At 47.2% G+C, this 105,888-nt stretch overlaps 2 protein-coding genes, 1 long non-coding RNA gene and 1 pseudogene across 5 annotated transcripts; 1 reads left to right on the top strand and 3 right to left on the bottom strand.

Moving 5' to 3' along the window:
• Nucleotides 1-14,087: 14,087 nt before the first annotated feature.
• On the bottom strand, nucleotides 14,088-53,814 carry Crcp (CGRP receptor component). 2 transcript variants are annotated; one of them, XM_047533832.1, is made up of 6 exons: nucleotides 53,595-53,814; nucleotides 44,586-44,622; nucleotides 42,672-42,770; nucleotides 36,665-36,759; nucleotides 20,466-20,523; nucleotides 14,088-15,218 (listed from the first exon to the last, which is right to left on the bottom strand). In XM_047533832.1, exons 1-6 carry the CDS (start codon nucleotides 53,600-53,602, stop codon nucleotides 15,069-15,071), a joined length of 447 nt encoding a protein of 148 aa, XP_047389788.1. In that variant the 5' UTR covers nucleotides 53,603-53,814; the 3' UTR covers nucleotides 14,088-15,068. The 2 variants fall into 2 exon arrangements, with proteins under 2 accessions (XP_047389788.1, XP_047389789.1); XM_047533833.1 differs by lacking the exon at nucleotides 53,595-53,814 and adding an exon at nucleotides 53,167-53,396.
• On the bottom strand, nucleotides 20,535-24,134 carry LOC124970465 (glyceraldehyde-3-phosphate dehydrogenase-like; annotated as a pseudogene).
• A 2,261-nt stretch (nucleotides 53,815-56,075) lies between the features above and the next one.
• LOC124970468 (uncharacterized) lies at nucleotides 56,076-70,960 on the bottom strand. 2 transcript variants are annotated; one of them, XR_007106125.1, is made up of 3 exons: nucleotides 70,896-70,960; nucleotides 70,680-70,800; nucleotides 56,076-57,744 (listed from the first exon to the last, which is right to left on the bottom strand). It is a non-coding gene; the product is annotated as an uncharacterized LOC124970468 (long non-coding RNA). The 2 variants fall into 2 exon arrangements; XR_007106124.1 differs by lacking the exon at nucleotides 56,076-57,744 and adding an exon at nucleotides 70,115-70,416.
• Nucleotides 70,961-71,086: 126 nt separating this feature from the next.
• Asl (argininosuccinate lyase) lies at nucleotides 71,087-79,524 on the top strand. Its single transcript, XM_047534200.1, has 17 exons — nucleotides 71,087-71,166; nucleotides 71,357-71,411; nucleotides 74,090-74,284; nucleotides 74,641-74,724; nucleotides 74,960-75,016; nucleotides 75,125-75,222; nucleotides 76,294-76,371; nucleotides 76,468-76,545; nucleotides 76,894-76,946; nucleotides 77,258-77,320; nucleotides 77,502-77,616; nucleotides 77,772-77,856; nucleotides 77,964-78,023; nucleotides 78,235-78,318; nucleotides 78,903-78,983; nucleotides 79,110-79,216; nucleotides 79,314-79,524. Exons 2-17 carry the CDS (start codon nucleotides 71,400-71,402, stop codon nucleotides 79,456-79,458), a joined length of 1,395 nt encoding a protein of 464 aa, XP_047390156.1. The 5' UTR covers nucleotides 71,087-71,166; nucleotides 71,357-71,399; the 3' UTR covers nucleotides 79,459-79,524.
• The last annotated feature ends 26,364 nt before the right edge of the window (nucleotides 79,525-105,888 follow it).

Below are 105,888 nucleotides of genomic sequence, written 5' to 3'. Positions count from 1 at the left end.
TAGGAGCTGGACAGCCATGGGGAGGGGCCTGTGTGGACGAATGGCTTGTGTCATCGCACGCTACGATATGCAGATGAGCATGTGAATATACATGCACCTACTTCCTAACTCTGTCCATGGAAAGAGCCAAGCAGCAAAGGCCCTCCAGTAGCAATGAAGACCCGTAATCTTCATTGTCTCCTTAGTGCCACCCACCAGAAGAGAAATCAGGGCTTCTCAGACAAGAGGCTGAGTTGAGGGTTGGTAAAAGACAGGGTGGGAAAATCCTGTTACACCAAAGAGCGAGGAAGTGATTTAAAAAAAAAAAAAAATTTTTTTTTTAAAAATCTTTATTATTTTTATGTGGTGCCAAGGATCGAACCCACTGCCTCACACATGCCAGGCAAGCACTCTACCACTGAGCCACGACCCCAGCCCCGAGGAAGTGATTTTTAAAGAGGATGGATTAGGGTTAGGGTTAGGGTTAGGACAGAGGAGATAGCTTCAAGGGCTCCCATGGGCAAATCTGTGACAATCTGAGTGTGAAAACAATCAGGTAATGAGTTCCTACTGTGAGTCCATAACCAAGGGCAAAGAAGGTCTCCTGCTCACAGTGGAAGTGGGGAGGAGTGCGGATGCCAGCAAGCCAGTACCTTGCAGTCATGGTGGTGAAGGTCGGGTTGGGCCAGGACGGACTGCGGGGGCTGAATCCAGAGGGCCATTCAGATAAAGGGCGCACAGCACCATGGCCTCCTCCCTGCTGGTTAGTAGAAAGGGAGGAATAAATGGGAATAATCACATAGTGTAGCATGGGGCCGAGGGTGCACTATGTTCCATAGTGTTTATCAGATACACTCAATTCGTGTCAAGATGATTTGGGAAAATGTGTATTCATTTTTATAGTGGACTTCGTTTATTTTTGCAACTTTCTTTTTTAATTTGAAATTATTCCCAAACAGTTTTAAGAAGGAAGAAAAAAGAGGCATTACATAGAAAGGCCTGCATAATGCTCTTGGGGAAAGCCGGCTAGGGGCTGATGAGCCACACAGCACAAGGGGGGCTGAGTGCGGTGGCCTCGGCTGAGCGGACCCAGGCGGAAGGGTATGCGCCGAGGGTCCATGGAGGAGCCCGGCTGCAGCTGGGGAGGCGGGTGCCCATGGCGAAGCCTGATCTTGGGGCGTCCACAGCGAGTGCACACTCCCCGCCTCTGTGCCCAGCCCTGGGCTGATGGAGAGCGGGCCTCCAGCAGGAGCTCTCCCACCCGGCCTGCGACCCTGCTGGGGGCGGCTGCTGGCTGCGGTCCGACTGCAGCCCCTCGGACCTCGCCTGCATATGGCTCTCTGGCGGCCTCCCCCAGACCCTGGCACTCGGCCCGGCCATGGCTCCCCTCCAGTTGTTCTGCTCAGGGTGCCCTGCCCTGGCCCTGCCTCCGTGGTCTGCTTATGACTCAGGACTCTGGCTCCTGACCCAGGACCCCACCCTGCCTATGATCTGGGCCTCCCAGCTAAGGCCCTTCAGTGGGGAGAAAGGGGCCGTTTAACCCAGAACCTGCCAGGTTGTCCCGAGAAAGGACAGCGTGAGCCCGCTGGTCTGTGACCCCTGCTACTGACCCGGCTGTGCCTGAGGCCGTGGAGTGACCCATGGAGCTTCAAACCGGGCACCAGTCTGAGTGCCAAGTGCTCTCTTGGGAACTGACTCCTGACTGCAGAAGTGCCCAGCATGTCACCACCCCAGCCTGCCTGCCCGACCCCTTCCCTGCCGTGGGCAGAGGTGTGTGGGAACCACGAGGAAGGGGCATGAGAAACAGGCCGATCAGGGCTGGGCTGGCCTGGCCCAGTGGTGCAGCCCCTGCCCGACATGTCCCCGGCCTGGGTTCTATCCCCAGCACCATGAAAAAAACGAGGTTTGACCAGAAGAACTGGTCCATGGCGTCCCAAGCCTGCAGCTGGCACTGCCCAGCAGACAGTCCTGCGTGTGTGCAGTGAGGGCTGGGGAGAGTGCCCCACCCCTCTGCCTACGTTTCCCCGACTGTCACACGGGGATAATGCCACCAAGCACCCAACTGCAGTACCCAGAACGACTGTCACACGGGGATAATGCCACCAAGCACCCAACTGCAGTACCCAGAAATACTGGTGCTCAAAAATGGAAACCACCAATGCAAGCAAAACCATCATGGGATGCTAACGCTAGTGAATGGAAATTCCAGGAGGAAGAGATTATTTATATTATCTTAAATATCTCCCTATAAATTACCAGCTAACTTAAAAAAAAAAGTACCCTTTCAAGAGAGTGAAGAAAAACAATGCACAGATGAAGTAAATATTTTCAATTCATATATGTGATAAGGGATCGATACCCAAAAGAGACACGGCTCAAACAACAGCAAAGAAGCAGCTCGCTGTCTGCCTGCTCACCCCTTGGAATCACACACCACTGTCTGGCCCCTGCAAGGGCCAGGAGGTACAGCCCCCTGAGCATGGCGTTTGGGCGGGGCTCTGGAGGGACAAGGCTGAATGAGGCCAGAGGGTGAGGCCCGTGCTGAGCACTGTGCGTCACAAGAGGAGAGCGAGAGACCCAAGGGACATGTCACGCCCTGTGCGTGGCACCGTCAGTGAGACGGCCACAGCCAGAGGCCCCTAAACCTTGGACCAGGACCACGAGCCAAAATCACACTCCTGTGTTCACAGCTTACAGTCTGTGTTGTTAAGAGCAACAGAAACCGAAAGGACGAACTGAAACAGACGCTCCCAAAAGACAGACAAGAGGCCAATCTGCACCTGAAGAGAGAAGGGACACCAACTGACAACCTTAGAGAACCTCAACTCAGAGCCACCGTGAGACCACTTCACACTGCTTAGGACACCGACCGTTAAAACAAGAAAGGAAGAAAACCCCGAGAAAATAAAGAATCCCAAGAGTTGGCGAGGACACAGAGAGATTGGAACCACACTGTGCACTGCTCCTGGGAACGTAAAATAGTACAGCTGCCATGGATCACCTTGGCAGCTCCCAAAACATTAGATGCAGAACTGCCGCGTGGGCCAGCAATTCCACTCCTAGGCAGAGACTCCAGAGGAGTAAGAGCAGGGACTCAAACACACTTGAAAACTAGCGTTCAGCGCAGTCTTATTTACAGCAGCCAAAACGTGGAACATGCAGATGAAAGGGCACACAGATGTGGTGAGATGCACAACGGAATATTACCTGGTCATGAAAAGGGTGGAACTGGACAATGGCACACATGGACAAACCTTGAAAATATTATATGTAGTGAAATAAGTCAGACAGATGGACGTGCAAGGTACCCAGAGCACAGAAAAGAGGGTAACAGGGCTGAGACGGGAGAACAGGAGCCACAGTTCTGGAAATCACAGCAGCGATGGTCACACAGCATTAGGAATGCACTTGAAACTGGAAAATGGTAAATTTTGTACTGCGCTTATTTTACTGCAATAAAAGACTAGGGTGAGGGCAAAGGCTTTGTGCTGAGACAGAGCCATCTGGAGCATCACCGTGAACCCTCCACACAGCTGGTAAAGGGTCCTTTCTAGCACAGGACCCACACTGGGGAGAAACCATGGGTGTGAACTACAGCAGGGACAGTGTGGACAGAAGGGAGTCTAGGTGGGGTGGCCAGGGCTTGCAGGTGCAGGGTGTAGCTCCTCAGTGCTGCTGATTCGGCTTGAGAGCACCCATGTGCCACACAAAAATGACACACACAGCTGTATTAAAATAAACTCTTAAAAAACAGGCAGGCGGGGGCTGCAGTTGTGGCTTAGGAGTGGAGCGCCTGCCTAGGTGAGGCACTCGGTTCAACTTTCAGCACCACATTAAAATAAATAAATAAAATGAAGGTATAAAAAACACAATAACATTCTTAAAATGCTGTCTTAAAAACGAATAAGCAGGCTGGGCGCAGTGGCTCCGAGCAGCTTGGGAGGCTGAGGCAGGAGGATTGAGTTCAAAGCCAGCCTGAGCATGTTAGCAAGGCCATAAGCAACTTTATTGAGGCCCTGTCTCAAAATAAGAAATAAAAAGGGCTGGGAATGTGGTTCAGTGGTAAAGCATCCCTGGGTTCAATACCTGAAGCCAAGATTAAAAACAAACAAACCAGGAAAAGCAGGCTCATAAAATATGTCAAACTACTTTATTATTATTTGATACTAGGAATTGAACCCAAGGGTGCTTAGCCACTGAGCCATATCCCAGTCATTTTTATTTTTTGAGACAGGGTCTCACTGAGTTACTTAGGATCTCAATAAATTGCTGAGGCTGGCCTTGAATTTGTGATCCTCCTGCCTCAGCCTCCCAAGCCAATGAGTTACAGGCATGTGCCACCGCACCTGCACAAACCACTGTATTGGGACATGGTTGGTCTCTATATAAAGCTTGCCTGCTCTGAATAAACAACTTGATGGACTCTGGAGGTGGACACTGGTCCCAAAAGCACTGTGGTCTGTGCCATGACCTGCCCATCTCCCTGGGAATGGCCTCCTGCATTCTAGACTTATCACTGCACCTTCTTCTGATGAGAACACTTGTGGTGAGACTGACCCCTGCACATCTTTACACACACAATGCAGGGTTACCAACTGTGAGCCCTGCGCAGGGACTCTGGGGACTTACTCATCTTGCATACCTGAAACCCTGTGCCCCCAGCTCCATTCCCTGGCACCCACTATCCCACTCTCTGCTTCTGGAAGTCTATTTTAGATTCCTCCTATTAATTGAAAACCAGCTAAAAATCATTAAGAAAATAATGTAAGACATGAAAGAACCACAGTAAATGAAGTAAGAAAAACTCAGAAATGAGTAAAGAATTAGAAATAAAAGAAAACTAAATCAGAAGAAATGAGCATATAAACACAATAATGTCATAAGGAAACAGAATAAAAACATTTAAATTATGAAGAAATCACAGAAGACAGCAAAATGATTTGAATGAAAATGACACCACGAAAGACAGATAAAGAGGATACAATGGCACACGCCTGTAATCCCAGGGACTCCGGAGGCTGAAGCAAGAGGATCGCAAGTTCAAGGCCAGCCTCAGCAACACATCGAGACTCTGTCTCAAAATAAAAAACTTTAAAAAAGGGCTGGGTTGTAGTTCACTGGGAAAGCACCCCTGGGTTCAATCCTGAGTACCAAAAAACAAGCAATCAAATAAACAAAACCTGGAAAGTTTCATTTTTCCTTTTGATAGAGACAATTCACATGTATGCACTGAATTACATCTGCCTGGCCACAGAAAAGGGTGATTTCCTCTGCAGTCTCCTTAGCAGACTGCCTATAATGTGTAGTATAGTCTGGTTTAATGCCTATTCAATAGTAAAACTGCTTTTTCCCTGTATTTCATAGACAGCAATTTCTGGATTGACAGTTTTTAATTATATTTCCCCCAAATATGTACCTAAAGAGCAATTGAGGGAAAATATTCCATTACAAAAATATCCCATTTTATAAATGGAATAGTCTTGATAGAATGGGAGTTGCGATCACCAGAGACCTAGTGGATCTAGGCACCAAGAATCAACAGCTGCCAATATCACAGATAGATACTGTATGCTTCTTGATGAAGGAACACAATCTGCAGTCTTCCCAAAGGGATCACACCTGAACTGAACTAGCCTCTGGATTCAGTCACTAAGTTGCAAGATAAACTCAAGACTGATTGGGACTAGGCAAAAGGAGGGCTTCTGAAGCAGCTGGGTAGGCTCTGCTTCCTTACCTGGGAGGTCGTTAACAAGGATGCTCTCCTTGTAACTCATTGAACTATGAATTTTAACTCATAATTACAAGCTGAATGTATAATTCCCTCCTTACGACTCACATATCTTGTATGGAATTTTTTGGTATCTGTGTTTTATTGCACAATAAAAAAATTAAGATCATTTCAAGCTAAGTGCTCTTCCCAATGTTTTCCCAGAAAATCCTTGTGGCCCCAGAGCTGACGTGATTTGCCATGAACTGGACAGCAGTGGGATCAGGGGCAGCTTCTGGAGAATACAAGACGGCCAGGCAAACATCACCAACATGTGCAGGTCACACATGGCTTGGCATTGGGTCGGCAGCAGAGGGGCCAGTCCACAGCAGAGCGGCCCTGCCGCCCAGAGTGCTCAGGAAATGCTTCCCTAGGCAGTACCTGCAGATGGCACGGTGTGCACAAATGCACCGGGCTGGGAAATACTGGAAAATCCTCGGGGAATGCTCTTTCTCCACCAACTAGCATCTACTTAGCCCTTCCATCCAAACACTCCCCAGGAACCTTCTCGACTTCCCGAACCGGCCCAGGATCTGTGATGCGCTGCCTTGATTGTCATCGGCGACACTATCCATTCCTGGGTTGCAACCCAGAAGCGAATGGTGAAGACCATTGTTCAACATCTTGGCCGCCCTTCCTGAAGGCAGCGATCCTGGTGGTCAGCAATCTCCCCAGCCAGCCCAAAGCCCTGCATGATCAACACAGTAAGAATTCATTCAGGCAATGAATGAGCGAGCCCAGCCTGGCAAGACACAGAGGTAAACCAAATTCAGACTGTTTGTCCTACAAACAGGCTCCCAACACAGGTCATTTCCACGATTGCAAAATATGTGGGAGCTTTTCCCCATTGGCCAGCAAGCCACCAGGTCTGCAGCAGACACAAGCTGGGCATTCTTTACCACACTTCTGACACAGGCTACCCGGACGCAGCATTAGATCCCAGGGGCTGAGACCACCCTCCACTTCAGACACCAGTGGTAAGTCTGGTCCTCTAGAACTTCTGACCAACTGGCTACAAAGTGGCCCCTTTCTGAGTTCAAGTAATTTTCTGGACTGACTCACAGAACTCAGTTTATCAGGCTGAGGATGTGGTCAAGGACATGAGTAACAGCTGGATGAAGAGGTAGACAGGGAAGTCCGGAAGGGCCCCAAGTGCAGCAGCTTCCCTCCCAGTGAGGTCGGGTGCTGTACCGTCCACTATGTGGACACATCTTGGTTCAACTTCCTGCAGGCCTCCATGTGCTCGGCTACCCAGATGTTCAGTGAAGCCCTTCCTTTTGGGTTTTATGAGCCTTCACTGCATGGGCATGACTGAAGTATGTGACCCTGCAGAAACGTGATCACACAAAACGGTGTGATCTGCTGACTGACTGAGTGGGGAAATGCAGCAGGGCCTGTCCACACCTTCCTGGCCACCACAAAGTGCTGCTTCCTCCAGAGTAAGGGACAGGACCCCTTCTGAAATGGGGTCTTACTATCTACTATCAGACAAGGCAGGCCCAAGAGTTTAAGGTTAGCCCCAAGGTGGAAAGGCTGGGGAAATTATTCTACCTTCTACAGCATTCCTTGGGGCAAAGGAGCAGGTGAAGGATGGGAGGCCAGAGATGCTGTTGTCTGACCCTGAAGCACCCAACATCATATAAATAATAATGACACATCTTGATTATTTCGAAGCTGTTCTGAAAGCTACTTCAGAAACCAAGGACAAAAGGGCAGATTTATGAGCTAGGGACCTCCGATGAAAACCAAACATACATACCCCAGGAAGCCATGGGCAGCTGCGAGAGACTGCCATGCTGGGAACCCTGGTGAAAACCAGAGGCCAGTGACTACCAATGTCGGGCAAAATGCTGGGAATTCTATTCTTGGGTTTGTTTGCTTAACATCAGAAATTTATTGTCCTCCAGTCTAGAGGTTGGAAGTCCAGAATCAATCATGCTCACCAATCCACAGGCCTCCTCCCTCCGCCCCCACCTGGCTGTCTTCTGCATGTGTCTCTTTACTTTGTCTCCTATGTGTCTGTGTCCAAATGTTCCCATGAGGGACACCAGTCTTACTGGATTAGGGACGACTGCAGCTATGACTTCATTTTAACTCAATCACCACTGTCAACAACGCCATCTCCAAATAAGGCCCCGTCTTGAGGTTCTGGGGGTAAGGACTCCAACGTATCCCTTTGTGGGGGGGCGCAGGTGAGCCCATACAACATGTTAACTCCTGCTGAGCACCTCACAGTCAGGTGCAAATGCATGTGGTGTCTTTTTTTCTGCAACAGTTGCTGAAGACTCCCTCCTGCATTGAAGGGTGCTGGCATCCTTGATGAGAATCATCTGCCCACACGTGAGGGCTTTGATTCTGGCTTCTCCTACTCTGCTCATCCATACATCTGCGTTTATGCCAGCATCCCTCTGTTTTGGTTATTTTCGCTTTATAGTAGTACATTTTGAAATCAGGAAGCACGACTCCTCCAACTTTTAAAAAATAAGGTTGTTTTAGCTATTCAGGGTCCTTTAAGTTTCCATCAGAGTTTTTAAATACATTTCTATTTGCACAAAAAAGTCATTGGGATTTGGATAAGGACTGCATTGATGATATCCATCACTTCGAGTAACACTGACATCACGTCTTCCAATGCATGAATGTGGAAAAGTGGCTGGGGATGTGGCTCAGTGCCAGAGCACTTGCCTAGTGGAGTGCAAGGTGCTGAGGTCCGATCCCCAGTACCGCGCCCCCCACCCCCCCACAGAACGTGTTTCCATTGATTTGTACTGACTTTAATTTCTTTCACCAAGATCTGACAGTTTTTTGTTTTTGATTTTAAATCATAAAAGTCTTTCCTTTTCTTGTTTATTTTGAAGTTCAATTATTTTTTAAGACAGGGTCTTATCCTGCTGCCCAGGCTGATTCAAACTCCCAGAATCAAGCAACCTCCTCAGACCCCAAATCCCGTGAGCTGGAACTTCAGTGCCACGCCCAGAAATAAAGCATTTTATTTTCAATGTGGTTATAACTGGATGAGTTTTACTAATCTTGAGATTGTTTACAGTTGGGGTAAGCAAAGCAAATTAATGTGTGTGTTGATTTTGTATCCTGACACCAACTTGCCCTGAGCTGAGGTACTGTAGGTTCCTCTTGCTCTGCTGATGTGGTGTGTGACACTTTCTGTTCCTTTTCCTGAGCTAAAGTGCTGTGGGTTCCCTTGTTCTGCTGATGTGGTGTGTGACACTTCCTACTCCTTTTCCTGAGCTGAATACCTGTGGGTTCCCTTGTTCTGATGTGGTGTGTGACACTTTCTTCTTACTTGCAGAGGCATCCTTGCATACAGGAAAAATCTAAGTCACAGTGCCTCACTGTTCTTACATACTAGTGTAATCTCATGAGAATCTTGTATCAAAATTCGCAAGGGACATCGGTCTATGTAGCTCTCTTCTTGTGGTGGTATTGTATGTTTGGTATCCAGGTTCGTCTCAGAGTGTGTTAGGAAGCACTTCCCTTCTTCAGCATTTTGGAGGATGTAAGGTGGTACTCTTCAAATGCTTGCTAGAATTCACCAGTGGAGCCCAGGAGGTCATTTCTTTAATACGGGGCTTTGATTACAGATTAAGTCTTTAATAGCTGTGATCTACTGAGGTTTTCTTAGCTTTTTCCTTTACCTGCTCGTGTTGGAGACTGAGTGTGGCCTCACGCATGCTCAGCAGACGCTCTACCAAAGCCAAACTCCCATCCCCACAGTTTCCATTCTTAGACTCACCCTGGCAGGCTGTTTGCAGGCATTTGTGCATTCCGCTTTGGGTGTCCAACTTGCTGAGGTGTAGATGTCCATCATACTTTCTTATAATCCTTAGTAGCAACGTCTTCATCCTAATTTTGTAATCTGAATTCACTTAGGCAGAGCTAAATGGTTCATTTGTTAATCTTTTCAAAGAACTAAATTTTGATTTTGTTGATTTTTTTCTATTTTTATCTAAGTTTGTGTTTTTCTTTTTCGTATTGGGGATTGAACCCCGGGGCACTCAACCACTGAGTCATATCCACAGTTCTTTTCATATTTTATTTAGAGAGAGGATCTCACTGAGTTGCTTAGGAACTTGCTAAGTTCCTGAGGCCTGCTTTGAACTTGTGATTCTCCTGCCTCAGCCTCCCCAGCCACTGGGATTACAGTTGTGCACCACTTCACCCAGCTTATCTTTTTCTTTTTAAAATATTTTTAGTTGTAGGCAGACACAATAACCTTTATTTTATTAATTTCATGTGGTGTTGAGGATCGAATCCAGTGCCTTGCACATGCTAAGCAAATGCTCTATCACTAAGCTACATCCCCAGCCCTTTAAGTTTTTTAAAATAATAAAATCTATTTTTTTCTGCTAGCTTTGGGTTTAGTTTGTTCTCCTTTTCCCATTTCCTTAAGGTATACATTTAGGTTGCTAATTTAAAAAATTTTTTTTTTGTTGTAGATGGACACAATTCATTTTTGTCCAGCATTGTTTTTACCACATCCCATAAATTCTGGAATTTTTCATTGTCTCATTTTCTAATCTCCCTTGTGATTTCTTCTTGTATCATTGGTTCATAAATGTGTTTAGTGTCTACATAATTGTGAATTTTCCTGTTTTTTTGCTACTGATTTCTAGTTTGATTCCACTGCAATCAGAATAATCTGTATGATTATCATACTTTCGAATTTATTCTTATCTGGGTGCAGTGGCACACCTGTGGTACCAGTTACTCAGTAGAAGGCTGCAGGAGAATCAGTTGGAGGCCAGCCTCAGCAACTTGAGGCCCCGTCTCAAAGAATAAAAAGGGCTGGGGTGGCTCAGGGGTAAGCGTCCTGAGTTCCATATCTCCAGGGCTGTGATAAACAGAATGCACCATCTTGTCTTACTCTGACAGGGCTTGTCCTGGAGAATGCGCCACATGCACCCAGGAAGCTGTGCATGTATTGAGTGGACGGCCTTCATGTCTATTAGGCCCCATCAGTAATGCCGTTCAAACCCTGCATTTCTCAATTCCACCTCACGGTTCTATTCTGTATTGAAAGGAGTACAGAGGTCTCCTACAATTAGGCAATTATTGTTCTCTTTAATCATCAATTTTAGACACGTGTTTGAATGGGTTTTTACACAAGCAAATGCATAATTATTGTTATATATTCTTACTATGTTGAACCTTTTGAAACATCTTTTTAAAACTATTTACACACACTTTCTTTCTTATAAGCTTCTTATTTAAAATGCGGTCTAATTTGTCTGATGTTACTATATTCACCCCTGCTCTGTTGGTAACTATTTCCAAGAAATATATTTTTGTACCCTTTCACTTTCTTTTGTGTTAGATCTGAAGCGAGCTCTTGTTGATAACATATCATTTGGTCGTTTTTAAAATTCATCCTGTCAACTTCTGCCTTTTTGGGAATTTAATCCATTTACATTTAAAGTAATTACTGATAGGGAATGACTTGTTTTTTGCCCATTTTGCTATTTTTGTATGTATTGTTTTTGTTCCTCATCTCCATTACTTCTTTTTTGTTCAGGTGAGTTTGTTATTATGACATGTTTTAACTCACTTCTCATTTCCTTTTGTATATATTATAGCTATCTTCTTTGTGGTTACCATGGGGGAGTATATATAATATCCTGAAGTTACAACATTCTCTTACATTTTTTGTTGTGGCAAAACACATAAAACTTACCATCTTAGCCATTAAGTGTATAAGTCTAGGGACGTTAAACATACACCAACTGTTGAGAAATATCACTATCATCCCTTTCCGAAAGTTTTCGTCTGGTAAATATGAAACTCTACACCCACTGAACAACATCTCCCCATTCCTCCCTGCCCCAAGTTCTTGGCACCCACCATTTTAGTTCTTGTTTCTACGGTTTTGACTACACGAAGTACCTCATGAAGGTGGAATCACATGGTGTTTTTCTTACTGTGGCTGGCTTATTTTACTCAGTATGATATTCTCATGCCACATCACAGAATGTAAGGACTTCCCTCTTTTTAAAATTTAAATATTATTCCACTGCATGTATATGCCACATTCGGCTTATTTGTGCATCCATCAATAGACAGTTGGATTGTTTCCGAGTTTTAACTTCATGAATAATGCTGGTGCCAACAAGGTTGTAACAGATATCTCAAGACTCTGCTTTTGGGGTTGGGGTGTGACTCAGTGGTACAGCACTTGCCTAGCATTCATGAGGGCCCTGGGTTCAATCCCCAGCACCACATAAGAATAAAATAAAGGTATTGTGTCCACCTACAACTAAAACAAAATATTTAAAAAAAAAATACTCTGCTTTCAATTCTTCTGTGTATACACCCAGAAATGGAATAGGATCTGGTGCTTCTCTTTTTAATTTTCTGAATTACTGTTTCTCAGAGCAGCTATGCCATTTCGCATTGCCACCAACACTGCACAAGGGTTTCAATTTCTCCATATCCTCTCCAATACTTATCATGTTCTTGCTATTGTTGTTTAAGACAAGTCATTCTAATTGGTGTGAGGCGGTTCTTCCTTATTTGAAGGAGATTTACACGTACAAAACTTTCTTAGATGACAGATTATTTTCTTTCAGCATCTTAAATATATCATTCCATTGCCTTCTGGAATCCATACCTTTTCTGAGAAGACGATATTTTTGCGGTGCTGGGGATTGAACTCAGGGCCTAGTGCTCGCAAGGCAAGCACTCTACTAACTGAGCCATATCCCCAGCCCGAGAAGACGATTTTGAATAATCTTTTTCTGTCCTTTTTTTTTGTTGGTACTGTGACTGAAACTGGAGGCACTTACCCCTCAGCTACATCTATAGCCTTTTTTGTTTTTTAGAGACAAGGCCTCATTAAGTTGCTGAGGCTGGCAGCATTACAAATACAAGTCTACTCTGGCCAGCAAACTAAGAAAGACGACAACCCATGTCAAGAACAACAAGGAAATGGGACCTACCCATGTAACATCCAACAAGAGCCACTGGCCAGACTCTGGCCAGGTCAGGTGCTGCAGTCTTCCCAGTTCCTCCCGGAAGGCAAGAGCAGCTGGGCTGGCTCAGCCTCCAGTCAGGACGGCTCAATCGTCAACTCCAAGAGCAACACGCAGATGGACGCTTTTTATTTTTAAAGAATTAAACAGTCACATGGTCAGAAATTAAAACGGTACAGAAAGATACAAGATGAAAAGGAAGCTCCCAGACTCCTCAAGCTCTCATCCCCAGAAGTGATCCTGGTTGTTTCTTATATAAAATGACTTCATTTCTGAGATATTTAATGTGGTGGGAATGAATACATTAGGATGTATGTTTCTGATAAAGGTTAAGTCTTCGAGACTTACTGCTGAGGCTAAATTCAGGTCCCAAAGATAGAGACAAAATTTTCTTAAAATTCAATGAAGAATTTAAACAGATTCAAGCTGGTGGTGCAGCTCAGTGCGAGTGCTTTCCTACTATGACTGAAGCACTGGGTTCGATCCCCAGCACCATATTTAAAAAAAAAAAAACAAAAAAAAAAAACAAAAAAAACTACTCAAATAGAGTCAATTTTTTTTTGAAAAATCATACTTTACCCTTTAAATCAGATTTCACTTTTTCAATCTGTGACAATATAAACTCTTCAATATTTATAAAATGGCCCAAATTGGCAAACACCTGGAAATGATTTACTATTAACTAGTCCAAACCCTAGATCCAGCAAGAAAAACAATGACACATGCACATGGATGCCCTGACAGATAACCAACAACTCCAGATTAAAAGATGAGCACAAGGGCTGGGGGTTATGACTCAGTGGTAAAGTGCTTGCCTGGCATGTGTGAGGCCCTGGGTTCGATCCTCAGTACCGCATATAAAATAAAGTAAAAGATCCATTGGCAACTAAAACACATTAAAAAAAAAAAAAAAAAAAAAAAAAAAAAGCTGAGCACAAGCTCTCCTGGTACCACCAATGCCTCCTACAAGCAACTTCAGTGGATCCGCAGACTGTAAGGGTAAGATAGACATACTGCAACTGCTTACAGGGTAGAAAGAACAGGTCTGAAATGGACTGGGAAACACAAGGGCAGAAGTAATCAAGTAGTAGCAGCCTTTTATAACAAAACGAGTACCAATCCAGATGTTTATGGGTATCTCCTTCCTCAAACAGGAAAAGCAGGAAATTACACTTTTAGCAAAACTCCTAGGATCTAACCCAATCATATACTTTGAACTACTAAACTTGCCAAACAATATTTAAAAGGTTTTTACAGGGCTGGGGAGATAGCTCAGTTGGTAGAGTGCCTGCCTTGCAAGCACAAGGCCCTGGGTTCAATCCCGAGCACTGCCAAAAAAAAAAAAAAAAAAAAAAAAAAAAAAGGTTTTTACAGTAATAATCTTAATATTTTACACTAAAAAACTGATGCAGCCTTGCAATGGAAAGCAAATTCAAGTTCTTATTGACCATCTTCTAGTTTATTTTTTCAACCTCTAGTTTTTACATGTTCTGTTCATAAAAGAGCAACATAACTGTGCCCAATTTAAAGATGTAAATGAACTGCCTGTTATGCAAACAGCTTACCTGGTCTCAGCAGGTACTGTCTGGCTGGGGCTGCTGGCTCCAGTCAGAAAGACAGCCAGCACTGTATTTCTGTTGCCACTGCCCTCCTGTCTGGAGTGTCTATTCTGCCCTGGAATGAGCTGGCTTCTAACATTCAAGACTCATTTGTAGGCCAGTAAACAAAGTGTATGCCAGCAGAAGAACTGGCCTTTTAGAAAACCTCAGAAGGGCTGACCAGGCACAGTCTTATCTCCTTTTCTTATCTCTGCTCTCAGGGAAGTTCCTTTAAGGTGAGCCAAGTTCAGTGGTTCATTTTAATCTAAACTACATGCAGCTCTGGGAGTCTTCAGTCAGCTAACCTGGTTCTCACAATTCGGCTCACAACCCAACAGCACTCTGAGCTCAGGACTCGGGAAGTTCCTAGGGAAGCAGATGAAATTCACTAAGACAGAGCTCATCAAAGGCAAGAGTATTTTGCCATCTGTGTATACAGACCTCCCACAGCTGTGGCAAAGGCCACAGAGGAAATATGTCTACCACAGAGAGGTCTAGTCATTGTTCTCCCCTCTCCAGCTCTCTGCCCCAACAACCTCAGCTGCCTCTACCATGTTTTTTTTCTGCTCAAGGCATAGATATTTCTTTTAGCTTATTTTTGTGATTTTTTTTCCCCCAACTAACCATGAAATTGGGCCTATTGGGATAGAGGGTAAAATCAAATAAGCAATCCTCTGAATGTCCAGGAAATGGCCACTGGGCCTCTCCACTTCACAGAATGCCTGGGCCAGTCATACTCCTCTATGCTGGATCCTCTTCGTCCACCGCCATGTCGCTGCTGGCATTTTTCTTCTGCTCATCCTCTGGCCCTGCAGGCAGAATGCTCATGACAGTATGGAGAAGGGCTTCAATCTGCTCCTCCGTGAGCCGCTCTTCACTCTCTTCCACCATCTGCACAAGGAAAGAAAGTCTGCAGGGGTCACATGTTAGCCTCAGAATCCTGCTAATCTTGTGCCCTGTCCCACCAGCCTCCTGGCAGAGTTCAGCATCTGAATCCTGAGCCACCCTGGTCCCAGGAGTCTCTTCATCTAGGCTCCAGGGCAGGGCCAAGCCAGGTCCAATCCCAGGATATACCAGTGCAAATGCTCAAACTGCATCTTGCAGGATCACATTTAAAAATACCACCACCACCTAACCATTCTACACTCATCCACTTCCACATACAGATGTGAATGTTTTGTATGCAAAGAAAATCCACCTCGGGAGTGAATCAGCACTTTATAAACACATGTGCAACTTCAATGGTGTCACTCATTTGGTGACTGCACTATTTGCCAAATGGTTTATCTTTTTCTCCTAGATTTCTTGGGGGGCCTCCCATGTGTCTGGGGATACACCTTGTGCCTCAGAACCATTACCATCTTTTAACCCTCACAGCCCCTAGCCAGGTCCACCCAAGTCCAGTGCCCACTGGCTAACACTTTCCATGTGACGGTCTGGATCTTGAACAGAATCTGTTCACTTGGTGGCATGAACCATCTACCAGGACACCTTTCTCGACTCTACCTTCTCGGCTGGAGTCCTGTTCTACGGCATTTCCCACAGCAATCTCTGAAACCTGGCAACAGGTACCAAAAGGAATTCCAAAAGGAAATCCTGGCAGATTTCCCAAGACAAGAGGTTAGTCCTCAAAGAACCTCAGTCTAACTGCCCTATTTCAGGATGACAGCACAAAAATTACGGAACTCACCAGACAAGTCCAAGAGCACACCACTGTCTCTAACAAAGCAGCCAAACAGCGTCTCCACAACTAGAAAACTGTCCCTGGTATTACAGGGGGAATATCTTGAGCAACCAAATGGGGTTACTTTCCTTCACGCAGTGAAATACAATGATCATTTCCTAAAGATTCAATGGCTCACTAAAATGCAACTTCTTTGCTGATCAAGAACAATCCTCAAAAGTACACCCCCGCCCCGCCCCACCCACTGTATTGGGCATTGAACCTAGAGTGCTTTACCAGAGATACATCCCCAGCCCTTTTTACTTTTTTTTTAAATAACTTTGTTTATTTTTTATGTGGTGCTGAGGATCGAACCCAGTGCTTCAAGCATGCTAGGCAAGTGCTCTACACACTGAGCTATAGCCCCAGCCCCCTTTCTACTTTTTCAAATTTTAAGATAGGGCTTAAGTTGTTGAGGTTGGCTTCAAACTTATGATCCTCGTGTCTCAGCCTCCCAAGTAGCTCAAAAATCAGACATGCAAAATTAGGTCCTGTGACAGCAGTAATCAAACACAGACTCCTCCAAAGAATAAAGGAAAGAGGGATATACCAAATTTGATTATTTATTTTACAACAAAAGAATGTCTCCCAGTGTAGAGTCATTGGTCTGGACAGTCGACACATAGCCTCCCAGCAGTTTACGGTAACTCCCTGTTAAGAGGCCCTCCTGGAATCACAGCCACCAGGGTTTCTCCAAAACCCTGCACACAGGACATATGAGTGAGCAGAGGCTCAACATTCTAAGAAAACCTTTGTCTGGGTCTCAACAAGTAGGAGTGAGGTCTTTTCGTGCTAAATGGTAGCTTAGTCTGGAGTGCCATGGCCTCCAGGAGGTTAACCATTTTCCTCCCTCGAAGATACGACACATAGTACAACACACTGGTTTGAGAGTCTGGTTGTATGTCCTCTTTAGAAAACCAAAGAGGCCACCTTCTTTCATCCAGTCTCTGGCTTGGCACATATGACACTGATCAGGGGTCAGTTAGCTTGTTTATCAGCAAAAGGGTGAACCTGGTAACAGCAGAAGCTTCTGCCAGCACCCAAACCTCAGGGATCATCACAGGAAACCTTTCTTCAGTCTAAGATTCCCAGTCACAGGAAGAAAACCTAAGCTGCGCTGAGCTAAATAAAACATGCACAGGAAGTTTTAGAAAGAAAATGGCTGAATTGCTCCTGGATCACTGGAGTAAATGACAACTACACCAGGCCTCGCCTTTTCCTCCCACCATGGAGAAACAGCCCAGTAGGGAAGCCCAAAATCACAGAGCCATGTTCTCAGACACCAGAGTTTCCAAGCTCTCTGAATAGAAAGGCCAATGAAAGTTCTATATCCAAAGTACTAGCAGATAGGTTGTGATAAATTTCTATCACATACAAAGATTATATTAATCCCGTGTCTGTCCAACTGGGCCGGGAACTCCAAACATGGCTGCTTCTCATTTTAAGCTGCCAAGCTTGACACACTCCTTTCCTTGAAACGAGCAAAACCCTAACTCTAATTAGAGTGAAACTCTAATCTGAAACCTGAAAAGCCCTTTATCCACACCTTTCTGAGTGCCGGCATGTCGCCTCCAGGGGATATGGCTGCGCTAACAGCAGGCACAGCGCAGGTGCTCCAGGAGGATCGCGTGGAACATGGCAGGAATGTGGAGACTTGGCCCATCCCGGTGTCTCGTCATGCACACACTAATACTCCAAAACCCAAAACACTCTGGTCCTGAGCGTCTCAGATAAGGGATCCCGATCTCTGACAGCAGCAGTCACCTCTCAGTGCGTGAACAACAGCTGACTAACCTCTCCCGTCTTCAACTTCCTCCAAAGTAAAACCAAAGCAGTGAGAACGTGTGGCAGTGTCTCTAAGGCACAGAATGCTAAACCACTAACCTGCACAGACGGTCTGGTCTTCAGGACATGGCCTTTGCAGTCCTGGAGCTTGATGACCCAACTGCAGGCTAAGTGAAGCAGGACGGATGCTGGAAGCCACCAGCAAGACCCACTTCCCACAGACCCAGCAGCAGGCAGTCGCCACAGCGTCACAGCCACGGCTGAGGCACAACCAAACCACTGAGTCAGCCTCCAAGACGCCTGCTGCCAATCCAATACCAGCAAGCACTGGGAGCTAGGACACCTTCTGGACCAAGGGAGAAAGCGTGGTGCTAAGTTCAGCACAGAAATTCTCCAGTCCTTGCACTTCTGCTGTGAATGCCTCCCTTCTCATCCCTCTGTGGTGAGAAGAGATGTGGCTAGTGGCCCTGGCAAAATGATCACTACCTTCTACAGCCAGATCTGAGGGTGGAAGGAATCTGCCTATGCAGTGGTCCAGCTGCTGGGAAAGAGAGTTTTGATCAAGGTCTGCCTGCTCTGAGGGAGAAGAGACTTTATAGAGACTTTTTTCTCACCAGCTGTGTCGGCTGACTTCAGATGTCAACTTGACTATATTGAGGAACACCCAGAGAACTGGCAAGGCACTGCTCTGGTGATACCTGTGAGGGTGCTCCTGGGAGACTGGTGTGTGAGCTGGTGGGTGAAGGGGAAATCCACCCTGGAGGTGGGTAAGCACTGTCCAGCTGGCTGGAGATGCCATGGGCTCCCTCCTGAAGCTGGAGAGTCATCCCATGTCCTTGGACATCAGAACTCTGGGTCCTGTGGTCTCTGGACCTCAGGACTCACACCAGCAGCCCCTGGATTCTCAGGTCTTCAGTCTCTGAGTCACCCCATCAGCTTCCCTGGTTCTGAGGCCTTCCTATGTGACTGAGCCATGCTGCTGGAACCCCAGGTCTCCAGCTTGCAGAAGGTCTGCTGTGAAACTTCTAGGCCTCCATAATCGCTCAACCCACTCTCCTAATCCCCTCATCTCTCTCCAGAACCCTGAATAATACACAGGACGAAAACACATGGCTTGGAGAACCAAGTGGAGGTTCTGAATGAGACCAAACTGACCACTCTCCAAACCTCTGGGCTAAGCAGAGAGAACACCATCCCTTCCTACACTAAGGTGAGGGCATTAAGAGCAGCTATGACCAGCTCTGATGACAGAGCTTCCTACAGACTCTGGGATGAAGTCATGATATCTCCTCCTCTCCATCTGTCCTTAGCCCAAGTGCCACATGTTGCTGATTAAAGCTAGAGGAGACAGGACACAGGATCTTTGACCCTGAGGGGCAGGGATTAGTTTCTTACCCCCGCCCCCCTCTCTCCTGTAATTGAATCTCCCAACAGTCTAAAATATCAGAATAATGAGGATACTTTAAAAAAGGACCTCTATTTAGCCTACAGGCCAAGTCATCCAGAAAGGCATGCTAATGGAAGGAATTTTTCTAATTTAATTTTGGACACATGTTGAAGGACAGAAACAACTCTGGGAAGACAATGAGGGTTTCAGTCAAGAATTCAATACTTTGCAGCCTTTGAAGAAAATTTTAATAAGAGACCCCAAAGAACACAGATTTTTTTTAGCACTTTCTTCCACACTTTTCTACAGAGGATTTCACAAAAGCTGAGTACTCCTAAAAGTGACTTTGGAAATGGCTTTATTCTTATTTTATTAATTCTCTAGACTGAAGTTTTTACTGATGAGAACTGGTTCAGTATCTGTAGCTTACTGAGGCACTCTACCAGGTCAGCAGAAGGAAGCTACTCAGCGTGCCAGCAGACCAGCCACTCCTTGCCGATCACTGGACCTCACACTCAGTCTCTTCCTACCAACTCAGGTCTCCCACTCTGGCTCATGCTGTGCCCCAAATTGGAATTTACAAGTGCTGATTCCACCAAATACCTCTGTGCAGAGAAACGAGATCACATTTGTAGCTTAAAAGATATCTATGATAGTGGCACAGAAGAACTGCAGGGGACCACACAGGAGGCAGGGAGAACAGTGATGGAGAACTGCAAGAGAAGAGCTCTGAAATGACAACAGAAATCAATGCCCTGCAGCAGGGGGAGGAGAAAGAACAGGGCGACAGGAGCTGCTGAGGTGGGGACTCCCTGAACATGAGGTGAGCGGAGAGATGATGTCCAGGTTCTGGCTGAGGAGATGAGGCCAGGAGAGAGGATGAATGTGTGGGAAATTGCACAGATGTCCACTCACCAGGAAAGGAAGGTGGGTGAGGGGTGGGAGTGGGGTAGATGACCTCCGCCAGACACAGAGTTTCATGTTTCATGCAACATCTGGCTGGTTAGCAGTGGCCAGAATGGCCTAGGACATGAGAGTAAAGAGCTGCCAAGCTCCATGGGAGAAATTAAACCTCCTCCAACCTTGCACTTTCCCCGAGTTTATTCTACCTAGGATCAAACTTCTCTCATAAAATGGGGACTGGGCAGCTTCTTCAAAACAACTGCAATTCCTAGCTTTTCCTGCTCAGCCCTTTCAGATCCCAGACCCAGAAAACACCCTGGAGCCCAGGCTCCTCACTCACCAGCTGGATCTCAACAGCAGTCACAGGCCTGTGATTCAGCAGCTGCAGCTTTTCAGCTCTGTCAGGAGAAAGCATAGAGCATTTAGACTCTCATGCCCTGAGGACCTTGGGCTTGGTCAGATAAGAACTGAGATCCACTACAAGGAGAACCTCCAACCTCCGCTGGCTCAACTGGGAAATGAGAAGGGAACAGGAGAGTGCAGGCTGACTCTCGTCCAGTGCACAGGTGTGTTCCAGGACCCTGAAGGACAGAGAGGCGGGATGGCAAGAAATGGAGTAACAGCAGAGTACGGTTTTAAAAATCACATTTGACTTGGTAAGCTTCACCTAGAAAATGTGAAGAAAATAGTGCTCTCCTAATCCAATTTAAAGAAAATAAACAAGATAATACTGGCTAGTTGGTCATTGCTTAGAAATGGTTTGAAAATTCCTTATTGAGATTGAGACAAAATGTTACTCAGATTTGACCTGTTATCTTAGTAAAAAACAAGCCAAAAAAACAAAACACAAAGACTATAAAGGGACAGAATTTAATACATGGAATTATAAAGAGGTTATGATTCATCTGGGGGAAAAAAGACAAACACATGAAAATCTCCAAAAAGGGTGAACAAGAGCACTCCTCATCTGACCCAAGTGTGTATACAGCTTGCTGCTGATGGGGTTGGAAAGGTGATGGGCTTCAAAGGAAAGGGGACTTTAACTGCCACCCCTGTGCAGGGGCAATTCTAAAGTCCCCCCTCCACCCCAAATCTAACTCTGGAGCTTCAGACCCATCTTACAATTCAGTTCAAGGGTTTACCGAATTTAAACACACTGTGGAATAAAAAGACAAGTCACCATTCCTAAAGCAAATGTGTTTGGAGAAGCAGTGCAAGTTACTCACTGTCCTGCACCCAGTTTCATCATCTGTGAAACAGGTTTAATAACTGAACTTGGCACCCAGGAGAGGGTCATGAGGGCTGAAGATCTACCGAGTGTGCCAGCAGCAACTGCTTATTGCTTGTTTCCACGTGGCTAGCACATTTAACCTTCAACTGAAGCCGAGACAGGAAATAGCCTGTCGGTGGCCACACAGCTAACAGCGGAGCAGCTGGGCTCTGCACCAAAGCTCAAGCTCTGGATCCCTGGCTCTGGCAGAAATGTGATGACACTGGAAAGCGTTCATCACAAGGCTGTCCCCTAACAGTGCCTCCATAAATAGTGGCCATTCTGAAGGCAGCTGCAGTCCAGCTCTCCTCCTCCTAACCCCACTGACTCTAGACTCAAAAGGGGGACTTCATAGAACAGATGACCCCTGCGCTGGACCCTGAAGGATTTTTCTAGGCAAAAGAGATGGAAGAACAAAGGTGAATATCCAGAAAAGCAGAAGTTCGTGGAGCTTTAGGAAATGGCTGCTGGAAAAATATGAGACTGAAGTTGGACACTACTTTGTAGACCTGGGTGGCAACTACGGAAAGATGGGACAAACGCAGGAAGCACTGGAGGACACCCAGGTGAGGAGGCGAGGTCGTGAACCCAGGTCGGTGGTGGCAGAAATGGCAGGAAGAACCTGGACTTGAAATGCTCCTGGCCACCCTCAGGTAGACTCATTGAGACCTGTGACCTGCCCAGTTAGAGTGGGGATGAGGTGGGCTGAAGGAATCAGTAGAGTCAAGTTTAGCCAGAGTACTTGGAGAAAAAAAATATTTAAAACTGAATCGGAGTCTGCAGAACTTTTATAACAATAATGAATAGGTGTCTGTCAAAGAGTTTGACACCCTCACAGCTACCTCAAATCTGGTTTGCGCTGGTCTCTATTTCATAGGGCTCTACTTTCCCTAAGATCACACGTCCCATTCAACCAGACTGCATATGCTGAAAGAAGGTGTCCAGTCACCTCCTGACTCCACGTGTTACTCGGCTCAGGTACTCCCTATGCTGAGGAAACACTTCCTCACCTGCATCTGGCTGACTCCTTCATATTAAACACTCATTTTTTTTGGGGGGGGAGGGGGTACAGTGAGTTTTATTGATGGTATGTGACAGTGGGCTCCCTAAGCCCTCCCCTTCTTCAGAGGGTCTGGGATGGAAAGTGGGAGAAGGGGAGATTCTCGGTGTGTTGAGGGACTGAGTTGGGGCAGGGATTCCCCAGCTGAGGGCCTCTCTCTACCTCTGTGTTCTTGTTGGGGCAGATGGTCCAGGGGCTCTTACTCCTTGGCGGTCAGGTGGACCATAAGGTCCACCACCCTGTTGCTGTAGCCAAATTCATCGTCATACCAAGAAATGAGCTTGATGAAGTGGTCATTGAGGGCAATGCTGGCCCCAGCATTGTGGAAGAGTGGGTATCACTGTTGAAGTCGCAGGAGACAACCTGATCTTCGGTGTAGCCCAGGATGCCCTTGAGGGGCCTCTGATGTCTGCTTCACCACCTTCTTGATGTCATCGTATTTGGCAGCTTTCTCCAGACGACAGGTCAGATCCACAACTGACACGTTGGGGGTGGGCACACGGAAAGCCATGCCAGTGAGCTTCCCATTCAGTTCAGAGATGACCTTGCCCACAGCCTTGGCAGCTCCAGTGGACACAGGGATGATAATCTGGACAGCTCCACGGCCATCACCCCAGTTTCCCAGAGGGGCCATCCACAGTCTTCTGAGGAGCAGTGATGGCATGGACTGTGGTCATGACTTTGGTCATAATGCCAAAGTTGTCATGGATGACCTTGGCCAGGGGAGCTAAGCAGTTGGTGGTACAGGAGGCACTGCTAACGATCTTGAGAGAGTTGTCATACTTTTCATGGTTCATGCCCATCACAAACATAGGGGCATCAGCAGAAGGGGCAGAGATGATGACCCTTTTGGCACCACCCTTCAAATAAGCCCCAGCTTTCTCCATGGTGGTGAAGACACCAGGGAACTCCTCAACATATTCAGCACCAGCATCACCCCACTTGATGTTGGCGGGATCTCACTCCTGGAAGATGGAGATGGACTTTCCATTGATGACAAGCTTTCCATTCTCAGCCTTGACTGTGCCATGGAATTTACCATGGGTAGAATCATACTGGAACATGTAAACCATGTTGAGGTCAATGAAGGGGTAATTGATGGCAACAAATATCCACTTTGCCAGAGTTGAAAGCTGCCCTGGTGACCAGGCACCCAATACAGCCAAATCCATTCATTCCCACCTTCACCATTGTGTCTCAGGGATGTGGCTGGCACTGCACAAGTTGAGAAGAAGCAGCTGTCTGTTAAACGGGGAGAGCAGAGAGCCTTAAAGACTCATTAATTGCCTCTTCCAAACAAAATAAGTTCAAATTCTGACACTGCAGTATCTCTTCACCACGTTCCCACTAAGACTCATCTTTGCATTCCCAATAACCAAGACCAAGAGGGCATTTGATAAATAAAACCTGAAGGATAAATTTTAAAAAGCTATGATTTCCAGAATGCATGGAAGAGACCAGTTTAGAACATTGTGGAAACATAGGGCAGGGTTCCATGCTCTGAAAGGAGATGGGGTGATCAGACTCTATATTAGGAAACCCATCTACTCCAAGCTTTTCTGGTCCTAGAGGTACATGTCTCAAATATGCTATCAAATCCTAGAGCAGTCTATGCACAGGAGTCCTTTTAGGGGTTCTAATGTTATTTATGGACTAACTAAGGTGGGCTGTAAAGGAAAGTCCTCTCTCTGACCCTGGCAGACATCACTACAGATCTCAGAGTGGCAATCTCAGAATGAGAGCTGGACTATAAACAGGCAATAGTCCCTTGTGAACTAAATGCCTCAACTAAAAAGTAAAAAGGTTAAAGAAACAAATTTTCTGGGAAATGAAGTAATGTACTATAGAAAAAAATTACATGGCACGGTGTCAAAGGGACTTTGAGTTAAGTTCCAGCCCTATCATTTTGCTGAATAAGACTATAAAGTCTTATTCTTAACGAAATGTGGTTCCTACGCTACCGTCAAGGACTCTAATAGTGGAGATACTTAAGAAAATTAATGGAGCCCCAGTCTACACTAATAGAACCAGATCAGCTATGGGTTATCATCTTGGATCTGCTCTCCCTGAGCCAATGGTAAAAAAAACAAACTGGGGATATTCAGATGTAAAGATTAAAGGGTACTTCAGCAACTCCTATTATACATGCAATTTCTTAAATTGCACTGAGTAGCACAAGATGGTGTATGTGTTGGTGGTATTTGGCAAGCAGTCCCTGCCTGGGTCACCAGGCACTGAGGCTAGCTACTAGGATCCAGGACCTAACCATGGGGAAAGAAGCCTGCAGCTCCCTCTACTGGCTATTATGCAACACTGACTGTGGCTTCTGCCCTAATAGTTAGAGGGCCAATTTTATTATTATTATTATTATTATTATTATTATTATTATTATTCCTTGCAGTGCTAGGGATCTAACCCAGGGCCTTGGACATGTTAGGCAAGTGCACTATCACTGAGACACATCCCCAGTCCCATATGACCAATTTAATAAAAGGCAGAGGTAAAAAGGTCACAAAAGACTTTATAAATCCTCAGTTTGGGGTTAACAAATGGAAAAGGGGAGCTAAAATTAATCCTCCAAATATTACAGTCTACTTTAAAATTTATGCAGATTACAGTCAATCAAAGATCATTTTTCAAGGTAATTTTTATTTGTAGGTTTCTTTTTTGGGAACTGCGGATTGAACTTGGGGCACTCAAACACAGAACTACACCTCCAGCCCTTTTTTGTATTTTATTTAGACAGGGTCTTACTGAATTGCTTAGCAACTTGCTGTTTCTGAGGCTGGCTTTGAACTCGCGATCCTCCTGGCTATCTATAGGTTTCTTCAACTTTAGCCAGGTCCATATTTAGTGAAAAAATGGAGGATTAGGAAGTTGGACACCAGTCCAGACAAATAGCTGAGAAGAAAGAACCCTTAAAAATCAACCACTAGTATTTCTATTGTAAAAGGAGTGTTGTGTTGCATGCCTGCAACCCCAGCTACTCAGGAGACTGAGACAGGAGGATCTTGAGTTCAAAGTCAGCCTGGGAAATTTAGCAAGACCCTACAGGAAGGAAAAGGAAGGGAGGGGAAAGGGAAGAGAGGAAAAATGACTGGAGATGTGGCTCAATGGTGGGGTGTTTACCTAGCATATATAAGCAAGCCCTCGGTTGAATCCCCCCTACTGACCAAAAAAACTGTAGACAAGATTATATAAGCCCACTAAGGCTTGTCTCTCCATTGATTACAGTAAAAATCTCTAGACAGAATATAAAAGCAATAGTCTGAGGACTCTGAAAAGCAAGCCAAAGCAGGTAGACTGAGGAGGGAAACAAGAGTTGAAGAACACAGTTGGGGGGAGTAGGAAGTGTATTTCTTACCCCCACTCCTCTTAGGTCCTTGGGCCTATGGTGGGTCCTAAGCAGAGCTCCACAGTAGTTAAGAAAATTCCAAGAGAAATCCATTATTCTAGCTAAGAGACTGGAAAACAGGGACCCCTAAGGTGTAGAAATCCAGGAGAAGCTGGTAACTGAAGGGCAGTTTCCCAACAGAGAAGCAGCAACAGGCACAGTCAGGTAGAGCCTTCAGGTGCAGAGTGCCAAAGTTCTCGGCTCCCTCGCCCTGTTGCACCCCAAGGGCAGCAGCCCCAGTGACAGCCACTGCCATGCAAGCAAGTCAGACCACCATGCCAGTCTCACACGTCCAGACAGACCCAAAGCAGCCGAGACACGGCAATCCTTGCCCTTGGAAGGCAAACTGGCTTGAGGTCTGAACCTAGGTGGGCTGAACGCTCGCTACAACGGGAGAGCTGCTTTGACCAGAGGCTTCAGCAGGAGTCAGGACTCAACGACTTGAATATAATATTCAATTGTGCCCAGGACAAATTTAAAACTACTCCAACCAGGAAGAGGTGACTCATTCTCAAGGGAAGACAACCAACAGATGCCCATGATGACCCAGATGTGGGACTCACCAAAGATTAGCTATTACAACAGCACAGGGTAAAAGTAAACATCCCTGGAGTGCATGGAATATGTCATTCTAGCAAAGAGAATTTATAAAAAAACATACATGGAAGTTTTAGAAAAGTATCTGATGTGAAAGATTCACTGGTGGGCTTAATAGTGATGACAAAAGAATCTATGAACTTACAGAAGAAACAACAGAAGTTATTTCATTTGAACAAAGGGGGGAAAAACAGTGCCTTGGATACCTGTAGAAGAGTATTAAAGGTCTAAAAGTTGTGGTTTTAGAGTTCAAGAAAGGAGAAAGAATGGGATAGAGAAAAAAATGTTTCAAGAAATAATAATTGCGGGTTGGGGTTATAGCTCACTGGTACAGTGCTTGCCTCACACGTGTGGGGCACTGGGTTCAATCCTCAGGCACCACATAAATAAATAAAATAAATAAAGGTATTGGGTCCACCTACAACTGAAAAAAATTTTTTTAAAAAACAATAATTGAAAACTTCAAAGCCAAACACACTGAAATAGTATCTTCAAAGTTCTAAAGGAAAAAAGGACCACTCAACCCAGTGAAACTATCAATGAATTAAATAATGAACCATATTAACACCCAATCTCAGAAATTTTATCTCCCTAATCTGGTAAAGGGCATCCATGAAAACCTTAACCACTAACTACATTTAATGGTCAAAAACTGAACATGTTCACCTAAGACCAGACACAAGGCAAAGATATCTGCTCTATTTCCACAAATCATACTGGAGGTCCTAGTAATACATGCAGCAAGAAGAGAGAGAAATAAAACTAACAAACACTGTAATAGTCCACATGTAAAACCCCAAGGCATATACTAAAAAAGCTCCTAGAACTGATAAGCTGAATGGTATAAAATCAATAAAGGGCTAGGGATGTAGCTCAGCTGGTAGAGTGCCTGCCTTGCATGCACAAGGTCCTGGGTTCAATCCCCAGCCCCGAAAAAAAGGAAAAAAATTTAAAAATTTAAAAAAATAAAGAAAGAGATCAATATAGATGTGTCACTTGTATTTTTCTACATAAGCAATAAACAACTAAAAATCAGAACAATTCACAATAATATCAAAATATATAAAATGCTTAGGTATAAATCATCTCTTAAAAAACTGCAGAAACTGTATGCTACATTGTTTTTATGGACTGGAAGACTCCATATCACCTCTTGGTGCTGGGGCTGTAACTCAGTGGCAGAGCACTAGCCTAGCACTTGTGAGGCACTGGGTTTGATCCTTTGCACCACATAAAAATAAACAAAATAAAGGCATACTGTCCATCTAAGCTACAAAAAAATTTTTTAAAAGGTGGGGGGTGGGGCTGGGGATATAGCTCAGTTTGTAGAGTGCTTGTCTGTCAAGCACAAGGTCCTGGATTCAACCCCCAGTACTGCCAAAAAAACAAACAAACAACAACAACAAAAAAAAAACAGATGTCAACTCTCCCCGCAAATGCAGTCATAGATGTAATACAATCCTGAGCAGCATCCCAGCAGGATGTGTTCTGGATTATCAATAAGCCAATTAAAAAATGTCTATAAAATGGCAAAGGAACGAGAAAAGCAAAAACGATTCTGAAAAAGAAACACAAAGTTGAAGACTGCACACAATCCTGCTTCTACACCTATCATAAAGACACAGTATCAGAACAGTGTAGTACTGCAAAAGGGCAAAAGCCCAGATCAGTGCAAAGAGAAAACAGAAGGAAGACACAGATGGGACTTTGTACAAACTACAAAGGTGACTTCCAGAGAAAGTCTTTCAATAAATGCTACTTCGCAGTTTAACATCTACAGCCACATGAAACACATCTCAACTATTTGCTGCTAAGAAAATGCAAATTGAGACCACAATGAGATTACTACTTCAAAGTAATTTAATGGCTAAATAAAAAATACTAAAAATACCAAGAATTGGCAAGGATATGGAATAAAAGGAATTCTCTGACACTGCTAAGACAAATGCTAAACAGTAGTTACTCTGCGGAACTTTGGTGGTTTCTTACAGAGTTAAACTTATTCTTACTTATTCAGATATTCCTCTCCTAGTTACCTACACAGAAGAAATAAAAACTTATTTTTAGACAAAAATCTGTTAGTCAGTTTTCCATTCTGTGACAAAACACCTGAGATAAACAACTTATGAAGGAAAAAAAAGTCATTCTGGCTCATGATTTCAGACGTTTCCACAGCTGCTTGGCTGGCTGCTGTGGCTTGTGGCAAGGCAGAACATCATGGCTGGGAGTGTATGGTGGAGCTGGGCTGCTCAACTCATGGAGACTGGAAAGAAAAGAGGAAGGGGCTGGGGGTTCCGAAGTACCCTTCAAGAGCAGGCCCCCCATGACCTAACTTCCTTCCATAGGCTCCACCTCCCCAATATTCCACTACCTGGTCACAGGCTGGAGGCCAAGCCTTTAGCAAATGAACTTTTGGGGGACATTTAAGATCCAAACTCTAAGGACCTATGTGAGATGTTTGTAGCTGCTTTATTCAGAAGTGCCAGAAGCTGGAAGCATTTTAAAAGTCTTTCAAGTGGGGAATGAAGAAACAAGCAGTAGTGTACCCTACAAAGAATGGCTCTTACTCAGCAGTAAGCAGGAACAAACTCCTGCAACACATGCCACAGCAGTCCCTCTCTGACGCACTGTGCAAAGGGCCAGATTCAAATGAGTGCGTGCTACAGAGTTCCATGGCTTTCTGGAAAGGGCAAAACTGCAGGAAAACAAAGCAGCCCAGTCCCCTGCTAGAGGCATGGGAAAAGGATTGATTATGGAGTGCAGAACGAGAGACTTTCTGGGGGTAATAGAAGTGTTCTGCAAACAAACGAACTGTTTATTATGAAAGACATGAAGGGTCATTTTAGGAAAACATGAGTTTTCTGTTGACTCTAACCCTGGGGGGAAGCGGGGGAGTATGGATACCCCTGGACTCTGGAAGGGAGTAGTTCTGCTCTTCTCCAGAAGAAAACACCTTCTCAGTGCCCAAGCAAGGGCATCCAAAGGCCCACAAGAGAGTTCTAAGGGTACTCTATCTTGATGTAGGCACTTACTAGCTTTCCCAGAAAAAACACCTGAAAATTTACACAAAGACTTCACTACTGGGCTTACAGCTTACTATCAGCCCATTTGGGGCACATTTTACTTATCTGAATCTCAACTCATTCACCTGTAAAATACTGAGTTGGTTGTCAGGATTAAGTGAAGCAGTATAAATAAAACAGTCAGACCTTAGCACTCCTAACACTTACACCCTACATTCTTTCCATTAGAATTTAGAACATTAGAACAATATTCTCTCCATTAGAACTTAGTCTATGCATACAAACCTCCAACTTCAGAGTCATTGGATATCTTTATTTACTTCTTAAGACTGTTTTCAACTATAAGAAAAGGCCAAGTACTCTTAACTACTGCAAACCTTTACTATCACAAACACAAACCACGAGGGTTATACTTAAAGAAGGCAACAAACCCAGAACCCTGGTAAGGATTCAGTGACTGATTTTTTTCATTGTAAACAATGACCCACTTCAAACCTGTTTTAATGGGTAGCAAAGGTTGCAATGGTCAAAGAGCATGAAGAGCTGGGCACAATGGCATGCCTATAATCCCAGTAGCTCAGGAGGCTAAGATCAGAGGCTTTCAAGTTCAAAGTCAGCCCCATCAACATAATAAAGACTGGGGATGTACCTGAGTGATAAAGTGCCCCCAGATTCAATCCCCAGTCCCAGGGGGAAAAAAAAGACTAAGTTAATGTCTTGAATCTACCTTCACGTGGACTCCTACCTGCTGGCCTATGCCATGAAATACGTTTGGGAAAAAAAACAGTTTGAAGAGGTGACAGATTCATTATGTGGGTAAGCTGGATTCACGTCTTCATCATAACAGTGTGACCCATTCAGCAACCAAAAGCAAAGATACCTAGAAAGAACAAAGTTAACTAGAAACCTGTTAATGAACTCCAATAGCTATCTCCATTTGCAAGAATCTAGAACATCCATTATACTGCTATGAGACTAAAAACGAAATGAAAATGTTACATGCAAGGAGCACTAAAAGAGCTCAATAAATGGAAGTTATTGTCATTGTGAGGCAGAGATGTCTTTTCCCTAGTTCAATCGGATACTTCTGCTAATGAGGGTTATCTCTGGTAGTTCTTTTCTTCACCACAAAGAACAAGAATGGCTTGGGAAGGCTGGGCGCAGCTCAGAGGCAGAGTGCTTGTGCAGCAAGCACAGTCTCTGGGTTTGACAGTGGGAACCACAAAAAAGCAAAACACAAAACAAAAAAAACCTTTGGGTAGGAAGTAAGTGATCTTACCTCAAAAATATATACATTAGGTTCTAGAGACACAGAAGCATGAATCACAAAGAAAGTGAAAATCAGAACAGACCTATAACTAGTAAGGAAATTGAGTTATCAAAACCACTTCACAGCTGGGGATATAGCTCAGTTGGTAGAGTGCTTGCCTTGCAAGCATGAGGCCCTGGGTTCAATCCCTAGCACAGAAAGAAAAAAAAAAAAAAAAAAAAAAAAAACACCGCTTCACTGAAGAAAAGTCCAGGGCCAAATGACCTCACTGGTGAATTCCAAATATTTAAAAATGAACACCAATCCTTCCCAAATTCTTGGGAAAAAATGAAGAGGAGAACTACCTTTTAACTCATTCTGTGAGGTCTAGGACTCTCCAGTACCAAAGCCAGATGAAAACAGCACAAAAGTGAAAGTCCATATCTCTTATGAATACTAATGCAAAGATCTCAGCAAAATACACCAGCATGTTAAAGAACTATATATCACATGACCAGATGGGATTTGCTCTTGGAATGCAAGGCTGTTCCATGCACAAAAATCAATATGAGGACCTGTGGTTGTGGTTCAGTAGTAGAGCACTTGCCTACTATGTGTGAGGCACTGAGTTCAATTCTCAGCAGCATATATAAATAAATAAAGGTCCATCGACAACCAGAAACAATAACAAAAAAATCAGTGCGAGATACATAGTAACAGAATGAAGGAAACAATATTTAATTATCTCAATTCATGCAGGAAAAGCACATGACTCAAGCCAATCTTTCATGATGAAAATACTCAAGACGCAAAGAGGAAAAGGAAAGTACCTCACCATAATAAGGGCCAGCATGAAAACCCCACAGTTAACGCCATACTACATAGTAAAAGGCTAAAAGCTTTTCCTCTAGGCAAGGAACAGATTGAGAAATACACCTGCTGCTTGTCACATCTATTCAACATGGGATATGAAGTCCTAGTCAGAACAATTAAGAGATAAGGCATTTGCATTGAAAGGAAGAAATAAAATGATTTCATTTCACAGATACGACCTTACATGTAGAAAACTCTAAAGATTCCACGTGAGATCTATTAAAACGAATGAATTCAGCAAGGTGACCGAATACAAAACAAGCATGCGAGCATCAGTTGTGCTTGTGGACCCTGACCGTGAACAATCTGAAAAGGACCACCTGGAACCCCACCTAGGTTTGTGTGGGCACCCCCTTGCGGGAGCTCCCTGCTCTAACTGCTGCTTCAGTGGGACAAAATGTTCTTCCATTTAGAACTGCATAAGAACTAAAATACTTAGGAATGAACTTAACCAAAGAGAGCCATACTCTAAAAACCTCAAAATGTTGCTGAAAGGAAATGAGAGACACAAACAAATGGAAACATTTCATGTTCACAGATTGGAAGACTGACATATTCAATGCAAACCTAATGCTTCTTACAGAAAAATTCATACGGAATCTGAAGGAGCCCTGGATAGCTAACATAATCTGGAAAAAAAAAACACAATGAAGTCAAAGTCAAACCTCCTTGCTAAAAAGCTGCAGTCATCAAATTAGCATGGTACTCACTCTCATAAAGACAGATATACAGACCCATGGAACAGAGTACAGGAACACTTACATACTTGTGGTCAGTAGATTTCTGACAAGGGTACCAAGTCCATTCAAAGGAGAAAGGACAGTCTTCAACCACGGTTCTGGAAAAACTGGATAGCCACAAGCAGAAGAAAGATGGTGAATCATCTGTTTCCACTGTGACCAAAATACCTGACAAGAGCAACTGAGAGGAGGAAAGGCAGAACATCATGGTGGAAAGGAGTGGCAGAGGATGGCAGCTCAGGACGTGGCACCAGGAAGCAGAGAGAGAGCGCCACTCCCCAGAACAAAATACAAACCCCAAAGGCACATAATACAAACAAACATACATAATACAAACAAACAAACATACATAAATACAAACCCAGCGACCGACCTACCTCCTCTAGCCACCACCCAGTTAATCCCTATGAGGGGATTAATGCACTGATTAGGTCAAGGCTCTCATAACCCAGTCACTTCACCTCTGAGCACTCTTGCATTGTCTCACACAAGAGCTTTTTGGGTAACACCTCATTTCTAAACCATTACACCTTACACTATAAACAAAAATTAACAGATCAAAGACATAACCATAGAGCTGAAAATACACGACTTTTAAAAGAAAACAGAAGAAAAGCTTCACGACGTTGAATTTGGCAATGAATTCTTGGATATAATACTAAAGGAAAGGAAAAAGAAAAAACAGATAAATTGAACTTACTTAAAACTAAAAACTTCATACATCAAAAGACATCATCAACAAAGCAAACAGGCAACCCACAGAATGGGAAAAAATATTTGTAGATCATATAGCTAATAAGGGACTAGAAAAACCCCTAAAACCCAAACAAACATCAAAAAAAAAAAAAAAAAAAAAAACCCATTTTGAAAAGGAACAACGGACTACTTAAAGACATTTCCACAAAGATAAAGCAATGTCAACAAACACATGAAATGATCCATTTATCATTTGGAAAATACAAAATAAAAACACCATGAGATGCTACTTCATGCCTATTAGATGGTACACACAACTGCATGCACACACACAATAACAAACACACACAATAACACAATAACAGGTATTGGCAAAGACGTGGAGAGACTGGGACTCTTGCGTGCTGCTGGTGGGGAGGTAAAATGGCACAGCTATTAGGAAAACAGCACAGTGGCTCAAGAATTTTAAAAAATGAGTTGCGTGGCCACGCCTGTAATCCCAGCAGCTCAGGAGGCTGAGGCAGGATGATCATGAGTTCAAAGCCAGCCTCAGCAATATCGAGGTGCTAAGCAACTCAGTGAGACACAGTCTCTAAATAAAATACAAAATAGAAATGAGGATGTGGCTCAGTGCTTGAGTGCCTCTGAGTTCAATTCCTAGTGCAAAAAAATAAAAAAAAAAAAAGCTCCATCCAGTGGCACATGCCTGTAATCCCAGTCACTAGGGAGGCTGAGGAAGGAGGATCACAGCAAGACACTCAGCAACTTAATAAGACCCTATCTCAAAAACAAACAAATAGGACAGTGTCGCTGGCTCTTTGCAGTACCAAATCTGCCGATATTTGTCACCGCCTGCAGCAACAATTTGCGCGGGTCTTTATGGGTGGTGGACTGGAAACGAACTACTTTTACTATCTTTAGTGGGCTGCTTTCTCACTTATTCGCTTGTTCCCTGGGCTATAGAGGAAGAAAGGCTTTTCTTAGGGGGAGAGAGAGAGAGAGAGACTGCGTAAGAAAGAATCTTTGAGGGGAGAGAGACTTAGAGAAAAAAAGGCTTCTACGCTTATCAGAGATCTATTTCTTAGGCTTCTGCAGCTTCTTAAAGGTGCATCCTGTGAACTAAAGGTGCGCTGCTTCTCTTTCTGCTCGCTGCTTTTTCTCTGCTTGCTGCTGCTCCTTACTGTCGCAACCCCACCTACTGCCCGCTTATATTACCTCCAGGAGGCGGAGGGCAGGGCCACGCCAGTTGAGATCAGGCGAGGAGCCAGCTGCCCTATCACGGCAAGGGTTAAAACGAGAAGGCCCAAGCAGGTGCCCTCGGGAACACCTGTGCACGGGAACACCTGTGCACGCACTGTGCGTGTGGACTTAACCCAATACGGCCAGTGATAAATCACCTGAGTGTGCTTATGTCAATTAACCTCCTCACTGCCAATGTGGTCAGGCGCCGTTCTGGCGACGTCCGCATGGCACAGCCCCCAACAACTGAGGGCACAGCTCAATCCCCAGTACCAATAAATAAATATGGGGTTAGCATATGATCCATCGATTATACTTCTGGGTATATATCCCAAATAACTAAAAGCAGGACTTTTGTTTTTAAGTGAACCCAGGGGTGCTTAACCACTGAGCCCATGCCCCAGCCCCTTTTTTATATTTTATATAAAAGCCAGGGTCTTGCTAAGTTGCTTAGGGCCTCACTAACTTGCAATCCTCCTGCCTCAGCCTCTGGAGCCACTGGGATCACAGGCATGCACCACTGCACCGGGCTTGAAAGCAGGATCTTAAGGAGCCAACTGTATACCCACATTCCTAAGAGCATTATTCATAACGGACAAAAGCTGAAAGAAATATAAGCATACATCACTGGATGTCGAAGAAACAAAATATGGTTTATATATAACATGGAACATCACTCAGCCTCGAAGAGGAAAGAAACGTTCACATCAGCTGCAACACAACGCCCCCTAAGGCATAAAGCTGAATAGGCCAGGCACGAGGACGAGCACTGTGCAAGTGCACCCTGCGAGGAACTCACGAATCTCAGTTCAGAGACAGAGCAGAATGACAGCTGCCAGGGGCTAGGAGGGAAGGGGTGCTGTTTGACAGGCGGAGTTTCAGTTGTGAAGCATGGAAACTTCTGTGGATGGACGGCAGTGAAGACTACAGTGTGAACACACTGAATGCCACTGAACACCCACTTAAAAACCGCTAAAATGCTAAAATAGTGAAAAAAACAAGGAAGATTAAACAATACTCATATTTTTTTAAAAAAGACAAATACTATATGATTCTACTTGTATGAAGGAGTCAAATTCACAGAAATATAAAGCAGAATGAAGGTTGCCAGGGCCAAGGGAGGAGCAAAGGGGAGCTGTTTAAGGCACACAGAATTTCAGTTTTAGAAGATAAAAAAAGTTCTGGATATTTGCTGTACAATGCTTATCAATATCATACTTAAAAATAAAGTGTAATGTGCATTTTACCATAATCAAAAATAAAATCACAAACACACATGGTAAGGAGCATACTTAGTTTACTGGTTGTGTACCAAATGGACACCTGAAACACCACCACATTGTCCCTCCAGAAGAGCACCATCCATCACCCTGAATGATACAACAAAAGCTCCCGGTATTAAAATCGATGGTATGGCTGGACCCCACCCTAAGCTTAAATGAGCTGCTGTCTTCACGGTTTTCAGGGACTGGCTGTAACAATGATTGCTTCTGTGCTAACTATTTACAGAAAACAGTGCTTTGCTGCCTTGCTTATTATTGTCCTAGCATGATCCCTGCCCCATGTAACCTTATCCAGTTACATGCCCATCACCATATGGAGCCCTAGACTGCCACTGGCCTCTGATAGAGGGCAAGGACTTCAAGGTCACTTTCCCCCAACTTTACTTTCTCAGCAGGAAGCAATCAGGGCCCAAATACTCCAAAAGAATCCAGAGGGCTGGGGAGATAGCTCAGTTGGTAGAGTGCTTGCTTTGCAAGCACAAGGCCCTGGGTTCAATCCCCAGCATTGCAAAAAAAAAAAAAAAAAAAAAAGAATCCAGAGACCCAAGTCCATATGGGCAGCAAGGCAGCCATGAATGGGTGAGCAGAAAGAAGACAGTGAAGGACGAATGAAGACCACAGGGAGCCTTCCCTGACAGACAAGCCCTTGAAGATGTGGGCTTGGCAGGTTAAACCTTCCCAGTCTTAACTGACAAAAACTACTGCTGGGGTGGAGGAGGAGACTTAGGTAGTTTTTCCTCATGCAAACTCTTGATTTACAATGATGTTAATTTTTATAAGTTTAAAGACCGAAAGTAACCAGCATGGCAAGAGCAGAAAACATTATCAAGCCGCTTTTGCCTCGCACCAACACAAGTGTCAATGACTTTAATCCAATCCCGCCTGAGCGCTGGGGGGTGAAGGGGTTAGGCCACATGAACTGGGTCCCAAAGAAGGACTTTGAGACAAACATGAAGTTCCGTCCCTGCTCCAGAAGGAACCGAAGGCCCTCAGCTGTCCTATCACATGACTCCGTGGCCAGCTGAATACAAACATGCAGCCGCTAAGGGCAGCCCTGGGAAGCCCTCACGTTCATCTTAGGCCGCTCTCCTCCACTTACGGTGGTCTTCACTTACTTGGTCAGCTTGTGGCTTTTCATTGCTGTAAGAAATTCTCTGACGATTTCAGGACTCTGGTGTCTGCACGGTGTTTTTGATATGTATTTTAATGTCTACAAGAAAAGCAGGGGAGCACAAAAAAAGAAATCTGAGTAAGGAAAGAGGAAGCAGTGGCTGAAACATAGTATTCTGACATTTTGTTTTAAGAATCTTCTATGAACTTAATGCTTTCAGGAGAACCAACTTCATATGATAGGAAGCCCTGGGGTGGGGTGGGTATATTTGCTAGAACAGGAGGAGAAATTTTCAAAATTTTAGAAAAAAAAAACTCATCCAATTTTTGAAAAGAAAAAAAACCAAAAACTCAATTTGACAATTATGTTATATTTCAGACCAAAAAAAAAAAAAAAAGTTTTAAAAAGAGGGAGCCAAAAGAATAAAAAAGCTACAAGACTATATGGATTGTACAGGAAAAAAAACTCAAATTCAGTTTCTCCTACACGTCCAATGCACTTCGGACACCAGGTATGGATGGTTTTCCCACTACCAAGTAAGCAAAGCTACATCAGCAGACTCCCTGGGTGTCCCCTCATTCAACATTCTGATGCAGCCTACTGGAGTGAGCCTCAAACCCCACAGGTCTCGGCCCTACAGGCAGTCTCCCCAAGTCCCAGACAGCTTTGTTGTTGTTTTCCAGGTAACAGGTATGAATTTGTTAGGAGCGGGAGAGTGGATGCTCTCAGAGGAGAGGAACAGAATGTCTTCCTGCCCTCCAGTGTTGTGAGTTTCCAGAGAGCCCCGCCTAGGTCCACTACTTTGCTGTTGACTGATAGCAAGGAACTGCATGGACCGCCTCCAAGAGAGATTGGTATGGTGCTCAGAGGTGGAGATTTTAAGGAAAACAAGTTCCCCTGCTTTTGCCTCAATTTCCTGCCTACTTTGGCTTATTACCCTTTGAAAAGCCCTCAGCAAGCTTTCTTTGTGAGGGTCTTGATGTTTCAGTTGCCAAGATGATTGGGGGTTGAGACAAGGGAGGGTTCAGACCACCCGACAGGATGTGACATGATCTTGAAACAACAGTTTTTCTTATGGGGAGGTGAGCATGGCTGCACATATGGAGCCCCATCTTCCAGGCACCTGTCTGTACGGTAAGGCTCCCTGTGGTTTTCAGTTGCACTTCCTTCTCTTTTCCCCGCTCACCCATTCATAAGCCCAAGGTTGTTTTACCTGTGCTTCTGACGTTCTGACTAGAAATCCAGGTTGCCACAACCCCTCTGTGGGTCCCGTTAATTTGCTAGGTTGGCTCACAGAACCCAAGAAACACTTAATGTCTAGTTTATTAAAAAAGATAAAAGATACACATGAAAAACCGCACAGAGGAAGGTACAAGAGAACTGGCATGGAGCTCTCCACAGCACTCCCCTCCAGGAACCTGCATTCAGCTTCTGGAATCTCCAGATCCCATCCTTCTGGGGTTTTACGGATACTTCATTACAGAGGCATGACTGATGAGCACACTAGCCATTGGTCATCAACTACCCTTCAGCTCTTCTCCAATCCCCAGAGCAGGTGTGGGCTGAAAGTCCCAGACCCCTAATCCTGTCTTGGGCTTCCTGGTGACCAGCCCCATTCTTAAGCTACCTAGAGGACACAGCCATCAGTCAATTCATTAGCATATGAAAATAATCTTCAGAGGGTCCAAGGATTTTAGGAGTTGTATGCCAGGAAATGGAGATGAAGACCAAATATATATTTCTCACTATCACAGGATATATGTGATTGAATAAATAAATAAGGGATAACTCTTCCTTACAGGAAAAAAAAGAGAAGGAAAAAAATCACCATTAGGCAATTGTACCACAGTGATAATCATTGCAGGAAAGACTTCCAATGAATGCTAAGTTAACTGTCAAAAACTCAAGGATCAGGTGGACATCTGCACAACCTCAAAGCAATTCCCCCAAATGTGTACTAATGCTGTGGCTGCTAACACATCCCTAATTCTTTTATGCCTGTCTTCAAGAGAGGATGTTTAATCCCCTTTTCCTTGAAGATGGGAGACAGACCCTCCTTCCTAAGAGAATATGGAAATGGAGAAAGAATTATTTTATAGTGGAGAAACCAGGCTGACACCATCTTTACCAAGAGACCAATGTTAACATTGTCAGAAAAAAAACATACTGTACCACGCACCCCAGTATCACACAATGAGCAGGGCACATCACCTCTGCAGTGTCTTCCCTCAAGAGCCATTAACTTAATTCAGTCATGAAATAACACCAGTCCAATCAAGGAACATTCTACAAAATACCTGACCAGTGCTCTTCAGAAGTACCAAGATTATGGAAAATAAAAAAGAATTCTCTTAGATTGGAGAATGTTAGTAAGACATATTAACTAAATACTGTTAACTCTGGAGACTGAAGGATCTCTGAAAAGGCAGGCTTATAGAGCTGTTCCAGACGCCAGGCAAAAAAAGGGACTGTTCTGGGACACATTTCTACAACAACCAGCAGCAAAGCAGACAGAAGCGGAAAACATGTCCACTAGATCTGAAGCTAAGACTATTTTTTAATGACAAAAATTTAGGGAAGGAATGCATAAGATGTTTACAGTGAACCTACACTGGCTTCAGAGTTAGAAAGGCAGAGTATCAAATCAGAAAAGCTCTGAACAGGAGGGCAGCCATAACGAGAGCCACTGCTGCTGGACTGGTTGGGGCTAGGAGTCCAAGACAGGGAACAGGGCCCTGCACGGCCAGGATGGGATTTGAGTACAGGTTCCACATTCCTTTAGGAGCATGAACTAGATCTCCAAAGCTGTTAACTGGTGAATTTCCCTGTCTCTGCTCTCCTCCACCCTCCATCCTTGTAATTAAATTGTGGTTATCTCAGGATTTTTCTTTTACCAATACAAAATGGTATCCTGAATTAGAACCTGGAACAGAAGAAAGACAATAGTGGAAAAACTGGGGAGTTGAAAATAAAAGTCTTAGTTTAATAGTATGTGCCAATGTTAACTGTTACTGCTATGATAACAGTACCCTGGTTATACAAGATGTTAATGTTGGAGAAAACTAGGGGAAAGGTCTATGGGAACTCCAGTATTGTCTCTGCAACTCTTCTGCAAAATTATTTCAGTTATGAAATAATATTTTTAAAATAAAAAAAAGTTTTGGCTTTTTTTTTTTTAAAGAGGGAACTCCACTTTGACACAATTTAGAGGAATTTCAAACCTGAAAATAAACAGAAGCTGTAAGTGTCCAAGAATCTCTCTAAAGTATAAAAATCACATTGGTCTTAGACTCCTCCCTAACAACAGACACTCATAGACAACACAAAACCTATGTTAAACCAAAACTCTTGGGACCCTGGAAGCTCTGAAAAAAAAGAGCTTACTGAGCTATTATAGATGCTCTCCCAAAAAAGACCAGGTCCTGGGACAAGTTCCTACTACTACCTCAGCAGGAGAACTAGTTAGCAGTTAGAAATATTCAGCAGATTAGAGCCAAGGGCAGTTACTATTATTTTGTTTTAGGGCTGGGGATCAACCCAGGGTCTCCTTTGTGCTAAGCATGTGCTCCATCACTGATCTATGTATACCTGCCACCCTAAGAATATTTCTTATGACAAAAATGAGAAAGCAGCTGGGCACAGTGGTGCACACCTGTAATCCCAGCGGTTCAGGAGGCTGAGGCAGGAGGATAGAGAGTTCAAAGCAGGACTCAGCAAAAGCAAGGCACGAAGCAACTCAGTGAGACCCTGTCTTTAAATAAAATACAAAATAGTGCTGGGGATGTGGCTCAGTGGTCGAGTACCCCTGGGTTCAATCCCCAACACCAAAAAAAAAAAAAAAAAAAAATGGCTGTCTGCATTGACATCACACTGGCTGTAAATGAGAGGTGGGGAAGTGCTGGGAATGGCTGCTGCTTCTGGATGGAGGGCACTGCAAACAGTATGTGGGGCCCAGGGGTGGGGAGGGTGTCGGGGTTAAGGTTTCAACCTGCTTTCAAGTGTGCTGGCCCTACCCTGCCAACCACTGGCCAACCCCTCTCTCTGCGCATTCCATCCTCCAACTCTCGTAACTGAATTAAGGACGTCTTCAAATTTTTCTCTTATCACCAACAAAACCCCAAAATTTTGTATTCAGAGAAGTTGTCATTCACATGAAAAACACTAGAAATAAGCCAGGCATGGCAGTGCATGCCTGTAATCCCAGTGGCTCCAGAGACTGAGGCAGGAGAAGTGCAAGTTCGAAGTTAGGTTCAGCAAGTTAGCAAGACCCTGCCTCTAAATAAAATATAAAGAAGGGTTGGGCATGTGGCTCAGTGGTTAAGCTCCCCTGGGTTCAATCCCTAGTGCAAAGCAAAACAAAACAAAACAAAACAAAACAAAAAACACTAGCAATGCATATTATCAAGTATAACAAGCCTGAAAACATTCACTACCATAACTTTCCTGTTAGGAAGAAGAGAATGGCAGCAAGTTTATACTGATATAAGTACACAGAGCAGGAGATTGGATAGTTTGAAATGTCACAAAACTAACAGCTATCACCTTCTAGGAAAGAAAGGACTATGTGTGAAAGAGCGTGAACAAACAAGGGAATGACAGAGTTTAAACAAGTGACTAAGCAGGCAGGACCAGCCAGGAGGAGTGAGGAGGAGGGTGCTCAGCACTCTCTCTTCCTGGAAAATGAGGATAACTCGAATGAAACTTAGTGATGTCTCTGCAGGGATGAATTAGGTAAGACCAAGGACAAAACACAGGTTGGGAGAGAACACAGCAAACCTTCAGCTAGGCAGTATGATGATGAACTGTTTCTGCTCTATGCTCTGGCACTAAGTTTTCTACAATAAAACACATCACTTCTGTGTGTAATAAAGAAGTTGGCTTTGCCCAAAGAAAAGTTTGGGTCTTTGATCCGGAGTTCCGGAAAGGAATCTTGAGGCCTTGGAATGCTACACCTAATGGGAGTACCGGTGCCTGGACCTGTTGTTCACAGTGCATAGTCGTGTGTGTGTGTGTTTTACTGAGGAGTGAATCCAGGGGAGCTCTACCACTGAGACAGGGTCTCCCTAAGTTGCTGAGACTGACCTCAACCTGTGATCCTCTTGCCTCAAGCTCCCAAGTTGCTGGAATTACAGGCATGTACCATCAGACCAGGCCTGCACAGTGGATACTCTTAACTATGTGACTTAGGACAGAGGTTGGTCTAGTCTCTACAGCTTTAAGGTAGAAGCTGGCTGCTTGCAGCAACTGTGGACTTCAAGGTTCACCTGAGATTCCCTGGTTGGCAATATTCTGGGCACATTGCCACATACTGATTTCTGGAGTGACATGTCCTAATCCCAAGGGACAGGAATATGGAAATTCTGTGTCTCTGGACTCTGCTCCCATTTTCTTTTCTCGGCTAAATTTTTTTTTCTTCCAGTATTGCAAACTGAACGAGAGGTGTTTTACCACTGAGCTACATCCCCAGGCTTTTAAATTTTTTTTATTTTGAGATAGGATCTCCATAAGATGTCCTGGCTGGCCTCAAACTTGCAATCCTTCTGCCTCAGCCTCCCAAGCAGCTGAAATTTCAGGCATATGCCACATTCCCCACTAAATAACAGATTTTTTAAATGCAGTGCTGGGAACCAAACTCAGGGCCTCACACATGCTAAGTACATGCTCTGCAAGAGCTGCATCCCCAGCCCTTTGGTCAATTTTCATCTATACCCTTTCCCTGAAATACAGAGTAACTATGAATGATAGCTTTCAGGGAGTTTTCTAGTCCCAGGAAACCATCGAATCTGAGGGTGGTTCAGGGGGAGAGCCCCAAAGGTGCACCTGTGTTTAGAAGTGAATGCAGTCTTCCACACTCCTCCTCCTCACGTGCTTGACTACCCTCTCACTTCTGTAAACACAAGAGAACCTGAGCTACCGGCTAACCACTCAAATCCTGGAAGAGGGCAGTTATCAGCAGGGCACACCGACCTCCCCTGACAGTGGCTTAGGCAGCCTCCAGAAGCCAGGCTCACCTCGTAGGTGATGGTGTTCAGGTTCTGCTGCCCAGAGCTGTGCTTATTCTTCCCACTTTCTTTGCGCTGCTCTTTCAGATCAGTTAGTAACTGGAACACCTACGAAGAGATACAAAAAAGATTCCTGTGAGTAACTCTGAGAAATATTCCTATTATAAGTTCTTGAAGGGAAATTAGAAAGTCTAATACCTCCTTTCTTCCCATAAACCAGCCTCTCACTCTTGGTTTAGAGCAAATGAATTTCAAAAGCAGGTGACATTTTTAAGTGTTCTTTTTTCTAAACTGAATAAATCCATTAGTTTACTTAAAATATTTCAAATGTTTCCTATCAATATTCACTATATCACTAATCTCTGAATAGTCAAAGCCATATTCACTATTCCAAAGTAAATTTTCCTAAAATAAATATTTTTTAAAAGGGAGCCTGCCTAATATGTACATCTAGTATAATTTCTTCCTGTAAGAAAAAAAATTATGATTGGGGAGGTAGCTCAGTGGAAGGGCACTTGTCTAACATGTGCAAGGTCTTGAGTTCAATCCCTGATACCAAAACAAGAGAAAGGGAAAAAAGAAAAATTCTGAGGCAAGTGATAACAGTTATTTTTAAAAAATAAAGGAAGGGGGGCTGGGGATATAGTTCAGTTGGTAGAGTGCTTGCCTTGCAAGCACAAGGCCCTGGGTTCAATCCCCAGCACTGAAAAAAAATAAAAAATAAATAAATAAATAAAGGAGGGGTTGAGCGTTCAGTGACAGGGAACTTGCCTAGCATGCATGAGGCCCTGGGTTCAGTCCCATCATCCCTTAACAAATAAATAAAAATAAAGGAAAACATTCTATATATGTTTAGAAGTAAACTTTTCCCACAAGGAAAAAAATGTATGCCTCAGTAATGGAGTGGGGGCGAGTTGTCTCTCCTTCCTGTTTGAGATTCCACCAGAGAGGTGAAGGTACTACAGGCTCACAGATCATTACTAGGTATACAATGCTAACCTCCCTACCAGTTGGTCCTTTCAGAAAGAGTGGCATGAGAACCAATGAATGAATGCAGTGTTCCCCAACAGACAAAAACCCAAACACCAAGCCAAGTCCAAGCTGGACAAAGAGGGTCCTAAGAGTCAATGGCTTGGCCTAATTGTACTGCATTCCTGCCATAAGCAGCAACTATTCAAGATGAACCTTTAAGAGCAGTAAGACCAGTTGCATTTACTCTGCATACACAACAATCACAGGTCAGAGACCCACACTTCCTCCACACCCTCATGAATCTGACCTCTGATAGACATGCAGAAAAATCAACAGTGGGCATGTGGTTCTTTCTATGCCTGGCACTAACCCATCAGATGGTTTTGCTAGTGCCAACTTAGTTCCAGGCAAAACAGGAAATACTGTTATATTTCCCTTTCCTCCCTTTCACCAACAGTCCTACCTTCAAGCCCCCAAATTATAAACCTGTTAATTCCTACTAAATTATTCATAATGGTGAGCCGACTGAACTCTCACTTTCAAAATGAAGTCATTAATACCTTTGTGACTATTGAGGATCAAAATAACATAAGTATGTTAAAAGTAAACGATGATAATTAAGGCATAAATATTTTACTAGGAAACTTGTGTACACACTCAGAAATGGCTCTAGAACAGAACCTTATGTTCTTTGAGGGCATCCCAAAAGATGACCTACAATCTCTGGGACTTAGGGAAGGGCACCTATTTTAAACCAAAGTCTTCCCTGCCTCCCTGAAGTACCAAGCTTAGAGTATTCCAAGGTCCACCAGATGGTGCCATCTGTCCTGTCTTAAAGTGGAAAATCCAAATGAATTCAGTGGTTTCTAACCAAAACTAATTCAATAATCCTTACATGGAAGGGCAGGCAATCAGGAAGGAAAGACAATGATCCACTACAAGACTATTTACCTCATAGTTACTGAGCAGTGCAGAGCTTGCATCCTTCCTGCAAAAGAAAAGAAGCCAGCATCAGTCTGGGCTCACAGCCTTTCTGAGTATTAAGTCTGTAAAATAATTCCATTGCCAGGAGTCAGTCATCTAGTTCAGGAACCTAAAACTAAGAAATGCGCTAAGTCCTACATGGCTTAGCAGGTTGTGGACAAGTTCATAGCAGATTTTCCTTTTTATAGCCATAGCACATCATATGGTCAGGCAGGAGACTAACACACGACGCTTATTCCAAATCCGTTTAGGTTGGAATTCAACACTTGGGAAGTTAAGGCAGTCAGACACCAGGGAGAAGTCAACTACAGGAAGAACAAGGGGGCAAAACCATAGTGGAGGGAGGGTCAGTGAGGGTGCCAGAAATGCCTGGAGAAACCAAGTGCTGCTCGCCCCTGAACCCAGGGCCCCTTCCCAGGACCACCATTTCCCATTCACCAACAGAAAACAGTGTCCTGAAACCCACCAGGAATCCCAGCAATGGCAGGAATCCTGTGAAACACCCACAAAACGTCAATGTATTCATCTTCTGTCAACTCAAAAGATTCTATGACAGGCAGTGGTTAAAAGACTGGTGTAGGGCTGGAGTTGTGGCTCAGTGGGAGAGCACGTGCCTGGCATGTGTGAGGTCCTGAGTTCGATCCTCAGCACTGCATATAAATAAATTAATTAAAAGACCCATTGACAACTAAAAAAAGTTCTTTAAAAAAAAGCCTGGTGGAGAAGCAGAGAGGATTGAACACTACACTCAAGAACCTCCTGACTCGTCTGGTTTCCATTAGAGCAGAGTAAGTGCGAGTTCTCTTTAGACCTCGGAGCAGGCCCAGCAACTGCAGTGAAAAGAATCCCAGGAGGAAACTTGGATAAAAATGGAGAAAATTCTGCTTCAGGGTGAAATTTCCAGAAATACCCAGAAGAGAAAAGAAAACCAGAAATCAGGAAAGCGTTCAGTTCCGTTAATTAAACCATGGAGTAGCCATGAAATCTGGAGTTTCCTGCAAGAATGGGAATTTCTTGAACATGAAGTATACTACGGAGTGAAGAATAATCTTGTAATATCAAGAGCAATTTCCCAGCGTCTTTACCAGAGAGGCATAAAGAAGAGTTGGAAAAAATGTTCCCACATGCTGACAAGTTTGGAGGATCTGTACTGGACTATCCGTGAGGCCAATGAGAAACCAAGAAGTGAACCACTGCCTTGTCCTTACGGAGAGGCTCTACACAGGATCCTGGGACATAGACAGAAGGACATTGACCTCTCAGGTCCTCTCTGTAAATATGCTGCTGCTGACCTCCTGCCTCCTGAGTACCAACCCAAGGACTGCAGTATCTCCATTTTCCTTGAGGAGCCACTGTGGGTCCCTCTATATGTGATCTTCGTGGAGGATCCTCAGGTACCTGGATGGGAGTCCTGGAACATGGACCCTGCATGGACAATTCCATACATGCTTCCTGCCATTTTCCCAGGGGAACTCCACCCTGCAACAGATCAGTACACCTCCATAAACTGGTGATTTTTTTTTCCTTTTTCTATTAAATTGAATGAGAATAAAATGTGAAATTTAAAAAAAAAAAAAAAAAAAAAAAAGCCTGGTGCCGCTGAGAACCAACCAGTGCAAACTACCGTCTTTCATATGTGACTGAACACAGCAATATGACATACCAAATTATAACTGATCTATTCTACAATATCACATCAGAATACTGTTTTTTAGAATCCTAAATCGGCCAGTGTAGTATGCCAATTCAGAACACAATTTTGAAGTCAGACAGATTTAGGTCCACACCCCAACTCTGCCACATATAAAGTGTGTGAGTTTTAGCATGTTAATTTATAAGTGTACCCCACTAAAACAAGAAAAAGGGAAAATTCCGAATCTGGAAGGACAGCCTGGATTCTAAACCGAGCTTCACCATGCATTAGCTAAGTGAATCTGGGAGTTATTTTATCTATGTTTAAATTTTCTCATCTATAAAATAACAAGTATACACAGGATTAAACTGAAACATATAGAGTATCTGAAAACAGTATGTGCTCAATAAATGCTATTACTATCATTACTATGACTTGGGTCACTACCACTACCACCTTTTTCTACCTCATAAAACTGCTATGATGAAACAAGACAAGAAATTTTAGAAGTTTAGTACAGTTCTTGGTACTTACTAAGATCTCCATAAATAAAGACTATTATTTTTAAAAGATATAATCACCCTTATTCTCACTAAAATTCCTGTGACAAAGGAGCTATTAGTATGATCCCTACTTTATAAATGATGCTGAGACTCAGAGATTAAGTAATTAGTTTCAGGTCACACAGTACCAATGTCTAAAGTGGAAGATATATACAGAATAGTGAAAACTGAGACTGGATTAGATGAATGGAAACCAGCAATCAGAATCCTAAAAATTCAGGTTGGGTAGTTTGGACTTGACATAATGGGCAACAGGACTACTATATGTTTTTAAAATAGGAGAGGAGCTTGATGATGAAAATGATAACGATTAAAACTTAAAAGTGAGGCAAACAGCTGGGTGATTTCCCCAATCAACAAATACAGCAAAGCTGGCAGGTTCTTATCACAGGGACTTACCTAAGCCCAAGGGCATCGGCACACAAAGCTTAGCCAAATACTAGCAGTAATTCAACAAATGGCTGCCATTTCACAAATGTGCTGCTTTGCCCAGGTAAATCTCTCTGGACTCAAGTCACAAACAATTTTATTTTTAAAAAGAACCCAACCCGGAAGGACATCACATAAGTAGTGTTATGTGATATGGCTTATTTAAAATTGAAAATGATATATCAAATCATGTCTACTTAATCAGGAAATCTGCCACAAGGCTCCCTCCCATCTTTGCTAGAAATTGAGTTACAATCCCCATATTTTCAAAGGAGTACTGTTCCTGTGATAGCAAGGCACTAAGACATTCCTTCCAGGAAAAGTAGAAAGGGGAAAAAGTACCAATGTTAATTTTCTTAAGGATCAATGGATCCATCCCAGGTGCTGGTGTTACAACCTCATTTCTAAATCACAACCTGTTCTTCTGTCATGGAAAATATTCCATCCCCTGACAGATTCATCCTGGGCCTTTCCAAGTTACTGCCACTACTCAGTGAACGGTTAATGCAAGAATCCAAAGATCATCATCTGCTTTTCTAGAATGTATGAAGAGAAGGGAAGTTCTCATTCACATACATTTAATTTTTTGCAGTACAGAGACTGAACCCAGGGCCTCATGCATACTAAGCAACTGTTCTACCACTGAGCTACACCCTGACCCCTTACATACATTTCAATGAATCTATGTTTAAACAAGAACTGCATCTTCTGGCTGGCAGAAGATGATGCATTCATTAATTTTCTTTCATACAAATAAAAATTTACCCATTTATGTAAGTAAATAACAATATATTCAAGGCCTTCCTTTATTCAATAAAATGTCAGTGAGGGCTGGGTGGTACCTCAAAGGTAGAACATGGCTTAATATCAACGAAGTCCTGGGTTCACTCCCCAGCATCTCCCTACTCCAGCCAAAAAAAAGGGCCAATGAATACAATATCCACCTCTTGTAGAGGTCTAAATGAGCTGTATATTTGAAAACTCTTCTAATGTAAGTTTTTTTTTGTTTATTTATTTTTTTAGTTGTTGATGGACCTTTATTTTATTTATTTATATGTGGTGCTGAGAATCGAACCCAGTGCCTCACACATTCGAGGCAAGTGCTCCACCACTGAGCTATAATCCCAGCCCTTAATGTAAGTTTTTAACCTCAAGGAGTTAATGTAACTATCACTAAGTGACAGGTTCTTGGGAACAGGGTATGAGATTAGACAGACATCAACTTAATCAAGTTATACAATTTAACAGCACCAATAATAAGGATATGATGCACTGAGACAAATCCCTTAAAGCAATTCTGCAAAAATCATGTTTAATTTAAATCTAGTTATGAGAATATAATCAGACAATTCCAAACTGAGGAACATTCTTCAAAACAGCGGCCTAGATTCTTTGAATATCAACCTTATCTGTCACAAGGCTAATGTCGCAGACAAAGTCTAAGAAATTGTTGTAAAGGAGATTAAAGAAACATGCCCACTAAATGCAAGGCACAATTCTTAACTGGATCCTGAAGCAGAGGAAAAAACTTCAGCTAAAATGACATTAGATAACAGAAGAAATGTGAATATGCACTGTTTTAATAATGATAATTTTATCAGTGCTTAAGTTTTCTGCATGTGGTAATGGTGTTGTGGTTACATAAGACAAGGCCCCTTTTCAATGAGGGGTGGGAAGACATGATGGCTACAACTCTCAGGTGGTCCAGTAAACTGTGTGTGGGGGTGTGTGTGTATGAGTTTATAGTATGGTAAGATGGCTCGGACATGTACAAAAGAAATACAGCAAACATTCACATCAAAATGTTAACACAGGACTCTAGGAAAAGGGTGTACAGGTTTTTGTGGCGCTACTTCTGCAATTATTTCCTCAGGTCTGAAATTTTTCACACTAGAAAGTTGCGGAAAATGTACATGTAAAATAAAGAATTCATAAGGTTAAAAAAGGCATTACTATAATTTATAATTGAGAATATAAAACAATTTCATCCAAGTCCTTTAGAGCTACAAGAATCTGACATCTGGCACACTGTCAATTATACACTTATAAAATGCTGATCCCTGCAGAGCAGGAATGTCTCTCCACAGCTAACACTTGATATTACATAATACATTCACATGCACTCAGACTTACAGAAACTGCCCACCTACACAAAACTGATATTCTTCTGTAGGACTTACCATTGATTTATAGGTGCTTAAAGAATATATTCCAAGTGAATTTTAAAGACTCTATACTACTAGCTAGTTTCCTTAAGTAATGAATTAATTATTTGAAATTTAACGTGTAAAATCTGTTTAACAAATCTGCTTACCTTGCTGAGTCAATGTAATGAATGTAAACAACTACTTTGGAAAATCAAACTCTAACAGTACAAAATGATCTACTGACAGACTTTCCTTAAAAGCACACACACAAAAGCCCACACAAACAGTGATTAATTGCCACACAGTTAACTTACGAATGCAATGACGAAAGAATTGCTCAATTTCTATGTTCAACCTGTGCTATTAATTCATGTTCTCAAAAGCTAAACTTTGCTAGGTGTGTGTAATCCCAGCAGCTTGGGAGGCTGAGGCAGAACTGGGAGTTCAAAGTCAGCCTCAGCAACAGTGAGGCGCTAAGCAACTCAATAAGACCATCTCTAAATAAACTACAAAACAGGGCTGAGAATGTAGCTCAGTGGTGCAGTGCCCTCGAGTTCAATCCTCAGTAACCAACCTGAACCCCAAAAAAGCTAAACTTTAGTACAAGAAAACCATGCAAGCTTCAAAGTCAAACAAAAATTTAAGCTGTAGCAGCATCTTTGCAGTCAGCAAACAAGCCTCCTCCTTCCAGTCCTTTAAGGAATTATTACATACATACTATCTAACTTTCCGAGTCTCTGTATTTTTAGCTATAAAGTGAAAGAAATCCTGAGGTAACCTTAAAAACATAACACAAAGGACAACAGCATCCATTTTCTTAACTCTATGTATTAAGTGCAAGAGGGAACAAAGAGTTTTCCAGGTACACAAATGATCCCAAGGCACAAGACAAAGTCAGCTTAACAGTAAATGCCTCATAAAGAGCAGTTCCTGGGCTGTGGCTGTACCTGAGCAGTGGACTGCTTGCCTAGCATGTGTGAGGCACTGGGTTTGATCCAGCACCACATAAAAATAAATAAATAAAACATTGTGTCCATCTACAACTAAGAAAAAAATTAAAAACAAAGAAATCATAGCCTTAAAAAAAAAAAAAAACACAGTTCTTAATCTTGCCATGACTATTTGTCATTTTACCTGAGGACATCATTTCTAACAATGGTCAAAAAGTTGTTTGCTCATGTGGCATAGTGGCACACACCCGTAATCCCAGCAGCTCAGGAGGCTGAGGCAGAAGGATCATGAGTTCAAAGCCAGCTACAGCAACTTAATGAGGCCTTAAGCAACTCAGCAAGGCCCTGTCTCTAAATGTTTTTTTTTTTTTTAAAGAGGCTTGGGGGAGGTTGGGGAGTTAAAAAATTAAATAAAATAAAGGTCCATCCACAACTTTAAAAAAAAGGGAGGGGGCGGCTTGGGATGTTGCTCAGTGGTACCAAAAAAAAAAAATTGTTTGCTCATAAATTCGTTTTTTTTTTTTTTTTTTAGTTGTCAGTGGATCTTTTATTTATTTATATGTGGTGCTGAGTATCAAACCCAGGGCCTTACACATGCCAGGCAAACACTGTACCACTAAGCCACAACTCCAGTCCCCACAAAGTTCTTAAACTTGCTATAACTATTTTATGTCCTTGTACCTGACATCATTTCCTAACAATGGTCAAGCAGTCTGCTTGTTTTGCAGTGCTGGAGATCAAACCCAGGGCCTCGTGCACGCCATGCAGGTGATATACCACTGAGCTACACACCCAGCCCTGCCTGGTCAGGAAACTTTTTAATTGTCATTTAGTAAGAATGCCTACTCTGTGGCAGATGCGGTGCTAAGCACTAGCTAAACAGGTACTAGTCCCTGGCCTCATAGACTAAGGAAGTAAATATCTATCTATTTTTATGATTTACAATTAATTAAGGTAAAAGTGAACCAAGGAGCTATGGGACAAAAAAGACTTATTTTGGACTGAAAGAAGAGGATAGGTAACCTTGAAAAGGGACATTCAACCTGAATAAAGGAGAAGGGCAGGAAGAAAAGATACCAGTCAGAAAGAAGAGCAACACAAAGGTGCTGAGGCAGGAAAGAACTAGGAAGGGCACAGAAACTATCAAGTAGGAAGCAAGTGTGTGGTGGAGGTGGAGAGAGTGGCGAGAGATAAGGCTGGGGTAAGGTGGAAAGGGATGTATCTTCCTCTAAGTGCAATGGAAGGTCACTGAAAGATTTTATGTAGGGAGTGACCTGGTTCAGCTAAAGTTTAAGATCACTTTGGTTGTTATGTGGAGAATAAAATGGAGGGGGTGTCAAGGGTGAAAGCCAAGAAAGTCATTGTTTAAACCAGACCACAGAAGATGGAACTCCAAAGTTGGGTGGAGATGGTGGAAAGAAATTGCATTCAAAATGTATTCTAAAGTGTAGATAACAGATTGGCTGATGGTTAGGGGTAAGAAAAGAGGCCTTTTTTTTTTTTTTTTTTTTTAATCTAAGCAATCAGACAAATGATAAAAGTCAGAAAAACACTTTGGGGAACCATTAGCATATGGATGAGTACAATGACAGAGAGAATGTGGGGAGAGAGAGGGTCCCAGGACTAAGCCCTAAGTTATCTCAACATTTGGACACCAAGTAAGGAAAGAGGAGAAAGGAAAGGATGCTGAGAAATAGTCTGATGCACGAGGAAATCCAGGAGTGGATGCCACAAAGTAGTTTCTAGTTTGCCTATCAACTTCAGAGTGATCAAGAAAGTTGATGCCAGAAAGATCCATCTTTGGATCTAACAAGATGGAGGACTCAGATAATCTTCACAGGAGTCATTTTAGTAGACAGTGAGAGTCAAAGTCCAACAGAAAGGTTGAGAGAATAAGGGAATAAATAACACTTTCAAGAAATTTTGTTGTAGCTAGATGCAGGAGCACACACCTGTAATCCCAGTGATTCAGAAAACTAAGGCAGGAGGGTCAAGTTTGAGGCTGGCCTTAGTAACTTGGCAAGACTCTGTCTCAAAAACTAAAACATAAACAAAAAAAAGGGCTGGGGCCAGGCCTGGTGGCACAGGCCTGTAATCCCAGCGGCTTGGGAGGCTGACGCAGGATTGTGACTTCAAAAGCCAGCCTCAGCCATAGTGAGGTTCTAACCAATCAGTGAGTCCCTATTTCTAAATAAAAAATACAAAATAGGGCTGGGAATGTGGCTCAGTGGTTGCGTGCCCTTGAGTTCAATTCCTGGTACAAAAAAAAAAAAAAAAAAAAAGGCTGGGGATATACTCAGTGATAAAGCACCCCTGGGTTAAATCTCCAATACCCCAAGCAGAAAGCAGATGGGAATAGAAACAGAGCTACAGGTAGACATGAAAGTGGGGGCAAGAGAATTTTAAAATGGGCAAATTAAAGCAAATTTGTGTGCTCGTAGGAAATGTTCCAGAAGGGGGTGGGGGGGAATTAACAATGATAACATCAGAGTAGAGTATTATACAGTCAGACCTCCTGATCGGTAGGTTCTGAATCCTTGGATTAAACCAACTACAGACCAAAAATATTAGGAAAAGGAAAAAGATGTGTCCATACTGGCCCTGCATACTTTTGCCATCATTCCCTCAACAATACGACTATTTCCAGAGCAAGTAAATGTACTGGGTAGAGATGATTTAAAGAGCAGGGGAGGATGTGCACATGCAAATGCTACACCACTGACACGGATGCGAGCATCCCTGGACACAGGGATGACGGACCAGCGTCTTCCAAGTCACAGATCACACCTCTTCAGCGGGTCACGAAACCGGGGGTCGATATCTTACCAGGAGGAGCGTAAATGACACCGCAGCGTGCTGCATGCGACAAAGGTACTGACTCAGGAACCTCTGGTTTTTAGTTACATGTGCACACGGTGCAAAAAAGGTGGGGCTGGGGTCGTGGCTTGCCGGGCACGCGAGGCCCTGGGTTCGAGCAGCACCACATAAGCAGAGGGCACGACAACTAAAGAGAAACGAAACTAAAGGCAGAAGAGAAACGAAGCGGGGCTGCAGACGTAGCGCGGGCGAGGCCCAAGCCGAGGGCGCCGGGAGCCTGAGCGGCCCGCGCCGCGCCCGCAGCCCCGCACGCCGCCCGGGTCCCGGGCTCGCGGCTCGTCCCGCCCCCTCGTGCCGCCCGGGGAAGGTGACGCCGCAGCCCCGCGTCCCGCACGCCCCTGCGCTGCCCACTCCGCCAGGCTCCCAGCGCGGCTTACACTTCCATGTCGACCCCGCCTCACAGCAGCCCCCGCCGAGCCGCCGCCTCTGCGCTGAGGAGCCTCGGGGTCCGCGCGCCGCAATGCACGGCGGGAGCGCGCGGTGCACGGCGGGAGGGCCGCGCTGCACGCCGGGAGCGCGCGCCGCACGTAGAGCTGGAGCCTCGCGCTGCACGCAGCCCCGACTTCCGCGCGGATTGGAGCCTCTGGAGTGCTGTGCTCTTCGCCCGGCCAGACTCCAGCCGTTTGAGCGTCGGTGGCCGGGCCTCGTGTGCACCGTCCAGTTTTCATCAGAGCACTGATAAGCTGCGCCCGTGCGATCCGCAGCGGCCATGGGACCCTTTCCAGGAAAAAGGCTGGGCTCGTGGCTGCGCGGCCTTGGGAAGCCGGTTGCCCGGGGCGGGAGAGTGGGCGGTGCACTGCCCTTTTCTGCTTTTTTTTTTTTTTTTTTTTTTTTTTAAACCGTTCGTGAATTTAAAAAAAAAAAGCTCATGCAGTTGAGTAAGCAACCCAATGTAGAGGTAGCACTATTCCACATCGTAATATATGTAAAATATGGAAGGGCCCAAATATGTAACAAATCCTGTGGCAGTTTTAAAGTTGAGCTGTTAATAGTACATTAGTGAGTATTCTCAATACTTGAATGTGGAACATGTGCACAGGGAAAGGAAGTAACATTGAACTTTATAGTCGCCGTGTTATACGTGGGGGATACAATGCCTTGAAACATTTAAAATTGGCAAAAAAAAAAAAATCCGAAAACGGTGGCACACCCCTGTAGTCCCAGCGGCTCAGCCCTGGAGGATCGCTAGTTTAAAGCCGCCTCACCAACTTGGAGAGACCCTTGCCTGAAAATAAAAAGGACGGGGGATGTGGGGCAGTGGTTAAGCGTCCCTGGGTTCAATCCCCCGGTACCAAAAAGAAAAAGAATGCGTAGTAAACAAAATGCCTCAGGACGTAGGAGGTAGTGAAGCAGGCCAGAGACCCCATCCAGAAGACCCTTACCATAATCAAGCAGTAAACCCCACCATATTTGTGGCATGTAAGTTCGTCTTCTTATCAGAGAGGTTTTCGCATAGGACATCAGCTATCAGCAAAAATCCGCAGAAGCTGTGGTTTGTAGCTTCCTTTTTGTTGATAAATGCCAGGTTTGCAGGAAAAACCTGTGAACCCGTCTGTCTGGAGGATGGAACTCCTCATAGGAACCTCCTCGCCCCCTCCCAGAACGGGGTCTGAAGTTCAAAGAACTGCTGCACACTCTGTGCAAAGGAGAACTAGGCCCAGCCTCCACTGGACCCTGTGGCCCTCACACCTGCCTCCTGGAATTCCCCTGAGTCAGCCACTGCTGTCCCTCTCAGCAGGACCACCTGACTTAGGTCCAGGCGCCGCTGGGGTGGCTGAGTGTCACTCCCTTCTGGTGTTTGGGATATCTGGGGGGTGGAAGGGGTGTGCCCCTCAGCGCCCCAGGCCTTGCTGGGCTTCTGCACTTTCTGCCTCCCTGTTCCAGCCTCTGCTATGCACAGGCTGTGCTTTTGCTAGGAACTGTTAACTGCCAGGTGGACGGTCACCTGCAAGTTACTGCTGGGTGGCCTGTGTGGTGCTGGGGTGGAACCCGGCCTCGCCTGCGCAAGCCCTAGGTGGACAGCCAGCCACCCCCGATCCCTCACCTCCACCACCTTAAGGGCGTTGCCACGGTGGGAGGATTACTAAGCCCTGACCTCAGTTTCCGCGCCTGTAAATCGGGTGTGTCCAGTGACCCGCTCTGAGTAGATTCCAGGACGGTGCATGTTTTGTGATTGGAGAAACTGAGGCAGGCTTAGAAAGACTGTGATTTACCCAAGGTCACTCATCCAGGAATTTGCCCCAGGGAGGTTGAACCCCAGGTGATGGGAACCACAGGAGGCATATTAAGTAATGTCTGATGATTGGATAAAAATGCCAGATCCATAGAATGGGATACTATTTGTCAGTAAGAAAGGATGAAGTGCCGTCAAAAGCTACAACACAGATGATCCTCAAAAACATCACTAAGCGAAAGAAGCCAGGTGACCGGCCACGTTGAGTGATTCTGTGTATCAGTCGTCCAACAGGCAAGCCTGCAGAGACAGAGTAGAGGAGTGGCCGTAAAAGACACAGGAGGCTGGGGCCAGAGGGGATTGACCCTTAGTGGACAGTTTCTTTTAGGGGAAATAAAATGCCCTAAAACTGTTTTGGGGATGGTTGCACAACCCTATGAAAATACTTAAAAACAATGAATCATACACTGTAAGGGGGTGAATTGTATGGTGTGTGAATTACGTACCAATAAAAGTTAAAAATTTCACTGGTAGTTATGTCTGGGAAATGATTAGAAGTGGATTTTAACATTTAATCTTGTACATTCTGTATTTAAAACTTTCATGAACATGTTATTTGAAGCTACAAATGCATCCTTAAATAATTTATTTACTTTTAAAGTCAACAATTAAAATGTCGCCCCCAAGCCCAGCTGGGCTGGTTTGTGCATGCCCTGAGTCTCCATGGAGGGGAGGAGGGCCTCCAGGCAACCTGAAGATGCCCCCTGGGGTCAGCACTCGCCCAGCGTGGTGATGGCCGGTGTCACAGGTGGGAGCCACACCTCTGCCCTGGCCTGCCCTGGCCTGCCCTGGCCTGCGGAGGAACCAGCTCTAGACTTGGGAACCACACTCACCAGGTCTGACCTGGGGGTAGGGAGGGTGTGACAGGAACCCAAGGCGTCCCCCGCCAGGTGTGTCTGAGTTGGGAGGAAGGAGCTCCTGTGGGAGAGAGGAACCAGTTCAGAGGCCAGGTGTGACTCAGGAGGGTCATGTTCAAGTGCTGCCCACCCAGGCACCTGCCCTCCTGGGTACCGGTCATATAGGCACCTGCCCGCCTGGGTACCTGCCATACAGGTACCTGCCTGCCTGGGTACCTGCCTACCTGGGCACCTCCCTACCTAGGTACCTGCCTACCTGGGTATCTGACTACCTAGGTACCTGCCCACCTGGGCACCTGAATGCCTGGGTACCTGCCCACCTGGGCACCAGCGTGGATTCCCAAATGCTTCCTTCCATGTGAACTCTCTCCAGCTTGCTCACTGTCCACAGGTGCAAACTGCTGCCCTTTCTGTGGGAGGCTGAGTGTCCCTCCTAGGCCCTCTGGTTGTCCTGTGCACCCACATGTACACACCTGAGCACAGTGGGACCCTGGCACCCTGCGTGGCCACCAGGGAACTCTGAAGGGTGTCTGCTGTCTTGCTAGCAGGGCTGGCCGTTGTTCCCGGCCCCAAGTCACGGCCTCCTGCCTGACACCATTGCCCAAGACACCTGGAGCTTGGTTGTTCCCTGGCTGCTGGAGCCTGAGGGGCCTGGTGGGAGGGACAAGCAGCTGACAGTCACAGTGTTCCACCCAGGACTGACCCTCGCTCTGCCCTGGGGAGGGGCTTCTTTCCTGGAGCTCGCTGGTCCTCCCTGGGGCTGCTCCTTTCAGCCTAACTGGCAGGCTTGTGCCCTGGGCCATTCCCAGGTGCCTTCCCAACAAGGAGAAGAGTCCTCAGCAGTGCTTGCCACTTGGCCCTACAAAGAATGCTTATCAGCAAGCTCCCGATGGCTTTGTGCAGATGGTTTGCATCACAGGAATCAAGAAAACAACTGAGGCAAGTCCCTGACTCCTTTGTGGCCTTGGGCAGGACGGTTCATCTTCTCCATTTCCTTACCAGTAGAAGAGTCATGAGAGCGTGTCTACCGTAAGAGGAGGGGAGTGGTAGGAAGCAGGCCGGGTTCTGGCTTCTGAAACACTCTGTAGGTTCTGCCTCAACTTCCCACCCACCCACTGCTGCACAGCCTGGGGTGAACTCTCTGACCGAGGATGGTGTGGGCACCCCAGAGAGATGTGGTGGAGAGCCCTGAGCTTGCCTGCCAGGCTGGCTTCGGGTAAACCACCGGCTGGGGATGTGGTTACAGCAGCCCCAAACCTTCCAGGCCCAGCCCAGGCACAAGGCAGAGACCGAGGAAGCCTGGGAGGGACCCTCAGGCGGAACCCAGTGAGAGCTCAGAGGGAGCCCGGCCTGTCTCGGGACTATCAGAGGCGAATCCCCGCTCTGCCTGGTTCTGCCATGTGACTCTTCATGGCCTCAGCAGCAGTCAATCACAGCCTGAAAATACAAGATGGAAAGTTCCAGAAATTAACAATTCATAAGGGTTTTTTGTTTGTTCTGGTACCAGGGATTAAACCCAGAGACACTTAACCACTGAACCATATCCCCAACCTTTTTTTATTTTTTTTATTTAGAGAGACAGGATCTCTCCAAGTTGCTTAGGACCTCACTAAGTTGCTGGGGCTGACTTTGAACTCACGATCCTTCTGCCTCAGCCTCCCAAGCCACTGGGATTACAGTCATGGGCCACTGTACCCGTGTAAGTAAATTTTTTAAAGTAGATCTTATTACAGCATATTGACATAATCACTCTATTTTATTGTTTTCTACTGCTGTTGATCTTTTACTGTGGACAGTCCACAGGTGTGTGTGTCTTGTATCCCCCGATGGAGTAACTGTGCAATCATCACGACAGCGCTGTGCACTCAGGATGTTCTCCTCATGGCAGACGGCAGGTGATGCACACAGAGCACGTGGCTCGTGAAACACACCAGATACATAGCATCCTATGGGTCACTGTCCTGGTTTCCACCGGCTCTGTCCTGGCCCACCAGGGCCTTGCCTACTGATAGCAGTGGCCAGCTCTACTGGACGCTCAGGGCAGATAGGGCACAGCGCCCCCTTTCCGCCTCCTGTCCGGGGCATGGGAATCACGCTCCGCCTTTGAGACTCAGAGGTTGAGTAGCTCCCCCAAACCCACCTGAGAGCGCGGCAGCCCAGTTCGATCCCGCCTCCCGACGGGAGCCTGCATGGAGCTCTTCTAAAGTGCTGCCAGTAATGAGGCCTGTGCCTGTGCCTGTCACCCAAGGACAACAGGACCGGGCTCCGCCGTCCCTGTGGCCTCCCTTCAGGCTGGCTTCCGCACGCCCACCAGGCATGCACAGTCAGCCAGCAGGGGGTAGGGCAGCCGCAGGCCTCTGACTCCTGGTCTAACCTTTGTCACTCCAGGGCCAGAAGGCAGGTGCTCATCACGTGAGGTCCAGGGGCTGGTTGTTCATTAATGTCATCCCTCCGCAGCGAACTTCTGACAGAGGACTCTGTGCCTCCCCGGGGCTGCTGCTGCACACAGCAAGAGCTCCGCCCCTACGCCGCCTGGCTCTGCTCCCCTCGGTCCCTTCCTACCTGGGCCTCTGTGGGCAAGTCACCGAACCCTCCCAGACTTGGTCTCCTCGCTGCAGAACGGGGACAGCTGCTGGTGTCGACCTCTGGAGTGGCAAGAGGGAGGAGGCACAGCTGCTGGAGCACCGTGGTGGTGGCTGCCTCTTCTTGCTCCAGGAGCAAGTGGGATGCCTCAGCCCAGCTCTGCGTTTCCTCCCGTCCTCCCGTCCTCAGGCAGGGTCAGTGCACAGTGTTGAGAGCAGGGTGGTATCTGTGCTGCTAACTGTCTCAAGGACAAACAGGACTGCTGGGCCCCTGTGCTTACCAAGGTTGTTAAGGGATATTTGTCCGAGGAATGTGAGGTTGCCTGGAGACCTTATCCGTCAAGGACGGGAGCGGGGCTTAGCCCCGACTCATCTCCTGCATAGTTCACCCCTTCCCTCCTCCCTTCTTCCACTAGGACCGTTCAGTTCTGACAGGACCCAATGAAAATCAAATAGATTGACCGGACCCAACCAGGGGAGGTTTAGCTGTTCGAATGTTAGCCAATTAGAAGAACACTGTAAAACTGCTTGCTTTTCCTTATAAAAACCCTGCTGACGAGGGCTCGGGGCCTCTCCTAGCGTCGTTGATTAAGGACGCAGAGGACCGGGTTCGAACTCGCTAATAAATGACTCTTTGCTGCTTGCATTGATCGTGGTCTCTGGTGGTCCTTGTGGGGTCTCAAGCCTTTGGGCACAACATATGGGGGCTCGTCCGGGATCCCCAAGCCCACCCAGACACCTGATCATAGAGTCATAAGTGACATCTTCCACCGGTGAGTAAGGCATTGCCGTGTGTTTTCTGGTCTGAATTGCCTGCAGGTTCTGGTTCTGGGCTGGCACAGTCCTGGCGGACGTGCTATAGGGCCCCAGCAGGGTCTCGGGAGACGTCCCCTCGACCCATCTGGTGACATTTGTCACATCTGAGCAGCGGGTGCTGCATTCTGGCGATTCGTCGCATCTGGTGACATTTGTCACATCTGAGCAGCGGGTGCTGCATTCTGGCGATTCGTCGCATCTGGTGACATTCTTGTCACATCTGAGCAGCGGGTGCTGCATTCTGGCGATTCGTCGCATCTGGTGACGTTCTTGTCACATCTGAGCAGCGGGTGCTGCATTCTGAGCAGTTTGTGCTGCATTCTGGTGAATTTGTCACTTCTGAGCAGCTTGTGCTGCATTCTGAGCAGTTTGTGCTGCATTCTGGGTGAATTTGTCACTTCTGAGCAGCTTGTGCTGCATTCTGAGCAGTTTGTGCTGCAATCTGGGTGAATTTGTCACTTCTGAGCAGCTTGTGCTGCATTCTGAGCAGTTTGTGCTGCATTCTGGGTGAATTTGTCACTTCTGAGCAACTTGTGCTGCATTCTGAGCAGTTTGTGCTGCATTCTGGGTGAATTTGTCACTTCTGAGCAGAGTCTGGGCTGCTTCTGAGCAGCTTCAGTATTGCATTCAGACGACTGGCCGCATCTGGTTAACTCTTTGTCCCATTTGGGCTTTGTGTGGCACCTGGGAAACTACAAAATACCAGCTAGCCAATTTTTGATTTAGCATGCTATGTGTCTGTCTGTTTGTGTATTGTACTATATGGTCTTTACTCTTGCCTTCTATTAAATTCTTCATTGTGTTAATCCAATCTTAGGCTTAGGGATACTCATTGCAGGGTACTTTGCAGTCCTTCTCCCTGTTCCTGAGAGATTTATTTACTCCAATCCCCCTAGGCAGAGAGCTCAGCAGCTCCATTCCTCAAAAATAGTAAGAAATAATGTTTTGTGATTTTCTGCATTCAAACCTAACCTGATTTCTCAACCAGAAAAAAAAAAAAAAAAGGGGGTTAAAAAAAGTCCTGGGTGATCCTCCCTCCCCCCTGCCTGGCCTTGCTGAAGCCTGCATTGGAATGTAGACTGCAGCAGTCTCAGCGGGAAAGGGGGGGTAACCTGAAGATAAGAATAAGAAAACAAAAGGGTGTCTGTTTTAAACTTCTGGGTTGCTACACAGAACTAATTCATTTTCCAGGATTCTTGTTTTGTTTTGTTTTTCTTTAATGCTGTATTTTTGAGCTCATAATTTTGATCTTGCATACCTAGGTTAATGATTTTTTTTCTTTTTGATCAGTTCTATTTTTTATTCAACTAAAGTTTTTGAACATCTGTTACATTGCAATGGAGATTCACCTATAAAGTTACCAGGCCTTTAATTTTGTGTTATTTGTATGTCGTGCTCTCTGGTGTCATGTCTTGTCTGCATCAAAAACTGAGCGCTCCTAAAATTAAAATTTAAAAATGGATCCAAATACTTTTATTCACGTGATTTAAAAAGGGTTCAATGTAAATTGAGTAAACTAATAAAAGTGAAATGTCTTTAAAAATAACTTGCAGGTCTCTAGGTGGTCAAACTAATGAAATGTTAATGTTAAACAATGTCTAATATCAATTGTTTCTAGGACTTTTCCTCAACAGGAAAGAGACAGCAAATACTGTTCAGGACACTTGCCTGCTTTCTTGGTTTTTACAGAATAAGTAAATTAGAGTTAACATGTATGGGATTACTCAAATGTGTATGTTGGTGACATTTGATTAATTTGCAAAATTAAAATGCTCATTGTTAAATAACATCAGGTACTCTTAACTCCTCAAATTCCATGGGGTATCATACTTAAACATTATTGGTGTTTTCATAGGTTGGTAAATTAAAAAGAGTTTAAAATTGCTTTGTGTCATTACTAAAAACAAGGTTATTAAGAGTTATGTTCTAACAGATAAAACCTCAACTCGGAGAGTGAGTGTTCCATCTGCTCCCTTACCACTTCCCCCTGCTCCCCCTCCAGATCTGCAAAGCTCCAAGGAGCTCTTAGACTTGGATTTAGAGCTACCATCTCCCCTTTCACTGTGTTTCAGTTAGAGTTGTTTCAGAATGTGAACAGAAAGGGGTCAACAGGTAGGAAAGAAAGAATAAAAGGTTCTGGGTTTGGAAAGATATTTAATAAAAAGGAAAAAAAAATGTTTCTGGGTAAGAAAGTGCCTATGTGATGGAATACATGAGGGTCTAAGTAAGTGCTAAGAAAGTCTGTGTGTAAGTATAGGGCAAGTTTCAACAAGTCTGTGTGTAACTAAGTTGGTTGTGTGTATGTGAGACAGCTAAAGCTATTTAAGATTTTTCCTAAGGTGAAATACTAATGTTCTGATATAAGCCAAAGTTTAAAATATATGGTAAAATAACAAGGATTTCTTAGAAACACTAATTTACTCTTAACTTTGTGTCTATTAAGTTTTATTTTTTAAAACAATTAGTCTTAAAAATTGGGGTTTATACAATTATGGTTAAACAACTGTTAAGAGTATTGTACTATGTTACAGAGTCTAAATTTTTCTTTAAAAACTGAATTTAGTAAGATTAAAGTGTCAAGGTAACTGTGAAATGGTCACTCCTTGTATATTAAATGTATTCATATTTTCCAGGTATACAAGTTTTTAAAGCAGGAAATTTGTCAAGCTGCTATTCTCCAGAATAAACTTGTCTGTACTGGTAATATTAAACTTAAAGAGTAAATTTTATTGGGGATTTATTTCTATCATTTAATGTTCTATTATGGGACATATTATCAGTAAGGTATATGTAAAATTGGTTACTTATTTCACTGAGATAAAAATTTAAATGTAAATGTATATCTAAGAGTTAGTGACAGCCTGATTTGTTTAAAGGTTCATATTGTAGAAGGTGAAAGCACTTTGCTACACAAAAGAAAAGTTAAAAGCTCTCTCAGCCTTTCTTTGATTGATTCCTGTTCTGGATATAATGTTAGACTGTGTTAACTAATATTCATAGGGACTCAGAAATCAATATATGTAAACTTCTTAAAATGACATTTAAGAAAGAGTATAATGCACAATAGCAAAAATGGGACAACAATGACTGAGATTGGGGTCCCTGACTTCATGACTGTAGCATGCCTGGTGCCTGGGAGTGTTCCTGTGTAGGAGCACAAGATGCCTAACTGCTGTGGCAGTAGCCTCCCTGGGGAGGCTCTGTACAGGAGTCCTATCAGCTCTTACATTGATATCAGGCACACAGTTCTTGGGCAGAAAGAAATTGTTTTGCTAGATAACCAGTGTTTCATCAGTTCCCTTCTCTAGTTCCTGCCCACCTTACAGTAACTTTGGACAGTGGACTTCTTTGAGAGCTACACAGAGTTCCTAACATTGCACTTTGCAGTTGTGGGAAAAAGTTATGTAGATGGTCTAGTCTCTGTAACTCTCCTGAAAACAAATAATAATGCTTACATAGTCTTTAACTTAATAATAAGACATGTATAAATGTTGCTAACATAACTCTTTAGATCTGCATTTCCATCAGAGAACAGAGTTCCATCTGATCTCAGTTTAATCTTCAAAATCTGTGTTTATAAACCTTTATTTTCTAATACTCCTTTGACCCTCACTGAACTTGAAAATTTGGTCATGCTGGTCATGACAAAAGGGGCAAAAATTAGTTTTAGGATTAGAACATTTTACTTAAGACTTGTGAAGAGCCCTGCCTTACCTGAGATAAGGCTCTGCCTCACCCTGCTACATGTTAGAGTGACTCCAAAGTAAGCCAGACTTTAACTCATTTAAAGTTGTGCTCAAAAGTTTGATGTTTGTTGTAAAGATTACTGTGATCTCAAACAGGGTATATAAAGTAGAACTCAGCCAAAATTCAAGATAACTATTATACAAGCTAAATATGTTTTTACTCTTGCTAATTTCATTTTGTAAAACTGTTGCCTGTTACTATTTTGCAGAAGTAGCTGCTTCCAGAACATACAACCTAGGTAACTTGTGATAATAGGCCATCACCTTCAAAACAGATAGTATGTGGTAGTACTTTAATAAAAGTGTAAATGACTGTAATGTTATGGACATTAAAGTTAAAGCCCAGTACTCTTACTGTATGACTGGTGAGACTGGCTTGCTGGATGATTAAGATCAAACTTAGAAATTGGAATTAAATACAGAGGCCAAGAAAAAAAAAAAAAAAAAAAAAAAAAAAAAAACAGTATCTTGCCCTCAAAGTCAGCCTGAACCCAGGGAATAAGAGAACTTCTCTAAGGAGCGCTGCTGCAACTCTGGGTCACACAACCTCCTGATCAAGGAGATTGTTGAGACTAGAGGATGAGAATCGCTCAGTGCATCTGCTGCAGAGGAGGGTCATGGAAAAAGGGAGACACCCCTAATGCTTTCAAGGAAAGCCACCTCATCGAGAAGACCCTGCCTAACCAATGGCACTAATGGAGCTAAGAAGCTGCTCTTAAGTTCTCTATGAGTGGCCCCTGTGGAAACTCAGCTGACTCTTTAACAAGACAGGAACCAGGTCAATTTGACCAGCTTGGTCTTGGACACCCAGCAAAACAGTTAAAACCAAAATATAGCCATTCTTGGGCATTTAAAAGAAATAATAGTTAAAAGTAACTTAAGATGTACACTTGTGTTAACCCACTAAAATTAAGAGTGGAAGCTACAAAGAAAGATTCTTAGGCAAATGTGCCTGATAACTATCAAGGGAAACTGCCAGAGTCAGAAGTTTTTAGTCAGTTTAAGGCCTACAGACCTTCCTAAGCTATACAGGTAGACTTGATCTATGTTTGCTCGTATGATTACCTAGCCCTAAGTAACAGAAGTATAGAGATCTCTACTAAACACAGGTTATACCAATAAGGGATATTTTACAAAAATCAGATGACATTAAGTAGCTTAACTATATTTTCTGGGGACCTCAATGACATTAAGAGTTAAATATTGTGTTTACATTCCTGATAACTTGTACAATGTTAAAGTCCCCAAATAAAGGCCTTGTCCTCTCCAGCCTTTGCTAGGCCTAGTTATGGGAACAATTTCTCAGTTCTTCCACCTCCTGGTGAGAGATTGACTTCTGTCATTTTCATGATACTCAGTGGCAAGTTTCAGATGCTGCAACATTTACTTTGTACTAATCTCATTTCAGTACTCATGTCTTTTTGTTCTTCTATCATAGAAGCACCCACCCCCAGATGAGTTTACAGCCTGCTCTTCCCCAACCAGACTTCTACCTTGGACCCCTCAGTTGACCCGATTTTAAAAAGGGAACTCCAAACTGCTTGCCCCACGCTGCCCACTTCCAGCTCGAAGAAGTCAGATTGGTCATCGCCCATTTTCCCTACAGCAGTGAAGGAGTTCCTAGTATTAGAGGGGTAAATGAAGTCAGAATAAGGACAGGTAGTTAGTGTAGAAATAGGGAATCGGGTCAATCTGAGGAAATGAAGCCATGAAGCCATCTGCCTTTGGAAGTTGGAGACTGCCCCTGGAAGAATAAAATGTCAAGGATCTCCGGAGCTCATTAATTACCAAATTTACCTGACTTTAAAGACTGTAAGCAAGGAGGTCTATGTGCAGCTCTGGGAGAAAAATGTTGGTTTTATGCTAATCATTCTGGAGTAGTGAGGGAATCCATGGCAAAAGTCAGAGAAGGACTAACAAACAGAAAGAAAAAATGGGAAGCTAGTCAGAACTGGTTTGAATCCTGGTTCAATTTTTCCCCTTGGTTAACTACTCTGGTGTCCACTACAGTGGGACCCCTAATATTGTTGTTACTAGCTTTAACTATAGGACCTTGTATCATCAATAAGTTAATTGCTTTTGTTAAAGATAAAATAAATACAGTACAGCTAATGGTGCTAAAGGCCCAATATCAGCCCATTAAGCAGCAAGAATTAGAACCCAAGATTGGCTCTCTAAATGTTCTTGGAAAGGGGGGATGTTGAGAGCAGGGTGGTATCTGTGCTGCTAACTGTCTCAAGGACAAACAGGACTGCTGGGCCCCTGTGCTTACCAAGGTTGTTAAGAGATATTTGTCCGAGGAATGTGAGGTTGCCTGGAGACCTTATCCGTCAAGGACGGGAGCGGGGCTTAGCCCCGACTCATCTCCTGCATAGTTCACCCCTTCCCTCCTCCCTTCTTCCACTAGGACCGTTCAGTTCTGACAGGACCCAATGAAAATCAAATAGATTGACCGGACCCAACCAGGGGAGGTTTAGCTGTTCGAATGTTAGCCAATTAGAAGAACACTGTAAAACTGCTTGCTTTTCCTTATAAAAACCCTGCTGACGAGGACTCGGGGCCTCTCCTAGCGTCGTTGATTAAGGACGCAGAGGACCGGGTTCGAACTTGCTAATAAATGACTCTTTGCTGCTTGCATTGATCGTGGTCTCTGGTGGTCCTTGTGGGGTCTCAAGCCTTTGGGCACAACAACAGCATGTCTGAGGGCCTCTCCCTCCCTGTCTTCCTCTTCTCTGGAAGCAGGGCTACCCCCTCAGTGCAGCCAGGACAGCCCACCTGTGAGTGTTGGCTCTGGGTGCCAGGCCTTGTCCCGGGTCCACACACAGTTCCGACTCAGATCACCACAAGCAGTGACAAGGCAGGGTCTGCGCCTGCGTGTCCATCCAACGAGCGAAGGTGGGCCCCTCCCGTGTTCTCGGAGCTTAGAGATGAAAGGGTGTGGCAGACAGGAACCCCTCTCCAGTGGGCCAGGACAGTCACAGAGGAGCAACGGACAGCAGATGCAGCCAGGCAGAGGGTGACAGTGCTGCCAAACCTCCATTCTTGTCCCTGATGCCACGGGACATGGTTTTGAGGAAAAGGAAAAAGAAGGCTTATTGCTTTGCTAACAAAGGAGAAACGAGAGACTCCTGTCCCAGAGGCAGAGATTCTGACCCTCAGCAGGAACAGGGGCTTTTACAGAGGCAACGCAAGGCCACGTTCCCTGTGCTGTCTGGAGTGAAATTCGCTTGCTAATTAGGCAGATGGTCCTGTCTGAGATCTTCTGGCGCCATCCCCACAGTCTGGATGACCTCCTTCCAGGGGTGGTTGTGTGCTCAGGACAGACAACTCTGCCTGGACGGGCAGGAAGGCGATGGTTTCCCCCTCTCCTGAGATCAGGGAGGAGCAGGGAGAGAGGAAGAGAAAGAAACGTGTCCATTTTAAAAATCAGCTGCAGTGGCAGAGCAGCGCGGGCTGCCTTCGAAGCACCGAGTGGACACTGCTACAACAGGACTCTGAGGGGTGAGTGAGGGTGGCAGAGAGGAATGTGAGGGAGGCCCTCGCTGTGAGGAGGGCGGTCAGTGTGCAACACGCCCTGTGACCGCCAGCTTCAGAGAGAAAAGGTTTGTTTGGGATCACCGTTTGGAAGGTCCGGTCCACTGTTGACTGTCCCCAGTTGTCAGCCTGTGCAGAGGCAGCTCGTCACGCACAGCAAAAGTGCCCATCTCAGGGTCGGGGAGCAGGAGAGAGGGGAGGGTGCTGGGACCCCATTACGCCTCCCAGGACTTAAGAACCTGCCACCAGCTCCACCGCTCAGGGGCACCCCCTACTGGTGGGAGAGACCCAGGGAGCCCTCCACCCTTCCACCACAGGACAGTGAGAAGAGGCCACCTGTGACCCAGGAAGCAGCCGCACCAGAAACCAAACCCCTGGTTCCTTGATCCTGGACTCCCTGGCCTCCAGAACGGAGAAATGAACTTCTGTTGTTTATCAGCCACCCCAGCTATGGTGTTTTGCTATAGCAGCCAGAGCAGACTAGGAAAGACATGTCGAAGCTTAGATACCTTTTAAACACTGGAGGGAGGAGACCAAGTAGAAATGTGGATGTAGGCGTTTTCCCATTTTATGGCAAGTGACAGAGTTGAGGTTCAAACAAAGGTCAATCCGGCTCCAAGACCCCTACCTTATCTGTGCTAAACATCTGCCACCAAATGTTTGCTCCCGGCCAAAGTGGAACATGTGGGAGCTGATTTACTATCACACATGAAACACAAAAAATTAAAAAGACAAAATATTGGTGGGCGTGGTAGCACATGCCTGCAATCCCAGCTACTCAGTAGGCTGAGACAGGAGGATCCGAAGTTCAAGGCCAGCAAGACCCTATCTCAAAGTAAAATACAAAAAAAGAGGTGCTGGGGAGTATAGCTCAGTGGTAGAACACTTGCCTAGTATGCATGAGGCCCTGGGTTCAAACCCCAACACTGAATGAAAAATCAAACCACAGAACATGCGGAGGGAGGGCTTTCAATGAAGGACGGGGGTCCTGGGAGAAGAGAAGCAGCTGCAGCGATGCAGCCGGCTGTTCCAGGGACACGGTCCCAGGAGCAAGGTGGAGGCAGCGAGAGGACAGCCTGGGAGGCCAAGGTCTGTGGGGTCCCAAGGGCACGTCAGCCCAGCCAGCCACTCAGACGTCGTCGAGAGATGACTGAATGAGCAAAGTGAAGATGCGTGAAGCAGAAGGAGAAGAAAGGGAACGGAAGCATGTCCCACACAGAACCACAGGCGGACCCTGGGGCATCATGGAAGGGACACAGCCAGCCACGAAGGACACACCCTGACTCCACTCTGTGAGGCAGCCACGCCGGCCGCACTCAGACACAGGAGGACGGGGCCAGAGGGCAGTTAGCATTCACCGGGCGCAGGACAATCCTGCAAACCGAAGGAGCTGTGGAAATCTGTTTCACAATATGTAAGAATATCAATATTAACGAACAATATACTTAAAAATGACTAAGATGATACATTTTATTTGTTTGGGGGTGTATCAGGGATTGAACTCAGGGAAACTCAACCACTGAGCCACATCGCCGCCCCTATTTTGTATTTTATTTAGAGACAGGGTCTCACGGAGTTGCTTAGCACCTCACTTTTGCTGAGACTGGCTTTGAACTCACAATCCTCCTGTCTCAACCTCCTGAACCGCTGGGATTACAGGCATGCACCACTGCGCCTGGCCTAAGAAGATATATTTTATGATACGTGTTTTTCACAATAAAAATGTTAATATGCAATAGCATTCCCATATGATAACAATAATTAGATATTATAGAAATTATGAAATCATCACTTTGAGTAAAAGATTAAAAGTTAAATAGAGAAAGGGAAGAAATAAAATGAACTGTAACAAACTTCCGGAGATAAAAACTACAAGACCTGGGATATGAGATTAGATTGACAGCAGATTAGACACTGCTGAAGAAAGAGGAACTACCCAGAATGGAACCCTGAAAGGAACAGCAAGAATTCACAAAGATGGAGGGAGAAGCAAGGCACAGTGGCCACCCTAAGGAGCATTGTAAGTCACAGGTAAGGTAAGAGGAGAGGCACCTGGCTAGGCACATCCCCACCCCTTTCCCACCTCGATTCCTTTGCTGAGGTGTTTGACCTCAGCAAACACGGTTTGCAGGATTGTCCTGCACCCGCTGAATGATAACTGCCCTCCAGCCCCATCCTCCTGTGTCTGAGTGCGGCCAGCATGGCTACCTCACAGAGTGGAGTCAGGGTGTGTCCTTTGTGGCTGGCCGTGTTGCTTCCATGATGGATTTTCAGGACTGCGACCTCCTGTTTGCTGAAGGCCAGTGTGGTCTACACTTGGCCTCCCAGGCCAGGCCTCAGAGACCAGCTGGTAAATGCCAGGGACTTGCCAGGGTCCTTCCTCCTTTCTTCAGGACCACGTGGCCTGCCACAGGCCTCACTGTCCGTGGTTCTCTGGGCAGCCTGAGAGGGCTGGGGGTTGTGTCACAGAGATGTAGAGGATACGCTCATAGCCAGCAAGGGAGAAGATGGGCAACTGCCATAGTGCCCCCAACTTCAAAGCAAGGTCCTTAGATGCGCCTGTGTTCAGCACTCCCTGAGAGCAGGTCTGGACACCTCCTTCAGCCTGGACCCAATCTGATCTGATGCTGGTGATGCTTAGCTGGGAAACTGCTGGATGACTGGGCAGAGGGAGGGCTCCTTGACGTTGGAGCCTTCACAGTCTTGCTCAACCTACTCCCACCTGTTCTCCCAGCCTCTGGTCTGTGTCCTAGCCTCACCGATGAGCCTCCAATCAGGCCATTCACATACTAGCCTTCACCCAGACTGACTTCTGCTCAAAATAACTTCTCCCGTTCTTCAAAGGACAAACTCCCCCATCTTCCAAGACCCAACTCAAGGGAAATCTTCACTAGAAGCCCCTCCAAGGTCGAAGCCTGTGGCTACCCTCAGCACCTAGAATCTAGTCTATCACTTTTGCTGAATGATTTGTTCATTAATCATATGAAGGAAGTTCTCCCCAAGCACCCAAGACAGACACACCCCTCCGCACTCCCTGCACAGCTTGCCCATGCTTTTTTGGAACTTCTTGAAGAAAGTGTCATTTCTTTCTTTCTTTTTTTTTAAATAAAACTTTAAAAAACTTTAATAAAGCCAAAAACATTATTTTAAAAGAGGGATTTACATGCAATTGCCAACATTCAGAGATCTTAACAGCTCACCTCTGCTTTTGAGAGTGGGATTTTTGCATTCTGTTGTGTATATCTTTGGGATGGAATTTGTTTTAAAGGAGCACATCACTGTGTTATTGGAGATCCAATATGATTCAATATTAAAAATGAGACTATTGAGCTGGACACAGTAGGGCATGCCTGTAATCCCAGCGGCTTGGGAGGCTGAGGCAGGAGGATCACAAGTTCAATGTCAGCCTTAGTAACCTAGCAAGACATTGTCTAAAAAAAAAAAAAAAAAATTTTTTTAAAGGGCTGGGGATGTGGCTCAGTAATAAAGTGCCTCTGGGTTCAATCCCTGCCTCCCCCCCAAAAGAGAGGCTAGTCTAAAACTAGTAGCTTAGATTTCCATGAAATTTGATTTCCACAATTTAGCTCAGGAGATCTGTTCAAAATGAAATTCCAATTGTGTTACTTGAAACTCTTTGATGGGTTCCTAAAGGATTTGCCAGAAAGTCCGACCCCCTCGTCGTCTGGATCCTTACCACTCCTTTCTTCATGGACTGCTTGCAGCCACCCTGGTCTTGCTTTGCCTCAGGGTTTCTGGGCTTTCTACTCTCTTCCGGGCGTCATTCCTCACGCCTACATCTGGCGCGTGGGAGGTTCCTGCTTGTGGAATGAATGAATGGCAAACATGGCATTTCACCTTACATGTCTGGAGAACCCGCCAGGCCCGAGTCTGTGGTCGTTGACTACCCTACCCGGGTCTCCAGTGCCTCCGCGTCTGCAAGCGCAGCTCACAGGACCAGCACCAAGCTTGACCCCGCGCCCTGGACCTGCCCTACCCACAGCGCCACGGGTGGCCACGCCCATAAACGTGATTGGATGATGGGGCGACGCCCTCCTCGCTCGGCCGCCCCGGATTGGTGAGGCCGCCGGCGGGAGGCGGGGACAGGGCGGGGCGGCCGCTGACGCCATCCGGGCCTGAAAAGCGCTGCTGGCGGCGGCGAAGGGACTGCGCAGCCAGGCGGGGTGAGCGCGCGGCACCGGCGGGAGGGCAGCGCCGGCGGGAGCTGGGGGTAGGGGGCCGGGCGCGAGCGGGGGCGCCGGGCTGCTGCGTCCGCCTCCCGGTTCTGCGCTTCGCCCAGCGCCGCCGGGCTCTGCGCAGCCCCGGCCCCGAGGACCTTGTGGCCAAAGTCGCTAGTCCGGTCTTGTATTCCAGACCCGGAGGACCCAAGCTCCTGGAGCACGCGGAACCGCCCAGCATGGCATCGGAGGTGAGTGGGACTGCGGGGCGCCGGTCTCCGGGCCTGCCAGCCCCCGGCCGCCACCTGCGCGGGCAGCCTCTCGTGCCACACCTGCCGTGGGCCACCTTCCAGGAGGTGGGCACCCCCGGGCACATCTGCCAAAGCCCAGCAGAGACCTTTGCTAGTGCTCACTGTGTCCCCCCGTCACTGGCTACCCCCCTGGCGCCTAAGTGACCCGGGTGGCCAACCCACCGACGACTGGGGGTTGGCTAGCCCTCCCCTGACCTAACAGTACTGCTGCCAACCAGAAAAGGTGCGGTCCACACATGCAGCTCCCTCGCCTCCCCACTCCTCCTTCCCCATGTCCTCTTGCCAGTTCCCACCCTACATGGTACCCTTCTGTGCAGCAGTTGTCCCCGTACATAGAAAAGGTACCAGCCTGGAAAGCGTCCTTGCCCTCCACTTGGGCATGTGGGAAGAGCCAGTAGGTAGGGACCTCACTGTGGCCCTCCCTTGCCTCAAGGGGTGCCCAACCCCTGCCTGTCTCACCGGCCTCTCCCCCTGACCTCTGAGTGGCAGGAGTCTTTCCAAGGGCAGTTGGCGGCAGTTGATTTATCTAGCAAATGAGGATAATAACAGCTGCCTGCCTTCATCTGTAAGGTACTGGATCATGAGGTCATTGCTTTGAACCCTTCAGGAAAAGGGCTATTTGCTTGAAGCCAATGAAGGGAACTCGAGGCCTGAGAAGCAGCTGTCTGGGTTCCAGTCCCCCTGGCCCTCATTAGCTGGAGTCACTTCCTCTCTTGCTCTCTGTTCATCTGAATAAATAGGTTAAGGATGCCTGCCCTGCCAGCGTCTGGATTGTGTGGAGGGCCTGGACTTTGGCCAAACAGACTTGGTTTCTGTACTGAGTTACTTGAGCTCTCTAAACATCACCTCGCTGGTGAAGCAGGGGTAACAGTGCCCACCTCAGAGCAGGGTGTAACAGCTCTTGGAATTCCTACTACAGGGCCACATGAAATAAGTGCCTAGTTAATGGTGGCTAACAGTACAACAGGATGTTTCCCGTGTGCATGGCAAGTTGGCTGTTGCTCGTTCAACCCTGCCTTCCTGCCCCAAGAGTTCGTTCTGGACCAGTTGTCTCCTGGTGGGGGGCAGTGCCCTCTCCTACCATGCTGGGCCTCCCCTCTCCTCAGTGGCCAGTTGGAGGCACCTCACTCTGACCTCCTGCCATACATCTAAAAGCCTGCCTGTGGGGTGGCGGCTTGGTCCCAAAGCACAATGATCTACCTTCTGAGCAGGGCTCCTGGTGTCCTCAGCTGGCACCAGGCCATCTGTGGGTTGGTACTAATTGGTTTGGCTGCAGCTCTGCTTGTTAAGCGTTGTTATTACTAACAACCCAGGCAATGAGGCCCTAAAGCCTACTAAGGGAGGCAGTGCCAGTCTGCTGAGCCTCCTCCCCTAGCAGGCTCCTGGCTGGCCCAGATTCTGACAAGCCAACTCTGGCCCTCTGGCCCCGGAGGTCAGGCCCAGGGCCCCACATGGTGCTTTGCTGAAGATTGTCTTGGTGGGACAGTTGAAGGGTCAGTGGTGAGCCTGGCTCATAGGCTGATGGGGGTGGAGGCTGCCTCTACAGGGCAGAGCCCTGCTGGGCACTGTGGGGTCAGCTTACAGCCTGGGGCTGGAGCATTGCTGAGGCCCCTGTGGTGCACAGCCCAACCCCTCCCCTAGTGATGGGGGCACTGACTGAGCCCTCTGAGTGCCGGGTGCTGGTGGCAAATATATTCATTTGGATGCTCACAGCAAGACTATCAGGTGCTGTTATTGCTCCTGAGGGTCAGAGGAGGTGTATGGTGTTCCCAAGGTCAGTGGCTCAGAGATGCAGGGCATGCACGGTATGGAGGAGGACTCTTATCCCGCTGGCCCCTGGCAGACCCTCCTCCACAGAGGGTGCATTGGAGTAACATGCCAGAATACTCCCCTCTGGCTCAGCACTCTGGGTACTCAGCTGCTCCCCAGGTTCCGCAGCCCTGCCCCCATCCGCCCCTTGCCCTGGCCTGTGCCCTCTTTCGAAACTCAGGTTTTGTCCTATCTCTGTCCTTGGCTCCTCCGCTTCTTACCTCCTGGAAGTGCATCGATGGTGAAGGGTCAGGTGCAGGAAACCAAGGCCCCTCAAGTCCCTGCCATGAAGGTCCAGGGGGGCCCTGGTGGAGCGTGGGGCTAAAGTGTGGGCTGCAGTCCGAGCCACCAGTGGGAACGAGCTGTGTGACTCTACCCTCTCTGTAGAGGACGGTAGCAGTGCCTACCTCAGAGGGTTTCGGTAGGTCCATGCCAAGCAGCTAGCATGGCACCTGGCACACAGCAATTGCACCCACCAGTATCTATATACATGTTATTATCTTTGGTGCAGCAGGTCTGGATTAAAACTCAGGTTCCAGGTGACTTCTCACCTTAGTCACTGTTGTGGCCCTGGGGAAGCCACCATGCAGTAGGGTGAATTCCCGCTGTCCATGTCCAGTCACATTCCCATGCTCACTCCCTGGGTGGCTTCGGGCAAGTCCCTGATGTTTGAATCTCAGTTTCCTTACCTGTCCAGGGAGAATGATCCTGCTCACTGGCACCCATCAGTAACTTCCCAGGGAGCCCTTTTTGAGAGGCACTGTTCTGGTGGGTGGGTGGGTGACTAATTGTTCCTGCTGTCCTGTCAGAGCGGGAAGCTGTGGGGTGGCCGGTTCGTGGGTGCAGTGGACCCCATCATGGAGAAGTTCAACTCGTCCATCACCTATGACCGGCATCTATGGGAGGTGGATGTGCAGGGCAGCAAGGCCTACAGCCGGGGCCTGGAGAAGGCAGGGCTGCTCACCAAGGCCGAGAGGGACCAGATACTGCACGGCCTGGACAAGGTACTCCCGTGTCCTAAGCTGCGCCCTAGACCCCTTCCCCTCGGCCCTGGGCTCCCACCAATCCCTGAGAACACGTGCAGCACCCTGAGCTATGGTTTCACTCTGGAGTAACTGTCTGACTGCAGTTGCTATTTAGCCATGTGCTCAGTCTCTCTCCTCATCTCTCAATGGCCCCGTGCCCCATGGCCTGTGGGCAGAGATGTGCTGGGTGCAAGGTGCTCCCTCAGGGGTGGGAGCCGTGCTGGGACTTGACTTCTGTGTGAAGATGCCATCAGGGAGGGCAGAAACCAGGGCAGGGCCCTCTCAGGTGCTGATGCCTGTCCCCCTGGCCCCCGGGTTGCTGTCACGCACTGCAGGTGGCGGAAGAGTGGGCCCAGGGCACCTTCAAACTAAACCCCAATGACGAGGACATCCACACAGCCAACGAGCGCCGCCTGAAGGTACGACGTGCCCTCTGCCTCACAGCCTCGCTCTCCACCGGCCCAGGCCACTGTTCCGTTCCCTTCTGCACTGGCAGAGTGTGGTTGGGACCTCAGAACGGGAGGCCTCAGTAGCGATGGCGAGAGACGGGGGCAGGGAGGGAGGGCCATGGAGCCTGCATGGAACCCTGTGGGCCTGGCTGACCCAGGGCTGTGAGCAGGCAGCCCCTGACCCGGGCCTTCTCTCCACCCCCAGGAGCTCATTGGTGAAACCGCAGGGAAGCTGCACACAGGACGCAGTCGCAACGATCAGGTGCCACCGCTCCTCCACCCACGAGCCCAGGTGGCCGGTGGGGCTCAGCAGTGTCCCGGTCCCCGGGGCAATGTCCGCCTCCCTTGAGTGCCGCTTCCTCCACCCCAGGTGGTCACAGACCTCCGGCTGTGGATGCGACAGACCTGCTCGAAACTCTGCGCCCTCCTCTGGGAGCTCATCAGAACCATGGTGGATCGGGCAGAGGCGTGAGTCCCCCTTCTGGCCCCCAGGGACACCAGGTGGCAGAGGGGACCGTCAGGGCAGCCAGCATCTCCTCTTCCTGAGACTGACGGCCTGAGCGCCAGACCTGGGTGGCCATGGTGAATGGTCAGTGAGGCAGGCCTCAGGGAGTGGGGAGCTCCTGCAGCAGGGCAGAGCGGCCAGGAGCGGGCATCTGGCAGCCTCCCCTCCCCAGGCCAGCCTCACTCAGCAGGCGTGCCCTGGAGGGCAGAAGGCGGGAGGCCAAGGGACCAGGCGAGTGCCAGAGCTCCGAGGAGAGGGTCTGGTGAGCCTGGGCAGTAAGAGTGGCTCCTCAGAGTGGCTCCTTGGCCTGCCAGGGCCTGTGCCCCATGTCCTGTGCTCCCATCCCCACCCTGCATGGCCAGCACAGGACAGAGCCCAAGCCTGCCTCCCAGCAGCCTCATCCCCGCCTGGCCGTCTGTCCTGACGCCGTCTGGAACCAGCGTGGCCTCTTGCAGAGCTGGCCAGGGACCTGCTGGGAAGTCCCAGAGTCAGTGCTGCTTCACAGACCTCAGCCACCCGGGCACAGAACTGCCCACTGCCACCCCACCCCAGCCCCCCTGCTGGGAGGGCTGCTGGGAAGAGCGGGGAGTGAGTGCAGTGAGCACAGGGGATTTTATGGAGTGACAGAAATATTCTAAAATTGATTGCAGAGATGGTCGTACAGTCAGCTGTACGTGGGTGAATCATGTGAATTCTTAGTGTCGCTATTCACGTAAACAAACCAGCCAACCAGAATCACCACCTGAAGCCCCGTGCCTCTGCCCTGCTGTCTCTTGGGTCCTCAGAAGCGTCTTTCCTGTTTGTGAACAGGCCTCCCACTGCCAGGTGTGCCCACCATGGGCCTCCTCCTGGCCCTGCCCCTGCTCAGAGCTGCCAGGCTAAGGGCCTAACCCACACTTGGTCCTGGAGGCCCTGGCCCTGACCTCACCCTTGGACCACACTGCCCCACCTCTGCTTGTGTCCTGGGGACCTCTTGGTCACTCTTCCCCGGAGGAGCCCAGGCCTGCCCCCAGCACCTGCTCCTCTCCCCACAGCGAGCGGGACATCCTCTTCCCAGGGTACACACACCTGCAGAGGGCTCAGCCCATCCGCTGGAGCCACTGGATCTTGAGGTGCGCGGCTGGGGCACAGTGGCATTGTGAGGGCACTTGAGGGCGTGCGGGAGGGGAGGCCCCAGCCGCCCAGACCCTCAGCCTGGCTTCCCACAGCCATGCCGTGGCACTGACCCGAGACTCCGAGAGGCTGCTGGAGGTGCAGAAGCGGATCAACGTCCTGCCCCTAGGGAGGTGAGTGAGGCCGCGGGGCCCTGCGGGCCTGCTGGGGGTGGTGGTCAGCATGGCCCTTGGGGACTGAAGAGGAGAGGCAGGAAGCCAGGCAGCTGGCCAGGACGCGGGCTCTACACCAGCCCCCGGCTCTTCCAAAGATGGGGCCAGCCAGCCAGCGCCGTGTGCAGGCAGGATCCGAGCTCTCCAGGGAAGCTCCGGGAGAGCCCACCTGGCTACCCAGCCTGCCATTTCCCCTGCCTGGGGACAGGGTGGCTGGGCCAGGGAAGGGACCAAGCCCTGGCAACATGTACGTGGGCCACAGCCTGCCTGTCAGGAGCCCTGGTCACTATGAAACCCCTGTCCCTGCAGTGGGGCCATTGCAGGCAATCCTCTGGGTGTGGACCGGGAGCTGCTTCGAGCAGGTGAGGAGCCCTGCCCGTTTCCCTGGGGACAGTCACCCCCAGCACTTGCCAGATGCGACAGACACACAGGAGACAAGGGGGCAGGGCTTTCATTGCCTGTGGGCACTGAGGTGACCAAGGTCAGCGCTCGCCGTGGTAGGAGTGCCTGGTACTGGGCACATGCAGGGCTCCTGCCTGGGACCTCAGCAGAGATCCCTTCCCCTCCTGATCCTCATTCCTGAGGGGAATCCTGGGGGAGGGCTGGGCATCCGGGGTTCAGGATAAAGGATGCTCCTTGCCCTCCGGCCCAGCCTCACTCTCCCCACCTCCAGAACTGAACTTCGGGGCCATCACTCTCAACAGCATGGATGCCACCAGTGAGCGGGACTTTGTGGGTAAGTCCTGGAGGCCACCCGCTCACCTGCAGGACCGTCCCCTGCTTGGCACTCCACCTTTGTGCCCAGCCCCAGCTCCTCTCGTCTCCTCCACCCCTGGATCCACCTGGCGCTGCTCTGGGCTGGTGGGGAACCAGAGAGGTCGGCTGACCCGAGAGCTTGCTCTGGCTTCCCTTCCAAGTCGAGTTCCTGTTCTGGGCTTCGCTGTGCATGACCCACCTCAGCAGGATGTCCGAGGATCTCATCCTCTACGGCACCAAGGAATTCAGCTTCGTGCAGCTCTCGGATGCCTACAGGTAGGCCCAAGCGGCCACCTGCCCTCTCACCTCCCTCTTGGCAAAACCTGGACAGTGAGCTGCTGGACCTGGCTGAACCTGCCTGCCCCCGCACCTGCCAGCAGGGCTGCCAAGGGCCAGGGAAAACCCTTCAGCCCAGCATCTTCAATCCCCAGCACTGGAAGCAGCCTGATGCCCCAGAAGAAAAACCCAGACAGCCTGGAGCTGATCCGGAGCAAGGCGGGTCGTGTGTTTGGGCGGGTAAGCGGGGGCAGGGCGGGGGCAAGGTCTCTGGGCAGACCCAGCAGGTCCTGAGGGGCCTCGAGGGTGCCGCAGGGTCCCATCTCCTGAGCCTCACTCTCCTGCAGTGTGCTGGGCTCCTGATGACCCTCAAGGGACTTCCAAGCACCTACAACAAGGACTTACAGGTCTGAGGCGGGGCCGTCCACCCACAGCCACACACCAGGCCTAGGGCCTGGGACACCAGGCAGGGGTCCCAGAGCTGCTGCTTGCCCCTCTGAGCACCAGGGTCCCGCTCTTCCTTGGTGTGGGAGCGAGGGGTGCTCGGTGGTCCCAGTGGGAGTAGGAGGCAGTGGGGATGCAGCAGCGGGGCCCTCACCTCCTGCCTCGGGCCCCCAGGAGGACAAGGAAGCTGTGTTTGAAGTGTCGGACACCATGAGCGCCGTTCTCCAGGTGGCCACGGGCGTCATCTCTACCCTGCAGGCAAGATGGGCCTCCCCTGCCCCACCACTCTTCTCCCTCAGCCCTAGGTCTGGGTGGGCCCCTCCAACTGGCCAGGCAGGTGTCTGAGGTGGCCCCTCCCTCTGGCCAGGTGGGTGTCTGAGGTGGCCCATTTGTCAGGGAAGGTTCTGGGTGCAGCCCAGCCCAACCGCTAGCCTCAACCATCTGTACCCACCTGCCATCCTGAAGTAAATCCCCACCACAGCACGACACTTGCAGGTCACTCAAGTGTCTTGAGCACGGGTCCTCAGACCTCGCCCTGGGCCTGGCAGCATCAGTGTCGGCTGAGAGCTAGACAGAAAGGTGGCCCCAGACCCCACACCAGACCACTGACCCAGGCCCCTTAATCAAGCCTGCCAATCATGCCGTGGTTAAGGGCTCTTGCAAACATAAAGGCAGCACCAGTGTCTCAGCTAAAAAGTATCCAGAATTATGAGTAGACGGTCAAGTAGAGAGTAGGGCAGATCAGTGGGTAAGAGGGTCTGCCCACGTAGCGAACATCCAAGGGGGTTGGGAGCAGGCCCTGGGTCCCCAGGGCTCACAACTTGCCCGGTTGATGCCCCCAGATTCACCGTGAGAACATGGCTCAGGCTCTGAGCCCTGACATGCTGGCCACTGACCTGGCCTACTACCTGGTCCGCAAAGGGGTAAGTGAGGCAGCTGGGCGGAGAGGCCTGGGGACAAGGCCAAGGGGGGCCAGGAAGGGGCACGGGCACCTGGGCAGAACGGAGTGGAGGGGCTCACGTCAGTGCCGCCCCTGCCCTGCACCCCAGATGCCATTCCGCCAGGCACATGAGGCCTCCGGGAAAGCTGTGTTCATGGCTGAGACCAAGGGGGTCGCCCTCAACCAGCTGTCCCTGCAGGAGCTGCAGACCATCAGGTACGGCCCTCCCTTCCTCTGCTGCCCCCGGGAGGGAGCCTGGCCACCCACACCAGGGCGGCTTGGACTCCCCGGCCCATCTCCTCCTCTCCCCCAGCCCCTTGTTCTCAGGCGATGTGAGCCACGTGTGGGACTACGGGCACAGTGTGGAGCAGTATGCAGCCCTGGGTGGCACAGCTCGCGCCAGCATCGACTGGCAGATCGGCCAGGTGCGGGCTCTGCTTCGGGCCCAGCAGGCCTAGACTCCCCCACCCATGTGCTCCCCAATAAAGTGGGCCCCAGAGGGGCACAGCGTGCTCTTTGCCCGACCCTGTCTCCCTCACCGACTCACTTTCAGGGGTCTATTGAGTGGGGGTGGGGACCCCCAAGGAAGTGGAGAAACAAGGCGAGGATGGAGACCCCCTCCTTACCTGTGTCCTTGGCAATGCCAAGGTGCCTGGACATTGGTGGCACCTGATGGGCAGGCTGTCTGCCCTCCTTCCCAGCATCCTCTGGACACCTGCTTTCCTTCTCTCCTGTCTAACTCATCCTTTCCTGGAACATTCAGGCACCATGACAGGGTATCCCTTGTGCAGCGGCCCATGCCAGGGCTGCAGGAGTAACAGTGCCCTCCTAAGGGACGTGGCATATTTGGTGGTGAAGTCAGGCACTCACCAGGGTGTAGTGCCAGGCATAGGGCCAGCTTCACACAGAAGCTGTGTGAAGCCCAGCAGGCCTAGACTGGAGGTGGAGATGGTGCTTCCTCCACCCTGCAGAGTGATGTGCCAGGAAATTCCCTACCTGGTCAGGAGGTGAGGGCCTCAGAGATGTGGCATCCCTCCTGAAGACGAGTGGGGACAGTCGCACCCAGCCTACCAGGGTTCCAGAGAGCCCAGAGGGACAGAAGGCGTCTTCTACACAATCACCCCCAAATCCTGATAAGAAATGTCTGGCGTTTACATTTTCTTAATGACAAAGATAAGCAAGCTAAACCCAAGGAAGAATGAATAGTGGTTCTGTAGCAACGACGAGGTTTCTGTAACCAAAGAGCCAGAACTGCAGCAGTGGGGGCACGCCCCCAAACCCAGGAGGGACCTGGAGCCGCGCTCGGACAGCACCTTCAAGGCAGTGGTCCTCAGCGTGGGGTCCCCTCCCTCAGCACCACCACCTGGGAGCTTGCTGGAAACGCAAATTTCAAATCACCTAAAACAGAGACTGGGTCTGTTTTACCAAGTTCTCTGGGGATTCCAGTGTGCGCTCAGTGTGAGCATCACAGGTCTTGAGAAACAGTCACGCTAAACTGGTCGACAGGCAGCCTCCGCAGGTCCTGGCCTGGCCTGAGAACGTGCCTCTCAACAAACTCCTGGTGTCCTCCAGCACAGAAGCCACAGGCGCTCTCCTAGGGGAGGCCTGAAGCCAGTCCAGGAGGGAAAGGGGTCCTGCAGATGCCACCTCAGACGGTGGTTCAGTAACCATGAGGCGGGGTTCACAGCCTGGCGCACACGCAGCCCAGCTGAGATGGGCTCTGGAGAGGGCACGTGGGAAGATGCATGGAGCCTGGCTGTTCCTGGGGTTGGGCCCCTCCAGTCTAGGTGGGAAACCTTCTTAGGCAACCTGTTACAAAAGTTCCTCCCTAACCAGTTAGGATCTGCCCCTCCCCCCGGGGGCCTCAACACAGCAGCCTGGCCACCTGTGGCCTGACCTCACCAGACTGCGTCGCCCTTCTCCAGACTGCTGTGCCGACCATGCTCCTCTCGCCTGCCTCTCCTGTTCTGCCATCTGATCTACCTCTTCTCTACTTTTCTGTTTTCAACCTCAGCATCCATATGCATCCAAACTCACTGTGACCTTGTATTAGTTTCCTGTTGCAACGAATGCTACAAACCTGTGGGCATAAAACAATTTAAGTGTATTACGATTCTGGAGGCGTGGAGTCCGAAATGGGTTTCACTGAGATGAAGTCAGGTGTCAACAGGCCAGGCCTCCCGAGGTTTTAGAAGAGGATCACCCCTTGCCCATCTTCAGAGGCCATGCATTCCCCTTCCTCTGTCTCCCAGTCTAGCAGAGCTCCCTGCTCATTGTCACGACTCCTCTGACCCTTGTGATCACACTGGATCCAGTTAGGTAAGTGAACATGATCTCAAGATTCTTAATCATAGTCACAAAGTTCCTTTTACCCTGTAAGGTGACAGATTAACAGGTTCCAGGGATTGTGGCATGGATTTCTTTGGGGTCCCTGACCACTAGGCGCATCCGATCTTGCAAGACCTGATCTTGCAAGACCCACTGTCATTAAAGGCTTGCTTTTGGCTGCTCCTGTGTCTGTTTCTTAGTCCGTTCCATGGGCTTGAACAGGTGAGCATGTTTCTCACAAAGGTCCCCCAAAGTCTTAGCCCATGGCAGCATCAGTTAAAGTCCAAAATCCTGTCTGCATCCCAGCAGCTCAGAAGTCCCACGTCACATCATAAATGACCTAAGCTAGGTACCAGTACAGCATCACCAAGGGACGGCCGATCATAGCCATCCAGACACACTTCCTTTTCTCACCCTGGGGTACTCATGCCGTGGTGAGCCCCAGCGAATTCACACAGACACCAGAGCCTGTTGCTCCTGCTGCAGTGCTGGGACCAGCAGAGGCAACAGGCAGACATTCCAGTTTAAAGGAAGAGGGCGAAGGGAAGGAGTCACTGTCCCAGGCAGTTTTGAATCACAGCTGGAAACCTCCCTAGGTTTCAGGGCCTGGGACCCTGACCTGTACCACTGTCCATCCTGCTCAGCCCGAGTCCTGCCCAGGGGGTTTGGAGAGAATTTGAAAGCTTTCCCTGATTTCCTCTTGACACTGGAGATGGGAACTCTTGATTCAGGACCTGGAAGCAGAATGGAGTCAGGGAGCACAAACAGGCCAGGCTTTGCTTGGGGTCCAACTGAAGGGAGAAGCGCTAGTCAGGGCACAGGCTGCTCTGCCAACAAGGAAGCGGGAGCTTTGACCTTGATTTGGGTGCGGCAGAGCCAGGGCATCTGCACTGGCCAGGTGCATGTTCCAAAAGTGGTTCCAAAGATGCCTCTTGTGCAAGACCTGGACCATCAGAGGTGTGCTCAGCTTGTCCTGGGACCTGCTGTTACTCTGTAGCTGGTGCCACCACCCCATGCAAACATCTGACTGTGGCTCCGCCTGGGCCTTGCACTACAGCTGAAGGACCGTGGATCTCGGCCGCTGCAGCTGATGAAAAGGCAGGTGGACGGAAGAGAGCACAGCTCCGCAGGGCAGCAGCACGTCCACCCGCAGAACCTAGCAGAGGTTCACCCACAGGTTGAGGCAGCCCAGGGGACAGATGTAACGTGAAGATGGAGGCCCCCAGGGCCCATCAGACACCTGCAGGCCCAAGTCAGGAGTGTTCTCAGCAAAAGCAGCTCCCTAAAAAGTAACCTGGGCAACGGCTGCCATCATAACCCACGTGTCAGAGGTGCGATCTGCAGCAGAGCCAGCGGGAGACGCTAATGTACGCCTGGCTGTGTGACCTCCAAGATCAGTGACTTCTGAGGTGACTGAGTGAGGCTAGAGGGTTTACTGGGTTTTCCCTGTAACAGTTCCGTCCGTGCCAACACTCTGCCTCTGGTGCTGGCTCTGTGGGGAGGAGCTCAGGGTAGGGAGACTGCTGCCTGCCGCAAAGGGGGTAATTCACTGCGCCCTGGTCATCTGCTTTGCTAGCTCCTGTCCCACCCGTGGGCCCGACACCCTTTCTCTTAGTCCGTGCGGAGGTTCTTTTGCTGACAGAACATCCTCAAGAGCCCTGTGGGTTTCCTGTGTAAGTCATAGGACAAGAAGCTCCTCCACAGAGATTTCCAGGGTGATCCCATTTCTGTTCCTGGCTTCTGCTGAGATACCTGAGGGAATCCATGAGTCACATTCCTGATCTCTTCAAGAGCACTGTGTATGATGCTCTGACCCTTCTTGGTACTGGAGATTGAACCCGAGAGTGCTGAACCAAGGACCCACTGACCCAAGTCCTTTTTATTTTGAGACAGGGTCTCGCTAAGTTGCTGAGGCTGGCTTTGAACCTGTGATCCTCTTGCCTCTGCCTCCCAGCTGCTAGGATTATAGGCGTGTGCCACGGTGCCTGCTCTGGCCTTGTTTGGCCCTTTCAAGGCAATAGCAAAAGATCCAACACCACCCTGGGCTTCCTCTCTAGAGCATGCTTCCCTGACAGTCTCCTAGTTTTAGTACCTTTTGTATGTAGATAGGCTGAGAATTTCCCAAATCATGAAATCCTGGTCTCTTTCCTTTTGCTGAATGACTCTTAGCTTGTTTTTCCTTGCATTTTACGCTTTCAGCTGTCAGGGATGCAGAGCCTGGTGGAAGCGAATGAGGTGGTTCTCTTGGCTGTGGGCTGGGGGCCTGTGGTCACCTGAACCAAGTCAGGGTCTGTGCAGTACACCGAGCCCTATTTCCAGAGCCAAGAGCTTTCAATCCTTCTGCTTCTTCTGGTAGTGGCCTTCTTATAGCAGATGAATTAAACCATATGGCTATTTGCTGATTCATCAGTTTTACTCAATGCCTACAAACTTTACATGCTCATCACAATCATGTTTAAATGTATCGACAGTCCGCCTTCTGCAATAGCACACAGCATCCAGCAGTGTGTTGGGGTTGGCCCTGGTGGGACTCCACCCTCCACCCGGAATCAGCAACAGCCTCCATGTGCTCAGTGTTTCATTGATTTAAAATACTCATCTGCCAGGCATGGTGGCGTACACCTGCAACAGCTGGGGAGGCCGAGGCAGGAGTTTGCAAGTGTGAGGCCAGCCTCAGCAACTTAGTGAGGCCGTTTCAAGATAAAAACCAAAAAGGCCGGGCAAGTGGCTCAGTGGTTAAGTGCCCTTGGGTTCAATCCCTGGTACAAATATAACTAAATAAATTAATGAAACAGTTCCTCTCTGTCAATCTTACTTTTCCAATGGTCGAGGTATCAGAACCCATTAAGACGTCTCCGGGAGCCTCTGTCCTGGATTCGGTTCACTGAGCCTCAGCACAGCTGCGCCCCAGATCTCCCTTGGTGGTTCTTCCCTGTCTCAGCATCTGACCTTGGATCCTGCCGCTTCCTCTTTTTGTCCTACATCCATATTTCCTTTAGTGACACCTTTTTAAATGTCCTAAGAAAAAGTATATGGAAATTACTGTTTCAGCATTTAAAAAAATTTTTTTTTGTTGTCAATGGACCTTTATTTTATTTATTTATATTTATGTGGTGCTGAGAATTGAACCCAGTGCCTCACACATGCTAGGCATGTGCTCTACCATGGAGCCACAACCCCAGCCCGGCTTTAGCATGTTTTGTATCTGAATCTTGTTTTCACTCTTGTGTTTGATTTATGGTTTGGCTGAGTGGAGGATCTAAATGGAACATCAGATTCCCTGGGCATTCTGCTGGGTAGTGCCACTGACCTTCAGCTTTCAGTGTAGTCTGAGACGTGTCAGGTCCGCACTTGGCTTGACCCGAGGTCTCCAGAGCCACTGGCCTCCTAGAGTCCTTGCAGCAGCTGCTCCCTGCGGGGCTGTGTCCTGGAGTGGTTGTTCCCACTGAGATTGGGAGAGGGTGGTCCCTTTGGGGAAGGGACTTTCGTGGGAGCAGAGGACCAGGTTGATCTTTCCTAAAGGTGAAGTCAAAGGAGTGGGCCATTCTGACAGCTCCCTGGGAAGGAGTAGGAGCCTGGCAGGGCCTCCAGTGCTGCCCATCCCGGAAGCCCCCGTGCCTGCTCCCTCCCAGGCCTGGTGTGACATCCAATCTCCTTGACTGAGTGTCAACCTCTGGGATGTGCTCTTGCATCCTTCTGACTCAGGAGACAGCTCTGGCCCTGTCCCCAGACCTCAAGGTGTGCTCAGACCCAAAGCAAGCAGGGCCTGCAGATCAGAGACCTGAACTGAGATGTTTAGGACTGCCTCTCCCCGGGGCTGGTAGGTTTCCTCCTTTTCATTTTGCTTCCTTTGCAGTGAACTAAAATAAATAAATAAAAGATCCTTGGGAAAAGCAAAACAAAATAAATAAATAATAAACAAAAAGGTCCCTGGGTTCTGCCCCCCTGCTTCAGGGAAGAGAAAAAAGTAACTTTTAGATTTGCTGTAATATTCTGCTATATTTTGAGAAAAAAATAGTCACAGAGCTTAAAACATTTTTTTCATTATGAATTCTGGTGCAAAGAACTATAAACAAAAGTTAATAAATTTAAAAAATTTAAAAAATAAAAACAATCCCCTAAAAAGAAATAAAAACAAAAATAAAAAAATAAAAATAACGAAACACACTTAACTTTAAAACATTGAGAGGCAAACAACCACATATTGCCTCATGTATGTTCCTGTTAACATAAAGTTGAAATCATAACAGACTTTTGGTCTTGAGATAGGAAATTGGAGGCTACAGAAAAGGAAAGGCCGCCTGGAGAGAAGTCGTGGGAATGCAGGAAACACAGGCAGCCCTCAGATGCAAGCAGCCCTCGCCCGCCCTCGGCCCCGCGCTCGCCTGCAGAGTCGGGCGGGGCGGTGAGCGGGGCTGGGGAGCCTGGGGCGCGGGGCAGGGTGGATGTCTGGCTGCTCCGCTGGCCCCTGGCAGCCCTGACGTATGTGCGGGAAGAACCGCACGGCAGCTCGGGACTCACCTGCGCGGGGCCCAGGGGAAGGCCCGGGCCTCCCGCTTGCGGCCAGGGAGTCACAGGGAGAGAGGATTGCAGGGCTTTGCGGGAGGCCCTTGCTAGGGGTCGTCAGGGAGGGTCCTGGCGCGAACCCTTCTCCGGGATTGCATGCAGAAGAGTCTCCTTTCCTTGCGTGATGATGGAGTGTTGTGGCTCGGGTCAGGCTGCGGCCGAGGGGCCCTTCCCGGGCGCGGCCTGTCGCGTCCTGCCTGACAGTGGGCACCCGCAGCGTGTTTCTCCCTCCCCAGGCGGCCACACTGTCCTTTGAACACTGCTTTCCAGGATGACCCTCCTGTGTCTGCGACCAGCAGGCGCAGGTTCTCTTCTGCTGGTGAGGGGGGCAGGCCTGTAACCCCAGTGACTCAGGAGGCTGAGGCTGGGGGTGGCTCACCCCCGGGCACTGCGACAAATAAACACCACAAAGGATTTTATACAGAAACTCTTTCCAGGCAGGTGTGCCAAGGACACCCTGTCCCGAGTGCAGGTCCCGCTCCCGGGACTCCTCCAGGACAACCTCTGTCTCAGTTTGCTGCACAGAGACCTTGGAGTTCCTAAAGCAAGTCATCCACCTGTATGTTAAAGAATGACTAGAGTCCCCTGCTGCCGGGACACCCATGGCAATCGGCCCTAATTCGCGGTGGCATGTTCAGCCTCTTCTGCTCTGAGAAGAGAAGGGCTCAAGGTGGAACCCATCACGCTGGGTAATGATTTAATTAATCGTGCCTAGAGATGAAGCCTGTGAAACCAAAGGGCAGACGGGCAGAGGGCTTCCAGGTGGGGGACCACGAGGTGCCGGGAGGGTGCGTGCCCAGTTCTCCCTACCCTGATATTCCCAGCAGTACCCTCCATGAGAAACCAGCAATCTAGGACACTGCTTTGCTGACTCCTGGGGAGACAGGTGTGCAGGGACGGAGAGATCCAGTGAGCCTTTTTTTTTTTTTTTTAATTAGGTGGACACAAAACCTTTATTTATTTTTATGTGGTGCTGAGGATGGAACCCAGTGGCTCACACACCAGGCAAGACCCCACCACTGAGCCTCAACCCCAGGCCTCCACAGGGAATCTTACAGGAAACCCCACAGAACCTCGGTCTTGAGCAGCACGCCCGCCCTCGACCCGCGCCCCTGGATCCGCGCCCCTGGATCCGCGCCCTCGGCCGCGCCTAGTGAAACGTGGGATGTGTGCAAGCAAAGGCAACAGTGGCGGGAAATCCTGCGCCCCAGCCTCCGCCTGCAGCCCGCGCACTGCCCTCTAAATGCTGACCCGCACCCCGGGTCTGTCTCCCCATGCCAGATCCTTGCTTTGCCCAGCGGCGCACTGAGGAGGTCGGTGCACCCTCCCTGAGCACTCGCTCCCTCGGGGGCCCTCTCTGTGCACTGGCCCGAAGCTGCCAAAATTCTTTCCCCTTCGGACTCCAGGAACCCCGCTGGTCCCGAGTCCCCCTTCCCTCTGGGACCCCGAGACCCTTGCCGCGAGCCTTCCTAACAAACCACGGAACCCGGGGAGCACGTTGATAACTGGTGAAAAGCACGGGTGACAACCCAGACGGGGGACTCAGAAGCGGGAGCAGCCCGGCACCGCCCGGGCCGTGGGACAGCAGGGTGGGGCGAGTCACTCGCAGGACGCCGGCGTTCCTCCCCGCCTTCGCCCTGCGCTTCAGCCGGGTCTCTCTGACGCACCCACCGTCTCCCACGGTACTGGGAGGCCGGCGGTGGAGGCCCGCCCGCGAGCTCCTCCTAGCTCCTGCCTGCAGCCCCTTGCGAGCTGGATGCCGCGAAGCCTCTTGACAAATTAACTGCCTACCAGTTAGTGAGCAATGCACAGAATCCCCCGCCCCGAGGGAGGCCGCCCGGAAGTGAGGCCGTCGGCGACCACAGGGGACAAGGCCGATGCGCCGCTCTGGACCCCTCGCCCAGCAGGCGCGTGTGCTCCCCTGGCCCCGCTCCCCGCAGCGTCCTCCGGCACCAGGCCAGGCGCCTTCGCCGTGAGGTCTCCAGAACAAGCCGGAGGAGGGGCCTGAGATGGAAGGCGGGCGGCGGAGGCGGGGGCAGCCGCGCGGCCGTTCCCACGGCCCCACCGTGCGGGGCGGTCCTGCTGCTCAGTGGGGCCGCGGGGCTGTCCCGCCATCCATCATCCCGCCAACCGGACGACCGCGCGGCCTCCCTGCCTGCCTTTGGGGGGCGCCAAACTCTCGCCCTCCCAGGAGCGCGGGGCGGGTCCTGAACCTTCCGCGCTTTGTTCTGGGACAAGTTCCGCTCTCGGCCTTGCCAGCGCGCCTTCTCCTCCTCGGTGGAACACGGGCCGATCTCGACTCCTGCGGGCAACAGAACGGACCGCGGGGGGTCACCACAGAAGAACAGAGGGCGAACAGCCTCCTGGGCCTCCACCCCCTGCAAGCTCAGGGCTCGGGGTGCTCCTTCCACGCACCCCGGGCTCCCTCAGCACCTGCAGCCGCCCCACTGGCCCCGGGTCCAGATGCCGGGGCAGGAGGGCGGCACCAAGTTCCAGTTCCCGGGATAAAGCAGCCGCGCAAGGATCAAGGAAGTCTTTTAAAACCACGCCCCCCATGCCGGACGCCGTGGCGCAGGCCTGTAGTCCGAGTGGCTTGGAGGCTGAGGCAGGAGGATCTAAGGAACAAGGCCAGTCTCAGCAACTTATCCAGGCTCTTAGCGACTTAGCAAGGCCCTTTTTCTAAATAAAAAATAGAAAGGGCCGGGGATATAGCTCAGATTTAAGCTCCCCTAAGTTCAATCCCCAGTGCCAAAAAACAAAACAAAACAAACAAACAAAAAATGCCCCTGTCAATGAAAACTCACAGACTTCAGCCCACCCCAGAAACCAATAGACATACTTACTTCCCCTTGTTGAGGGAGCGTCCTGGCCCCCTGCATCAGCACAGACCCCTTGCTGAAACCCTGTCAGAGCGTGGCCTGTGTCACTTGACCAGGTCAGGTGTGTCCTTCAAAGTCAGGATGCTGGCCTGAAGTGCTGACCACAACACGCAGCTCGGCTGCTTTGGTCAGCACGGACTCGGCCATCCTTCACATCTTCAGGTCCCTGAGCGCAGCTCCTACTGCCTGGAGAGGGAGAGGCCGTGCTCAGAGGCCGCTGTGGACAGCGCTGTTGCTGGAAACACCAGACAGCCGTGGGCCTGCCATTCCACACCCACACGCCTTCCCTTGCAAAGCCTGGAAAGATCCTCCCCTGGGACAAGGGGTGAGATGGTCTTTGGGAGGCAAGAGCCAACCATTTCCAGAAAGTCAGCTTGTTTTTTCTCTCTTCCTGCCTCAATCCATCGCTTCCATCAGGTGGCAGAGGACTGAGCATTACAGGGTCACAGGACCTGCAGCAAAGGCCCTCACCAGACTCTGGTCCCTCACCCAGGACTTTCCAGACTCCGAAATGCAAGAAATAAACCTCTGCTCTTTATTAAAAAAAAAAAAAAAAAAAAAAGAACCAAAGCATGGCACATGGTTCTTACCTGTATCCCAGCTACTCAGGAGGCTGAGGCGGGAGGACTGCAGGTTTGAGGTCAGCCTGGGCCACTTAGCCCCTGTCTCTGTATGTATGTATGTAGGCGGACTCCTGCGGGGTCCAGAATCTCCTGGGCGAAGAGCGTCGTCGGTGGGACATGCAGGAAGCCGGCGTTGCTCCCCCGAAGGCTGGGTAGCCCACCTCGCACTTTTACCAGAGGGGCTGCTTTGATGCGGCGGCTGATGAGGAGGAGCCAGCGTCCAGCGAGTCCCAAACCTGCACCCTGTTCCGAAAAGGCCATCCCGGGTTGGCCCACGGGCGCAAGCTCCGACCAGACGCCCATCACAGCGTGGCCACTATTCGTCCTTATTGACCATATTTAATAACAACGCGTTATTTCAAAGCTACGAAATGGAAGATTTTAAATGTTCTCCCTACCGAAAAAGAGGTGGTGGATATGTTGATTAGTGTGATAATTCCAGTTGCACACGTTTCACACATCGCCTCGTTGCCCATGGAAATCTACCACTCGTACATGCAATTAAGTTTGAATTTAAATGATCTCTTAGAAACCTCTCACCCCACCAAGCATCAGTGAGAAACCCTGTGCCCTGGGCCCCTGAGTGTGCTGGGACCTGGTCAGTCACTGCGGTGTCCCCCGCCCCCCGCAACTGGGCGGGGCATTGTCTGCCGCGCCCCACCACCAGGGGGCGCCTCTTCTGTCTTTTCAGTTCTCCCTGTCGGAAGGGTCTCTGGTTGGAGGGGTCCGGCCTCCCCTGTCCGCCCAGTGTTCTCCCTTCTGTTTTAATAAACCCGCATATCCTTCTATTTATCTTTAACTTTTGAGAAAGGGCCCATCTAAGTTGCTGGGGCTGGCCTGTAACTTTCCAGCCTCCTGCCTCAGCCTCCCCAGGAGCTCCAGGCAAGCGCCACTGCCTGGCTAAGTTGTGGAATTGAAGCATTCATGAATGTCCTGTCAAGATTGGAGTCTTGGGCTGGGTTCTGTCACTAAACGCCGTCCGCACAAACAAGAAACTGACACACACCGTTTTGCAGATGAATCTAAAAGCCTGCTGCTTGAAAGAAGCTAGACGCATATGATTTATCCATGTAAACTCCAGAAGAGAGAAATCTAACCTACGGTGATAAAGGGCCAATCAGTGGTGCCCAGGACAGAGGTGACCTCCTGGAGAACAGGGGACTCTGAGCCTCGCTGGGATGGTGGGTCCTCAGGGGTTCTCGAGGGTGCACATTCACCAAGTCCCATTTGTTCATTAGAATACGTGCATTTTACATACGTGAAGGAGACCTCCATCCCATTTATTTTAAATAATAAAAAGCCCTTGGCAGTATTTTTACTAAGGAGAGAAAAATCTTTGAAGACACTCAGGCTTTAGAGGTCATTTTTAGATCTGTAAAAATGACCTTTGATCGCTAAAGTTTCTGATATCCTAACTTGCTTGTGTACTTGATAATCATTGCCCTGGTATCAATATAAAATAGCAATTAAGATACCAGTTGCATCGCCCTGTACCAGACTGACTGTAATCACAGTGATTTGGGAAGCTGAGGCAGGAGGATCTCAAGTTTGAGAATAGCTGCCCCACTTTAGTGAGACCCTATTTTTAAAAAAATTAAAAGGGCTGGGGCGCAGCACAGCGTTGAGCTCCCCGAGTTCAACTCTCAGTGCTGAGAAAAGAGTCGTATTTAGGTATGAACTGTTGCCGGGCACGGTGGTGCACGCCTGCCGTCCCAGCAGCTCGGGAGGTGAGGCAAGAGCCTCATTGGTTCAGCAAGACCCTGTCCCAAAATAAAACAAAAGGGCTGGTATGTGGCTCAGTGGTCAAGCACCCTGGGTTCCATCCCTGGTACCAAAATAATAATAAAAACAAAAACAAAGCAAACCCCCACTGTCAACCCAGAAGATGAAGCTTGGTGGTTCCCTTTCCTCTGTGCGCGTAGGACTGTGTTAAAACTCAAGACTGACAGACCACCAGCGGAGCACCGGCTGCCTGCTGTTGCCTGGAAGTTCACTGTCACAGTACCTGCAGGTTTGGTTACACGTGGCTGCTGCCATTTTGAGATAATAGCCAGGACTTGTAGGACCCCTGGCCAGACTGACTGAGCCCGATCTGCAGGACCCTCCCTGTCGATCGCCCAACTGATCACTCCTGCCTCTGCGGCCCTCAGACTGACTGCTCCCCACCATCAGAACCCCCAGACCAACTGATAGCACCCCACCTCCAGGATCCCAGAACCAGACTGAACACACCCGACCTCCAGGACCCCTGCCCAACCAACTGCACCCGCCTCCAGGACCTCCAGCCAACCACACTTATACCCCGAGCTGCAGCTCCCCATTTGCCAACACATTTGGAAGCCAGAGCAGCCATTTTGGATAATCCTGGAAACCGTAGCTCCATCTTTAGGTGGGGCAAATCCCATCCTGAGATGCCTGCTGGAGACTTGAAGCTCATTGTCAGGTACCTCTCATGCATCAGACTACTGAACACTGGGAGGTTTCATTAGTATATGACTGTTATACTGTAGATTTTCTTTTTTCTCCTTATTGAAAAAATTTTTTTTTTTTTACTTTTCTCGCTCTCTTTTCCTTTTGTTTACCTGTTCCCTCAGAGTCTCTTTCTCCCTTTTTCCATGCTAACAACCAATTTCTTTTGATTACCTCTCATTCTTTCTATGATCTAGAACTTCTATATATTCTTTTCTTATTCCATTAACAGTTACATCCTACACCCCTCTGCATCCTCTTTGTCCTCCATTAGAAACTATAGACCTTATTGCAAATCTATTTGTTATACTGAAGATAATATTTGAACCCATTCTGTTTATTATGACAATATTGTTATTGTTCTCATAGGGGCTATTTGGTCTAGGATTGCATACTGTCTGTACTGGGCACTGCTAATATTGATCTCCCCCTTAAAGAAAAGGTTTTGGAAGCCTATAGGGCCACTATAAACCTATAGGGAGAAACTGCAATACCCCAGATCTGCACTGCTAGAGGGGAAGATACATGAACAACATGAAAAAACAAGGGAAGAAAATGATCCAAACAAATCTAGATTGTATATTAATAGAATCCAGTGACAGTATGGTAGAAGAAATGTCAGAAAAGGACTTCAAATTATACATGATTAAGATGATTTGTGAAGCAAAGGGTGAGATAAGAGATCAAATGCAGGCAATGAATGATCACACCAATAAGCAGTTGAAAGAGCAACTGCAGGAAGTAAAAGATCATTTCAACAAAGAGATAGAGATTCTCAAAAAACAAAACAAAACAAACAAACAAACAAACAAAAACCAAACAGAAATTCTTGAAATGAAGGAAACAATAAACCAAATAAAAAACTCAATGAAAAGCATCACCAACAGACTAGACCACTTGGAAGACAGAACCTCAGACAATGAAGACAAAATATTTAATCTTGAAAATAAAGTTGCCCAAACAGAGAAGATGGTAAGAAATCATGAACAGAATCTCCAAGAACTATGGGACATCATGAAAAGACCTAATTTAAGAATTATCAGGATTGAAGAAGGCACAGAGATACAAACCAAAGGAATGAACAACCTATTCAATAAAATAATATCAGAAAATTTCCCAAACCTGAGGAATGAAATGGAAAATCAAATACAAGAGGCTTACAGAACATCAAATGCACAAAATCACAACAGATCCACACCAAGGCACATTATAATGAAAATGCCTAACATACAAAATAAAGATAGGATTTTGAAGGCTGAGAGAGAAAAGCATCAGATTACATATAGGGGGAGACCAATACGGATAGCAGCAGACTTCTCAACCCAGACTCTAAAAGGTAGAAGGGCCTGGAACAACATATTTCAAGCTCTGAAAGAATGTGGTTGCCAACCAAGAAACCTACACCCAGCAAAACTAGCCTTCAGATTTGAACTCAAAATAAAATCCTTCCATGATAAACAAAAGTTAAAAGAATTTACAAATAGAAAGCCTGCACTACAGAATATTCTCAACAAAATATTCCATGAGAAGGAAATAAAAAACAACAATGTAGGTCAGCAAAGGGAGGAACTACCTTAGAGAAAAACCACTCAAAGGAGAAACCAAGTCAAGTTAAAAACCAAAAAAAGGCCCAAATGACTGGGAATACAAATCACATCTCAATAATAACCCTGAACATTAATGGCCTAAACTCATCAATCAAAAGACATAAACTGGCAGAATGGATTAAAAGAAAGACCCAACAATATGCTGCCTGCAAGAGACTCATCTCATAGAAAAAGACATCCACAGACTAAAGGTGAAAGGATGGGAAAAAACCTACCACACACACATGGACTCAGTAAAAATGTGGGGGTTTCCATCCTTATATCAGATAAAGTGGACTTCAAGCCAAAGTTAGTCAGAAGGGATAAAGAAGGACATTTCATACTGCTTAAGGGAACCATAAATCAGGAAGACATAACAATAGTAAACATTTATGCCCCAAACAATGGTGCATCCCTGTACATCAAACAAATCCTTCTCAATTTCAGGAATCACATAGACCACAACAATAATTCTGGGTGACTTTAACACACCGCTGTCACCACTAGATAGATCTTCCAAACAAAAACCAAACAAAGAAACCATAGAACTCAATAACACAATCAATAACCTAGACTTAATAGACATATATAGAATATTCCATCCATCAACGAGCAGATTCACTTTCTTCTCAGCAGCACATGGAACCTTCTCGAAAATAGACCATATGTTATTCCACAAAGCAGCCCTTAGGAAATGCAAAAAAATAGAGATACTGCCTTGTGTTCTATCAGATCATAATGGAATAAGAGTAGAAATCTATGACAAAATAAAAAACAGAAATTACTCCAACACCTGGAGACTAAATAATATGCTATTGAATGAAACATGGATAACAAAAAACATCAGGGAAGAGATAAAAAAAATTCTTAGAGGTCAATGAGAATGACACTACAACATATCAAAATCTCTGGGACACTATGAAAGCAGTACTAAGAGGAAAATTCATTGCATGGAGCACATTCCAGAAAAGAATGAAAAGTCAACAACTAAATGACCTAACATTACAGCTCAAAGTCCTAGAAAAAGAAGAACAGAATAACAGCAAAAGTAGTAGAAGACAGGAAATAATTAAAATCAGAGCAGAAATCAATGAAATTGAAACAAAAGAAACAATTCAAAAAATTGACAAAACAAAAAGTTGGTTCTTTGAAAAAGTAAACAAAATAGACAAACCCTTAGCCACACTAACAAAGGAAAGAGAAAACTCAAATAACTAGAATTCGTGATGAAAAAGGAAATATCACGACAGACACTACTGAGATACAGAACATAATGAGAAGCTACTTTGAAAATCTGTATTCCAACAAAATAGAAAATACCAAAGACATCCACAAATTTCTAGAGACATATGCTCCTCCAAAACTGAACCAGGAGGACATATTTAAACAGATCAATATCAAGCAATGAAATAGAGAAAGCCATCAAAAGCCTACCAACCAAGAAAAGTCCAGGACCAGATGGATTCTCAACTGAGTTCTAAAAGACTCTCAAAGAAGAACTCATTCCAATACTTCTCAAAGTATTCCAGGAAATAGAAAAGGAGGGAACCCTACCAAACTCATTCTATGAAGCTAATATCACCCTCATACCCAAACCAGGCAAAGACACATCAAGAAAAGAAAATTTTAGACCAATATCCTTGATGAATATAGATGCAAAGATCCTTAACAAAATACTGGCAAACTGTATCCAAAAACATATTAAGAAAATTGTGCACCACAATCAAGTGGGGTTCATCCCTGGAATGCAAGGATGGTTTAACATCTGTAAATCAATAAACATAATCCATCATGTCAATAGACTTAAGGATAAGAATCATATGGTTATTTCAATTGACACAGAAAAAGCATTTGACAAAATACAACACCCCTTCATGCTCAACACACTAGAAAAAATAGGGATAGTAGGAACATACCTGAACATTGTAAAGGCTATTTATGCTAAACCCATGGCCAACATCATTCTTAATGGAGAAAAACTGAAAGCATTCCCTCTAAAAATGGGAACAAGACAGGGATGCCCTCTTTCACCACTTCTATTCAACATTGTCCTTGAAATACTAGCCAGAGCAATTAGGCAGACTAAAGAAATTAAAGGGATATGAATAGGAAAAGAGGAACTCAAGCTGTCACTATTTGCTGATGACATTATTCTCTATTTAGAGGATCCAAAAAACTCCTCCAGAAAATTTATAGACCTAAATGAATAAATGAATTCAGCAAAATAGCAGGATATACAATCAACACACATAAAAATAAAGCATTTTTATACATAAGTGATGAAACATCTGAAAGGGACATGAGGAAAATAACTCCATTCACAATAGCCTCAAAAAAAAAACCTTGGGAATCAATCTAACCAAAGAGGTGAAAGATGTCTACAATGACAACTACAAACCCTGAAGAAAGAAATTGAGGAATACCTTAGAAGATGGAAAGATCTCCCATGTTCTTGGATAGGCAGAATTAATATTATCAAAATGGCCATACTTCCAAAGGCGCTATACAGATTTAACGCAATTTCAATTAAAATCCCTATGACATCACTCATAGAAACAGAAAAAGCAATCATTAAATTCATCTGGAACAACAAAAGACCCAGAATAGCCAAAGCAGTCCTGGGCAGGAAGAGGGATGCAGGAAGTATCACAATTCCAGATCTTAAACTCTACTATAGAGCAACAGTAACAAAAATGGCATGGCACTAGCACTAAAATAGACAGGTAGACCAATGGTACAGAAGACAAGGAGACATACCCACATACTAGACAAGCGTGCCAAAAATTTACAATGGAGAAAAGATGGACTCTTCAACAAATGGTGCTGGTAATACTGGAAATCCATATGCAGTAAAATGAAACTAAACCCCTATCTCTCACCCTGTACAAAATTCAACTCAAAATGGATCAAGGATCCAGGAATTAGTCCTGAGACCCTGCACCAAATAGAAGAAAAAGTAGCCCTGAATTTCCATCACGTTGGCTTAGGACCAGATTTCCTTAACAAGACCCCCATAGTGCTAGACATAAAAGCAAGAATCAGTAAATGGGATAGAGTCAAACTAAAAAGTTTTTTCTCAGCACAGTAAACAATCAATAATGTGAAAAGAGAGCCTACAGAGTGGGAGAAAATCTTTTCCACACACACTTCAGACAGAGCACTCATCTCCAAAGTTTATAAAGAACTTAAAAAGCTTTACACCAAAAATACATAAAACCCAATCAATAAGTGGGCTAAGGAACTGGGCAGACACTTCACTGAAGAAGATATACAGGTGATCAACAAATACATGAAAAAGTGCTCATCATCCCTAGTAATTAGAGAAATGCAAATTAAAACCACCCTAAGATTTCATCTAACTCCAATTAGAATGGTTATTATCAAGAACACAATAAATAATAAATGTTGGCATGGATGTAGGGGAAAAGGCACACATACATTGCTGGTGGAGTTGCAAATTAGTACAGCCACTCCGAAAAGCAGTATGGAGAGTCCTCAGAAAGCTTGGAGTGGACCCACCATTTGAACTAGCCATCCTACTCCTTGGTTCATATCCAAAGGACTTAAAATCAGCATACTACAGTTATGCAGCCACATCAATGTTCATAGCAGCTCAATTCACAATAGCTAGATTGTGGAACCAACCTAGATGCCCTTCAATTGACGAATGGATAAAGAAACTATGGTATATATAGACAATGGAATATTACTCAGCCATAAAGAAGAGCAAAATCATGGCATTTGCTGGTAAATGGATGAAGCTGGAAAATATCATGCTAAGTGAAATAGGCCAAGCCCAAAAAACCAAAGACCAAATGTTTTCTCCAATAAGTGCATGACCATATATAACGATGGGGGGTGATGAGGGGAAGAGAAGAATGAAGCAACTTTGGATGGTGTAGAGGAAAAAGAGGTGGGAAGGGGTGTGGTTGGAGAAACAGTAGAATGAAACAGACAATATTACCCTTGTATATGTATGATTACATGAATGATGTGAAGATACATTGTGTACAAACATAGAAGGGAAAAGTTGTACCCCATTTGTGTACAATGAATCAAAATGTCTGTGTAAAAATAAAAAATATTTTAATAAAAAAGAATAAACCTTAGAACCACCACCAAAAAAAAAAAAAAGCCCACGACTGTCAGCTCCTTTTTCAAGCAGGAGCCGAGAGTCTTGGAGGGGCCTGGATGAGGCGGTGGACACAGCGCTCAGGTCTGACCGGTGACCTTGTGCCTGCGCTTCCCCAGCTCTGTGGTGTCAGCCAGGCACAGCGCCACGCCTGGGTCGCCGGTGCGAGGGTGGAAGAGCAGTGACCAGAGGCACCCAGGCGGGCAGGAGGCGCGGGCTGTGCTGCCCGTAACAACCTCCTCTCAGCTTCTCAGCCCCACGGGCCCAGCGCTGGCTGGCAGGGACCAGGCGGACCTGGGTTTCAACTGGTGCCTCCGTGATCACCGGACAGGAGAAAGGGTGCTGCAAGCCAGGCCTCCGCCAGGACAGTTGCTGACCAAAATGGTCAGAGGGCCACACCCACTCCAGAGGGCAAACGCTGGCAATCCTGCCTTGGGCCTGCATGGGAAGGTGAATGCGGTGAGCACCGCGGTCATGGTCAGCGATCATGATTCAATTTGAAAAGTTGGTAGAGAAACCAGAAAAAAAAATTGGAGGCAAAATAAAAGAATGGACTTGGATTTTAAGAATCACAGAATTGCAAATAGGCTCACAGATCTGGGGAAATTTCCCAGAGGGCCCGGGAAGACCCCTGGAGGGAGGAGTGGAGCAGCACTGTTATTGCCCAGGAGTCCAGTGTCCAGGTCTTTGGCGTCCCAAAAAGAGCTGAGCAAGACACACAGAAGACACAAGCCAGGGCAGTTATGGAGGGGAGTGCAAGCCGCACTCCCGAGGCCCGGGAGTGGGCCCAGAGGGGCTCAGGCCCCAAGCGCTCTCTACCCACGGGGACAGGCTCGAGGACCTTGCCCGTCTGCTCACACGGGTTACCTGTGACACAGGGTTACAAGGGTTTGATTTCCCCACTGGCCATTTTAGAAGACCCAACCTGTGGCAGTGTTGCCAGAAGCTTGGTCCTCGTCCCTGATGCCAATCCAATACTGGGGACGTGGTTGAGAAAAAGGAAAATGGCCTATTGCTTTGCTAGCAAAGGAGAAGCACAGGGGACTTCTGTCCCAGAGGCTGTGATTCTCCCCTCAGCAGAACAGGGTCTTTTATAGAGGGGACTCAGAAAATGAGATCAGGGAGCAGATCAGGAAGGAGAAGGTGAGGGAGGGGAAGGCGAGGGAGGGGAAGGTCATGGAGAAGATCAGGGAGGAGGAGTCAGGGAGGGAAGGCGAGGGAGGGGAAGGTGAGGGAGAGGAAGGTGAGGGAGGGGAAGGTCAGGGAGGGGAAGGTCAGGGTGGGGAAGGTCAGGGAGGGGAAGGTCAGGGAGGGGAAGGTCAGGGAGGAGGAGATCAGGGAGGGGAAGGCGAGGGAGGGGAAGGTGAGGGAGAGGAAGGTGAGGGAGGGGAAGGTCAGGGAGGGGAAGGCGAGGGAGGGGAAGGTCAGGGTGGGGAAGGTCAGGGAGGGGAAGGTCAGGGTGGGCAAGGTCAGGGAGGGGAAGGCGAGGGAGGGGAAGGTGAGGGAGGGGAAGGTGAGGGAGGGGAAGGTCATGGAGAAGATCAGGGAGGAGTAGCTCAGGGAGGCAAAGGTCAGGGAGGGGAAGGTGAGGGAGAGGAAGGTGAGGGAGGGGAAGGCGAGGGAGGGAAAGGTCAGGGTGGGGAAGGTCAGGGAGGCGAAGGTCAGGGTGGGCAAGGTCAGGGAGGAGGAGATCAGGGAGGGGAAGGTGAGGGAGGGGAAGGTGAGGGAGGAGGAGATCAGGGAGGGGAAGGTCAGGGAGGGGAAGGTCAGGGAGGGGAAGGTCAGGGAGGGGAAGGTCAGGAAGGAGGAGATCAGGGAGGGGAAGGTCAGGGAGTTGAAGGTCAGGGAGGGGAAGGTCAGGAAGGAGGAGATCAGGGAGGGGAAGGTTAGGGAGGAGGAGATCAGGGAGAGGAAGGTTAGGGGAAAGAAGATCAGGAAAAGGTTGGGAGAAAGAAGAAAGCGTGTATGATTCAAAGTGATGAGGGATATCGTCAAAGCATCAAGTGAACGCCTGTTGCAATTCCCCACAGTTCACTCTAGCTTCCATTTCTGTGGAAAGTGGTGATGACATCTGCAAGGGGCTTCCTGCTGAAAGGGGGTGAAGTTGGCGGAAGTAACTCAAAGTCCTGTTCTCCATCAGGTGGGGCGTGGACAGTAAGGGCGTCCAGCACCAGAGCAGTGCAGAGGTCCACAGTGACAGATGGCAGGTGACTGGACAAGGCACAGGCAGGGCAGGGACCATGCGGGACAACAGTAAAGACAGCAAAGCTTTATTATTTATTTATTTTTTTGAAAATAATTAGCACAAAAGCAATTAGTATTTCAGCTAGCCTCTGGCAACCATGACTAACCATGGGTTAGTAACCATAAGGTTAGTAACTTCTAACCTTATCAGTGAAAAACAGATCAGGGTCATCAATGTAGGAGGTTAGGAAGATTTGTAGGTCTATGAAATCAGACTCAATCAACTCAGGACAGATTTGCAACTCTGGTGACCATTATTAGGCCCTTCCTTCATAGCCCCCAGCTTTACTTACTTGTAGGGCTGACACAAGTGTACATGTTACATTAAAAACCATTGCTTTTCCTTTTAAATGTCCATGAGGACTGTGCTCAGGCTATACTCTCCTGCCAGGTGCTTAAGACCAAGTTAATCAAAACCGATCTTGTTCCTATCTACTCTCAAGAGTCAGCTGAGATTCCTCGGAGGTTACTCTTGGGGACATGGGCAAAGCCTCCTGTCTCCTTTAGCTTCTCTCTACCAGGGTGTCACTTTCCAGGATGGGTTGGGTTCTGGCTGACCATATGCGGCTTCTCCTGGAAGCATCAGGGACACTTCCTTCTTCAGTGACTCTTCTCTTTGCAGAATGTGCACTGGTTGGCTTCCGGTTCTCTAGGGTCCTCTGGATCGCCCCGATCAGCAGATTGGGTGACTCACCAGAGTTGTAGGATCCAGAGAGGGGTCCCATAATTCTCTGCATCCTGGCTGACCTTAGGGGGCAAGTGTCAAAATGTTGGCTGCTTTTTCCTTGGCCCTTTTACTTCCTTGATTTTGGTCTCCAAGTTTTTGGTTTTAAACACCCAGCAAGCCAGTTTCACAAGTCTTAAACAGGGAGTAACAGGTCACAACTTCAATATATATAACTTTACAGATACCCTTTTCATTTAATTGGGGTTAGTATTAGTACTGGCAGTCAGCATTATACACTATCTGTCCTGTAGGTGATGGCTTATTATCTCAATTAACCCTGGGTAGGTTTCTTTTATTCTTTCTTCCTTCTTCCTTTTTTTTTTTTTTTTTTTTTTGAAGCAATACCTCTGCAAAACACTAATTACAGGTAACAGTTATAAATTTACAAGGAAAATACAAAATGAAGTTAACAGCAAAAATGTTCAGTTTGTATAATAGCTATGAACCAAGAAAATGACTTTTATAATCTTGAACTTTTACTTAGTTATATATTATATTCCCTGTTTGAGATCATGGTATTTTTAAAATATTTTTTTAGATGTTGATGGACCTGTATTTTGTATTTATTTATTTATATGTGGTGATAAGAATTGAACCCAGTGCCTCACACATGCTAGGCAAAATGCTCTGCCTCTGAGCCACAACCCCAGCCCAAAGATCACAGTAATCTTTACAACAAAAACCAATCTTTTGAATGCAACTTTAAATGAGCTGAAGTCTAGCCTATTTTGGAGCCATTCTAACATGGAGTAAGGTGGGAGGCAGAGCCTTATCTCAGGTAAGACGGACTTTTCACAAATAACACAATACAACATTACATCTGAAACATGAATCAAAGAAAGGCTAAGAGAGCTTTTAACTTTCTTCTTGTGGAAAAAAGTGGCAGAATGCTTCCATGTTTCACAGTGTCACCTTTAAAGAGATCAGGCTTTCCTTAATACCTTCCCAAAAATACAATTAAATTCTAATTCCAGTGTGAAGAGTAACACAAAATTGTATACATAACTTATTGACAACAGATTACATTATGCAGCTATGGAACATCAAATACATGCATAAATACCCACCAAATTTGTTATTTCCATACAAACCTGAGACTTTTGCTACACCTAATTTTAGTTTGGAGAACACCAGCTTGGCAAAGTATTTTCTGAAGCTTTACACTTAACTGAGTTTAACTTTTAAAGTACAATACAGAATCCAGTTTACGGTAACAATAATCACAGGTCTGCATGGGTTTACAAAAATCAAAGGATAGCCTTAAATCTCTTATACATTAGGAACAGTGTTCATGATCAGGAATTGACTGAGTTAAAGCAAACAGATATGAGACAGGTCTTCAAAGGACAGTGTGACCCTTCTACGTCAGATGCGATGTATAAAAGACAGCACTTGTTGGTTATCTTGCCTTTAAACTCACATAAACTTTCATTTTATAACTTTTACATAACACTTGGACAAGGCTTAGAAAGTTCTCAGGGGCATACATATACCTAGTCACATATATTTAGGGTGTCAATTATATAGTTATAACCTAAGTAACAGCTGTTTGTTTAACCAGATAAAGTAATCATGACTTTAAAATAGGTTCAAACCCTAATTCCTTAAAGACTTAGTTTCCCCAAGTAACAAAACTTAATACAAGAAAATTATCTTGATAAGAGATCAATGTTTCAGACTTCAGTGCATTAAAGTTCAAATAACTTTGTGCTAATTATAGTTAGCTTAATCACAAACACAAACTTTTTGGATTTATGTTCCACAAACCTTCTGTGACTTACATTCACAACTTCTTTACATACTTAGTTTTTGTCCTCTTCATCTTGGACTTTAGCCCAAGAATATTACTTTCTCAGATAAAATACTTTCTCATCCTGAAACATTTTTTTCACCTTTTAATTTTCCATACTAAAAGCTATCTCAACATCTATAACCTTCTTTTATCTTTTCTAGTTTTAAATTCATATTCTGAAACGGACCTTATGAATGTTATCTGTGCATTTAATTTACACAACAAATTTTATCCCAGGAGAGGGTTTTATGCAGCATATAAAACAAAACAAAACAAATCTGTGCCTTAATATTTTTTCCCAGCTTGCATACAAGGGGTTGGAGCACAGGATTTTTTATTTATTTATTTATTGGTACTGGGAATTGAACCCAGGGCCTTGTGTATGTGAGGCAAGCACTCTACCCACTGAGCTGTATCCCCAGTCCCACACGGGATATTTCTGATCCTGATCTGTCTTGGTCATCACTATCACAATGCCATCAACTTTAAGTGGGTTCCCACTGTCAATCGTACCGAGGCTGCTTTGGAGCCTTTTTCTTGTACTAGATATACTGATATGAATGGACAAGGCCCTTCCATCATTTTCTTAAGGCTTTCTTGAGATCCTTTTGCAGAGGCTGCCTACAAAACACAGCTTGGCCTTAGTTTCTGACTTTTTCTTCTCTGGGTGGTTATTTATTCCGCCAGTCTCTGCAGGCATTGAGTTGGATGGGACAGTGTTATTGCAAGGACTGCTTTGCCCCAGTGAGGAATATCCCCTGGCCAAATGGGGTGTCCCGTCAGATCTTAGAAGGGAGACCATTCCTTTCCCCAGGTCATAACCTGGCAGTGCTGGAACCTCCTGCACATCCTTTGTGGCCGGTGGCCTCCACCCGCCCAGGGCAAAGGGGCTGGAACGCAGGCAGAGGCCAGGTTCTCTTTGGCCATCTTCTATAGCACGGGTGGCCTTGCTGAGGCTTCTCGAGTTTACAGCGAGATGATCTGTTACTGCCTAGGACCAGGCTGAGAAACAGTGCCGGGTGGCGGGGCAGCACTGGGTTTTCAGTATTGAAAGCTTTTAACTCTCTCTTCTGGTGCCCTGCTGTCCTTGCACACCAGGGGCACCAGGGGCAGTGCCTTGTGGCAGCTTCAACTTAGTTCCTGGTGGTCCAGACCCCTCAGCATGCAGCTGCATGAATGTCTGTACATACGGAGTCTCTTTCATACACTTTGTCCCTGGCAGGCCAACTTCAATGTCAAGATTGCAATAATCCAGAAAAACCACTTAATGGCCAGATTGTGTTACAGCAATCCCTTTCTCTTAGACAGGCTTATCCCTATAGGTGGCCATGCAGCATGGTCCATGTCTTAAAGGGCCAGTAATAGACAAAAAAACAGACAAGAGAGGATCACCAAAACCAGGGACGACAGATGGTACTCTTTAAAGCAGACAGACCTGCATGTACAACTTTCTTCCACTTATTTTACCTTTGACGGATCAATTCCGACTGCAAGATTGTACAATAATCTAGAGAGCTATTTAAAAGCCAGATTATTACAGTAAAACATTATCTTAGACAGACTTATTATAGGCGACCCTTTCTTCAACTCACTTTACCTCTGACAGACCAACTCTAATTGCAAGATTGTTCAATAAAAAAACAGAGAGACAACCAGAGAGGAGGCCACAAACCATGACCCATACATGGGAACCTTTAAAATGACCAGCCAAGATCTTTCTCCAGGGACTACCTGTGGGATCAGTGCAGTACTGGCCAAGTCTTAGTAGGGGCAGTAGCAGATACTAAAAACCAACCAAAGGGAATTCCTAGGCCCAAGGACAACAAACAGATGAGAACCTAGAACAGATCCGAAGGGAGCACATGTCCCTAGGTTCTCAAGTTCCGCTTATCCATGACTCCTACACCACTGGTGCCACAGATTCCCCAGAAAGAGGAACCAGATATTCCCACAAAGAGGAACCAGGTATGGAATCCAGGGTCTCGGCTTGCACAGGACTCACCAAATGGCCCAGGGTGTCATATGAGTTTCCTGAGTTGTTTCCTTTTTCTCAAACTACAGCAACTGAAGGAGCAACTCATGCAGTTCAGGGAGAGGAGGCGGGAGTTCCCTGAAGCAAAGGGGCTTCAGCAGCTGCTGGCACAGTCCCTCAGTCCCTCCCTTTACTCTCAGGAACGGCTCCTCTGGTTTGGTCTGAGGCAAACTCCAATTTCTCCAGTGGTTGGCTCTGAACAAACTCACCAACCACCATTTCTCCTCTGCATGGCATGGACGTGGGGTTCCCTGGAGAGTCAGGCCTGCCCAGGAAAGCTGGGGTGGGGGCTACTCTCGGGTCCCATGGGGGGAGGGGCGCCACATTTGTTGCTGAAAGCTCAGTCTTTGTCCCTAATGCCAATCCAATAACGAGGACATGGTTTGAGGAAAAGGAAAAAGAAGGCATATTGCTTTGCTAGCAAAGGAGAGGCACAGGGGACTCCTGTCCCAGAGGCTGTGATTCTCCCCTCAACAGGAACAGAAGGCTTTTTGAAGAGGTGGTTCAGAGAAAATGATACTAGGGAGGAGATCAGGAAGGAGAAGCTCAGGGAGGGGAAGGTTAGGGAAAAGAAGACCAGGGGAAAAAAGATTAGGGGACGGGCTGGGAAAAAGGAAAAACCATGTTAGTTTCAAAGCAACGAGGGATATCGGCAGAGCATCAAGTGGACCTGTAGCGAGCATGTTAGAAATAGTGCCAGGCCATCTGGTGCTGCACCAGAGCACAGGTATCTCTGCTCCTGTGCTGGACGCCACGGACGTCGCGGGTGTGGTTGAAGGGCAGGCGGGACTAGGCCCAGCTCATCTGACACCCCAGACAGCTGTGACCACTGGGTGGACACCCACAACCAGAACTTGTAAACTGCCCTGAACCCCAAAGCCTTTGGGGGAGCAGAATGGAACGGCACCAGAGAGAAGGCCTGACGCTGGCTCCCTGGACCCTGGCCACGGCCGAGCAGGACCCCGACCAAGTTCTGGACTAGACCGTGGGGGTGAGCTCCGGGAGGAGCAGGTTAGGACAGGATAGGCCTACGTGCAGCATGACAAAGCGAGTGAACTGGCCAGCCAGCTCCTACAGTAAGATGCTGGCAACAGCAGGAGGTGTCATGACAGTGGGACTTGGGGACAGGGACTCACTCATCTCCAGCCTGTCCTCCAGCAGCCCTTGTCTTGCGCCCTGCCTCTGCCACTTGGAGTCCCGGAACCCCTGACTCCTACCTAACACCTTCTCAAAGTGAAAAGTGAAAAGGGATGGGGTGGATCTCAGTGGTAGAGCAGCTCTGGGTTCCACCCCCAGTACCAATAGTGATAGGAACAGCAGTAAAGATCATTCTGAAAACTAATTTAGTGAGTGAGTACCAACCAACTGGACTGCAGGTGAGGGCGAGGGAGGCAGGCAGGGGTCAGATTCAAGCTACAGTCCCCTCTCCTTCCCTTCTGTTCTTCCTGTCCTCACTTCCACCCTATCTCAGCTAGTGGTGGAGGCTTGCTTGGCAGCCAGAGCCCTGGGT

This window comes from Sciurus carolinensis, chromosome 18, assembly GCF_902686445.1.
Source record: "Sciurus carolinensis chromosome 18, mSciCar1.2, whole genome shotgun sequence".
Classification (NCBI taxonomy): domain Eukaryota; kingdom Metazoa; phylum Chordata; class Mammalia; order Rodentia; family Sciuridae; genus Sciurus; species Sciurus carolinensis.
This window is presented reverse-complemented; position numbering and strand designations above follow the sequence as displayed.

Coding starts and splice junctions, on each gene's coding strand:
- Asl (XM_047534200.1), top strand. Junction 77,617..77,771: donor CAGCTCTCGGATGCCTACAG/GTAGGCCCAAGC, acceptor TTCAATCCCCAG/CACTGGAAGCAGCCTGATGC. Junction 78,984..79,109: donor ACTACCTGGTCCGCAAAGGG/GTAAGTGAGGCA, acceptor CCTGCACCCCAG/ATGCCATTCCGCCAGGCACA.
- Crcp (XM_047533832.1), bottom strand. Junction 36,760..42,671: donor TGAACACCATCACCTACGAG/GTGAGCCTGGCT, acceptor CTTTTCTTGTAG/ACATTAAAATACATATCAAA. Junction 20,524..36,664: donor AAAAGCCACAAGCTGACCAA/GTAAGTGAAGAC, acceptor TTCTCCTGACAG/AGCTGAAAAGCTGCAGCTGC.